We start from the raw sequence: 144,179 nt of genomic DNA, 5'->3' as shown, positions 1-144,179 counted from the left end.
ACGCTCCATCTCTCCATTGACTGATTTCATTCATGCTTCAGACGCGTCACGCTGAAGGGCGTTCCCACTGCGATTTCACGCAGCGGTAGTCCCTGAAGGGGAACAGGCTTTCCGTATACGGGCTTTGATATAACTGCGATCCGCGCATTACTAGACAGTGCACGTCACTCTTTTTTGCTAGTAAGTCAATTCACAAGTTCTAGCTATTTACGCTAATCTTCTGTAGTAATCTCCCTATAATGACATTCAGTGAATAATATCTGATAGAATATTTTACTAGATACTTTACCTTAAAGGAATTTGATAGAGCACAAAAACAGCTTCTTTATTCTGATCTTGATCGCGCAATGGAATGGATCCAACTGGAACATGTCACGTGATTTACTTGCATCTTGCCCAAAAATTGTGATAGGCTATTTGGTAGTTCTATTTAGCCTGGTGATTAAAATAATTGTATATGAAAATAAAATGGCATAGGCCTATTTAAATAAGTATTTAAGTATTTGAAATACAAAATACAGTCTCTCAAAGTATTTAAATACAAATTACATTTTTTTTTTTTAATTTTTAGGGAAAATACAAATTACCAAATACTCAAAAAATAATTAAATACGTATTTCAAATACATGTAATTAAAATACTGCCCATCTCTGACTATAAGTAACTTTGCAACTACAAATCAACTAACTCTCATTAGACTATTAGTAGACTGTCTGCTTAATATCTGATAACACTTTATTGTGATGGTCTCCCAACAGACATTCTATTGACTATAAGTAACTTGGCAACTACAAGTCAACTTATTCTCCTAACACGAACCCTAACACCTAACCATAACCTAACAGTCTACTGACAGTCTACTAATACTCTAATGAGAGTTAGTTGACAAGTTACTTATAGTTAGTAGAATCTCTAAAGTGGACTATGGGACAGTAAATAGTAAACAGTAAATAATTTACCGTAACAACATTGAATTAACGAGATAGTTTTATCTCGATCCAAACCTCTCGACCACTGTTTTCAATGGCATGGAAAAAAAACGTTCTATATTCCACAGAAGAAAGAAAGTTAAACGACATTTACATTGAGTAAATGAAAACAGAATTTTAACTTATGGATGAACTATATCCTGTCAATGTCACAAAAGCCATGGGAAAAAGCTGACCTAGCTTGAAAATTTCTGGCTTTACCAACAATAAACCAGACGTATAATCTTAGCTTAAGGGGTTGAGTGAACAGTCTCAATATCCCTCTATATCCTTCCATATCTCGTATCCGTCCACGCTCCTCTATCAAAGCTACTCTATCGAGTTAATTAATTAAAAAACAGGGCCAACAAATTATGTTAATCCAGGAACACGTCCTACTTGGCTAAACCACATTGTGTGTGCAACCGTATTTTTCAACCATATATTTCAACAACGTGAAAAATATCACGTTGTTGTATAATATAAACAAAACACAGACAACTATATTAGAAAGGGAGCTGAAGAAGATAAGTGATGTGGCTGAGGAAATCGATAACATTAAAGTCACGTTGGACTTCCTCAAAACACAGCTCACAGAGGTAAAGGAGCAAGGGACACGTATTTTGGATTTGGTGAAGGAGGTCCAGTCTCTTTGCATCCAGAACGCGGAGAAGGACACGAAAATAGTGCAGCTGGAGAACCGGGTTGCAGACCTCGAACAATATTCGAGGATGAATGACATCATAATAACCGGGATCACGGTGAAACCCCGATCGTATGCTCGAGCGATAGACGCAAACATCAGGGATTCAGCAGCTAAGATCGACACCAGCTCGACAGAGCAACAGGTAGCAAGCTTTCTACAATCAGAAGGAATTGATCTAGACTACGATAATGTTGAGGCTTGCCATGTGCTGCCGAGGAGGAAAGCAGGCGATAAATCTATTATCATCATGAGATTTGCAAACAGAAAACACAAGATTGCGATTATGAAGGAAGGAAAAAAGCTCAAAGGAACAAATGTTTATATCAATGAACACCTCACAAAGTGCAATGCAGACATCGCAAAGAAAGCTAGGTACTTGAGAAAAATGAAGAAAACACAACATACATGGACTGCCATCTGTAAAGTGTTTATTAAACTAAATGTAAGCCCAGAAGATTCGAAGGTTCTGATGGTGAGGGGTTTGGAAGAGCTGACTGAGTATCAGTAAACAAGGTTGTCAGACTACTGGAATACGAAGTAAGCTGGCGGATACATATACTCAATTAAGTCACTCATCTGAAGCAGAAGATACAACCGGTCTGGAGTTACAAATATTTGAAAATACTGATAACATACGTTTCGATACGGAACAAGATATTGATCCGGACAATAACTTTATTACTGGTACAAACAACATCTGTAGTTACTATACAGAGGAAACGCACAATCAAATTAAAGATGGCAGACTCTCCATTATACATACAAACAGTTGAAGTCTCTATGCAAACTTTGAGAATATTAAGAACTATTTGCATGGTTTGGCACAACCATTCAATATAATTGCTTTATCTGAAACATGGTTGCATAAGGAAAAAAAGGAAAATTTTGAATTGGATGGATATGATTTTGTACACGCGGACCGAAAACATGGAGTAGGAGGAGGTGTGGCATTATTTGTGGACAATAATTTGAGATTTAGTGTTGTGGAGGATATGAGTTTCAATGTTGAAAATTTATTTGAATGTATAACAATTGAGCTTGACAGAGAACATAGGAGAAATGTGATTCTCTTACGAGAGGTTCTCTCGTATTGCGTATGTTAGATTACGCTACGGGAAAGATTCATCTTTTCGAGATATTGAAGCCAAAAAAGTATCCTTAATTTTTGTATCCATTGTCAACGCAGTGCAGCAGCTAGCAGACCTAGAGCAGGCTGTCTAGCGTGCTCATAGGCTGCTCTGCAGGAACTGCAGCAGCCTACCACTGAGCCCGACGTGACGTCACGTCCAATGAAGGGCGCTCACGCCTTCACAATGTCGAAGCCCGCTAGAATGGGCGTGGCTTAGCGTATATAAGCAGGGCTCGTAGGCTTTATTCTCTGATTTTCATCTCTTCAGCGAAGCTCTTCGCATCGCCGGATCTAGAGAGAAGCCGCCGCCGTCGAGGAAGCGACCTTCGCCACCTTCAGCCATCCCTGCGAGCTACACTATCCGGCGACGTATCCTTTCTTGCAAAACTTACTGTCTAAAAGAGCAGCGAGCGTCTTTTTCAAGATTTTTCAAAATTTCAAGATTTTCAAGATTCCTGCAGCTCGTGCAGAGCCCCGCTCAGCGACGGAGACCATCATGTGATCTGCGCTCTCTGTCTGAGCCAGGAACATGCAGCTCTGCCCTCTCGGGGGTTTGTGAGCTCAGCGACGCACTTCCGATGTCGACCCTGCGGGCTTGGCTCGAAGTGTTCAACCCTCAAGCTGTCTCCTCACCCTTTGCAGGACCGCGCAAAGATGCGCCGTTCTCAAAGGCCGCCAGAGCCGGTGGCCACAGCGACGCGCTCGCCGGACTCCCTCCCTCGAGCCTCGCTCTCTCCTTTCCCGCCTCCCCTCACAGACGCGCAGCTGCCGCTCACGAGCCGCACTGCCGCCGCCTCAGGGGACGAGGCGCTTGATATGGATGAGGACGCGCCGCTGACAGCTGTTCTAACCGCAGCTAGCTTTCTTTACGTTACAAGAAAGCAATCCCATCCCACATGCGTCACCGGCGAAATTAGGAAAAAGTGTGTTAGTCCCGCCGAGGCCGGACTATCCCCCATTTCTCAAACATTTCTCAGCTCCTCTTAATTCGAGCAGCTGGTAATGTCAATATTGCAGCATGAGCCTGTTATATAACACTCACGCCTGCTAACAAACGCCGACACACAGGAACTGTGATGACGCTTTCTTTATCTGCTCGCGCTAACTGAAACTTATGTGGTTTCCCCCTGTGGCTCAGTGGCTAAGCCCACAGCTTTCGCGCCAGAGACCCGTGTTCAATCCTGGCTCTCGCAGTGGTTAAAAATTTTATGCAGTTCTGAGATCGCGGCCAGCTTTCTTACGTACAGAAAGCGAACGCGCCCTCCCGCGCGCCCCGTGTGCATGCGTCACCGGCGAAATGAAGAAAGAATGTGTTTTAGTCCCGTCGAGGCCGGACTATCCCCCATTTCTCAAACATTTCTCAGCTCCGCTTAATTTGAGTGGCTGGTAACGTCAATATTGCAGCATGAGCCTGTTATATAACACGCACGCCTGCAAACAAACGCGACACACAGAAACTGTGATGACGCTCTCTTTATCTGCTCGCGCTAACTGAAGCTGATGTCATTCCCCCCTGTGGCTCCGTGGCGAAATCCACAGATTTCGCGACAGAGACCCGTGTTCGATCCCGGCTCCCGCGGCTCTCCTCAGCGAGCTGCCGTATTCAGATCCGGCTCACGCAGATGGTGTTTTTAGTGTAGAAAAGGTGCCCACACCTCAGTATTCACCCCTACACACAAGCACAACACTTCCCGTGTCACTCACAGAGCCCACTCCCATAAAGCGGTAAATAGCCACTCGAGTGTTAAACGTAGAAAATGTGTCCACGAGTCCGTGCCCACGCCTACTTTCTGGCCACTCTTTCACACGGCCATTAAAACTCATATCAGTCAGAATATAAACGTAAGTCCTGTGCCCGCCCATGAGCGTTCACGCTTACTAACACACATCTCTCCCCAAGCGCTGCCCGCGCATTCCAGAGTTGTCACAAAACGCCGCCCATCACGGCGTCACATATAACTGTAAGTCTCGTGCCTGCTCACGCTTACTTATGAACACTCTGCTCAAAGCGCAGCGCGAATCAGAGAGTTATCATAAAACGATCCCCATCCAAGCGATCGGGACGTCAAATATGTATTTAAGTCTCGTGCCCCCTCACAAGCGCTCACGCTTACTAATAAACACTTTGCCCAAAGTGCCTTGCGCGCGTCTCTGGGCTATCATAAAACGCTCCCCATCCAAGGCGATCGGGACGTCAAAGTTATATGTAAGTCTTGTGCCTGCACAAAAGCGCTCACGCTTACTAATAAACACTCTGCCCAAGGCTCCGCTCGCGTTTCACAAAGTGATAAAGGGCGCTTCCCATTCACGGAAATCGGGACGCCTCTTATGTATCAGCCTGTCACGGCTGTCAGCGACCTGCCGCTTGCAAGCACCGAGGGCGCGCACGCCGCGCCCACACATCCGGTTCAGTTTCTCGATCCCGCAGAGCGCGGCGATCAGAACCTGGAGACCATTCGCCCCCTAGCTACATATATAAAAGCATGGGAAGCCATTCCAGGGGTTTCAGAATGGGTGCTGAGCACAATAAGGCACAGCTATTCGCTACAGTTATTGCGCAGACATAGCAAAGCTGCTGTGCAAAGGGGCCATAGAATTGGTACCGCCTTCTCTGAGCGAGTCAGGCTTCTATAGCCTTTATTTTCTCGTATGCAAGAAGGACGGAGCCCTCAGACCCATCTTAGATCTGAGATGTTTGAACGAGGTGCTTATGAAAAGACCGTTCAAAGTGTTTACAACCAGAAAAATCCCTGCGCACGTTCGCCCGAGGGACTGGTTTATTTCTCTCGATCTGAAAGATGCCTATTTCCAGATTCAGATAATACCCCGTCACAGGCCATTCTTGAGATTCGCCTTTGACGGTCAGGTTTATCAATACTCCATCCTGCCGTTCGGCCTGTCCCTGGCTCCCCGTACATTTACGAAGTGCATGGACACAGCTCTCGCCCCCTTGAGAAATCAGGGTTTGCGAATTATGAACTATCTGGACGACTGGCTGATTTGGCACAGTCAGAGACAGAACTGCTATCTCACAGTACTGTGCTCCTCAGTCACATGGAGAGCTTGGGCCTCACGGTAAACTAGACCAAGAGCTCATTACTGCCCAGTCAGTCAATTTCCTTTCTAGGAATAGAACTGGACTCTGTGGCCATGACGGCTCGTTTATCGACACAGCGCGTGCGCCGTGTTCGACACCTAGCCGCGTCTTTCCAGAAGGGCAGCATCATTCCTCTGAAGACATTCCAGAGGATGCTGGGCTGTATGGCCTCAGCTGCAGCAGTGCTTCAGCTGGGCTTACTGCGCATGCGCCCGCTTCAACGCTGGCTCAATGCTCGTGCGTCTCGCCGAGCTTGGGCTGCTGGCTGCGAACGAATCAGAGTGACTCAGACCTGTATTACGGCTCTGCAGCCCTGGTTAACAGCCGGCTGGTATCAGCGGGGTGTGATGATGGGAGCGGTCTCGTACCGAAAGCTCATCTCGACAGATGCGTCCAACTCAGGTTGGGGTGCGCTCTTCGAGGGCAGACCGGTCATCGGCCTGTGGTCAGACCAGGAGAAGCTCCTTCACATAAACTGTCTGGAAATGTTAGCGGTCGAGAACACGCTGAAGCGCTTCCTCCATCTCATACAGGACCACCATGTTCTAGTCTGATCAGACAACATGTCAGTGGTTTCCTACGTGAACCGTCAGGGCGGCGTCAGATCCAGGAACCTCTGCGATTTGACAGAGCGCTTCCTCACGTGGTCACAGCATCACCTGCGTTCGCTGAGAGCTGCACATGTGCCAGGCCACCTGAATGACGGCCCAGACAAACTATCCAAGGACAACGTTCCCCCAGGGTAATGGTGCCTGCACCCCCAAACGGTCCAGAAATTATGGTGCCTGTTCGGCAAAGCGGAAGTCGACTTTGCGTCAAAAGACAACGCTCACTGCCCAATGTTCTTTTCGAAAAACGAGGACGCGCTGGCCCAAGTCTCGCCCAGTCGCCCTCTGTATGCCTTCCCTCCGATCTCTCTGCTACCACAGGTAATCAAGAGGATCAGGGAAACGCGCCACTCGGTGCACCTCATAGCCCCGCATTGGGAGAATCAGATTTGGTTCCCGGAGCTGACGCGGCTGTCACTGACAGCCCCGTGGCCGATTCCGGTGAGAACGGATCTCCTCTCGCAAGCTCGGCTCGATCTGGCATCCCCATCCAGAGCGCTGGTCTCTGCACGCATGGGTAATCAACGGGTACCTGTTGCCCTGCCAGAAGGAGTGATGAACACGATCACGCAGTCTAGAACTCCCTCTACTAGAAAGCTTTACTCGTCTAAATGGTCAGTGTTCTCCAAATGGTGCACTGACCAAAACCTGGACCCACGGACGTGTGGGGTCTCGCGGCTGCTCAGTTTCCTACAAGAGCTGTTGGATAAGGGGAGGTCCCCATCCACGCTCAAAGTCTATGTGGCGGCGGTTGCAGCGTTCGCTGAGTCGACGCGGGGCCAGTCGCTAGGGCTAAATGAGCTTGTCATCCGCTTCCTTAGAGGAGCCAGAATGATGAACCCTCCACGCCCCACGTCGGTTCCTATGTGGGATCTTTCATTGGTCCTCGAGGCCCTGAACGCTTTCCCCTTTGAATCGCTAGACTCTGTGGAGTTAAAGTACCTATCACTCAAAACCGTTTTCCTGACAGCACTGTCATCAGTGAAACGTGTGGGGGACTTACACGCGCTGTCTGTCAGCGCCGCGTGTCTCGAGTTCGGGCCAAATGACTCAAAAGTCATCCTCAAACCTAGACACGGTTATGTTCCTAAAGTGATTGGCACTCCATTCAGAGCGCAGGTCATTTCTCTTTCGGCTCTGCCTTCATCCGATAATGAGAGCGACGTTAATCTCCTTTGCCCATTCAGGGCGCTGAGGATTTACACTGCGCGCTCCACCCCTTTCAGGCGCTCGGAGCAGCTTTTCGTTTCGTTTGGTGGGCGCACCAATGGTCTCGCCGCCTCGAAACAAAGCCTATCCAGATGGATTGTGGATGCTATAGCAGTCGACAGGTCTGCAATGCCCCCTGGGCATCAGGGCTCATTCCACCAGAGGCATAGCCTCTTTGTGGGCATGGTCCAGCGGAATTTCTATTCACGACATATGTGTGGCGGCCGGCTGGGCCTCCCCGTCCACCTTTGTCAGGTTTTATAACCTAGAAGTTCCCGCTCTGCAGGCAAAACTTCTGTCAATTTAAGTGAGATGTACGTTCTGTCCAAAGATTTCCGTGCGCAGGCTACTCTCACGTATGCTAGCTCTCCTGGTTGAGCTGCACTATTGGGTATGTGCTATATGCTTATACAGACCGGCGACGCCGCTCTGTATTCCCTATGAGTGCTTATATACAAGTGCTGGCCCGCGTTGCTGGCCACCTTATTTCCCACTTATTTGGGTTCCCCGGAAAGCCCTGGGACTCATTGTGGTTGCTTGGCGCGCACGGCATTGACAAAGGGTTCTCGTAGTGTATGCTAACTTACGCAATATGAGAGAACCTCTCATAAGAGAATGTATCGGTTACCTAACATAACCTCGGTTCTCTCTAGAAGAGGGAACGAGTATTGCGTAACCTGCCGTTCTTGCCCCACGAGAGTTTTCTGCTTCAGTCGATGAAAACCAGAGAATACGAGCCCTGCTTATATACGCTAAGCCACGCCCATTCTGGCGGCCTTTGACTTTGTGAAGGCGCGAGCGCCCTTCATTGGACTTGATGTCACGTCGGGCTCAGTGGTAGGCTGCTGCAGTTCCCGCAGGGCAGCCTATGAGCACGCTAGACAGCCTGCTCTAGGTCTGCTAGCTGCTGCACTGCGTTGACAATGGATACAAAAATTAAGGAAAATTTTTTGGCTTCAATATCTCGAAAAGATGAATCTTTCCCGTAGCGTAAGCTAACTTACGCGATACTCGTTCCCTCTTCTAGAAAGAACCGAGGTTACGTTAGGTAACCGATACGTTTTGAGTTGTATTTATAGAAAACCAGGCTCATGTGTAAAACAATGTAGTGAATATATGGAGGAAATGTATACCAAAAAAGCTAGTAAAACAATTATTGTTTGTGGAGACTTCAACATAGATATATGCTTAATCCAAATAACCATAAAATGACAGAAAATTTCATCAACACAATCTATAGCTTAAATTTGTACCCTAAAATTACTAGACCTACGAGGATAACGACTCATAGCGACACACTAATTGATAATATTCTATCAAATGAAATCTTTAATGATGCAATAAGTGGAATATTAATAAGTGACATCAGTGATCATTTGCCCGTATTTACAGTGTCTGATAGCGATTGTAGGCCTAATCAGGAACCATTAAACAATTTCAAAAGATTAAGATCAGAAGAAACCTTGAATGTTTTCAAGAATGATTTATTTGTACAAAATTGGGTCGATGTTTATGATACGAGCAATGTACATTAGGCCTATGAGAATATTTAAAAAACTTTATGATAAAAATTGCCCACTGAAGAAAATAACCACAAATTCAAAGAAAAAAGGATATCCCTGGATTACAAAGGGATTGAAAAATGCAATCAAAAAGAAGAATTTGTTTTACAAGGAGTTTCTTAAACAAAGAACGAAAGAGGCGGAAAACAAGTACAAAAAATATAAAAATAAATTGACTAATATCTTGAGAAAAAGTTAGAAAGATTATTATAACAAATTAATAGAAAATAAGACATTTGATGTGAGGAAAATGTGGAAAATATTGAATAAAGTAATAAAAAAATCTTCAAGCCAGTTAAGTTCCTAAATCCTAAATATTGTAATATGGGTGACAAAGACAATTATAATATGACAGAGGTGGCAAATACTTTCAATACATTTTTGTTAATATTGGGAGAGAGCTAGCAGAACGTATATGATAAGTATGGTTATTGCTCTATTGATAGAAATGTAAATTCAATGTTCCTTTCTCCGGTAGAGGAAAGTAAGATAATTCAAATTGTTTTAAAATATAAGAATAAAACTTCAAATGATTGTAACAACATTGATATGATGGTGGTGAGGAATGTTATTGAGGCCATTTCAAAACCTCTTACCTATATTTACAATTCATCATTTCAATCTGGCATATTTCCTAATCAAATGAAAATAGCAAAGGTCATTCCATTTTTTAAATCAGGAGACAAACATCAATTTACAAACTATAGAGCGCTTTCTCTGCTGCCACAATTCTCAAAAATTCTAGAAAAACTTCATCATTCGTCTTGACAACTTTTTGGGAAAAAAAAAACTATATATTTAATGAAAGCCCGTATGGATTTAGAGCAAAGAGGACAACATCACTTGCATTGTTAGATTTTATAGAAGAAATATCAAGTTCTGTAGATAACAAAATGCATACTATTGGAATATTTATTGATTTACAGAAGGCGTTTGATTCCATTAATCATGAAATTTTGTTAGGCAAATTAGAGCGATATGGAATAAGAGGTCAGGTATTAGAATGGATAAAAAGTTATTTGGAAATTTCTTGTGGAGTACCACAGGGGGCGATGTTAGGCACGAAATTGTTTCTTATTTACATTAATGATTTATGTCAAGTGTCAGAAGTATTGAAATTGGTGTTGTTTGCTGATGACACTAATATTTGTTGCTCAGGCAATGATCTTCAGTTGCTAATACAGGAGACAAATCAGGAATTAGAGAAGATTAAATTATGGTTTGATACAAATAAATTATCATTAAATTTAAAGAAAACAAAATTAATGATGTTTGGTAATGGTCGAAATAATTAGCTAATTGAAATTAAGATGGATGGAGTGAACATTGAAAAGGTTTTTGACATAATTGACAATAAAGTGAACTGGAAACCTCACATTAGTCATGTCAGGAGTAAGGTTTCTAGGAGTATAGCAATAATTGGGAGAGCAAGGCAAGTTCTAAATCAGAAGTCGTTACGTATGCTCTATTGCTCATTAGTTTTGCCATATCTTACTTATTGTGTAGAAATGTGGGGAAATAATTACATCACAACAGTTCGGCCAATTGTCATCCTACAGAAGAGAGCTTTAAGGATCATTCATGGGGTAGGTTATAGGGAGCATAACAATACATATTTTATGGAGTCCAAATTATAAAAGTTTAATGATTTGGTGGATTTACAGACTGTGCAAATTCTATATAGGGCAAAGTGTAATGATTTACCTTAAAATGTACAAAAGTTATTTACTCGGAAAGAAGGAGGATATGTTGAGAGGAAAATAAAATTTCAGACTACCATTGGTACATAGTAGGAGGAAAAGTTTTTGTGTTTCAATACAAGGGGTGAAATTGTGGCACAACTTAAATGAGAAGCTTAAGGAATGTCCAAATATAAAACAATTCAGGAAAAGATTTAAAGAAATTATTTTTGAACGTTATAAAAACAAAGAAAAATTATTTGGTTAGCTAGATTTTTTTGTTGCTAGAATATTGTGTAAATGTATGATGACATATGAGTTTGTGTAAAAAATAAATTAAAAAAAATTGGATAATACCAAAGGAAGTAAACTAATTTATCAAGAGTTTGAAAGAAGGGGTGGGAATCAATAAGTGTTAAACTTCATCCGACTCCTTTTCAAGCAGAGGTGAATTTTTATTTGTTTGATTAGCAGTGCACTTTTGATTATTGTATTATGTGGTACATATTGTACACTTTTTCATTGTATGCTTGAAAAAAAAAAAAAAAAAAAAAAAAATATATATATATATATCTTTAGAACAGCAAATACAGCATAAGCTTGTGTTAGAAACAGATACAGTAAGACTATAGTAACATGGTTTAAGATGGAGAAAAAAGAAAATCTCAAATGAGATCCCCAAAAAATGTCTTTCTTGGTTTAGAATGTGTGCACAGCTGGGATTGAATGACATTTGTATACCAGCTGATACATGGAAACTCAATTGACAAGGTCATTCAATTTCCTAAAACGTAAACAGAGACAAACACAACAGCTAAATAAAATTGGCAGCACAAATCAAAGACACCCTGTGCTCTGTATACCAGGCTCTTGGCCAATTTCTTTCAACTGCAATTTCGAAATTCAGAACACTACGGCGTGTCCACTCTGTGATAAACACACATTTGTTTGGCCTGCAGCGAAATAGCTGGAGGGTTTTCTGGGTGTTTGATTTGGCATAGCGCAGGCGTACACAGGAGATTTCACCAAGTGGTGAGAGTAATGAGAGAACAACAATAAATATCTGCTCTACAAGCGAAAATCCGCTGACATGACACGAATGGTCAGAGGAGAGGTGAAGTGTCACTAGAATCAAATTAGTGGGCAAAATTGGCAATATAAATCAGAGGTCCCACTGTAAAAGCTGGGCTGCTAGCATGACCTCTGCTTGATTAGTGGTGTGTCCTGGCCATTTCCCACTCTCTGCATGCTTTTTCACATACTATCCCTTGAGAATCCACTTGGGGTCAACCTAGTAAACGAATAAAAAAGGGAGCTAATTTATAAAAATGAGCCACTGGCTTTTTACATCACGGTGATTCTATTAATCTCTTGCCTCTTTTAGGTTATAGTTTCTGAGCATGCTCACTTGTGTGCAGGAAAGAAGAGGTGGCCGAGGACACACCATTTCCGAAAAACAACGGCAAAAGCATACAGAACCCAGATGCTGAAGGAAAAAGAGGCTGTGACTCACCAGACAACGCATTACCAGGATCAAGCCCGTCTTGACCTCTGTACTGCTGTTGTTGCGGTAACAACAGCTTGATAGAAACAGATGCTTCATGGATAGTTGGGGAGGGATTATGGCAGAGTTTTTAGTAGATTAAAGGTGAGGTCTGAACTGCTTCAAAGAGTATTGCAAAGGGGGAAAAAAATCCAAAAATTTATAATGGTTTTTACTGGCATAACTGCCTTATTTTCATCAAGAATTACTTGAATGTGTCTTCTCTCCATAGGAACTACAGAAGCCAAGTGTGCCAGGTGTGTTTTGGCCTATGAATATTAATTACTTTCACCATAAATGAAAGCATTAGCATAAAGTTCTGCCAGGAAGACTTAATTACTATGTCACTTATTACCTTCACATCTCTCCAATCATGTCCCTATACTCGCTGTATAAAAGATTGGTACTTACACACGTTTGAGTTTGCAGATGCTGACTCAGCAACTATGCTCTCGTTCATTCGCCAACCAACATGCTTCAGGACATACATATTGTTTACGATCATCAAGTTACAACGATGAATGTGTCCCGCCATCTCTCCTGCTGCACGTCGAAGTTCCCGCATTCAGTGCCGCATCTCCCATGGGCGCAGCGGTCTTGGGAGAGTTTGATCAACCATGGCTTCTCAAGAGAAGCCCTGCTCCTATTAGTCCCAAAACACCGGGTAACCCATCAGTTCCCATTTCCATGACATCTAAAGCCTCAACATTGTCAGCTCAGCCAAATAATCTGGCAGAAAGAGAACTGCAAAATCATCCTCAACTTGTCCAGCAAAAAGAACCTCGCTGTCTGCACGGTTGCCATTTGTTCCGCTGATCACCGATCCACGACATGAATCAACGACTCTCCAATTCACGAGAGGCAATCTTCTCACTCTGGTTTTCAAGTTCAAGCTCCACTTCCAAGGCTTTTAGGTCGGGTTTTCAAGTTTGCTAGGCGCTTCCACCAGCCACTGTTAATTTGTCCACTCTACCATGATTAAACTTCATTCAGGTAAGTATTTAACTTGGCTTTTAAGCTGCTTCCTACAACAGCGGCAGAGTTCAACGGGTAACTACGGTGACGTGGCGTGTTCCTAATAACGTCTCCGGTTACTTTCGTAACCTCGGTTCCCTGAAAGGCAAGGAACGAGACATTACGGATGTCGTATATGGGAACTCCTCTCATCCTTCACTTCTGCTGAAATCTTATAGGCTAACGCCAGCTGAGCTGGCGAATTGACGCAAAATACGCAAATACTGAAACCTCGTAGCAGTAATAAGCAAGTGCAGCGTCAATTCCTCTTCAGAATCGAACAAAAACGCTAAAACAATAGCGAACACGGCGGCGAGCGTAATGTCTCGTTCCTTGCCTTTCAGGGAACAGAGGTTACAAAAGTAACCGGAGACGTTCCCTATCAAGGCTACGGAACTTCGACATTACAGATGTCGTATATGGGAACTGTGTAGAATCCCGCCGTGGCAGCCAAATCAACCACTGACAACAGACCCAATACGAAGACCGCCCCCCCAGTATGCAAGCATCTGATAGGCCGAGATTGACCAATAGCGAACCTCTAACCTCTGATAGGCCCAAAGGGACCAATCACAAGCTCACAATACACTGCCAGCATGTATCCCGCTCATGTATCTCAGCATATCCCGAGAAGTATAACCGGGGGAAATTTGCACTGTCGAAAAACAGGGCAATAACCACAGTAAGAGAAGGCCAACGCATAGCTGTGACAACAGTACAAACACACAATATAGCACACAGAACAACTCATAAGCAAAGCGCAGAGCAGCTCTATACAATGCTGTGTGTGTAATCAACTCACCGAAAGCACTCGAGACGCTACAGAGGGCAAATCCAACTTGTAAAACCTGGGAAACGTGTTCTGAGAAGACCAGTCAGCCGCAAGACATAAATTCTGAATAGACATACCCTTAGTCCAAGCCCACGAGGAGGCAATCGCTCTAGTCGAATGGGCCTTGACGTTAAGGGGGCATTCTTGCCCCAGACAATCATAAGCCAAAACATTAGCGTCCACAATCCAGTGAGCAAGCCTCTGTTTAGAGACCCCCCGTCCCTTGTTGCACCCACCAAAGCACACAAACAGCTGGTCCGATTGTCGAAAAACGGCCGAGCGAGAAATGTATTCTTTGAGCGCTCTGACTGGGCAAACAGCACTCTGAGCAACCAAATCCTGAGAGGTTGGTGGCTCAGTGGACAAGGCAGGGAGTGAAACAATCTGCGCTCTGAACGGGGTTTTGAGCGACTTAGGAACGTAACCCGGCCTCGGTCTGAGAATTACATTACAGTTTCCCTGTCCAAAGCGAATACAATCTTCACTTACAGAGAAAGCCTGTAGATCCCCAACCCGCTTCGCTGAAGCGAGAGCGAGAAGCAGTGCTGTTTTAATTGATAGCTCTTTAATGGCAATCGAAGCTAAGGGCTCGAAAGGCGGTCGCGACAAAGCCTCTAAGACCAACGTTAAATCCCACGGCGGCACCGAAGGCGGCCGTGCAGGGCATAATCTCCTAGCTCCCTTGAGGAACCGTGTCCCCGACGCATGTCTACCGATAGACTGTCCGTCAATAGGGGGGTTAAACGCGGCAACAGCGGCCACATATACCTTCAGAGTGGATGGTAGGCTCCCTTCATCCATCCTGTACTGAAGGAAGCGTAGAATATCCGACACAGAGCTGTTCGCTGGGTCTATACCGACATCCTGACACCATTTTGAGAATACACCCCACTTCAGAGCATACAGGCGCCTGGTGGATGGGGCTCATGCCTCCGCGATGGTATTCAAAACTCGCGAGTGCAGCGCGTCTCCCCCGCTCAGCGACCCTGCAGCAGCCACACATGGAGGCTCCACAGCCCGGGGTTGGGATGCCAGATCGTTCCGCTCGCCTGAGACAGAAGGTCCGTCCTGAGCGGAATCTCCCATGGCTGTCCTGCCAGTAACTCTACCAAATCCGAACCAGGGCTGATTCGGCCAGTTCGGGGCTACCAGAGTCACCGCCGCCTTCTCCTCCCTGATTTTGCACAACACCATGGGCAATATTTTTACCGGGGGAAAAGTCTAGAGACGGACTCTCGGCCATCGCGCAGTCAGCACGACCACCTCCCGGGGGGAACGAGACAGTGAGAAGAACATCTGACAATGCGCGTTCTCGCTCGTCGCAAAGAGGTCGACCTCCGCTCTGCCGAAACGATTCCATATCAGCTGAACCGTCCCGGGGTGAAGCCTCCACTCCGCTTGGGGAATCCCGCTTCTCGAGAGCATATCCGCCCCGCGATTCAGAATGCCGGGGATGTGAGCCGCTCTCAGCGAGAGGAAAAACCGGTCCGCCCATAGCAGAAGGGATTCCGCCTGCCTGAATAGGGCTCTGGAATGTACACCGCCTTGGCGATTTATGTACGAGACTACGGAAGTGTTGTCGGTCCGAATCAACACATGCTGTTGCTCCAGCCGAGACCGGAAGGCTTTTAGAGCTAGAGAGACCGCTTCTAGTTCCAGACGATTTATGTGCCACTCCATCTGCTTCCCTGACCACCGACCCGAGGCGGGCTTTCCCAAGCAGACGGCTCCCCATCCGGTGGACGAAGCGTCCGTCAGGACCTCCACGCGCCGCGTCACTATGCCCATAGGGACACCTGAGCTGAAGAGATCTAGGTTCCTCCACGGGGCCAGGGCGCGGGCGCATCCGCAGGTGACCATAATGCGCTTGTGGCCAGAATACCACTCGCTCGGGAGGACGCGCGTTTTCTGCCAGTGTTGCAGCGGTCTCATATGCAGCAGCCCCAGATGACACACCGAAGAAGCCGCTGCCATCCGTCCCAGTAGCCTCTGAAACTCTTTCAGTGGCACAAGCCTGCCAGGTCTGAAGAGACCGAGAGAAGAACTCAGAGCCTCCGCTCGCTCGGGGGAGAGGCGCGCTCTCATTCTCACCGAATCCAAGCACACTCCCAGGAATGTTGTAGTCTGGCTCGGTGTGAGGACACTTTTCTGGACATTCACCCTCAAACCGAGCATCTCCAAGTGTCGAAGGAGGGCTTCCACATGGCTGACCAGCATTTCTCTCGACTGCGCGAGAACCAGCCAGTTGTCCAGATAGTTCAAGACGCGAATCCCGCTCGATCTGAGGGGTGAAAGTGCCGTGTCCACGCATTTCGAAAATGTTTGGGGAGCTAGGGCTAGTCCAAACGGGAGCACCGTATATTGGTACACCGAATTCTCGAACGCAAACCTCAGGAATCGCCTGTGATGTTTGACTATCTGGATATGAAAGTAAACGTCCTTTAAATCCACTGAAGCGAACCAATCCCCGGGGCGAATTTGCGCCAGGATTTGCTTCAGAGTAGTCATCCTGAAAGCGCGCTTGTGAAGCGTTCTGTTGACAGGTCTCAGATCCAGAATGGGGCGGAGGCCCCCTCCCTTCTTCGGCACAAGAAGTAGCGGCTGTAGAATCCGCTCTCCCGCTCCCTCGGGGGAACCGGTTCTATAGCCTTCTTTTCGAGCAAGTTGCACACTTCTTGCCTCAGCACATGAGCGTTTTGGGGCAAAGTTAATGACTGAATTACGCCGCGGAAGCGGGGTGGTCTGCGTTTGAACTGAAGTGTGTACCCGTGCCGAATTATAATCAACACCCACGGCGAAATGCCCGGAATAGCTTCCCACGCTGCCTGAAAGCGACTGAGCGTAGGCTGATCTAAACCTGCGGTCATCGCCGCTATGCTGGGGCTGGGAATATTTATTGACCGTGACTCTGCGCTGCTCGAAGGCAGGGCGGGTAACACAGTGTGTGGTGCAAGAGGAGAAAAAAGCTCTGTTTGTGAAGTAGTGATCTGCTTTATTTTTAAACAAGAAACAACATTGACAACATTCACAAAACAACTGCACGCGTCGCTCGCGGAACGTTGAGGGACCAAGTGCATTAGAGCGCGCCGCTTGGACGCGGGGCCGACCTGGCGCTCTCTTCTCCTCTTGCCCGAGCGGTCAGGACGACTGCTTCGGCCTCGCAGGGGACGTGGTGGGCTTTCTGCGCGGGCTCCTCTGCGTCCTCTTGCTACGCGCTTCCTGCCACTGCCCGCTACGGCCTCTACAGGCCTCGCAGGACCCTTCGTCCCTGAGGGCTGACTCAGCATCGGCCAGCCCCATACACGCGATGCAGAACAGGTGCGTGTCGGGGGGCAAGATGGTGCCCGAACACAGGTTGCAGATAGTTGCCATCGGATGCAGGAGACAATGCAAGTATCTCGGCGCAACTTCAACGACGGCGGAATAATAAGTTGTTAGTGGAGTATCAGCTTTCTAGCACACGATTTGAGCGTGAAGAAAGAGATTCTGAAGAGGAATTGACGCTGCTCTTGCTTATTACTGCTACGAGGTGTCAGTATTTGCATATTTTGCGTCAATTGGCCAGCTCTGCTGGCGTTAGCCTATAAGATTAAAGCAGAAGTGAAGGATGAGAGGAGTTCCCGTATACGACATCCGTAATGTCGAAGTTCCGTAGCCTTGATAGGGAACTGCTGATATGCAGACTGCAACGTAACATACTGCAAGGCTCTAAACAGCAGGGCCGGATAGCTAGCCTTAATGTTTGTTACAAGTGTAAGCAAAGATTCGACTTACCGATATTCCACAGTGCAGTGATAATCTAATAATACCAGCGCCGCCGATTCCACACTCACATGGGCAGTTGCAAAATACTAACAACTCAATATTGCACTCACAACAAGACCGATTCCCATACCCACAGGCAGTGATACGGACACAGTCAAGTATTGCAGTAATAAGAGTGTCAGCATTTTGCCTCCTGTTGTTTGTCTCCGGGCCTCTAGAGGTCACTTGTGTTTCCCTCTGCCTTAGTTCTTCCTCGTGTGTCCTTGTTAGCGTTATCCAGGTCACCTGTGCCTTGTTTCCCCTAGAGTATTTTAGCTGTGTTTTTTCCCCTTGTTCCTCACTCGGTTTTTGAGTCTTGGCTGTGTGTCTCCTGCTGTGTCCCACTGAGTTCTTCCAAGCTATCCAAGCTATCCCAAGTAAGCTGTTCTTAGTTATTTGATTTTGTTTTTCTCCCCTCGTGGAGTTATTTTATTTATCTCCTGTGATTGTTTGCATTATCTCAACTGTAGTAATACCTCTATCTGAGAAGAACTTTTGTTGGATTTTTTTTGACTTTCAAAGTATCCTTTTTTTTAAATAAATCTACTTTGCCTGGATTTTTGGCTTGAGTGTTTCGTTTGGGTCCAACATAACCTCCTTTGTGGCAAAGTGGTAGAACACTCAACTCTCCACATCTGAGACCCGAGTTCGAGCCCAGCTTGTGACAGAAAAACCGAGTCAGTCATGGACCCAGAGACACTCAGTTCCAAGGACCTGTTGGCGGTGATCGCTCAACATGAGGCATCTTTCCAGCGCCATGAAGCTGTTCTCAGCCGACAAGAAGAGCTGATGACCAGTCATTCTCAACTCCTGGCCGATATGATGAGTTCCATCCGCCAGCTCTTTGAACGCCTTCCTGGTCCTTCGGCTTCCTCCAGATCACCCCCGAGCGGCGACAGGCCTTCTCCAGTGGCGGAGCCCCGACTTCCACCTCCCAAGCCCTTTGCTGGAGCTCCAAGTTCCTGCCAGGGTTTCCTCACCCAATGCTCCCTCACCTTCGAGCTCCAACCCTCAAGTTTTCCCACAGACCGTTCCAAGATTGCTTACATTATTACCCTTCTTTCAGACAAGGCGCTCTCCTGGGCCTCCGCAGTGTGGCAATCCCAGGAAGACTGTTGTGACTCCTACGCGGAATTTGTGGACGAGTTCAAGCGGGTGTTTGATCATCCTGTCAGTGGTCGAGAAGCTTCCAAGCACCTACTTTCTCTCCGTCAGGGTTCCCGCAGCACGGCGGATTTTGCCATTACATTTCGGACCATAGCAGCAAGGAGCGGATGGAATGATGAAGCGCTGAGGGTCTGTTTTCAGGGAGGGTTGTCTGAGCCCCTTCAAGATGAGTTAGCCACCCGAGAACCAGCTGGGGATCTCGAGTCCCTAATAGCATTAGCCATCCGCCTGGACAATCGTCTGAGAGAGCGGAGAGTGGCTCGCCGCCAGGTGTCTCAGTCCCAAGTTCCTCTGAGCAACTCTGTTTCTCCAGTTTGTGTTCCTTCATTCAGAGCTTCCCAGGCCCCTGAACAGCTCCATGATTCCCCGGAGGACATGCAGTTAGGCCGTTCCAGGCTTTCTCCCAAAGAAAGGGAAAGTCGCATGAGGGAGCGTCGGTGCCTCTACTGCGGGGTTGCCGGCCACTTCCGCTCCACCTGCCCCGAGCTTTCGGGAAACGCCTGTCCCCGCCCAGCTACAGGAGGGCTGTGATGGGGAAGATTAGAGCTCCTCCTTCTAACGCTGTCCTAGCTATTCCAGCCACTCTGTCCTGGGAGGGCCACCAGCATCAGGTCCAGGCTATGATCGATTCCGGTGCCGCAGGTGACTTCCTGGATCTAACCTTAGCTAAGGAACTTAAGATCCCTACCCAACTACTTCCTCAACCTCAGGCAGTTACAGCTTTGGACGGCAGACCTCTGGAACCAGGCAAAGTAACAGAGGCGACTCTGTCCCTGCGACTTACCGTCTTTCAACACCAGCAGGAGGAGACCTTCTATCTCATTGACTCCCCTGAGTATCCTATTATCCTGGGTCACCCTTGGCTGAGCAGACATAATCCCCAGATCGACTGGCCTACTGGCACCATTCTAAGCTGGGGTTCCACTTGTCAACTCACCTGCATGCTTCAGAGTCCCTCGGCCCCTAGTTCCGAGAGTTTCAAGAGTCTGTCGACCTCTCCCGAGTCCCCAGTGTTTACCATCGGTTCATGGCAGTGTTCAGCAAGTCCCGGGCTACTTCTTTACCGCCTCACCGCACTTATGACTGTGCCATTGATCTACTCCCTGGTTCCTGCCCTCCTAAGGGTCGGATCTTTTCCTTGTCCTCCCCCGAGCACTCGGCTATGGATACCTACATTAAGGAGTCCTTGTCAGCCGGCATCATCCGTGCCTCTACTTCCCCGGCTGGGGCGGGCTTCTTTTTTGTAGAGAAGAAAGACGGGGGTCTTAGGCCTTGTATTGATTACCGGGGCCTTAACAAGATCACGGTTCGGAATCGATACCCCCTTCCTCTCATGGCCACTGCTTTTGAGCTGCTTCAAGGGGCTTCCATTTTTACTAAATTGGATCTCCGCAATGCTTACCATCTCGTGGGGATCCGGCAAGGAGACGAATGGAAGACGGCCTTCAACACCCCCACGGGTCACTACGAGTATCTGGTGATGCCGTTCGGGCTCACCAACACCCCCGCAGTATTCCAAGCCCTGATAAATGATGTTCTCCGGGACATGCTTAATCTGTTTGTTTTCGTATACCTGGACGATATCCTCATCTTCTCAAGGTCACTGAAGGAGCACGAGGGGCATGTTAGCCGGGTTCTCCAGAAACTACTGGACAATCATCTCTACGTAAAACCTGAGAAGTGTGAATTTCATGTTTCCCAGACTCAGTTTCTTGGGTTTATCGTCACTCCTGGCCACCTGGAGATGGACCCCAAGAAGGTCAAGGCGGTCCACAACTGGCCCACACCTGCCACAGTCAAGGAGGTTCAACGTTTCATTGGATTTGCCAACTTCTATAGGAAGTTCATTAAGAATTTCAGTTCTGTGGTAGCCCCCTTGACAGCACTTACTAAGGGAGGAGGAACCAAGATTCACTGGGGTCCAAAGGCAGAGGGGGCCTTCGAGGATCTCAAGCGCCGCTTCACTTCAGCTCCTATTCTCGTGATCCCAGACCCAGAAAGACCTTTTGTGGTGGAGGTGGACGCCTCAGAGGTGGGGGTGGGGGCCATCCTGTCACAGAGGGGTGAGGATGGAAAATTACACCCTTGTGCCTTCATGTCTCGCCGCCTGTCTGAGGCCGAGCGTAACTACCATGTGGGGGATCGAGAGTTGCTTGCGGTAAAACTGGCCTTGGTGGAGTGGCGCCACTGGCTTGAGGGGGCTCAGCATCCTTTCCAAGTTCTCACGGACCACAAGAACCTGGAATATCTCCAGCAGGCTAAGCGGTTGAACCCTCGGCAAGCAAGATGGTCCCTGTTTTTTAATCGGTTCCAGTTTCTCTTATCTTATAGACCCGGCAACAAGAATGTCAAGCCGGATGCCCTCTCTCGAGTCTACTCTCCTGAGATACAAGAGAAGCCCTTGGCATCGATTATTCCGAGGTCTAGGATAGTTGCACCTCTGCAGTGGGAACTAGAAAAGGGGGTACGAGAGGCCCTTGTCCATGAGCCCGATCCAGGCGGTGGTCCCGCCGGACGCTTGTACGTTCCCCTGTCGGTTCGGGCCCGGGTCTTGCAGTGGGGTCATGAGTCGCCCTTGACCTGCCATCCAGGTAGTGCTCGCACACTGGAATTCCTCCAGCGGAGGTTTTGGTGGCCGTCCATCAAGAAGGATGTTCAAGTCTATGTGGAGGCCTGCCCTGTGTGCAACCAGGGACTGCTCCGTCCTTTACCTGTTCCCCACAGGCCATGGTCACACCTTTCTCTGCACTTTGTTACAGGACTTCCTCCATCCCAGGGCAACACTGTTATTCTGGTGGTTGTAGACCTGTTCTCTAAGGCTGTCCGGTTTATTCCCCTGCCCAAGCTGCCTTCGGCCAAGGAGACCGCTGAGCTCCTAATGAACCATGTCTTCCGGATATTTGGAATTCCCCTGGATATTGTCTCTGACCGAGGTCCCCAATTCTCGTCCCGGTTTTGGGGGACCTTCTGCAGGCTTATTGGGGCCACTGCCAGCCTATCGTCTGGGTTCCATCCAGAATCTAATGGGCAGACGGAACGGATTAATCAGGATCTGGAGACCACCTTGCGGTGTATGGTGGCCAGTAATCCCATGTCTTGGGCCACCTATATCATTTGGGCTGAATATGCCCACAACACCCTCCAGTCCTCGGCCACCGGATTGTCCCCTTTCGAGTGCCAGTTTGGATACACTCCTCCATTATTTCCCGAGGAAGAGGTGCAAGTTGGTGTTCCCTCTGCCCAGCGATTTGTCCTACGCTGTAGGCGGACCTGGAAGAAGGCCAGGCGTACCCTCCTTCGGACCTGCAAGAGATATCAAAGCCAGGCAAATCGCCACCGCCAGATGGCCCCTAATTTCCGAGCTGGTCAAATAGTCTGGTTAGCCACTAAGAACCTGCCCCTCCGGGTCGAATCTAAGAAGCTTTCCCAGAAATACATCGGCCCTTTTCGCATAGCAAGGAAAGTTAACCCTGTTTCTTATCGTTTGTTTCTCCCTCGTTCACTTAGAATTAACCCCACTTTTCATGTTTCATTACTAAAGCCTGTCTTGTCTTCTCCCTTTGCCCCCCCCCCCCCCCCCGCAGACCCCCTCCACCTCCCAGGATCATTGACGGCCAGCCAGCATACACAGTGAGCCGGATACTGGACTCCCGGAGGGTCCAGAACTCACTGCAGTATCTGGTGGACTGGGAGGGCTACGGGCCGGAGGAGCGCTCCTGGGTTCCAGCCAAAGACATCCTGGACCCTAGTCTGATCCGAGGGTTTCGCACCCTGAGGCCAGGGTGTTCTGGAAGGAACGTCAGGAGCCGTTCCTAGAGGAGGGGGTCCTGTCAGCATTTTGCCTCCTGTTGTTTGTCTCCGGGCCTCTAGAGGTCACTTGTGTTTCCCTCTGCCTTAGTTCTTCCTCGTGTGTCCTTGTTAGCGTTATCCAGGTCACCTGTGCCTTGTTTCCCCTAGAGTATTTTAGCTGTGTTTTTTCCCCTTGTTCCTCACTCGGTTTTTGAGTCTTGGCTGTGTGTCTCCTGCTGTGTCCCACTGAGTTCTTCCAAGCTATCCAAGCTATCCCAAGTAAGCTGTTCCTAGTTATTTGATTTTGTTTTTCTCCCCTCGTGGAGTTATTTTATTTATCTCCTGTGATTGTTTGCATTATCTCAACTGTAGTAATACCTCTATCTGAGAAGAACTTTTGTTGGATTTTTTTTGACTTTCAAAGTATCATTTTTTTTAAATAAATCTACTTTGCCTGGATTTTTGGCTTGAGTGTTTCGTTTGGGTCCAACATAACCTCCTCTGTGGCAAAGACACTCAACTTGTGACACTCAACTCTCCACATCTGAGACCCGAGTTCGAGCCCAGCTTGTGACAAAGAGTGATTAAAATCATCATTTAAACAACCAAAGCGGTCCAAAAACAATGAAAACAATTCATACAAGTCACACAAGACAGCCATCTTGGATTTCGTATCGGAATTCTTGCTCGGTGTCCTCACGGTGTCCAACTTCCGAGCTGGGTAATCTGAGAAAAGGGTGCGCGTTGGTGCGTGTTGCTAAGCAACGTCTGTCTTCCTAGTCGGAACTCCGACACGGATAAATAATAGAACGCACCATAACAGTCATATGATTAATTTGATAATAACATACCAATCACCGGAACTAATCACAGTGAATAAGAGTGACATTGTTTTTACTCAACCGTGTGATTGAACGTTCATGTATCTTTCTATTGTGGCCAATGATCTCCCAGGCATGAATAAAACTTTTTCTACAAAGAGCAACTTGGGAGCCATGTCAGACATATGCTGTATATCTGAGAAATGGATTGCTTAAAACAACAGATCATCAAGCATCATTGAGGTATAGATAGTAGCTTCTTAACGGGACGCCGTCACATTACTTCAAGTAAGCATCATATCAAGAAGTCAGTTTTAGTTGGTTACATTATTATTAAGAATTTCCATGACATATGTTTAGATGAAGGGTGTATGTCCGATCTGAGATTTGGATACCCGGATCAGTAGAGGCCAGATGAAATTACCAAGCTCACGCAAGGTTCTTTTCATCTGTGCTACACCAAAATTTTTTCCTATAGCCGTCGCTGCGTCTTTTGGGGTTTGACGTGGTCGCTAAACATATGTTGCTTGTGCTAACGAAGCAAGGTTACCATCATAAAGGCAGATCTTCTTGTCTGACAATCATGCCATTTCTGGGAAAAAATAAATAAATCTGTTAAAAGCTCCCTCCACCTTAAAAGCTCATACTTATGCTTGGTTCAGTTTATAACCTTTTGCTTTTCTTCCAAATTTCTCTAATTCCCATCTTGATAATGGCCGGTGATTCCTTCCCCGTCTACAATTACAGAAATCGTAATTAAATATGCTTGCATTCGTAGATTGCTTGCAGGTATTCAAGTAATAAGCGAACGAAAGTTTGAAGTGAAAGCCTTGGGAATTAGGATTGCTAACTTTACGTAAAATCAAAGGCATAGATAAATACTCTAGCACCTCCAGATAAACACCTGCCTATTACCTTGCTCTTTCGCGAGTATTAATCATCTCTATCCACTATAATCCCTTTTCCTTATATACATTTTCTGCTAAAAGCCGTGTTTTATCTGTTTTTACGGCTTCATGTGTCTGGGGATTTCAACTCAGAAATTTAATATTTCGATCCTGCTGTGGTTTTTCCTTTCTATTATGCTTCTCACCCAATTTCTTTAATCTTCTTTAGCACTCTAAGCATGACGCCCAGGGGTCCGGCGTCTCCCTAACACTCCAAAAATCAATAAAAAATTTTGTCCCTTCACATCTACGTTTTAAATTCTTAAAATCCGCCTAGAAATTCTAGAAATCATGCACCGCTATTCACATTAACTAACAGAGCAAACTAACAGTACAAAATGTGGAGCAGTGGGCCAGTACCGACTGCAACGTCCCCCGGGTTGTGTTAATTAAGGGATACAGTAACTGGATCGAAGGTTTTATCCATGACATTGAAGGTATGAATGGAAGCTAATTTACTGATCGAACTGTGTGTGTGTGTGAGTGTGTGTGAGAGAGAGAGAGGCGCGGGCGCGATCGGTGTGTGTGTGTGTGTGTGTGTGTGTGTGTGTGTGTGTGTGTGTGAGAGAGAGAGAGAGAGAGAGAGAGAGAGCGCGGGCACGATCGAACAGTGGAAACATAGAAATATACTACGTCATTTTGATCATAGAGGACATCATTCAAACTGCAAAGTGTTTACTTATATTTGTGTACACTCGCAATAAAACACAACATTGTGATTTTGTCACACTCTAAGATTGGTGGTCCACACTGGAGTTTCCATTGCTGGTGCTGCTGCGTCAGAGTAAAACTTCCGGCTTTGTGTACCCCTCAACGGCGTTCGAGTTTTCAAAATGGCTGCCAGGTGAATAAGGCGAATACCGGCCATTTCTTCAGAATCGGGGCAGCTACTACAGGAGCTGAACGAGGAATCTCTACACCAGCTATTAAGATCATGGAAAGAATGGTCTTCCTCTGCATCTGAATCATAAGACCCGGTTAAAAACCATTCTTGGAGCTCAGCAAGCTCTCCAGTAACAAATCAGCTAAATACCTATGCAACTACTGGTGGTGGTGTTATGCTATTTCATTCTCATTACCGGCCAATGAGTCATCATCAATGTGCGGCTAGTGGACTGTCGTCTATGTGTGGCAGTGGCCTGTCCCAGTGAGGCCTTGTTTCTATGTGGCTGTAATAATAAAATCTGCAAGAGTACGATATATGTTCAGCGTGGTCTACTGTGACCATGTAGCCTAACGTGGCCTTGTCCCGTGGTCTTGTGGCCAGGTATGGTATTGGCTCTGCGTGGCCTGGTGGCTGTGTCTCGTTGGCCTTGTATTTGTTTGGCATTAGCAGCCTCGTCTCTGTGTGGGTGTCAAGACCTCGTGGCATAACTTTGCCTTGTCCTGTGTGTGGTCCTGTGGCCCTTACGGCCTCGGTTCTGTGTGTCTTTGTGTGTTCCGTTGTCTTTGTGTGTCCTTGTCTCAGTGTGGGCTCACTATATCGCGGCCCTCGTTCTATGTTCAGAGGGATCTACCTTGGCCATGTAGCCTAATGTGGCTTGCTTGTGGCCAATTAAGGCATTGGTTCTATGTGGCCTAGGGCCTCGACTATGTGTGTCTGTCTTATCTCTGTGTGGCTTTAGCAGCCCTGTGGCCCAGCGGGCCTTGTCTTCGTGTGGGTCTTTAGGCCTAGTGGTATATCAGTGCCTTGTCCTTAAAAAAAATGCTTATGGTTGGCCAGTGGCCCTTCGGGGGATAGGTTCTGTGTGGTATACCAAGGCCTTGTAGCATTCATTGCTTATTAAAAATAATAATAATAATAATAATAATAATAATAATAATGATAATAATAATAATAATAATAATAATAAAAAAGGATGGCTGGCCTTTGTTTTACGTCTTTTGTTTAGTCTGATCGGGGCCTTTTCTATGTGGTCTATCATGGCTGTGTGGCTCATCGGGGCCTTGTCTCTGTGGTCTATCATGGCTGTGTGGCTCATCGCGGCCTTGTCTCTGTGGTCTATCATGGCCGTGTGGCTCATCGGGGCCTTGTCTATGTGGTCTATCATGGCCGTCTGGCTCATCGGGGCCTTGTCTATGTGGTCTATCATGGCCGTGTGGTTCATCGGGCCTTGTCTCTGTGGTTTATCATGGCCGTGTGGCTCACCGGGGCCTTGTCTATGTGTTCTATCATGGCCGTGTGGCTCATCGGGGCCTTGTCTATGTGGTCTATCATGGCCGTGTGGCTCATCGGGGTCTTGTCTCTGTGGTCTATCATGGCCGTGTGGCTCATCGGGGCCTTTTCTATATGGTCTATCATGGCCGTGTGGCTCATCGGGGCCTTGTCTCTATGGTCTATCATGGCCGAGTGGCTCATCAGGGCCTTGTCTCTGTGGTTTATCATGGCCGTGTGGCTCAAAGCGGCCAGTGTTGCAGACCAATGAGGCCTGCTCCGTGTGGTCTAACGAGGCCTGTCTACGTATGGTGTAACCCAGGTTACTAGAGTGCACACCAAACCTAGGAGAGAAGGAAGAAAAAAGACAGAAGTTAGATTTATATAAGTAATTTATTACTTTTATTTTAATGAAAAAGAGGTTAAATATGAATAATAAAACATGTAAATGACAAACTAAAAAAAGGAAATTAATTCGATTAATTCGAATTAGCCCCGCCCTCAGCTGTCGTGTCATGACTAGCGCGAGGGAGAGTGAGAAAGAAAGTTGTCGCAGAAAGCCGCGAGTGAAATGGCTGCGTGAGTGAAATGCATGTAGATTCTTGTGAAAAGACAATATTAGATAAGAAATCCTGTGGATTCAGCAGAGGATCGCGTGCGTCCTAGTTCCTAGCTTGTCTAGGATTGTTTCTGATTGATTAACACCCGTTCTTGGTGAGTGAATTATTGATCAGCCATAATATACATTGTTCTGTGTTTTATGGGTATAAAAAATACTGTGTTGTAAGTTTTTGAGAAATATGGTTAAGAAATGTGGTATAAAGTGATTTATTGATAATTAATCTGCTGTTAAAAGTGGTTATGTATGCTTTTCATAGCATTTTCGCAATATGTGTGATGTAGCCCACGTGGAGATTTTGCTAGCCATGTGGTCTGGGCTATAAGCTAACCTAGTGCACGTCATTTTCAAATGTCGTTTCTCCACTTTATTTCACATTTGTGGGATTTATTTAAGGGTAAAGAAGCCATAAGCAGTGATATGTGTATATATATTCCTTTTAAAGGATTTGTTAATGAGAAATTAGTCAAGTTGACATGTTAATGTGTGAAAGGGAATTAACTGTGATTAATTGTATTTTTCTGCCTTGTCTTTGCAAGATTGGGTTTTTTTGTTTTGTTTTCTTTTCCCCTTCTCTTTATGTTGAGTTCCTGTTGTGATGACTTGTGGAATTGAACGAGAAGTTTGAGCTGAAATCTGTCTCTGCCGTCAACGAGGTCAGCTCGGTGTTGGTGGATACTGGCGAGCCAGCCCTCATTTTCTGAACCTGGACATTTCCATACACATTCATCGAGGTGGTAGGACCCCACGTGTATATGCCTTCGTGTTTTTTTTTTCTCTCTCAAGGACATCGTTGCATCAGTGAAGTGAGAAGGAGTTTCCCATCTCATTTGTTCACTTTGAATTGCCTTGCAGTTCATAAAGGATATTGAACGAGTGAACTGAACATTGAGTTGAAATTTACTCATTTTGAGTCAATCCTGATATTATTCAGCGTGTCATTGAGTATTCTGCTTTGAAGTCTATTGTTTTGTTTTTTGTTATTTTCTATTTGTTTTTGAAATTTTCTTTGAAAGAGTCAAAAGAGTTAAGTTAACTATTCACTTGGTTTTGAGTGAAACTGATTTCAAGGAATTATTTTGAAGGGTTTCCTGTGTAATTCACCTTGAAACTATTGTTTTATTTTTGTTGTTTCTTTGTTGTTTTGTCCTATTTCCCTTTATTCCGAACTAATCATTTCAAAGTAAAAAAGAAAGAAAAAAAATTACCATTTTACACTACACCTGTTTCATGTGGTTATTTCCCTCTGTCTTGCTGCAACACAGGCTTTCGAACTTAGTAGTCTTCTGAATCTGGTCCGAGATATAGAAATTAATTCTGTGCTAAGACCGCTAAGCGCGCGCGTTACAATAGCCCAATGTGGCACTGTTCTGCCTGGTCCAATGAGGCCTTTCTATGTATGGCCCAATGTGGCACTGTTCTGTATGGCCTAATGAGGCTGTCCATGTATGGTCCAATGCGGCCTCGTCTCTGCGTGTCCTTAGGAGTGGAGCTGATAATCACATAAAAAGTACATCGAATTCTATATAAGTTGTTGGATAAAAGCACAGCTAAATGCAAAAAAAAAAAAAAAAATCCATGGCTCCACGTTGTACCTTACAGATCAACGTTTTACAAAAACTAAAGTGGCTTCCTCGTCTAATTAAGCTATGGGCCTACGAGGCATCCACATCCAACGTCAATCATGCTATTTTATGGTAACTCCCTTTCCTATTTTTCATGAACCACAGGATTCACGACTGGTGGGTATACTTTCCAGTACCATTTTTTGGGGGTGGGCTGGCCCCGTCCCGGTGGATCCATCGTAGGACGGGGCCTACGTCAACAAACTTTTATAAATAATTGCTTGCTGGGCTGTCAATAAATTAATGCTTTGTTGCATCATTATATCTCTCGAGTCCTTCTGGTAGAAATGAAAGCTTTAGCATAAAGTTCTGCCTGGAAGACTTAATTACTACGTCACTTATTACCTTCACATCTATCCAATCACGTCTTTATACTTGCTGTATAAAAGATTGATACTTACACACGTTTGAGTTGGCAGATGCTGACGCGACAACTACCTCCATCCTCCCCACCACCACCAAGATGGTCCTGTCCATACCTTCCAGGAGGGTCTGCTGCGCCCCTGCCTTTGTCTTCAGACAGCAAATGCACATCCGCTACCCTTGGATTATGAACTACGGACGGGGCCTACGCAAAAGAACTTTATAAATAATTGCTTGCTGGGCTATCAATAAATTAATGCTTTGTTACATCATTATATCTCCCGAGTCTTTCTGGTAGAACTGATTTAGTCGAGCAGCAAAGACTTTTTGCTTGATATTGAAGTTATTGTTGTTCATGACCAGCTACAATTTTGTTTTATTTACATCGCAGTCAAGCTCAGTGTAATGAACTGAAAGTCCAGGGAGACCAATTTGGCAATTTATAAAAGTTGTAATCATTGCTACGCCCCTGGTTGCAATGCTCATGTAGACGATTATGCAAATCATCAAATGAAATGGCTGTAACTAATATATGAATGTCCTGAAATAAGTCAAGCTTCCTGGTCATCAATCCTGATCCATCCTTATAAAAACAAACAGTGCCAAAGGAAGATCATCAAGGCATAACCTGAGATTATTTTAATAGTTATATATTATTTGTTGTTTGTGCAGGGTCAAGCAGGGTGATTGGCCAAGGGCATCACTAAAATTTGGCCTCTCGCATTAACATGCGATCACCGTGATCCGATCAAGCAGACCGAATCATAAGCCAATCAGGACATTGGCATTTACACCTGTCCACATCAAGTGGCTTCTGTATCTGGATAACAGATCGGATCTCGCATTCCCGTGAAAAAAACAAAAAAAACTTGGTAGGGGAGGTACAAAGTTGACGGTGGGTTTACTTTTAAAAGCAGTTTTCAGTCAGGGTACATTTTACAAATCTCGCAAAATGAGGAGGATGAAGAGGCTGCAAGTTCTAATAGTGTGGATGGATGCAGTAATGGAAACGGTATAGAGAAACGTATCCAAGAACGTTGCCAACGTTGCCCAGAGGAGGGGGAATAATGACAGAGCGTGGGGTTTTGTGTGACGTCCACCTGTGTGAATGCAGATACGATGGCTGGATTACATTTACATTACACTAAGATGCGATCACAATGCGTCCTCGACTACCTCCAGACCTGGGGCCTCATGTACAAAGACTTGCGGTGAATTCATACTAAAACATTGCATACGGACAAAGCTGTAAATGTGCATACGCACAAAAAAAAAACAGATGTATGAATCTCTGCGTACGAAGGATCCCACGCATATTCTCTTTGTACATCCCAATTAACGTAAAAATGAGCACACATGCACAAGCACAACGCCCCACCCAGTCTCCTCCCTTAATTAAATACATTTAAATATGGTAATGAGTCCAATTTGGCAAAAGAAAGGAGTAAGAAAATGGCTAAAGCAAGCGGCAAGAAGCGAAACTTTACAGAAAGTGAATCGGAGGTGCTACTTTCGGAGGTAGAAACGAGAAAACAATATATTTGGAACTTTGTCCTCCGGAATTTATAACAAAAGGAAAAAATATGAGTGGGAGAGTTTGGCTGATGCCGTCAATGGGGTGGGATCTGAAAGTCGCACTGTAAATGCCCTTAAAAACAAATGGTCTGATATAAAGGTGGACTTTAAATGGAGAACGTCTCGGGTTATGACTATAACCCTTGTTCCCTGAGAAGGGAACGAGACACTGCATCGAGAACTCGACACTTTGGGGACGCTCCCTTAGCGTGCGCCTCTGAAGTAAGAATGAAACTATTCCAATCCTGATTGGTGTTGCGTCCTGACGTAACATGTGACGGCATAACCGGAAGTATAAAGGTGACGCTGAAACACACACACACCAGCCTCGCGATGAAGCAAGATGCTCTAAGGCCTCGAGGGGCGTGGAAGAGCGACGCAGTGTATCGTTTCCTTCTCAGGGAACAAGGGTTATAGTCATAACCCGAGACGTTCCCTTTCGAGGGAACTCAACACTGCGTCGAGGACTCGACACTTTGGGGAACGAATGCCAACTAGGCCACGAACCAAAAAAAGGCCTGTCCCGGAGTGAAACTGATTCAGGCACTCAACTAGGACGAGAGCACGTGCGCGCCAGGTGTACTAGGGAGGTGTAAACTGTAAAACCTAATAAAAGTGTGCGGGGTAGCCCAGCCGGCTGCCTCACAGATCTCCTGGAGGGGCACTCCCGAAAGGAGGGCCCTAGAGGAGGCCATGCCTCTAGTCGAATGAGCCCTAACGGCTAAAGGTGAAGGCAAGTCGCGCACCTTGTAAGCCGAGGTAATAGCCTGAACAATCCAATTACTAATGGTTTGCTTGGATGCCGGGAGCCCCTTTTTAGGTGACCCAAAACACACCAATAATTGGTCCGACCTCCTCCAAGAAGAGGACCTCTCGAGGTACACGCTCAAAGCTCTGACGGGGCAGAGCAAATGAAGCTTCTCTTCTTCTGCCGACACATGAGGTGGAGGATGGAATGCCTGAAGGACCGTGGACCGAGCCGTACTCGTAGAAACCTTAGGCACGTAGCCCGAACTCGGGTGCAGAAAGGCCTTAACTCTGCCAGGGGCAAACTCCAAGCAAGCTGGAACCACTGCCAGGGCTTGGAGATCTCCCACCCTCTTAAGAGAGGTAATAGCTAAGAGAAATGCCAATTTCAGCGTAAGATCCCTAGGCGAAGCCGACTGAAGGGGTTCGAAGGGGGCCAGGGATAACCCTTCGAGAACCACCGCCAGGTCCCAGGCGGGAACCCTGTACCTGGTCGTCGGTTTCATCCTCCAAGTACCACCGAGAAAACGTATGACCAACTGGTGCCTCCCCAGAGGCCCATCACTTAATGGTGCGTGGAAAGCCGCAATAGCAGCCACGTACACTTTAAGCGTGGAAGGGGAGAGACCCGCAGAGAAACGATCTTGCAAAAACTCCAGAACTGAAGCCACCGGGCAGTTTACTGGATCTATCTCCTGTTCTCTACACCAAGTGATGAACACATTCCACTTGAGGCCATATAATCTCCTAGTAGACAGAGCCCTAGAGCTAAGTATGGTTTCAACCACCCCAGCTGATAGACCAGCATTTAGGTACTGAGCCCCCTCAGAGGCCAGACCCACAGTTTCCATAGCTCCGGGTGAGGGTGGAAGACTGCGCCCTCCGCCTGAGACAACAGATCCCTCCTCAGAGGAATCTGCCATGGCGGAGCTATCAGGAGTGATATCATGTCTGAAAACCACACTTGGGTCGGCCACATTGGGGCAACCAGAAGTAGACTGATGCCCTCTTGACGGACCCTCTCCAGGACTTCCGGAAGCAGAGCGATCGGGGGAAAAGCGTACAGGCAAAGCCTCGGCCAGGCCTGTACCATGGCATCCAACCCCAGCGGGGCTGGATGTGAGAGGGACAACCAAAGTGGGCAGTGGGACGTCTCTCGAGACACAAAAAGATCCACTTCCATTGGTCCAAACCTCTCCCATATCAACTTCACCACATCTGGATGAAGTCTCCATTCCCCGGGCCTCAGCCCCTGCCTCGACAGGATGTCTGCTCCCAGATTCTGAACCCCCGGAATATACATTGCTCTGATAGACAGTATTTTCCCCTGGGACCAAAGGATAATCTGATGCGCCAGTCTGCACAGAGGCCGCGATCTGAGTCCCCCTTGTCGGTTCAGATAAGCCACCACTGATGTATTGTCTGATCGTACTAAGACGTGGTAACCTCTGATGTCTGGAAGGAAGCTCCTCAAAGCCCTGAACACAGCCATCATCTCAAGACAGTTTATGTGCCAAGAATGATGATGGTCCTGCCACAGACCCCTGGCAAAGCGTCCGTCCATGACCGCGCCCCAGCCAGTGAGGGAGGCGTCTGTCGAAACGGATTTCCGGGGACATGACGCTCCCAACACTGGCCCTTGGGACAGGAACCAAGGTTTCTTCCATATTTGTAGAGAATGAAGGCATCTGCGCGTTACTCTGATCATACGAAACGGATTCCCCTTGGGAGAAAACCCCTTGGTTTTTAGCCACCACTGAAGGGGCCTCATATAAAGAAGGCCCAAAGGTAAAATGTTGGATGCCGCTGCCATGAGGCCCAGCAATCTTTGAAATTGCTTCACAGTGATGGCCCGACCTAGCTTTACTCCTGAAACCATATTTAGGATGGACTGGACACGTGCGGGAGACATGTGTGCCCGCATCGTAATCGAATTCCATACCACACCCAGAAACGTTGTTTCCTGGGCTGGTTCCAACACGCTCTTTTTCGTGTTGAGTCTCAACCCCAAATTCTGAATGTGGCCAAGGACGACATCTCGATGCCGAACCGCCATTTCCAGAGACTGAGCCAATATAAGCCAGTTGTCGATATAATTTAGTATACGAATGCCCTGGAGTCTGAGAGGAGCCAGAGCTGCATCCATACACTTTGTGAACGTGCGGGGAGAGAGTGCTAGGCCGAACGGAAGAACCCGATATTGATATGCTTCGCCCCCGAAAGCAAACCTTGGGTACCTCCTGTGACATGGAAGGATGGAGACATGAAAATAGGCGTCTTTTAGGTCTATTGTGACAAACCAGTCCTCGGACCTGATTTGGTTCACAATGATGGGTATAGTTAGCATCTTGAACCTGAACCTCCTCAGAGACTGATTCAAGTACCTCAAGTCCAAAATCGACCTGAGCCCGCCATCCTTCTTTGGAACTATAAAGTATCGGCTGTAAAACCCTGACTCTCTGTCTGGTTGGGGAACACATTCTATGGCCCCTTTGACCAGCAGAGCCAGTACTTCTTGTTCCATAACCCGAGCCTGTTCTGGGACCACTGTAGTTGGTAACACCCCTGCAAACCTGGGAGGTTGGTGACCGAACTGCAGTCTGTACCCTTTTCTATTATATTCAGGACCCATATAGAAATATTTGGAAGAAGGCGCCACCGCTCCACAAAATTTACTAAGGGAACCAGCCTCTCGAGGCTGGCCTCGGGTGTTTCTCGAGCACTGTTCTCGACCTTATGAAGCAGCGAACTGGCAGGAAGCGGACGAGAATGATTGTTTGACCATAGGTGGTGCTCCATTGCAAGCTTTTGGGGCCAGCACCACGGTGTGCGTTCGCTGGAATTTGCGACCCGTCACAGAAACCAGGGACACAAGTCGGCAGCACAACTTTCGAGCAAAATGAGAAAGAAGAGTTTTTTTTTCAAATTTGGTGAATTTCAATTTTTTGCAGAATCTGTTAATTGAAATCACGAAGAAGCCTCTCCATGTTTGAGATAGCAGTATTGGTATATTTAAAAGCTTACATTTTGAGGTTGAAATCGGCTTGTTTTCGGAGATTCTAGCATGCAGTAGGGGCGTGGCGTGTCATTGTCTGTGTTTATATCCATACTGAATAACCCGGCGCTTTTGCCCCCGCCCTCCAAGTGAACCGCATGGTTACTTATTATGCTGTGCTCTGGCCGGCTCTATCTGATATCAAAATTCAATGAAGACGGATGCCGCAAAGATTGTTGCAGACGAAATTAACTGTGGCAGTTACACCGAAAATGTTTTCGCCGCACTTCGTGGGCTCGGGAAACTGAACCGGAGGTATGGGTGCGGCGCGCACGCTCTCAGTGCTTGAATACGGCGGCTCGGCTCGCTGACAGCAGTGGCTGGCTGTTTCATATGTGACGTCCCGATTGCTTTGAATGGGGAACGTTTTTTGAACAGGGAGCAGAGTTAATGGACTGGCAACAATCTCCATAGAACATGAACTGGCACAGAGAATCGAAATAGAGGATGCAGTTAAGACCTTTGCTGCGATGAAGGCCCGCCGTGCGCGTTTCTGAAATGTAAGTTAAGCTTCATTTGCTCTTTAGTCGTTATTTAAGATGCTGAACCTGCTGATGATATAATGTGCTCGCGGACATTTCATTTGTGTGTGTATACGCACATAAGAAAGTGGTGTAAAGACATTTCCAACAGTAATTTGAGGAGGTGAAATGTGATTATTTGGAAAATTCCTGTCATGACTGCTTAAAGAAAAATGCCAGCAGGCATTTGCCTCCTGCATAAACTTTAATATTGTTGACATTTTGGGCACACGAGCGTTGCGCACTATTTGCGTTATATGTAGGCCTATGGCTTATTGGTCTTTGTGTGTTGTTGCTGGTTTTGCGTTATATGTATATGGCATATTGGTCTTTGTGTGTTGTTGCTGGTTTTGCGTTATATGTATATGGCATATTGGTCTTTGTGTGTTGTTGCTGGTTTTGCGTTACATGTAGGCTATATGGCATATTGTTCTTTGTGTGTTGTTGCTGGTACGTTGCAAATAGAGGGGCAGCCGAATTGTTTTTCGCCTAGTGCGGCGAAGTGCACTCATTCGAAATGCAAAAAAAGCTGTAAAGCACAGGGGGGAGCTTTACAGGGGGTATGGCTTATCTAAATGAGATGTAAATGAGCCCTATTGTCACACCCAGCAGCAGAGACAGGTGAGAACTGCACAATCTTTAGAGGTCGTTTTCTCATCTTTGAGCTTTTTTAAGTGCCTAGCTTCAAATGGCCACAACTTCTCCAAATATTATCAGATTTCCACATGTTACACATCGTTGGAAAGCTTGGAGATTACACTTTCATAATCTATGAATAACTCAAAATGCCCGAGAACCGACTTGTGTCCCTAGTTTCCGTGACCGGTCACATTTGATGCGACCCGAAGCGTCAGTGACGGCGGGACAGCATATTTTTCCGAAGGGCTCCGCTGGGAAAACAACCTTGGTTGCCTCACTGCGGGGGGGACAGCCCTTAGAGGTCCTATCACTGTGGCTAGGACCTCTTTCCTGAAGCTCTCTTAGCCTGAATGACGGCCCTCAAGTCACCCTTCTGGCCAGCAGATTTAGAAGGAGAGCGTTTCCTCTGTTGCCAAGCTCCCGTAGGAGGGGCTCGAGACGAAACACTCTCCTTTTGCTGCAGGCGATGGGAGGAACTGGCTGACGGCTGAGACTGGCCATACCCCGCCTCTCTCGCACCCACAATGTTAGAATAATCACAGGATGTGCTGTGTGAGATGCGAGATGAGTGGGGCTTTTCCCAGGATCTAACTATCTCTTTATGGAGATCTGGGAAAAAAGGCAAGCCCCGGCGCTGAGGTTGTAAACGGTGCTGCAGGAATCTCTCGTCTAATTTACTGTGAAGAGATTCTTCCTGCTCATTTTGTGGCCAGCTTATGTTGAGTCTGGCCACAGCACGCGTTACAACCTCGACCAGTTCCTCATAAGCGGGAACATGAGCCGGCGAGTGTGACTCATGTTCCGCGCTCCCGATGCTGAGCACATCCACTTCCTCGGAAGCAGATAGCTCAAGCACCGGGTACTCGTCACGGGCAGAAGAAGCCGCAGCGCGGGCTTCTGCACCATGAACGAGCGTTATAGAATCCGCAGATGACGAACGAGAAAGTGCCTCAGCAGTCTCGTTCTCATCTGCTAGATCCTTCTGCGATCCCAACGATCTAAGCCTCCGCGCCGCCTCAACAGACGCGGGACCTGAACCGCAAGGATCGCGAGCCTGGCCATCTTGGGAAAAAATAGCCAAGCGGGAGCGCAGCACTCTTAATGGGAGTGCTTCACAGTGTTCACAGGGCTCACAAGCAGCTCCCTCGAGAGCTGCCTGTGTGTGCTGCACTCCCAAACAATTTACACATTACTGATACGTGTCCCTGCCCGTAATAAATCTAGGACAGGGGTGCACACATCTAGTAAATCGTTCACTCGCCAAATCAAGGACAGACAACAATAAATAGGACAAACAGTTTCAACATAGAGCGCTTGCTGAAGAGCGATAGCTGGTGTGTGTGTGTTTCAGCGTCACCTTTATATTTCCGGTTATGCCGTCACATGTTACGTCAGGACGCAACACCAATCAGGATTGGAATAGTTTCATTCTTACTTCAGAGGCGCACGCTAAGGGAGCGTCCCCAAAGTGTCGAGTTCTCGACGCAGTGTTGAGTTCCCTCGAAAGGGAACTGCTGCGCACCGACAAAGTGCGGGCAGAACAGGCAGTGGTAAAGGGGTCGATGAACTTACACCCTTTGAGCAGAGAGTTGCCTCAATTATGGGTGACACTTTACTCTCTGGAGTAGTATCTGCTGCTGTGGGAGACTCGGATTTACTACAGGACTGCCACGAAGGTAACCAATATTATCTACACATTTATTGAATGGAAATGTTTCCGATTCACATATGCAAATTCTTCTTCAGATGGCGCCTTTATAGCAATGTGTGTGCAGTCGATCGCTCCGATTACATTAGGAAAACCGGCTATCGCTGCAAAATTGCGTTTTAATGTTTGGCTGGTCAACTGCATCATATGGGAACCTTATATACATGGTAGACATGCGGATGATCCCGACCCATACCGCTGGCATTGCGCAGCTCAAAGACGACTGGCTTATTCCTGAGTGGTCTGCCAGTTCCCTTTGGAAAGAACCAGTTGCCAGGAAACCAAGTGTTGTCAGCACCTGCAAGGGAACGGGTATTGTGTTGCTCCTCGCTGTCTCTCTCTCTCTAGATTCGGACCCAACTCAGCACAGAGCTCCAAGAGGATAGCCCTTGGAATTCTGAAACGGCTGGTAAGCCAGTCATCATCCTGGGCCAGAAAATCATTGTGGTCCCTAAAAACTCGTTCTCTTCGGATTCTGCCATAGCAATGTCCTCTAATAAGGCCAAAGCCGCCATTGCCATAGACTAAGGGTTGTATCAATTTGCATGTGCTTTTATATGTTCTTACTTAATTGCATAATTGATAGAATATTCCCATAAGGCTTGTGTGACAATATATGTAAATTATTTTATAAATTGCAAATCAATAGCAATGCTTCCCACAGGTGGTAGTGCGATAGACTTGTAGAACAATTCGTAGTGTAATGTTTGCAACTTCACTTCATTGCCTGTAAGAGTCGCCAATGGACAAAAACTATGAGAAATGTACGTACGCCAGACATGAAATTGGCGTGGAGGAACACACATTCTCACGTTAATTTCACTGTTAGTACATCCCACCGTGAGCGTGAAAGCTGGCGTAAGCAAAGATTTTGTGCGTACGCAATATTGATACATGAGGCCCCTGGACACGCTGATCGGATAACATTCCGAACAGAAGCGCGTTTACACTTGTCTCTTCGATGGGTTTTTGGACAACATCCGGATACAGGTCGCATCTTAATGCCAAGTGTTAATGCAAACGCAGCCAGAGATAAGCAACTTTTATTTCTTAAAAAAAAAAAAAGTAAAAGACAGTGCTGTTGTTGTTGTTGTTTTTCCAAAAAACTGTTCATTGGGAGACTGAGGAATGGACATTTTGAAGCCTGGGAAGTAATGCTTCAATGTGCAGTACTTTAGATGTGAATCCTTTTAGGATCTCCACAGATCAATGTGAAAAAGTATGCAGGTTTTGACCTTCTACTTCAACCTCCTTCCTATTTACTTTTGAAAAAGTGTATGTACCTATTCAGATACAATGGGAATGAAAAGTACCTGACAACATTATAGGCTCAGTGAGATCCTTTCTACCAGAAAGACTCAGGAGGCAAAATGAAGTAAAAAGGCATTCATTTATTAGCAGCCCAACAAGCAAGTTTATACATTTCTTTGGTGTAGGCCCCGTCCGTAGCTTGCAATCCGAGGGTAAGTGAATCTGCATTTCCTGCCTGAAGACGAAGGCAGGGGTGCAGCCGACCCCCCGGGGGGTATAGGAAGGGACCATCCTGGTGGTGGTGGGGAGGATGGAGGTGAATGTTGGCGTCAGCATCTGCGAACTCAGACATGTGTAAGTACCGATCTTTTATACTACAAGTAGAACACGATTTGTTAAATGTGAAGGTAATAAGTGACATAACAATTGAGTCTTCCTGGCAGAACTTATGCTAAAGCTTTCATTTATGGATCCATTTTAAATGACTATATTGTAGGTCCAGTTTGGGAAAAATCACAGTCATTCTGCCTTTAAATTTTGCCGCAGGCAGAAGTATGCAAAATTCAAGAGTAGCAGGCTATGTTGTCCCAATATAGCTTTTTCTATATCCTATATAACTTAAGCCTTAACTATTATTTGTTTCAATCAGGTGTTTTGCTCAATTTTTTAATTTACACACACACACACACACACACACACACACACACACACACACACACACACACACACACACACACACACACACACACACACACACACACACACACACACACACACACACACACACACACACACACAATGTGGGCATCAAAGCTGTTCTGTGAAGAGTGGCCTTCCAAGGTGATAAACATGTCCACAGGGCAACAGCTCTGACTTGGTTATAATTGTTGATTTATTATGGACTTATTAATTTGTGGCCGGAATAAATATTAGAGCTCTACTAAAGGTTGTGATTGGCTCACAGGGATGCATAAAAAATAAACCGTATTAAACTTTTAAATGGTGCTAGAGGGCAGTATGGTGTTAGGTTGTGCATATCAATCAGCCATCACTGTAATACTAAAATCAAGTATCTCTCTCTCTCTGTTTCACTTAGGCTCTCTCTTTCTTTGCTCTCCTTTTCATTTAAGCCTTAAACACAAGAATACGTGTTCTTTCTTTCAAGATTTTCCTTTTATGTTTTTGTGAACCTTTGAAGAACCTGTTTCAGTAAACAAACAAACAGAGACGCACATAAAGGCTTAAAATTGCAAGGAGACGTGTTCACAGACAGTATTCCAGTGGGGTTTTGCTACAGATTAAGTTAAATGAGTTATACAGATACGTGAGTGCTGATCAAGAAGTGCTTTTAAATGTGAAAAAAACTCTAATCCCTAAAGATAAAGTGCAAATTAAGACTTCTGTTTCTTAAACTGTGCTGATAATCTCTCATGCGTCTCCTCCAGCGTTCTCGTCATTGTCACAAACTGTGCTCAGATTTGTTAGATCTGTTGGTTTTCGTAGGTCTGCTTAAAGCCTACAGATTGTTAGAGTTAGGGGTGAGGGTGGCAGTGTACCTTTCTTACAATATAATTGCGAAATAATGACTTTTTCAAAGTTTAAAGTTGCAAATACTCCCCCACCATCTGCTGTTTGGAAAAAGAGTTTGTCACGCCTTTGGTTGAACTAATATTGTTATGTTCACTCGAAAAAATTATTTAAAATTCCATTTGGTTGTAAGTAGTGCTGCATAAATTACATGCTTCACCTTCAAGCTGCATAAAAAGATGCATAAATGAGATCTCCACTATATTTTACAGTAAACTATACCAGAGAAATGTATGAGCAATTCAGTTTTCCTCTCTGTGAATGTGGAATCACAGCGGCAGAGAACGCAGGAATATGACACCATGGTTCAAACTAATTAGTAAGGGCACTAAAGAGGCACAAAAATCTCTCAAGCCACATCATAACTTTAACCACGTCTTTGCTGATTCAGTCACTGAATAAGTGCAGGGTTAATGGTGTCTCCAGACACTCTAGGGTTGCAAGAGAAAAGTTGCTGTCAGCACATGCGTTGTCCTGACACAAGGCAGAGTGAAGCCCTCCATCAAAGTCATAACACACGTGACTCCCCTTGACATTCCATGTACCTTAGAACACTGTGTTCATGAGGTGATTTCCTGCTGTCCATCAACACCAGCAGAGGCAGCAGCAGGCCAAGCACTTCTTAACCAGACGAACGTCTGCACGGACAGTAAATCCAGCTCAAGAGAGGGATGTCATGTATTTATGTAGTGAGTGAAGGGTTTGCTGATCATTCAGATGTTTCTGATACTTTTTCCATCCATAAATTAAAGTCTCCTACACTCTCACAGACTGTCAGGTTTGATTTTGAGAGTGTGCCTGAGTTTGAAGCATTGTGTGAATATGTGGCGACTGATGAAATAACATTTACATTTAATCATGTAATTAAGTGATAACTTCCCCTATCTTTGACTAACACATATCTTTACTGAGTCTGTGTTCACTGAAAGCATCAAGTCTTAACATCATCTCAGAAGGTTCACTCATACTTTGATCAATATATAGGTCTACACTGCATAGTAGAGTTGAGTGAACATTCTGAGATGACATGCTGCTTTGATGCTTCAAATGTTGCAACCTATAACAGTATGTGAAATAAGACGTGTCCAAATTCAAAGTAAAATTCATAAAAATAAAATAAAAATGCTACGCTTTCTGTGAGTGTTCGCCGCTGGGACACTCACTCTCTCTCTCTAAAAGAGCACGAGCGTTTTTCTGATAATGCCTCGCCTTTCCTGCGGCTCGTGCAGAGCCCCGCTCAGTGCAGGAGACCGCCATGTGATTTGCGCTCTCTGCCTGGGCCCAGACCACGCAGCCCTCGCCCTGGATTCGGGCGGCTGCGAGCATTGTGAAGCGCTTCCGTTATCGACCCTGCGGGCTCGATGGAAGCCTTCACCCCGGACGCTGTCACTCCACCTTCTGGACTGCGCAAGAAGAAGAGCCGTGCACAGAGGATGCCTGAGGCCATGATGAGTGAAGCCCGCTCACGCTTACTGACAAACACTTCGCCCCAGGCTCCGCTCGCACTAAATATCGTCACAAAATGTTCCCCATTCCCAGTAATCGGGTCATCTCAAGTGATACAGACAGTCCCAGCTGTCAGCGAGCCGCCGTTCCAGAGATCCAAGGGGGCGCGCGCCCCTGCACACACCTCCGGTTCTGTTTCCCGAGACCGCGAAGCGCGGCGATCAGAACCCGGAGTCCATTCTGCCCCTAGCTATACATGTAGAATCATGGAGGGCTATTCCAGGTGTGTCAGAATGGGTGCTGAGCACAATGAGACAGGGCTATTCACTTCAGTTCGCTCGTCGTCCCCCTCGCTTTCGAGCACGGACAGAGACGAAAGTGAAAGCGGATGTAGCGCATCTACTCCGCGCAGAAATAGCAAAACTGCTGTGCAAAGGGGACATAGAACCAGTTCCTTCTTCTCTGAGCTAGTCAGGCTTTTACAGACGTTATTTTCTCGTACCCAAGAAGGACGGAGCTCTAAGACCTATCTGAGATCTGAGACATTTGAACAAAGCTCTCATGAGACGGACGTTCAAAATGCTCACGACCAGACAAATCCTCATGCATATTCACCCGAGGGACTGGTTTATCTCTCTCGATCTGAAAGATGCATACTTTCAGATCCCGATAGTTCCCCGTCACAGGCCATTCTTGAGATTCGCCTTCGACGGTCGGGCATATCAATACACCGTCCTCCCGTTCGGGCTGTCTTTGGCTTTTGCCCCCTTGACAGTGAAAGGGCTGCGAATTCTGAACTATTTGGACGATTGGCTGATTTGAGCACAGTCAGAGATAGAACTGTTATCTCACAGAACAGTGCTTCTCAGCCATCTGGAAAGCCGGGGCCTCACGGTCAACTGGACCAAGAGCTCATTGATGCCCAGTCAGTCAGTTTCCTTTCTAGGAATAGAACTGGACTCTGTGGCTATGACGGCCCACCTATCGACACAGCATGCGCGCCGTGTTCGACACCTGGCCGCGTCTTTTCAGGAGGGCAGCATCACATCTCTGAAGATATTCCAGAGGATGCTAGGCTGTATGGCATCAGCTGCGGCTGTGCTTCAGCTGGGCCTGCTGTGCATGCGCCGGCTACAACGCTGGCTGAACGCCCAAGTGCCTTACCGGGCTTGGGTTTCAGGCTACAGACGAATCAGAGTGACTCAGAGCTGCATTTTGGCTCTGTAGCCCTGGTTAGCGGCCGACTGGTACCAGCGGGGAGTGACAATGGAGGCTGTCTCACACTGAAAGGTCATCTCGACGGACGCCTCCAACTTAGGTTGTCCTAGTCCGCTCGGACAACATGTCGGTGGTGTCCTACATAAACCGTTAGGGCGGTGTCAGATCCAGAAGCCTCTGCCATCTGACAGAACGCCTTCTTGTATTGTCTCAGTACCTCCTGCGCTCGCTGAGAGCGGCGCATGTGCCAGGCCACTTGAACGACAGTCCAGACAAACTATCCAGGAACTACGTTTCCCCAGGGGAATGGTCCCTGCACCCCCATACAGTCCAGTTACTGTGGCGCCTTTTCGGCAAAGCGAAAGTCGACCTGTTTGTGTCAAAAGACAACGCTCACTGCCCACTGTTCTTTTCAAAGAATGAAGATGCGCTGGCCCAAATCTGGCATCCCCATCCAGAATGCTGGTGTCTGCACGTATGGTTAATCAACGGATACCCGTTGTCTTGCCAGAAAAAGTGATGAACACAATTACGCAATCCAGAGCTTCCTCCACGAGGCGGCTTCACGCGTCTAAATGGTGGGTGTTCTCTAAATGGTGTGCTGATAGAGATCTAGACCCATGAATGTATGGGGTCCCGTGGTTTCTCGGCTTCTTTCAAGAGCTGTTGGATAAGGGCAGGTCCCCATCCATGCTTAAAGTTTATGTGGCGGCCGTTGCAGCGTTCGCTGAGTCGACGCGCGGTCAGTCAGTAGTAAGAAGCGAGCTCGTCATCCACTTCCTTAGGGACGCCAGACGGATGAATCCCCCGCGACCCCCGTCGGTTCCCATATGGGATCTTTCATTGGTCCTGGAGGCCCTGAATGCTTTCCCCTTTGAACCGATAGACTCTGCGGACCTAAAGTACCTCTAGCTCAAAACCGTTTTCCTGACAGCTCTGTCGTCAGTCAAATGTGTGGGGGATTTACACGCGCTATCTGTTAGCGCTGCGTGTCTTGAGTTCGGGCCAAATTACTCTGAAGTCATCCTTAAGCCAAGACATGGTTATGTGCCTAAAGTGTTGGGCACCCCTTTCAGAGCGCAGGTCATTTCGCTTTCGGCTCTGCCAGCATCCGATAGTGAGGGTGATGTTAATCTCCTCTGCCCCGTCAGGGCGCTGAGGGCTTACATTACGCGCTCCGCCTCTTTCAGGCACTCGGAACAGCTCTTTGTCTCGTTTGGTGGGCGCACCAAGGGTCTCGCCGCCTCGAAACAGAGCCTGTCCAGATGGATAGTGGATGCTATTGCCCCCTCTTATAAGTCTAAAGGTCTGCAATGGCATCAGGGCGCATTCCACCAGAGGCGTGGCCTCGTATCCCTGGGACTTATGAAGTGGAGGCTGGGCACGCACGGCGTTTACAATGGGTTCCCGTAGTGTAAGCAACTTACGCAATACAAGAGAACCTCTCGTAAGAGAACGTACTCGGTTACATACGTAACCTTGGTTCTCTCTAGAAGAGGGAACGAGTATTGTGTAACCCGACCGTGCAGGCGCCACGAGCGATTTTTGCATCAGCTGATGAAACCAGTGATGCAGCTTCCGAGCCAATCTTTTATACGCTAAGCCATCCCCATTCTCACGGGCTATGACGCGTAGAGGGCGCGAAGCCACGTGCGAGGCTCAGTGGTAGGCTGCAGCAGTTGCCGCACTGCATTGACAATAAATGCAAAATTAAGGATCATTATTGGCTTCAATATCTCGAGAAAAGATTACTTTATCCGTAGCGTAAGCAAATTACACAATACTCGTTCCCTGTTCTAGAAAGAACCGAGGTTACGTATGTAACCGAGTACGTTTTTTTTTTTTTGAACGGATGCTTCATTTTAACAATGAACTTGAAACCATTTGTTTGTTTTGTTTATTCAAATTACAATAATCAAAAGCATGCCAAATCGGTTAAATTGATTATGTATTAAACTAATTATGTATTCAATTAAAAAATTATTTTTATCATTAATAATTTATAAAAACTTTAAAAAATAATAGAGTTCTATGAAATGCATTTTAGAGCATATTTTATAGGGTTTTCTTACCAGTATACCACTACAACACTAGACGCATGGCTTAACTGTGTAACATACAGAAAGACTAGCAGAATACTCACCAATCTGACAATCTGTCTAGAACGCACATTCAGGAATGGAACAAGTGTCTATAACTGTGGTATTCCAGCCAGATGAACAGACTCAACTTTGTATTGTGTTGTTTATGTTTATGACAGTTTATGACTCAATTGTCATTTTCTCCTTCTATTCCTCTTACCTTTCCCATGTATTCCTTCCTGATGTCCTCCAGATGTGACTTTCATGGAAGCCACATGAGACCTGCACAACATCTATTAATCTATAATGGTCTTGGAGTCCAAGAAGAATATACCTAAAATATGAGCTGCTTTTGACATGAGTTTGTGGTGATCTTTACTCTGGCCCTCAGAGATGAGAACAGCTAATTTGCTCAAGAGCAAAATGGTTGACCTACAAATGATATTCTCTGAATCAAATGATAAGCTACTCCAAAATACTAGAGCTGTTGATGGTGTTTGCTGTGTACACCAGAGCGTATTATCGACTTGCATTGCCCATCTATCTGAAAGGGCAAAAATTCTCTAAAACTAATTTCAAGCCCTTTGAATTTTTACCAACCGAGGCAATGTGCCATCATATGAACCTGGCTATATTAAAGTTGGAGATATGACTTCCTGAGGATTCCAGATCAGATTCTTATTGTTGACTCCAGGAGACTTGAATATCAGCCAAAATGGTGCATCCCCCTTCCCCCCCATTGAATTGGTCAAATCCTAATGTGTTATTTGAAAAGCCCAGTGCCATTGATTGCATTAAGGTGGCGTTGACATACTTCTGAATGAGTGTTTTGGCATTTGCTCTGACCTCTCACCACTTCATGGTTTCCCATTAATTGAGATGGTGCTGTGACAAATTTGCACAGATTTATCTCATGACGGAGACTGGCATTAATTTTGCTCATGTACTAACTCAACTTTTGATCACACGACTGCCACATGAATACAAATGCTGTATGCAGTGGAGAGTTTTTTGCTTGTTTATAATGAGAGAAATTATATGCACCCAAAAACAAAATTATGGTCCAACATTACAATGAAGTTTAGTTCATTAACATTATTTAGAGTTGACATTAAATGGAAATTAACTATCATCTATTTTCTACATGCATTTTTGGTGGAGCAACAGACTTGGAAGGATCTACCACCATTCAGTCAACAACTGATTGTTAGAATATTATAATGAATGCATTTTGAACAAACATGAATTAACAATGAACAATATATTTCTGGATTAACATTGACCTAGATTATTAAAGGCAGTAGACTATTGTTCACTGATATTTCATGATTCATAATGCATTAACTTTTGTTAATAAACTAAACCTTATTGCAAAGTGTAAATGTCATGGTGGGTTGCAGCAAGGCAGACAGATTAGGAGATATATTTCCAATACGAAGGTTTATTTGTAATGAAACAGGATGGCAGAACAGGTAGCAACACACTAAAAAATACGGAGATCGGACAAACACTGACTGAACAGATGGAACTTAAATACAAACACAGATGACACTGATTAATAGAACACAGGTGATAGATGACGATGATGACTAAACAAGTGATACAACTGAACTGATAATGACAGTAACCATGGATACGAAGGAGTGGTGGGAAAAGAACAAAGGAGAACAGGAACCATTCAAAATACAAACTGAAAGTCCAAACAAACACTGACACATGACAATACCTCCCCCTCCTGGAAGGCGCAATCTCACGCCGTAGACAGACCAACTGCGGAAGGAGGGGGGTTCAGGAGGAGGATGAAGAGCAGGTGAAGGGCAGACAGAAGGTAGGAGGGACCAGGGCGGAGCAGACGGTGCAGGCGTCCAAGGCGGAGCATGCGGCCAGGGCGGAGACGACCATGCAGGCGGCCTTGGTGGAGACAACCATGCAGGCGGGCACGCCAACGAATGACCAAGGTGGAGCCAAAGGGATGAGGGAGCCCGGTGAAGCTGGTGGACTGATGGGCCATGGTGGAGGTAAGGGAGGTAGGAGCCAAGTTTGAGCTGATGGACCGACGGGCCAAGGTGGAGGTCGGAGATCAACCGACCATGCTGGAGCTGAACACTGGCAGACCCGCGAGCTCACCTCACTGAAGGTGGCATGTTGGTGAGCTGTGGAGCTAGTAGGAGGTCGCGACTGTGTGGTTGAGGAAGGTATCATGGGAGGAGGTGGGAGAGGGAGGCTGGGTGGGAGTTCAGGAACAGGCTCAGGAACCATCTCAGGCTCAGGTTCTGGAAGAGACTCGGGCTCGGGAACAGATTCAGGCTCGGGAACAGATACAGGCTCGGGAACAGATACAGGCTCGGGAACAGATACAGGCTCGGGAACAGATACATGCTTGGGGACAGACTCAGGTCTGGGACAGGAACAGGCTCTGACTTGGCAGCGGTCATCCTGGCAGAGGGCTCAGGCGGTGTGGCGTTGGCGGCCATCGTGACTGAGGACTCAGGCGGCGGTCATCTTTGCTGAGGGCTCTAGAGGTGAGGCAGCGGCCATCTTTGCCGAGGGCTCGCACTCAGGCGCAGCGGCCATCTTGTACGAATACACCGGCATGGCTGACCTGGTGTGAACAGTCACTGGTTCGGCAGGCTTGACGTGAACAGTCTCTGGCTCAACAGGCATGACGTGAACAGTCTCTGGTTCGGCAGGACTGACGTGAACAGTCTCTGGTTCGGCAGGACTAACGTGAAGCTCAGGCTCGGCAGGACTAACGTAAAGTTCTAGAAGGGTGGTCTCGATGGGACGAGACTCTGGAAGGGTGGTCTCGGCAGGATGAGATTTTGGAAGGGTAGTCTCGGCGGGATGAGACTCTGGGATGGTAGTCTCGGCGGGAAGAGACTCTGGAAGGGTGATCTCGACGGCTGCTGGTGATGGTGGTTGTTCTCTGAAACGGGATGCGACGCTCACCAAACACCTGGCGATGGCTTTCCTCCAGCTTAGTCTATCGGTGTTTGGGAGGTTAATGGCCTGGTGGAAATTGGTGCAGAAAAGCAGCTTGAGGGTTTCATTGTCGAGGGGGCTAATGACAGCTCGACGAACAAAGTTCTCCATAAAGGAGAAAAATTCCGTGCTCCCCTGTCGTCCTGTCGGCTGGTCCGATCTTCTGTCACGGTGGGTTGCAGGAAGGCAGACGAGGATATATTTCCAATACAAAGGTTTATTTGTAATGAAACACAGGACGGCAGAACAGGTAGCAACACACACTAAATAAGACGGAGATCAGACAAACACTGACTGAACAGATGGAACTTAAATACAAACACAGATGACATATTAATAGAACACAGGTGATACAGATGATGATGATGACTAAACAGGTGACACAACTGAACTGATAATAACAGTAACCATGGATACGAAGAGGTGGTTGTAAAAGAACAAAGGAGAACAGGAACCAATCAAAATACAAACTGAAAGTCCAATCAAACACTGACAGTTAATAATTGTTTTTGCTAACCCTTCCCATGAGAGATGTTTTTTATAGAAAATATTTGGAAAAAAAGGGAGAAATTTTGTTTGCTTCATAACACAGAAGATCCAGTAAAAATGTGGGAGTATTCTGTATGGAGTTCATTCTAAATTTATGCCATCTCGACATCCTTCAGTAGGGTCGTAAACAAGCTCTTAATGTGGATTCCTCTCTTTAAGGGTAACATATCTTTGTGAAAAACCGAACAAGGCTGGCTTTCTTTCATAAAAATGCCAAAAAACTCCCAGGTATTTATTAAGTACCTGCTGAGAATAGTCTTTTAAGCCATTTTTAGAGGGATGAGCTTTGGGTTAAAAAACGCCATCTTTAAAGTAAAGGACTTTAGCACTACACCCACTTTCTGCCAGTCATGACTCAGTCGGTGCTTATTATGTGAAATCAACTCTGCAAAATGTTTCCCTTGGAACACCGAAGTGAAGAACATATTCATCGCTAAACATGAAGTTGACAGAAGGGAAGGGTAAATAGCCTTAGTCAAAAAACATTTACCTTAAACCTGTTTGCTTCAAATGCCTGCTGATTTTGTTTTGTGAGGGCAGCTTTTTATGGAACATTATGTTCTGTGCTTCATTATTATTTATCTTTATTTGGAGACACAGAAACACAAACGTGTAATACGAATCCCCATGTGTGTCAATCTCCGATCTGCTAGATGAATGAATGAGTTCAGGTAGTAGCTCATTAGTCATTCACAATAACACACACACATACATTTCCAGAATACCTCCTCACAATGCCTTCCCCCCAATCTTTCTCGCTCTCTCTCTCTCTCCCTCTCCTTTCCTCTCTCCCTCATCTCCCCTCCCACTCTATGCCAGTGTGTGCGTAGCTCTCTCTCTCTCTCTCTCTCTCTCTCTCTCTCTCTCTCTCTCTCTCTCTCTCTCTCTCTCTCTCTCTCTCTCTCTACCCCTTATAGGCATGCACTCTGTCAGTGGAGGAGAGGGTTTCAAAATCCAGCTGTAGCTCAAAGTGATCGCCTCCTTGGGCATATCCATCTAAGAGGTTTCTGCCCTTTTTTCCCTAGTACTACTTTCTTTGGTTGTTCTGAACCTGTTGGATTTTTTTTTTTATCTGTCACTCAGGTTTGTGATATAGTGAGTGTTCTGCTGAAGAATAACATAAGTTTTTCTTACATGGCTGAAGCACCTGCCAATCTCATTTGTGCTTTTTTCTTGATGTGATATGTGTGTCCTAACACACAAGACAGAGCTTAATTTCTTTTTGGTCCACTGGAATTGTTTTATTTTGCCATTCAAGGATTTCTTGCTGACAACGTGATAGGAATCCCTGAGTAAACTCGTCAGAGAAATCATGAGTTGGACTCAATGTAAATGCTAAACGTCTGTCTGCTTGGAGCTACGCCATTTGTGGAATTCAATCAAGGTAAAGCATTATTTGTTTTTCATTACATTTGACTCTGGAGGTCATTTGTCTGAAATGCCCCAGTTGTTATGTTAGATAAGCATATTTTATTAATTTGAGGGTGCAATGACTTTTTCATATATTAAAATTTGATGCTTAGGTATTAATCATTTGATATAAATAGTTAATTAATATCAGACTTTAAAGCAATTTTATCAAGAAGTGGGAAAGTTAATCCACCTCTCAACTTAATTTTTCATTGACAGGAGTGATGTGTGGGGTTTTTATTAATAATTTAAGGCACACTAAATAATATACAACCTTATTTACATCAAAGGTTAAAATATTATTTTATATATTTTTTAAATAATTATTTTATTAACTTACAAAACAAGCCTTTAAAATTAATTTAAATTACATTAAACATGTCTTAGCTTGTACTATAGGTTAAAATATTGTTTTATACTCATTTTAAATATTACTTTATTTATAACTTACGAAGCAAGTCTGTAATTGAAATTAAAGTCATATTAAAATGTTTGACCTAATGTACAGCATGGGTTAAAATATATAAATTATTATTAGGAATTGAAGATACACAACCAAGTGGGAAAGTTAATCCACCTCTCAACTTAATTTTTCATTGACAGGAGTGATGTGTTGTGTTTTTATTAAGAAAGGCACACTAAATAATATACAACCTTATTTACACCAAAGGTTAAAATATTATTTTATATATTTTTTAAATAATTATTTTATTAACTTACAAAACAAGCCTTTAAAATTAATTTAAAGCACATTAAACATGTCTTAGCTTGTACTATAGGTTTAAATATTGTTTTATACTCATTTTAAATAATTATTTTATTTATAACTTACGAAGCAAGTCTGTAATTGAAATTAAAGTCATATTAAAATGTTTGACCTAATGTACAGCATGGGTTAAAATATATGAATTATTATTAGGAATCGAAGGTACACAACCAATTAAAATATGATTTTAATGTTGGTTTTAGTTATTTTATTTCTGTTGCAACTTTTTAACCACTTTTGATCATTAATTCCTCATTAGAGATGACCACTGTGTCAATGGAGCCCATAGTGGCGATGGTGGAAAAGATTTCCAACGTCACAGAGCGTCCAGTAGAAGCTTCTACTGAAGACCTAGCTGCCAACTTCACCATTGGCACCATCCTGTCCCTAATGTGTCTGGTGGGTGTGTCTGGAAATATCTATACACTCGTGGTCATGTGCCACTCCATGCGCTCTGCTGCCTCTATGTACATCTACATCATCAACCTGGCACTCGCTGATCTGCTTTACTTACTAACGATTCCATTTGTAGTATGCACACATTTCCTGAAGGGATGGTACTTTGGAGACGCCGGGTGTCGGATTCTCATCAGCATGGACTTCCTTACCATGCATGCCAGCATTTTCACCTTGACTGTTATGAGCACAGAACGTTACTTTGCCGTACTCAAGCCTCTGGATACAGTCAAACGCTCTAAGAGCTACCGAAAAGCAATCGCTCTTCTGGTGTGGACTGCTTCGCTAATTCTCACCTTACCCATGATCATTAGCGTCCAGCTGATGACGGAGAGCTCCAAACCAATGTGTCAACCCACCCTCAGCCCTCTCTCGTATAAAATCTACATCTCCTTTCTCTTTGGCACGAGCATTGTTGCTCCAGGGGTGATAATCGGGTACCTATACATACGCCTGGCACGAACCTACTGGATCTCCCAGACTGAGACTTTCAAGCAGACCAAGAAGCTCCCGAATCAGAAGGTCCTGTATCTGATCTTCACCATTGTGCTCCTGTTCTGGGCCTGTTTCCTACCTTTCTGGATTTGGCAGCTTCTAGGTCAGTTCCAGCCCACGCTGGATCTCTCCACCAAAGCCAAGCGCAACATTAACTATCTGACCACCTGTCTGACCTACAGCAACAGTTGCATCAATCCGTTCCTCTACACCCTGCTCACCAAGAACTACAAGGAGTACCTTCGCAAGAGACAGAGGACTTGGACGGCTGGCAGCTACCTCAACCGACGTAACCGCTTCCAGAGGTCGCCCCGTCGCTCCTTGTCCTCCAGCAGTCAGCAGTGTACGGAGAGCTTTGTTCTCGCACATACTTCTCGCACCAATAACAGCAGTCTCTGAGGTAGGTCCTTGACCTTGTCTTGTTGGCCTTCTATCGGAACTACATGCTGTTTTCCAAAGTTGATCTAAGTTGATGTGAAAGATAAAGATCCTGTCTGAATAAAACCAAATTTTCTCTAGTTTAGCTTCATCTTTGCTCAGTCCAGCAGGTCCGTTTTGAATCAAGCCAGGGCCAGACTGTTTTAGTTTTGTGGTCGTAGGTCTGATTTTCTGGTCAGCACATGTCCCTGCAAAGGGCTACAAATGAGATATGAGAACTTTAAATTCTTGACAAATCTTTTTTGGTTGACTATAAAATGACACATAACTATAAAATGCAGGTGAAGGAATGGAGAGACATTCAAAAATGCTTTGAGTAGGATAAATTTTATCATTTGATGAGTCAACATTCTGTTTAGTTGTATGAAAATCTTTAATTTATTCCATGTCTATAAAAATATATTATGTTTGCAATTTACAACAAATTTAAGTAGATCAAACATTTTGAAAAAAAAAATCATTTTGAAACAGAACTATGATGTCATTTATGTCTCAAGACAGTAATTGGTTCATAGATAATTGGTCATAGTGCAACTGCAGGTCTGAGTATAATAGGCTACATGATAATTGGGTTCCACTGATTGGATCTCAGCACTAAATTACTCTCCAATCAGCAGACATGCTACCTTCAAGATGATCTACATGATACTGAATGCCTGCATCTTATGAATGACTGTAGACTGAAAGAATAAAGCTCTAACAATGGCTATGAGGTTGAGCTAGGAAGAAAAATAAATTACTTGCAGTGTCTTTCTGCAATAATTATTTCTGGAATCACTCAGGGAAAAAATAAATAAAACTCTTGCCAGATTAGAGCTTTATCTAATCCTAAAATGTATTTTAATTTCCCACTAAATGACAAAATTAAAAACAGAGCAGAGGAAGGAGAGAGGGAAGAACATACCAAAGCTCCTCTCTATTATAAGGCTATTCGTTAAGCTCTCTCAGATCCAATTTGTGTTTCAGTGTGTCTTATTCAGCTTTGCATTTTGCTTCAGTGGAATACATTGTTGTCATTAGGTTTTCTTTAAAGTCTTCTAATGATACAACATGTAACACTTTTAATATTCTTCATTAGGTTATCAGATTTTTTTTGTATCATAAAAACAAAGTCTGTAATCATTCATTTTGAAAGAGTTCAGTCTCCAAATTAATGGTACTAATTATTATAATGTAGGCTACTGAAAAAAAAAAGAATAAAAAAAAAAAAAAAAGATCACAGCATGTTTATGGTATGAGACAGACTTCTGAGCACCAGACAAACAGTTATAAGAACTACATAGATGACAATGCAGTGCTGAAGTGCCAACTAGCCTCTCCCTATGGAGGATCCCTATACCACTCTATAGAGTAAGCGTTGTGGAATTTCTTGGTTCGCGTACCTACCCAAAGTGATAAGATAAAATAAAAATTCTGCATCAAAATTTATAGACAAGTGGTTTGTTTAGGCATGGTTTGTATGGAATTACAAACCTGCGCACATATATTCAAACGCACATAACTATAGAATCAATTCTTAATGCGCATGTGAACGCCATCACTGTCTATCACAGTTCCCCGAAGGGACTACCGCTGCGTGAAATCGCAGTGGGAACGCCCTCAGCGTGACGCGTCTGAAGCATGAATGAAATCAGTCAATGGAGAGAATGAGCGTACGGCGAGTGACGTCATCGACCAGGAAGCTATAAATATCCCCTGAGTACACAACACGCCAGCTTTAGTTACTTCAGCAGCTCTGTGTGTGTCTGAATCTGTCGATTGTGTTTGTCTGTTTTGTCAGGAGTTTTCACTATATATATTTTATATAAAAAAACCAATATGAGCGAGCAGTATAAGAAGTGTGTTCCCCCCTGTACTCGGTACATCACGGGTGGGGATTCACACGAGCTTAGTGTGGCTTGTTTGGGAGTGCAGCAATGCCCAGTCGGCTCTCGAGGGAGTCGATTGTCAGCATTGCGAGCGTTTTCCCTTGAGAACTCTGCGCTCGCGGCGATCGCTCTTCGAGGAGAGTGATTTGCTGCGAGCTCCCCGAGGCTCGGGTCCCGCTTCTGTTGAGGCAGAGCGGCGGCGCTTGTCTTGGGGCTCGCAGATGGATCTCGCTGGCGACGTTGAGACGGGCTCCGCCCTATCTCAGCTATCTCCGACGAGATCTAGTGCCTCTCACCCGGCTCTGGAAGCATGCGCTGCGGCGGTTACTTCTGCCCGGGTGGAGGCACATGATGATGTTGAATTGAGATTTTCCAGTTCTGAGGAGCTGGATGTCGAAAGTTTTGCATCAGAGAAAACTAGTTTATAACATTATACTGCAAATGAAGAAGGTTTGATGGATGTATTATCTCGGGCTGTTGAAAAGCTAAAAAAAATAAAAATAAAATAAATAACAGTATCGAGTGGCCAGCTGATAGACAGGTTTCTAGAATTAAAAGCAATCTAGATGATAGATTTCTGTCTGCACGACCTCAACCTTCTAGCCGGTGCTTACCGTTCTTCCCAGATCTTCATGCTGAGGTTTCAAAGACCTGGGTTAGACCGGTTTCAAGCAGAATTTACACAAATCAGTCCAATGCTTATGGTAACATTGTTGGTGCTAAATCTGCTGGTTATGTGACGATACTGTAGGCGGAGGAGACGCTCGCGAGCTATCTCTCTCCTGCTTCATCGTCTTCACTTAAAGCACCGGCTCTTCCACCAAAAAAAAAAAAATAAAATAAATATATATACCTCTGTGCTGGTGGGGAAGGCTTACTCGGTGGCTCGGCAGGCGGCTGCATGTTTGCATACGATGACTTTTATGCAGGCTTTTCAGGCCGACCTGCTCAAAGGAAATCTGAGGGGGGTCCCCGCCGAGAGAGACTTGCGTTCACCTCCCTTAAGGGTGCCCTGTCTCTCCCGGTGCCCTCAGGGGCCCGTCCTACTAACCCTGCCGAAACAGGGCGTAGAAGGGTCTGGCGAGTGCTTTCCCGAGGGACGCTCGCCGCCTCTAAGGAGGGTTCTAGTGTGTTCAGACCAGTCGTTCCCTGCCGGTGCGCCGTTACAGGGCACTGTGTCTGTCACGCAGAATGTTCAACCAGAGCAAAGTCTTTCGTCGAGTTCGTCTTCCAAAAGAGCACAGCAGAAGCGGAGTGTCACGTCTCGTGCCCCCCTGCAGAGAAACTGGAGGGACGAGGCGGGGCGCTCTCCGGCGCGGCCTTCTCGGGGCAGGACTGATCTGAGGACAGTCATTGTCGCCAGAAAAGCCGCGTCGAAAAAGTCCTGACGGGCTGAACGTCAGGACTCTGAGGGTGGTCCCCATCGGGAAAAACTTGAGTTCACCGCACAAAAACACGGTGCCCTGTCTTTCTCGATGCCCTCAGGGGTCTGTTCTACTAACCCTGCCTATACAGGGCGTAGAGAGACTCGGCGAGCGATTTCCCGAGGGACGCTCGCCCCCTCCAAGGAGGGTTGTGGAGTGCTCAGACCAGCTGTTTCCTGCCAGTATGTTACAGGGCGCTGTGTCTGTCACTCGGGATGTTCATCCGGAGGCCAGCCTCGAGAGGCTGGTTCCCTTAGTAGAGTTCCTGGCGGAATGGGTCCCCCACCCAGCAGGGAGTTAGGATACTACTTCATCGAAAAAAAAAAATCCTGACGTGCTGAACGTCAGGACTCTGAGGGTGGTCCCCATCGGGAAAAACTTGAGTTCACCGCACAAAAACACGGTGCCCTGTCTTTCTCGATGCCCTCAGGGGTCTGTTCTACTAACCCTGCCTATACAGGGCGTAGAGAGACTCGGCGAGCGATTTCCCGAGGGACGCTCGCCCCCTCCGAGGAGGGTTGTGGAGTGCCCAGACCAGCTGTTCCCTGCCAGTACGTTACAGGGCGCTGTGTCTGTCACTGGGGATGTTCAAATCAGATCCGAGGACTGGTTTGTCATGATAGATCTAAAGGACGTTTACTTCCATGTATCTATCCTCCCTCAACACAGGAAGTTCCTGAGGTTCGCTTTCGGGGGCGAAGCGTACCAATATCGGGTTCTTCCGTTCGGCCTAGCACTGTTACCCCGAACATTCACGAAGTGTACGGATGCTGCTATAGCCCCGCTGAGGTTACAGGGCATCCGCTTTCTGTACTATATAGACGATTGCTTGATTCTAGCTCAATCGGAACAACAGGCGGTTCGGCACCGAGATGTCGTTCTTGCTCATATCAAGTGACTGGGGCTGAGGCTCAACGCCAAAAGGAGTGTTCTTTCTCCATTACAGAGAACCACTTTTCTAGGTGTAGTGTGGGATTCAACGACGATGCAGGCACGATTGTCATCTGCTCGTATTGCTTTGATTCTCGCTGCAGTAGATCAGGTCAAGCTAGGCCAGTCATCCACTGTAAAACAGTTCCAGAGACTGTTAGGTCTCATGGCAGCTGCGTCCAACGTGATACCTCTTGGCCTCTTGCACTTGAGACTGTTACAGTGGTGGCTCAGGACCAAGGGATTCTCCCCGAGGGGAAATCCGCTTCGCATGATCGTGAGTTTGCGACGGTGTCATCACGCCTTGATCATGTGGAAAGATCCTTGGTTTCTGTACCAAGGCCCTGTGTTAGGAGCTCCCTGTCGTCGCGTTATGCTAATGACAGATGCCTCTCTCACGGGTTGGGGGGCGATCATGGATGGTCGCCCGGCTCAGGGTCTGTAGGAGGATCATCATCGTCTGTGGCACTTAAACTGCCTAGAGATGTTGGCGGTGTTTCAGGCTCTGAAACACTTCCTCCCAGACCTAAGGGGCCACCATGTTCTTGTCCAGACAGACAACACATCGGTGGTTTCTTATATCAACCATCAGGGGGGTTTGCGTTCTCGCCCGCTTTACAAACTGGCACGTCAGATCCTTCTATGGTCCCAGGGGAAAATTCTTTCTCTGAGAGCTTTTATCTCCCGGGGTATTTAAATCAGGGGGCAGACATCCTGTCAAGACAGGGGCCGAGGCCCGGGGAATGGAGTCTTCACCCCGAGGTGGTGGAACTCCTATGGAAACATTTCGGTCTTGCCGAGGTAGATCTATTTGCTTCTCGAGAAACATCACACTGCCCGCTGTGGTTCTCTCTCAGCCATCCAGCCCCGCTGGGGTTGGATGCGATGGTACATCCGTGGCCGAGGTCACGCTTGTACGCCTTTCCCCCGATCGCTCTGCTCCCAGGAGTTCTGGACAGGGTTCGCCGGGACGGGCTCAGTCTCCTGCTAATAGCCCCGTTCTGGTCGGCCCGGGTATGGTTTGCGGACCTAGTGTCTCTCCTCAACGGCTCTCCCCTAGAGATACCGATCAGGAGAGATCTGCTCTCTCAGGCGAGTGGGTCGACCCTTCACCCCCGTCTAGAGCTATGGAGGCTGTGGGCTTGGCCTCTGAGGGGGCCCAGCTCGTAGATTCTGGTCTCTCGGCTGAGGTCGTTGAGACCATCCTCCGATCCAGAGCTCCCTCCACGAGGAAGTTATATGCCGCGAGGTGGAAACTTTTCACCTCTTGGTGTGGAGAGCGCCAGCAGGACCCAGTTAACTGCCCGGTTGGTACAGTCCTGGATTTCCTGCAGGACCGTCTCTCCACAGGGTTATCCCACTCCACACTGAAGGTGTATGTGGCGGCCTTAGCTGCTTACCACACCCCTTCAAGTGGAGGTTCCCTCGGGAAACACCCACTTATGTCTCGCTTTCTTCGTGTCACCTTGAGGCTGAGGCCTGCAGTTCGCACGAGGGTACCAGCTTGGGATCTGGCCATCATCTTAGAAGGTCTCTCCCTTGCTCCTTTCGAGCCCATCGAGGAAGTTTCGGAAAAGTTTCTTACTCTAAAGACTATCCTTCTTCTCGCTATCTCATCTCTAAAAAGAATTGGAGATATTCAAGCACTTTCGGTGGCTCCCTCGTGCCTGGAATTTGCTCCTGGTTGGTTAAGGCCTTTCTCTTTCCGAGACCAGGTTATGTTCCTAAGGTTCCAACTGTTTCAGTTAGACCTATAGTTCTGCAGGTTTTCTGTCCTCCGCCTTTTCTGACGTCAGGCCAGGGAAAATTAATTTGCTGTGCCCAGTTTGGGTTTTGATGCTTACTTCCACAGAGCTGCCCTGTGGAGGAGATCGGAACAACTGTTCGTCTGTTTGGGTCACCTAAGAAAGGGTGTCCTGCATCTAGAAAAAGGATGAGCAAGTGGGTGGTCGAGGCCATCCCACTTGCTTATGGTTCGGCCCATCAGCCTTCACCTTTGGCTGTGAGGGCTCATTCCACCCGGAGTATGGCTGCTTCTACAGCTCTTCTTTCAGGAGCTTCTCTTCAGGACGTTTGTGATGCGGCAGGCTGGTCCTCACCGCACACTTTCGTTAGATTTCATTCCCTCGATCTTAGCTCCACTCCCGGGGCTCAGTTTCTCTCGTCGGTTTGTGTCTCCTAATGACACACGATGGGGATTTGGTCGTATGGGGATGTGGGTATTGCGTTCCCACTGCGATTTCACGCAGCGGTAGTCCCTGAAGGGGAACGTCCCGGGTTACGTATGTAACCCTAGTTCCCCGAAGGGACGGACGCTGCGTGTCCTGCCATACTCTCGGCATCCCCTTGGGTCGCTGCTTCAGTAACTTTTAAGCTGGCGTGTTGTGTACTCAGGGGATATTTATAGCTTCCTGGTCGATGACGTCACTCGCCGTACGCTCATTCTCTCCATTGACTGATTTCATTCATGCTTCAGACGCGTTACGCTGAGGGCGTTCCCACTGCGATTTCACGCAGCGTCCGTCCCTTCGGGGAACTACCCGGGACGGTTCACGTTTAAAGTCTGTTTAGAGAGAACGGTGTCGTCTTAGCGGCCCCTAATTTAATAACAAATGATCATTTAGACGGAAGTGAATCAATCAAAACTAGCTTTAGCTGGAAAAAACATTTTTCAAGAGCCACTATAAAACCAAACCAATCTCTGTTACCTTAAATTATATGTTTATCTCTGTAAAGCTGCATTGAAACAATCTACATTGTTAAAAGCGCTATATAAATGAGGATGACTTGACTTGACTTGACATAGTCTTTATTAAAAATAATCATAAATAGACTAAATAATCTCAGATAAAATCATTATTTACTGAGAGCATGAGAACTCCACTTCACATATACTGCAGCCTGATCTTTTCATAATAATAATTTCATTATTTTTTACAAGCACTTGAAAAGCAAAAAAATAAATAAATAAAATCTAAAAACATAAACTCAAAAAGTCCTGGAATGATAGTTTGAAGAAAAAGGGCATAGTTATTTTTCTCAGTTCAAGAGAGAAATATAGAAAGATACAAACAAACAAACCAGTTAACTGAAAAAGAGGGGGACACAACTTGAGAGCTGAACAAATCAAACAAGTTGATTGAATCACTGCCATGATTACAATTTCATCACTTCCCAGGTCTTTACAGTTTGTTGAGTTTTTTGTTTGTTTGTTTGTTTTCTAAAAATTGTATTTTGCTTGCATTGTCTAACTTCAGTGCGATACTGAGAAAGGAAATCAGTCAGCAGAGCAATGGAAATATTTTTCTGAGGGCTTGTCTCTTGGGTGGATTTTGATCATCTGTTTTTGGTGGGCCACATGACCCACATTTAGGAAGTGATGGACATTGCCAGAAGGAAGACCTGTGTGTCCCTGTGGCTCTAAAAATAACCTGTCCTCTACAACAGCCTCTCCTGCAATGTCTCCATTTGGTGCAGACACTAAATCAACATTACACGTAATGATTACTCTTCCCTTGGGTTTAAATATTGATTCACCAACACTGAGGGTGTGATTGCTATAATTAGGAGGGTGACAAATATTACTTCTATGCCTGTTTTCACAGACAAGACTTAAGCCTATTCCCAGACTGTTTGAGCTGTCTTAACAGAGAGCAATTATATTAAAAATATGTCAGTGCCATTGTTTTCATTCAATATGCACTCCAGTAATGTTTTTTTCTAATATAAGCCCTGTCTGTGAAACCAGGCCCCAATCTTAAAATCACAGGAAATATAATTCTGAATTCACTATGAGCTATTTCATATATTTGTATTTATTTATGTTCACCATATAATTTTATATGAACACATTTAGTCTTTTGTCAACAATTTTAATTTAATTATAAATTAATACATAACGTTTCCATGGCATTCCGCCAAACAACCAAAACGTGAAGGTCAACATTTACATAGAATTGCTACCTTCTGCTTATCTATTTTTTGCATAGTAAATTTAGCTACATGAATAGCCTGTGACAGTAGAATGCAAATACCTGAATTTACATCCATATAATATTTGATTTAAGGCCTAGATAATAACTTAACAAAAGTCACATTTACCATTCAAATCAAAAGGAAGCGCAAAGTCAAAGTGTCCCCAGCAAAGCCTTAACTTGCTAACTAAACTCACCTTGACAAAGTTATTATGCAGTAGGTAAATAAAAGTTCAATAAAAAGGACCCCCTTAGTTGTTTCAATCTGGACACCATTCTTTTTCTGACACCGAGTGAGAGATCTTATTTGTCTAGACGGTGGGCTGATTCATCTGGTACTGACCCAATAAGGATCCAAATCAATACATCTCATATATTCCAGGAACTCTTCCAGACCATCTTGAGCCTAGCATGAGATACTCCTGGCAGAACAATTGCATGATGATGAACTGTTATGATCTTTGATATCCAAAAGTAAGAAGAATGGCACATATTTCCATCATACTCTATAAAGATAACCCTGGCTCTGTTCAGTAATCAATGTTGTTCCCTGCCCTACAAAAGCAGCAATCATAATTGATTTATAATTCACATTGATATCACAAATCTGCACACTTTGCTACCCCAGTCGTGAGAGAAAAACAGGGTAATTCGTTGCATTCTTGCTGAGAGCGCTATTGGTAGCTGAAAGCATTATTATATTAGCCAAAGAATTTTGTAAATAACAGCTCAAGGGATGGGGGAAGGAAGTGCAGAACTTGACGGATTCTGCAGAAATATGCTGAGCTTTCCTTGCAGGGCTAGTGATAACAGCTGTGAGTAGAGAGCTGGGCGAGTGAAATACAAATGTAGTGGCTGCAGAGAGATTTGAATGTTTAAGGTTCTTTGGTAAAGAGTGGATGAGTAAGGGACCTGTAAACAGGTTAAAGAAAATGAGAATCAGCAGGTAGTGCATCAAAATATGCCCTGTCTATTGAATATGTCTTATAAAGTTTTAATACTGCAAAGTCGGATTATGCCCCAGCTAAATACATTATGCATTATACATATGCCGCAGAGCTGCCTACATTATCTAATTAAAAACGACTGCAAATGCAAACATTGCCCAATTCTGGGTACGTCAGGATATCTGAAAGGTATGCATTCGTTTGCTATACACAACAGGGTTGCATCGTGTTGTATTCCAAGTCAATATGGTTTGGGTGCAGGTTGTAATGGAAATGAATCAAGAAACAGGTTCACTGAAGACCTGTTAACGGCAGCAGCAACCCGGGACAGCTGGCTGAGTTTATGAGGCCCGTTGCCCTTGTGTTCATGCTTGTAAATACCTATCCAATGACCCCGGTCCGGGCATCTTGTCTCGCACATACTGTATGTATGAACGCTCGTGAACAATCCATTGTTCTGCATTAATTATGATCTGTGCCTCTAGGTGGGATACTGAGATATCGATCACTATTTACAGGCCCACGGATTCCTTCTGTTCCACCATTGATCCGAGCACTGTAAATGTTTCAGGGTTTCCCCTTGAAGAGGACAGTGGTGAATGTGGTTTTCTCTGATATTAGAGGGTCACAGAGTTCCATCACCCAGCAGGCTACCGCAGTATCCATCTTACGAGGTGAGGTGAATGCGCTTCTACAAGGTCAGGCCATTACAGACAGTTGACACCGCCATCACTCACTCAGCACCTTGCTAGTTTTAATGCACACATCTGTGGTAATGACTTTTTGTGAAGTAATCAGTGTGGCTCAGATCCCTTTCCTCTTTATCCTGTCAAAATGTACAGGAAACTCGGCATGCTGTGCCAAAATGACCAGCTCCTTCCCATAAGCCTTACCTATTTCCTTTTGCAAACACTGGGCAAGCATTTTTGCAACTTAAGAATTAAGAACATTATAGACTTCTTATCTTTGCATCTACAACTTTGTCCCCTTTTTAGGGAACACTATGAAACTATGAGTTTGAAAAAAATAAACTATGATTTTCTTTTTTCAAGAAACTATTGAGTTTCTTTTTTCAAAAGAAACTTTATTTTTTCAAGAAACTAAGAGTTTGTTTTATGCTCTTGATTATTCTGATATCCACTGGAGGTTTGCCATGTTACGGTGAGAAGTTTACATAAAAAAGCTTTGTCAAGGCTTTGGCAAGATAAAAAACAAATGCTTGAATGATTGATGTTTTAATAGTACTTCCTTGTGCCTGTTTTTTGCTGATGTATTAAGATGATGAATGATAAATGTGACTCTTGGGTGAGAGATGTGTGTTTTTTTTTAATTATTTTTAATTTTTTTATTTATCAAACAAAAAGATGTTGTACAAAAAGGAAAATGATTAAGGTTACAAAGGCAGGTATTATTTGCAAAAACTTGAACCGTTTTCTCGAAACTATTTTGCTGTCACAATTTTTAAATAATAGTAGTATACATTCAACAATAATTATATTATATTAATTGTATTATATTATATTATATTATATATAATTATATATAATTATATTATATTATATATAATTATATTATATTATATTATATTAATTATATTTAATGCAAGAGAACTGCACCATGCACAGTGCTGATTTGTATACTTATGTTGGTAAATTGTGTGCTAAAACAACATAGTTATGCAAGTTAAAGCAAAAAACATTATTCATAATTCAAAAACAGCAAGCATAATTCATTCTGAATAAATTCCCAGCATAATTTTCTTGCCTTTGCTACCAATAAGGATGTGTGCTGGGGTTTTTACTGCATGGGCTGATAATGGCAGATATCATATAAAAAGCATTTTGTCACACTGAGGTTTTGCACCATCGGCCACTTGGATAACTAAGGAATGTTCTTCAGAGCATGACTAAGCCTTTGAGAAAAGGGCGTTACAATGGCAAGAGACAGATGAGAGAACAGGGATTACAAAGATCAACAAATGAGGCATTAGAGGTCAGAGAGATCCATTAATATACTTAAGCATTAGCATTACTGACATTGAGCACAGAAACAGAATGTGAATGCAGGAAAGATATTAACCATCACAGACTTTAAACTAATATTCATTAACAGGTATACATTCTCATGTTAATGCATTATGCATTTTATTATAGTTCCCTCATAAATCAGTTGTTGTTCTACAGTCCTGTTAATGATATACAAACATACCCCTAATGTTTATTGTATCTATCCGAATTACTTAAAGCCAACCTTTTGGTTGCAAAAGCCTACAATTGATGAGAAAAGTCAGGGATAGTAATTACAAGCAGATGTTTAAAAACAAATAATGAGCAGATGTGAGTCACTAAATTTGAGCTGCAAAAAGTCAGCACTGTTTTCATGAATCGTGCCGTTTCCATGTATTCACAACATCTTTTTGATGCTGTACAGGGATTGTTCGTTATAAAAAGAATCAATAATGTCACCACCAGATCTTTTACCCCTAAAAATAAGTGAAAACAGCATACAGTATGATCTGCTGAGAAAATACCAAATGCGAGGAGATAACAGATACAAACTGTCTTAAAATATATTCCCTGGAGTTGAAGGTTGATTTAGTTCCGAAAAATGGTGACCAGACAAACAGTATAAAATGAAGACATCTTTATAAGCTTTTTAAAGAGGAGTAGCAGCATTCATATTCAATATTTGTCCAGTTTTAACTTAATTCTGTACAGTTTTTGTGAACAAAACAATTCTGTTCCCATTGTAACTAATGAAAACGTCTCGGTTACGTATGTAACCCTAGTTCCCTGATAGGGAACGAGATGCTGCGTCAAGCTGTGGGAACGCCCCTGCGTTGTGCGTCTTGAAGCACGTATGGAATCAGTCCAATGGAGAGACGGAACGTCATAGGCGGGTGACGTCATCGACCAGGAAACTATAAAGCACCCCCAAAACACAAGCGCGACAGCTTCTGATAGGCCTGAAGGAAGCGCTAACGGGCATGCTGGGAGTATGGCAGAACGACGCAGCGTCTCGTTCCCTATCAGGGAACTAGGGTTACATACGTAACCGAGACGTTCCCTTTCAAGGGAACTCGAGCTGCGTCAAGCTGTGGGAACGCCAATACCCACGTCGCCATAGGAGCAAATGACCGTCATGTGGGAACTAGCGCACAGAGGACGAGAGCACCTGCGCCCCAGGAGTGGAACTTAAGTCCAATTCATAGAACTTAACAAATGTATGCGGTGAGGACCACCCAGCCGCATCACAAACATCACTTAGCGAAACTCCTGACAACAATGCCTTAGAAGCAGCCATACTCCTAGTAGAGTGGGCTCGTACAGCCAAAGGTGAAGGCTGACCAGCCGACTCATAAGCAAGTGAGATGGCCTCAACCACCCACTTGCTCATTCTCTGTTTAGACGCGGGACACCCTTTCCTGGGTGGCCCAAAGCACACAAATAACTGTTCTGATTTCCTCCACAGGGCAGCTCTGTGGACGTAAGCGTCTAACGCCCTAACCGGGCAGAGAAGGTTAAGTTTCTCCTGATCTGATGACACAAAAGGAGGAGGATAGAAAGCCTGCAGCACTGTAGGTCTAACAGCATTAGTAGGGACCTTAGGGACATAATCTGGTCTAGGGTATAGAAAAGCCTTAACCATACCAGGCGAAAACTCCAGGCACGAGGGTGCAACCGACAGAGCCTGCAAATCTCCGATTCTCTTAAGTGAGGAGATTGCAAGCAGAAAAAGAGTTTTATAAGTGAGAAATTTCTCAGAAACTTCCTCAATAGGTTCAAAGGGGGGCAAAGAAAGGCCCTCTAGTACAATGGCCAAATCCCAAGTCGGCACCCTCATACGAACTGCAGGCCTCAGCCTCAAAGTGTCACGAAGGAAGCGAGTTATAAGTGGGTGTCTCCCAAGAGAAACTCCACTGAAAGGGACATGGTAAGCAGCTAGTGCCGCCACATACACCTTTAGTGTGGAGGGGGATAACCCTGCAGAGAAACTATCCTGCAGAAACTCCAGCACTGCACCCACTGGGCCGTTAACTGGGTCCTGCCGGTGTTCTGCACACCAAGAAGTGAAAAGTTTCCACTTCAGGGCATATAACTTCCTCGTGGACGGAGCTCTGGAGTGAAGGATGGTCTCAACAACCTCAGTTGAGAGACCAGATTCTATGAGCTGGGCCCCCTCAGAGGCCAAGCCCACAGTTTCCACAACTCTAGGCGGGGGTGAAATATCGTACCGCCCTCCTGCGAGAGTAGATCCCTCCTGATCGGAATCTCCAAGGGAGAGCCGTCCAGAAGAGATATTAGGTCCGCGAACCATACTCGGGCCGGCCAGAACGGGGCTACTAGAAGTAGGCTGACCCCGTCCCGGCGAACCCTCTCCAGAACTCCTGGTAGCAGAGCAACCGGGGGAAAAGCATACAGACGTGACCTCGGCCACGGCTGTACCAGTGCGTCCAACCCCAGAGGGGCTGGCTGACTGATGGAGAACCACAGATGACAGTGCGTTGTCTCCTTGGAAGCGAATAGGTACACCTCGGCGCGACCGAAACTCAACCAAAGGAGCTCCACCACCTCGGGGTGGAGCCTCCATTCCCCCGGCCTCGGCCCCTGCCTAGACAGGGAGTCTGCTACCACATTCAAATAACCAGGAAGATACATAGCTCTCAGAGACCGTAACTTCCCCTGGGACCACAGGAGGATCTGACGGGCCAACTTGTAAACACAGGCCCTTTGGATAGGAACCAGGTTTCTTTCCACATGACCAGAGCACAAAGGCAGCGCCGCGTGACTTTGATCGTGCGGAGGGGATTTCCCCTCGGGGAGAATCCCTTGGTCCGGAGCCACCACTGCAGTGGTCTCATGTACAACAGGCCGCAAGGTATAACGTTGGACGCTGCTGCCATCAGACCCAACAGTCTCTGAAACTGTTTTACAGTGAGTAGCTGGCCTAGCTTTACTTGTTTCATAGCTGAAAGAATCGAAGCGATGCGGGTCGGAGAAAGTCGCGCCCGCATAGAGACCGAATCCCAAACGACGCCCAGAAAAGTGGTCTTCTGAGAAGGAGATAATACACTTTTCTTTGCGTTCAGCCTCAACCCCAACTTTCTTATATGAGCGAGAACGACATCTCGATACTGAACCGCCATCTGCTCTGTCTGAGCTAAAATCAAGCAATCGTCGATGTAATTGAGGATACGAATGCCCTGAAACCTCAGGGGCACTAAAGCTGCATCCATGCATTTCGTGAAAGTGCGGGGAGATAAAGCTAGGCCAAATGGAAGAACCTTGTACTGGTACGCCTCGCCCCCGAAGGCGAACCTCAGGAACTTCCTGTGTTGTGGAAGGATGGAAATATGGAAGTACGCGTCCTTCAGATCTATCGTGACAAACCAGTCCTCGGATCTGATTTGTGACACGATCTGCTTGATAGTGAGCATCTTGAATTTTAGCTTCCCTACCGAGCGATTCAACAGGCGCAGATCTAAAATTGGACGCAACCCCCCATCCTTCTTTGGAACGATGAAATATCGGCTGTAAAAACCTGACTCCAAACTGGGAGGAGGAACCCGTTCTATAGCCTCCTTTGGAAGGAGCGCTTTCACCTCTTGTTCCATTACCAGAGCCTGCTCGGGGCCCACCACTGTGGGCAGAACCCCTCTGAATTTTGGTGAACGACACCTGAATTGGATAGCATAACCCTTTTTTACTGTGTGCAGAACCCACTGAGATATTTTTGGAAGGCTTTTCCACTCTGCCAGAAATACTACTAAGGGTACCAGTCTCTCGAGACTGGCCTCTGGTGTAGCTTGAGCAGCAAACACAGCGCCCTGTAACGGCGCACCGGCAGGGAATGACTGGCTTAACTGCTCTGAGACCCTCCTCAGAGGGGGCGAGCGTCCCTCGGGAAAGCGCTCGCTGAGACCGTCTGTGCCCCGGCATGAAGGCGGGGTTGGCAGAACGGGCCCCTGAGGGCACCGAAGAAGAGCGGGCACCGTGTAATGCGGTGAACACCTCTCTCCCACGGCAGGGACCACCCTCAGCATCCTGATGCCAGTGGCGTCAGGACTTCTTCTTTGCCGAAGCCTTCTTGGCCATAATAACTGTCCTCAGATCAGTTTTGCCAGAAGACTTCGGCTGAGAGTGCCGCGTCTGGTCCCACTGTTTGGAAGGGGGAGCCCGAGACGCGACACTCTGCTTCTGTTGCGCCCTATGTGAGGAGCTGACTGACGGCCTGGACTGCTCCCGCCCAGCAGTACCGGGGACATGAATTTTAAGAGGCATAAATTTCTGAAACGTTGCCGACTGTTTCTTCTCTTCCTGAAATCTATCTATGACAGTATTGACAGAATCACCAAAAAGACCATGAGGAGAGAGCGGAGCGTCCAAAAGAAAAGCTTTGTCTTTTTCTTTCATGCCAGAGAGATTTAACCATAGATGCCTCTCTGCGGCCACCAGGGCTGCCATAGTACGGCCCATTAGCTTGGCCGACTCCTTGGTGGCGCGCAGAGATAAATCTGCAGCCTGACGCAGTTCGCGAACTACGTCAGTACTGACCTCTTGAGTGTCACTCACATCCTTTAATAAGTCAGCCTGGTATGGCTGCAAGATGGACATCGTGTGCAGGCACGCCGAGGCTTGACAGGCCGCCGAATACGCCTTACCCACTTAAGCTGATGTACTTCTAAGAGGCTTAGAGGGTAAAAGTGGTGCTTTTAAAGAAGATGCAGCTTCAGCAGAAAGATTACTAGCAAGCGCCTCTTCTGCTTTGGGCATCGCCCCATAACCATGAGATTTTGCCCCCACAATGTTTGAATAAGTGGACGTTTGAGGGCTAAAAACACGATAAGAGACCGGCTTTTTCCACGATCTCGAAACCTCTGTGTGGAGATCAGGGAAGAAGGGCAAGCACCGGCGTGGAGGTTGAGAACGGGAAGGCAAAAATCTTTCATCTAATTTAGATTTTTCTCTAGACTCCTGCCTAACAGCTGGCCACTCGATGCTTAACTTAGAAACAGCACGAGTGAGCACCTCCACAAGCTCCTCACTTTCGGGAGAGCGAGATGGCGAATCATCGACATCTCCCGCATCCAGACTAACAACATCCAGATCCTCAGAACTGGGTAGTTGCAGTACTGGGGCCTCAGTTCGGGGGGAAGAAACCGCAGAACGTGCTTCCGAACCCGAGACTGAGGCACTGGATCTCACAGGTAAAGGGCTGAGATAGGGCAAAGCCCGTCTCAAGCCCCACTGTTAGATCCACCTGCGATCCCCACGAATGACGTCGCCGCTCAGCCTCGGCATAAGCGGGACCCGATCCGCGGGGATCGCGAACCGAACCAGCGGGAGCGGAGCGTTCTAAGAGGCAAACGCTCGCAATGCTCACAATCAGCCCCCTCGAGAGCTGACTGGGCATGCTGCACTCCCAAACAAACAACACATAAGCTGTGTGTATCCCCGCCCGTTAAATAGCGCGAGCAGGGAGGAACACACTTCTTAAATTGTTGTTCGCTCGCCATTGTCTCTCAATATAACATATATATATATAGTTTTTTGAAATAGTGAAACTCCTGCTTAGTGACAGACAAAAACACTTGAGACAGATCCACATATAGCGCTTACTGAAGGCATAGAAGCTGTCGCGCTTGTGTTTTGGGGTTGCTTTATAGTTTCCTGGTCGATGACGTCACCCGCCTATGACGTTCCGTCTCTCCATTGGACTGATTCCATACGTGCTTCATGACGCACAACGCAGGGGCGTTCCCACAGCTTGACGCAGCTCGAGTTCCCTTGAAAGGGAACACTCTTTTTAGCCCACCTCACTCCACATACCTGTGTCTAACAACAACTTTTTTTAGTTTGCCGAGTCTTTAAAACATTTAAGAATGATTTAGACTAAACAAGTGTGATTGGAATTGTGGATAGTTCTGTGTGATTACATATTGCAAGGGTGTTTGTACAAGGAAAACTAAATACACAGTGGATGCAATGGAGCAATTGCTTTTATTTGCATTTTTCTAATTAAAAACAAAACAAAATAATCTGCAGATTACAGAGCGGTTTGAGAAGATATATCTGTCAATCCACTCATACTGTTCTAGAATGTTTTTTTTAGCCTGTGCATTGCTTGTTTGATATGCAAAGCTTGTGTTTGGCTTCCTCTGGAACTGTTTTAGTTGGCAGAGATGAAATATATGAATAACTAATTGGCCAATTTTTGTCAGAAATTAAAGTTATGACATAAATTATTTATTTATGGAACTGTTACATAAAACAATGCCACTAATACTATACTGTTCTTTTTTATATAATTAATTAAATTATTATTATTATTATTATTTTTGTTTTATTTTTTTTTGCTTTCCAACTTTACTCTTTATGTCCTTTCAGAGCTGTGTGTGCCTTTTCCTGGCATAACATTTGCTTACTGCAATAGCTGAGGAGTATTTTTTGTTAGCCAAGATGTGTGAGTTTCCCAATGCCATGTGAAATCCGGAATAAGGGACTGGATCATAGGGTCATTTGGTCCAGAAAGCACCAGTAATGAAGTAGAACAGCAGGTCTGTCTATCTGTATTCTGCATTCCACAGGTGTAAGGAAATTAAAACAAAGATTCAGAGTAGTAGGATGTATTTACTTACAGAATCAAAATATTCTATGTTGTGCAAAAATGTGGTACACTGTGTGCCGACCCTGTGTTTGTCTATCTTATCTTTTCTGCAAGTGCATGGCCATGTCTGTACAGTTCATTATGAAAAACATAACAATACTGCTGATGACCCCAGATCTTTCTGTGTTGCAGTGTCATTTTACTCCCTTAAAGCGAAACTAAACCTCATGCTGTTTCAACTTTCTTTCCTCTGTGGAACATAAAATAATATATTTTGAGTAATGTCAGGGTTTTTTTTTCAATACAGTATAAGTCTGTGTTAACAAAAAATTGTTTATCTTCTTTTGTGTTCTGCAGAAGAAACGAAGGAACGAATCCAAAACACCCAAGAAAATGACGAATTAAAACTTCTATAAATGCATGTTTTACCTCATTTTTTTCTTTTCTACTTTTAAAGTCACCTTAGTGTACTTGAGAACTCTAGCAAACTTTGAAATGTTTCTATTTTGACACTTCTGTTTCCCAGAAATGGAATGTGAAATTAGATTGTTTTTGACCTTAAAGGTGCTGTAGGCGATTTTCAGTTTTCCTTATTCTGCCAGGCTTAGCCACCCCCATAACTTCAACCACAAGCTCTTTCTCCCAAACCTCTATAGACGTGACTGCAAACCTAAATGAGCAACTGACAAAACTTTCAGATTTACATACCTTTTTTGCTTGTAGCTTCATTGCTTTGCATCATGTTAGGACACTGTGTAGACATCTATTTATGTGCTATCTGTGAGGATGTAGGGAGATCTTATGTATTGTGTTCCAAAAAGCCACTTACAGCACAAATAAAGACACATAAAACCGTCTCAAGAGGCAAAAGTCACTTCCTGTTATTTCTTAACAGTTACTATTTCCCCTTGGCAACTTCTTAGGGCTTTCTGGAAGTTGAAAATGTGGCTGATGGCTCCAGTAACACACATTAACACATCCATACACACACTCACACCTCATAATTTTACCATAATCCTATCTCTGCAGCCCATGCTGTGAGTTTCTCTTTTCCCAAAGATCAGAGCGGTGAAGCCGCAGCTTTCGGGCTTGTTTTGAATGAAGAGGAAGTCCTTGACGGTGTTGCAGCTGAACTTATGGGGATCAGCAGGGTGAGCCAATAATTAGAGTTATGTGGAGTGTCCGGGAGGAGCGGAAAGAGGAAAACTGTGAGCTGGGGCGATGCTGCAGTGCAAGCTCGGGGCAGGGAACAAAGGATAGGGCAGAGTGTCTCTTAGGAGAGTTATAGCTCCACACTGATTCCAGGTGCTGCGCGCTGAGTGGTTTTGTTTTTGTAAGTGGTCGGAGAGGGAGGGCATTGCCACAACGGGTATTCTCTCAGGTGCTAGAACCATTAAGGCAGCAGGAACTCAGATATGATATATGGTCTTGTTGCACAGTCCAAGAAAGACAAATACAGTCTGTGCAAACAGCCTTTGTGTGGGCTTCTGGCCTTTGAGATTCAGTGGGGAAAAAAGAAGCTGGATTGGACAATGATGATTGTGCTGTGATCGTGCTCTCTGTAGTTAACTTATAAACACATCGTCCTCTGTAAAATGACTGTTGTTGCAGAAAAAAGCACTTTTTTAATTGTTCTTGACTCCTTGTTTATGTTCGGAAAGAACATCAGTTTAGTTTATCTCAGCTGGAAGTAAAAGGTTTTGCAGGCTCAGTGGTTTATGTAATTGTAGCCTATATTATGATTTCCCATCTTTTTGGACCCCAATGTCGAAATTGCAGAAATCTGAGACCTTCGTGGATGGGGGAAGTCTGAACACACAGTTCACACTTTAACTCACTTCCTGTTAGATGTCACTTTACAGGACCATGAGATATCAGGCTGGTTTAGAATTGTCACAACTCTAATAATTAGTACTGCCTCATACTGATACTGATCAGTAGTTCCCTTTTTATCAGTAACTACAACGTTGTGTCGACTGACAAATGGAGTCTCACTTGGGAGCCCCAATCATCTCTGAGTTTTAGAGAAATTGTCAATGGAATTGGCAAGTGGAATTTGCCTGCCAAGCCACTCCCCCATGTACAGTATGTGGGTATATAAGATGGTGGCACGCATCCACTCATTCAGATTTATTCTATGGAAAAGAACACTCGGCGTGTTTGCGTGCAGCGATCACTCTTTCCAGTCACCTGTAAAGAAGAGCGTTCTCAGAAATAGCATGCAACTGAGGAAAGGGCGGTGAAAGGGTGCATTCAGCTGTGTTTCGCCATTCAAAAAAGAACATTTGCACAATTAAGTGCAGCGATCCCCCTGAGTAGATTTTCCTAAAAGATCTAGCACAGATGGTGAGCGCCTTTTTAAAGATGTCTTTCAGTCCATGTGTTTCTGGATGTGATCATCTGATGGCCATGATTGCTATCTTATATGTCTGGGCCTCGAACATGCTGAGATGGTGTTTGTGGATTGTTCATGCTCTCACTGCGAAAGCATGACCTTGTCAGCATGAGTCCCCTCTGCTGTTACCCAGCCCGTTGCCACTGCACAAAGCAGAGCCGTGAATCTGGTTAACACACTGGGAGACCCTGAGGGTTACAATGGGAGCGTCCCGTTAATGCAGGAACTGCACACAGCGACTGACCTTGCGGTACATTACTGTCACACCCGGTCCTGGTTCTTTGTCCTGATACTCCTCTCGACAGCCCCTCTGTGGCGGGTTCCCTTGAGGAAGGACCTTCTTTCTCAGGGACGGAAATCTGGAACCTCCAAGTATGGCTTCTGGATGGGACGTGGAGGACCAGCAGTGTCAGACACCATCACTCAAGCCAGAGCTGAGTGGTGTCTGTTTGCTGAGTAGTGCTACCCCCGGAAATGCACGATCAGCTCTGTGCTTTCCTTCCTGCAAGAGAGGTTGAAGCGGAGGCTGTCCCCCTCCTCCTTGAAGGTGTATGTTGCCACCATTGCGGCACATTATGTTGCAGTTGACACTAGGTCTCTGGGTCATGATCTGGTCATGCACACCTGGTCAAGCACCCCACTGTTCCTGAGAGGCGCCAGGAGGCTAAATCTTCCCAGGCCGTGCCTCATCCCCTCATGGGATCTCTCTATGGTCCTCTCTGGACTGCAGTGAGCTCCCTATGAGCTGCTGGAATCAGTAGAGCTTAAGATCCTGTCTCTAAAGACAGACCACACTCACTTCCATCAAGCTGCCTTTTCAGTCAGCGAATCATGCCTTGAGAGACCCTGGATTGAGTTTCATCCGATCATCTTTCGGCAGTAAGATGCGATGGACGCGTCCAACACCAGGCCCAGTAGTCGAGATGAGTGTGCGGTTGGTCAGCCCTTGTACTGGGCAAGATGCCCCGTATGCTGTGATTCCTCTTTAGTAATCCCATATGTGTATTATTCCACGGAACGGTTTCCCTATCGATAAACCCGGTCACTAATCAGAAGCAGTTCTACATGCTACACCCTATGTAAATATAATAATAAGCATTTTGTGATGGATGTTGCAGTTTTTAAGTTTCATATAAAACCATTTTAACAGCATTTTGCCAATTATTTTCGAATTATCATGCATGTAGTTTTTATGACCTTATAAAGATTGTTTTGTCACACTGCAGGACTATTTGAAATGGAATAATGAACACAAAAAGGGATTTTAAGTGGTGAAAAACTAGTCAAAACCCCTAAAATGCACACTCCTTTCATAAACGTATTTAAATATGTATCTAAAATATTCATAGGGATTAAAAGGATGTTCATGGACATGTTGTGTGTCAACTATCTATACTATAAATTTCAAACAAAACTCTTGATGATGTTTAAAAAAATGTCCATGTCATTTGTCAACAACCCATTAAAACTGTATTTTTGAACATCTGCACAAGCATAAATTAATAAATAAATGAATTAATGAATGTTATTATTCTGTATTTTCGATATACTCTACCTTACACTGGTATACATAATGTAGAAGAAGGGAAATAATTCATTACACCCATATGGCTCTGTGGTAATCTCCTAATTAATAAAGACACTGATTTGACAGCCGCTGATTTGTGGGTTTTCACACTGAAATATTTAGTGAGAGAGCTTCTTTATGGCCTGAGAATTTCGTTAGTGTGTCCTTGCAGGAGAAAGTGACCTAGAGAGAGGTGTCAAGCAGCTTTATAAAGGAATGTGGTTCTCGTGGCCTCTGGCTCAGATCATATTGCAGGCTTATGTCATGTTCCCCTGAGATATGCTCTTCAATTCACAGCTGACTGTCTCCTCAGTGGTCAAAGTCCTGAGGCATCCCAATAATCACTCACCCCTTAACAAAATACATCCCAAAGCCACATAATACTTGCTATAACAATTACATCTGTACTAAATTTGGTTTCCTGAGTATTCCAGTGAACATTATTAGTGTAATATTCCAAACATTTGTCTCGGTTAGGAGCTCCGCTTAATTTGCTCACGCCTCATTTATTCAATTACATTCTTGCAGGGGTTAAATTGGGAATTTGGAGGTGAGTGAACCTTCTAATGAAAAAATATGACATGATAAAATGTTTCTAAAAAAGCTAAATGTACTCTGAAACTCACTTGTAATAGTACTATACAATGTGTGTATATATACAGTATATATTAAAAAATCTTACTGACCCCAAACTTTTGAACTGTAGTATATATGCTAGCAATAAAATAAATAAATAAAAAGATTAAAATAAATTATTAGCATACAAAAATCATATATATATATATATACATAATTCTTTTTTTATCAGCAATTTTTTTAGTATTTTAATAATGTGAATATTAGTTCCATAATGATTGTTTTGCAAATAGATTTGTATACCCAGCAATGATTTATAAGCAACAGGGGACGTCTAGATAACATCTGGATTTAGCAGAATTGCTAAGCCATTTAGAAATTATCTTTCCCAATGATTTGGGTAAATGCCTAAAGAAAGGGATGGTGCAGACTGCTTCAGACTAGCCGTTACACACTAAACTGCATGTAGGCTGTCCAAGAAGCAGGAATGTGTAATATTAGGAGCAATAGGTTAGATTGCTCAAGAAACTTGGCAGACATCCTACAAAGATGATGATTGAAGGTGAACTCTAAACTAAAAACATACAAAGGCAAGCACAAACACTATAAGATCTACACTGGCTGAAAAAAAACACAATGTGTGAGTATCAGTGGGGGCCTGGCTGATGCAAGGCTTATTAAAATCTGTTCACAAGGTTGAACTGGTGCCTGAATTCTGCTAATTAGATCTTCTCTGATTCCTATATGGCAAAAGGCAGCCAGCCAGTGCACCTCTATTGAATGAAACAAACTGAGTGGTATTAAATAACATCACTAAGCTTTTAGCCTTAAAGTTCCTATTCGTAATATGATAAAACTGCATTTCAATGAGAAACTTTAAGATGATAAAATCATGCCATGACTGGCAGTGTCCCATATAACACACTTGACATGTTCTTGCAGTATGTTTATCACAGAAAATGTTGGGTGTCCCAATTTCCATCTTACATATCGAAAGAGTGCTCATGACTGCTGCCCTTGCAACTGCTATACACCCTTTATGCACACTTTAGCCGAGCATGCAATGATGCTGACAATGCATTTAGATTACTATCTGACAGTTTATGTGCCATTGTCACTAGAAAAAGTGTAGACTTTAAAGGCTGAAAGGGTTTAGGGTGGCATTTAGCACAAAGTTTTAAAAATGACTTAAAAAATGTAATTCTGTCATCTTTTATTCACCAACACATTGTTCCCAAACTGTATGACTTTCCGTCTTCTGCGGAACATAAAAAAAGATATTATGAAGACATAATGTAAGTCAGTGGGGTCCAATACGGTTTTTATTTCTTCAGTATCGGGAATTTATGTTTTATTTTTTTCAACATGCACTCTTAATTACTATTTTGTAATCAGACATTATTTTCAGAAAATTAATTTACATCGGATTATCCACTGGATGATTCAAAATGAATTAAAAAAGAATGTTTGTAAAGAGCTTCCATGTAATGTGAGTTTGCTCAATTTAAAGAATAAACAAGTTCCCTGCTTTATGTTTGGTTTTGTCATAATGACACCTGAATGGAAACACACTTGTTTTTACTGACCTTTAACGTGTTCAGTTGTGAACAATTTAGTGGCTTGTATAAAAGAGACATCATTCACATTTTGAAATAATATATCTGCTGTTCCAGCTTGATCCTGTAAAAAAGTTGAATGAAAAGCATGACCAGTTATAGCCAGATCACCAAGGGTTACACATGATTTATCTTATCCAACTTTACTCGGACTGGCCAAAAAAAAGAAGGCCTTTTTCATTGCAGGTTCTGCAATGTTAATCACAGATGTGCTCTTACTGTGAATGCTGCGATACTGCCTTTTATTTCCTACATCCTTAGTAATTATTCAGAGCACCTGTGGTGTGAATAAATCGTTTGGGTTGTGAGTATAAACCTGAGTTGGAAATATTTGAATGGTACACATAATAGTTTATTTTACCTCTTGAACTAATTAAGATTTTGTTTGATGTAGGTTAGGTTGCAAACATATAATTTGTGCACAGCTGTTTGCCAGAAACCGCTTATGATGGAGTTATCATCCAATCCGTTATCTCCTCTGAGCATTAAAACCCCTGACCTCTGAAGAAATCACATGCAGTCTTTAAGATCATGTGTTCCAATTAGCATCCATCTATTCCCTGCACTTGAGACATTATGCCATGGAAAAATCACAAATGAAAAAAATGTTTTCAGAGCAATGGCTGTTTATGGTAAGCATTAGTTTAAAAGGACACAGGGAACATGACCATGTGATGACATTATTGTTTCATCTAATAGTAAACAGTAGTTACATGTTATTCTTCACCAAAGCATGTGTGCAACTGTGTAACAACCTGAGATTAATTAGAAGGACATCTGTAAAGCTGCTTGGAGATCTTAATTATTTCCACTTGTGTTTCAATAGTATATCCTGGAGAAAAGACAAACAGTATTTAATTATTCGATTCGGTCTCATCATGTGTTCTGTTTTCCCAAGGGTATTTTTCTGAAATACAGTCATATATTTATTTTCCACTTGTGTTACTGAACTCTGTCTTTGTTTTGCACGGTTAAGTATGTGGCGGCATCTTGCTTATTGAAGGATGGCACGTACGTAATTGTGTGCAAGCAAGTGTGCTGCATTGTTTCCAGTTTTACTGCAACTTGTTTGGCAGAATCAGAACCAGAACAAATACAATTATAGGACCCTGAGAGCTCAGCCGAATCCTTCAAGCTTGAATTTTGATGAGAGTCAGGTAATTTATACAGAATGCCAGCAAATGCAATCATGCTTTATAACTATGTCTATTTTAAGGCAACAAATACTAAATGAAAGTACATAAGACTGTGGAATAAACTACAATGGGAATGTGAAAGAAACAACTAATGAAAAGTAGATAACTATTATGTAAGTATTGAGTACTATGAAGTTTTAGTGAAGTATGACCCAGAAAGGTTCTCGCTAGGGTATTTCGTAGCCTAATAATGTAAGATCTATTAATGCAGCAGTTAAGTAGAAACAATTATTATTCCAGATCCAGAATGGTGTAAAAATTTTGGATGCAAGTTTTATGTTCTATTTTCTGCTCTCAATACTTACAGCAAAGGAATTCACATAGGAAGGAAGACAGAAAGAACACCCCAAATTTCCACCAGTGTGTATTTGTGCCGTTTATGGCAATCAACAAATTGAACCTATACTGTTCACATTTTTGGGGTCGGTAAGATTTTTTAAATGTTTTGAAAGAAGTCTTTTAAGCTCACAAAGCCTGTATTTATTTGATCAGAAATATAGTAAAACCAGTAATACAGTGAAATATTATTACAGCTTAAAGTGTCACATGATCCTTTTTTACTATTATCAATATTGATAACAGTTGTGTTGCTTAATATTTTTCTTGAAAACTTGACACATTTTTTTTCAGGATCCTTTCATTAACCCCTTACCAGTCGCCCCCCTTTTGGCAATCGAGTGCAAAATCACATACCCATAATAAAATGGTTGTTGCTAAGGAGTCCTTCTGACTACACACAAAACCAAGGTATCATTTAAAAGCTAACACTTGACAGTTTACTGTGAAATACTCAGAAGTGCTCTAGCAATTACTAATAGAGAGATAAAGCAGCTCAAAAACAATGCACAATTTTTTTTAATGTAAAATTCGGGATCACCAGTGATCCCTGCGGCTCAAGGGGTACAGACAGTTCAAGAGAACAGCATTTATTTAAAAAAAAAAATTTTTAATTAAAAACTATTGAATTTTAAAACTTTGGTAACACTTTATTTTGATAGTCCACTTTAGACATTCTACTGACTATAAGTAACTTTGCAGCTACATGTCAACTAACTCTCAGTAGAGTATTAGTAGACTGTCTGCTTAATATCTGCTAACCCTTTATTTTGTTGGTCCCCCAACAGACATTCTACTGACTATAAGTAACTTAGCAACTACAAGTCAGCTTGTTCTCCTAACCCGAACCCTAACACCTAACCCTAACCTAACAGTCTACTGACAGTCTACCACACTCTACTAATACTCTAATGACAGTTAGTTGACATGTAGTTGAAAAGTTACTTATAGTTAGTAGAATATCTAAAATGACAATCGAAATAAAGTGTAACCAAAACGTCTCGGTTACGTATGTAACCCTAGTTCCCTTATAGGGAACGAGACGCTGCGTCAAACGCTGTGGGAACGCCCCTGCGTTGTGCGTCATGAAGCACGTATGGAATCAGCCCAATGAAGAGATGGAACGTCATAGGCGGGTGACGTCATCGACCAGGAAACTATAAAGCACCCCATAAACACAAGCGCAACAGCTTCTGATAGGCCTGAAGGAAGCGCTAGCGGGAATGCCGGGAGTATGGTGGAATGACGCAGCGTCTTGTTCCCTATCAGGGAACTAGGGTTACATACGTAACCGAGACGTTCCCTTTCAAGGGAACTCGAGCTGCGTCAAACGCTGTGGGAACGCTAATACCCACGTCGCCATAGGACCAAGTGACCGCCATGTGAGAACTAGCGCACAGAGGTCGAGAGCACCTGTGCCCCAGGGGTAGAACTTAAGTCTAGGTGGTAGAACTTAATGAAAGTATGCGGTGAAGACCATCCAGCCGCATCACAAACGTCACTGAGGGAAACTCCTGACAGTAAGGCTTTAGAAGCCGCCATACTCCTGGTAGAGTGGGCTCGTACGGCCAAAGGTGAAGCCTGACCAGCCGACTCATAGGCAAGTGAGATAGCCTCGACCACCCACTTGCTCATTCTCTGTTTAGACACGGGACACCCCCTCTTGGGTGGCCCTAAGCACACAAATAGTTGTTCTGACTTCCTCCACAGGGCAGTTCTATGGACGTAGGCGTCTAACGCCCAAACAGGGCAGAGTAAATTAAGTTTCTCCTGGTCAGACGACAGAAATGGAGGAGGACAAAAGGCCTGTAGAACTGTAGGTCTAACAACATTAGTAGGGTCCTTGGGAACGTAACCTGGTTTAGGATGCAGAAAAGCCTTAACCATGCCAGGAGAAAATTCCAGGCACGAGGGTGAAACCGACAGAGCCTGCAAATCTCCGATTCTCTTTTGTGAGGAGATAGCAAGAAGAAAGATAGACTTAAACGTGAGAAACTTCTCAGGAACTTCTTCGATAGGTTCAAGAGGAACTAGGGAAAGACCTTCTAATACGATGGCCAGATCCCAGGCCGGCACCCTCGTACGAACTGCTGGCCTCAGCCTCAGTGTGCCACGAAGGAAACGAGTTATAAGCGGGTGTCTCCCAAGAGAAACTCCACTGAAAGGGACGTGGTAAGCAGCCAGTGCCGCCACATACACCTTTAGTGTGGAGGGGGATAGCCCTGTGGAGAAGCGATCCTGCAGGAATTCCAGCACTGCACCCACTGGGTAGTTAACTGGGTCCTGCAGGTGCTCTCCACACCAAGAAGTGAAGAGTTTCCACTTCAAGGCATAAAGCTTCCTCGTGGATGGAGCTCTGGAGTGAAGAATGGTCTCAACAACCTTGGTTGAGAGACCAGAGTTCATGAGCTGGGCCCCCTCAGAGGCCAAGCCCACAATACTGGGCGGGGGTGAAATATCATGCTGCCCGCCTGACAGAGTAGATCCCTCCTTACCGGGAGCTCCAAGGGAGAGCCTTCCAGGAGAGAAATCAGGTCCACAAACCATACTCGGGCCGGCCAGAACGGAGCTACTAATAGTAGGCTGACCCCGTCCCGGCGAACCCTCTCCAGAACTCCAGGTAGCAGAGCAATCGGGGGAAAGGCGAACAGACGTGACCTCGGCCACGGCTGCACCATACGTCCAACCCCAGAGGGGCTGGATGGCTGATGGAAAACCACAGATGACAATGCGTGGTCTCCTTGGAAGCGAATAGGTCCACCTTGGCGCGACCGAAACTCAACCAATGAGCTCCACCACCTCGGGATGGAGTCTACAATCCCCCGGCCTCGGCCCCTGTCTCGACAGGGAGTCTGCTACCACATTCAAATACCCAGGAAGATACATTGCTCTCAGAAATAGTAACCTCCCTTGGGACCACAGGAGGATCTGACGGGCCAACTTGTAAAGCCGGCGAAACCGCAGGCCCCCCTGATGATTTATATAAGAGACCACCAACGTGTTGTCTGACTGAACTAACACATAATGACCTCTCAGGTCTGCTAGGAAGTGTTTCAGAGCCTGGAACACCGCCAACATCTCTAGACAATTTATAAGCCGTGATAGATGATGGTCCTTCGACAGCCCTTGGGCTGGACGACCACTCGTGACCGCCCCCCACCCTGTGAGGGAAGCATCCATCGTTAGCGTTACGCGACGACAAAGAGCCCCCAGCACAGGCCCTTTGAATAGGAACCAAGTTTGTTTCCAAATGACCAGAGCACGAAGGCAGAGCCGCGTGACTTTGACCGTGCGGAGCGGATTTCCCCTCGGGGAGAATCCCTTGGTCAGAGCCACCACTGTCGCAATCTCATGTACAACTGGCCGCAAGGTATAACGTCGGACGCTGCTGCCATCAGAACCGACAGTCTCTAAAACTGTTTTACAGTAAGTAGCTGGCCTAGCTTTACTTGTTTCACTGCTGAGAGAATCGAAACGATGCGGGTCGGAGCGAGTCGCACCTGCATCGAAACCGAAACCCAAACGACACCCAGAAAAGTGGTCTTCTGAGGAGATAATACACTTTTCTTTGCGTTCAGCCTCAACCCCAACTTCCTGATATGAACGAGAACGACATCTCAATGTCGAACCGCCATCTGCTCTGTCTGAGCTAAAATCAACCAATCGTTGATGTAATTGAGGACACGAACACCCTGAAGCCTCAGCGGCACTAGTGCTGCGTCCATGCATTTCGTGAAAGTGCGGGGAGATAAAGCTAGGCCAAACGGAAGAACCCTGTGCTGGTACACCTCGCCCCCGAAGGCGAACCTCAGGATCTTCCTGTGTTGTGGAAGGATGGAAATGTGGAAGTACGCGTCCCTTAGATCTATCGTGACAGACCAGTCCTCGGATCTGATTTGTGACACGATCTGCTTGATAGTGAGCCTCTTGAATTTTGGCTTCCCTACCAAGCGATTCAATAGGCGCAGGTCTAAAATTGGACGCAACCCCCCATCCTATTTTGGAACGATGAAATATCGGCTGTAATAGCCTGACTCCACACTGGGAGGAGGAACCCGTTCTATAGCCTCCTTTTGAAGGAGTGCTTTCACCTCTTGTTCCATAACCAGAGCCTGCTCGGGGCCCACCACTGTAGGCAGAACCCCTCTGAATCTTGGTGGACGACACCTGAATTGGATAGCATAAACCCTTTCTATTGTCTGCAGGACCCAATGAGATATTTTTGGAAGGCTTTTCCACTCTGCCAGAAATTCTACTAAGGGTACCAGTCTCTCGAGACTGGCCTCTGGTGTAACTTGAGCAGCAAACGCAGCGCCCTGTAACTGCACACCGGCAGGGAACAACTGGTCTAACCGCTCTGAAACCCTCCTCAGAGGGGGGCCGTGGCGCCGTGGCGCCAGGACTTCTTCTTAGCCGAAGCCTTCTTAGCTAATATAACTGTCCTCAGATCAGTTCTATTACTGGGAGATTTCGGCTGAGAGTGCCGCGGCTGAGCCCACTGTCCAGCAGGGGGAGCACGAGACGCGACACTCTGCTTCAGCGCCCTATATGATGAGCTTGCAGACGGCCGGGGCTGCTCCCGCCCAGCAGCCCCAGGGACATGAATTTTTAAAGGGAGAAATTTTTTAAAAGCTGTTGTTCGCTTTTCCTTCTCCTGGAATTTATCGATGACAGAATTTACAGCATTGCCAAATAAACCCAGGGGGGAGAGATGAGTGTCTAAAAGGAAAGCTTTTTCTTTTTCTTTTATATTTGTCTGATTTAACTACAGATGTCTTTCTGCGGCCACCAGAGCTGCCATAGATCGACCCACTAGCTTGGCCGACTCTCTGGTTGCGCGCAGGGATAAATCAGCAGCCTGACGCAGTTCGCGAACCACGTCAGCACTGACCTCCTCACTCTCACTCACGTCCCTCAGCAGGTCAGGCTTGTATGCCTGCATAATAGACATAGTATGCAGACATGACGCAGCCTGACCCGCCGCCGAATACGCTTTACCCATAAAAACCAAAATATTTCTAAGAGGCTTGGTGGGTAATGCCGGTGCCTTAACAGATGATGCAGCCTCGAGGGAGAGAAAACTCGCAAGCGTCTCTTCCACGCGAGGCATAGCCGAATAACCATATGATTTTGCCCCCACAATATTAGAATATGTTGAAGTCTGGGGACTAAACACTCTATATGACACCGTTTTTTTCCACGATTTCGACACCTCAGTGTGGAGATCGGGAAAAAACGGCAAGCACCGCCGTGGAGGTTGCACTCGTGACGGCAAAAATCTCTAATCTAATTTTGATTTAGAAACAGACTCCTGTCTAGTCACTGGCCATACAATGCTGAGTTCCCCTTCAGGGACTACCGCTGCGTGAAATCGCAGTGGGAACGCCCTCAGCGTGACGCGTCTGAAGCATGAATGAAATCAGTCAATGGAGAGAATGAGCGTACGGCGAGTGACGTCATCGACCAGGAAGCTATAAATATCCCCTGAGTACACAACACGCCAGCTTTTAGTTACTTCAGCAGCTCTGTGTGTGTCTGAATCTGTCGATTGTGTTTGTCTGTTTTGTCAGGAGTTTTCACTATATATATTTTATATAAAAAAACCAATATGAGCGAGCAGTATAAGAAGTGTGCCCCCCCCCCTGTACTCGGCACATCACGGGTGGGGATTCACACGAGCTAAGTGTGGCTTGTTTGGGAGTGCAGCAATGCCCAGTCGGCTCTCGAGGGAGTCGATTGTCAGCATTGCGAGCGTTTTCCCTTGAGAACTCTGCGCTCGCGGCGATCGCTCTTCGAGGAGAGTGATTTGCTGCGAGCTCCCCGAGGCTCGGGTCCCGCTTCTGTTGAGGCAGAGCGGCGGCGCTTGTCTTGGGGCTCGCAGATGGATCTCGCTGGCGACGTTGAGACGGGCTCCGCCCTATCTCAGCTATCTCCGACGAGATCTAGTGCCTCTCACCCGGCTCTGGAAGCACGCGCTGCAGCGGTTACTTCTGCCCGGGTGGAGGCACATGATGATGTTGAATTGAGATTTTCCAGTTCTGAGGAGCTGGATGTCGAAAGTTTATTATCAGAGAAAACTAGTTTATCACATTATACTGCAAATGAAGAAGGTTTGATTGATGTATTATCTCGGGCTGTTGAAAAGCTAAAAAAAAAAAAAATTAACAGTATCGAGTGGCCAGCTGATAGACAGGTTTCTAGAATTAAAAGCAATCTAGATGATAGATTTCTGTCTGCACGACCTCAACCTTCTAGCCGGTGCTTACCGTTCTTCCCAGATCTTCATGCTGAGGTTTCAAAGACCTGGGTTAGACCGGTTTCAAGCAGAATTTACACAAATCAGTCCAATGCTTATGGTAACATTGTTGGTGCTAAATCTGCTGGTTATATGACGATACTGTAGGCGGAGGAGACGCTTGCGAGCTATCTCTCTCCTGCTTCATCGTCTTCACTTAAAGCACCGGCTCTTCCACCAAAAAATAAATAAATAAATAAATATATATACCTCTGTGCTGGTGGGGAAGGCTTACTCGGTGGCTCGGCAGGCGGCTGCATGTTTGCATACGATGACTTTTATGCAGGCTTTTCAGGCCGACCTGCTCAAAGGAAATCTGAGGGGGGTCCCCGCCGAGAGAGACTTGCGTTCACCTCCCTTAAGGGTGCCCTGTCTCTCCCGGCGCCCTCAGGGGCCCGTCCTACTAACCCTGCCGAAACAGGGCGTAGAAGGTTCTGGCGAGTGCTTTCCCGAGGGACGCTCGCCGCCTCTAAGGAGGGTTCTAGTGTGTTCAGACCAGTCGTTCCCTGCCGGTGCGCCGTTACAGGGCACTGTGTCTGTCACGCAGAATGTTCAACCAGAGCAAAGTCTTTCGTCGAGTTCGTCTTCAAAAAGAGCACAGCAGAAGCGGAGTGTCACGTCTCGTGCCCCCCTGCAGAGAAACTGGAGGGACGAGGCGGGGTGCTCTCCGGCGCGGCCTTCTCGGGGCAGGACTGATCTGAGGACACTCATTGTCGCCAGAAAGGCCGCGTCGAAAAAGTCCTGACGGGCTGAACGTCAGGACTCTGAGGGTGGTCCCCATCGGGAAAAACTTGAGTTCACCGCACAAAAACACGGTGCCCTGTCTTTCTCGATGCCCTCAGGGGTCTGTTCTACTAACCCTGCCTATACAGGGCGTAGAGAGACTCGGCGAGCGATTTCCCGAGGGACGCTCGCCCCCTCCAAGGAGGGTTGTGGAGTGCTCAGACCAGCTGTTTCCTGCCAGTATGTTACAGGGCGCTGTGTCTGTCACTCGGGATGTTCATCCGGAGGCCAGCCTCGAGAGGCTGGTTCCCTTAGTAGAGTTCCTGGCGGAATGGGTCCCCCACCCAGCAGGGAGTTAGGATACTACTTCATCAAAAAAAAAAAAAAAATCCTGACGTGCTGAACGTCAGGGTTCTGAGGGTGGTCCCTATCGTGAAAGACCTGAGTTCACTGCACAAGAACACGGTGCCCTGTCTTTTCCGATGCCCTCAGTGGTCTGCTCTACTAACCCTGCCTTCACAGGGCGTAGAGAGACTCGGCGAGCGATTTCCCGAGGGACGCTCGCCCCCTCCGAGGAGGGTTGTGGAGTGCCCAGACCAGCTGTTCCCTGCCAGTACGTTACAGGGCGCTGTGTCTGTCACTGGGGATGTTCAAATCAGATCCGAGGACTGGTTTGTCATGATAGATCTAAAAGACGTTTACTTCCATGTATCTATCTTCCCTCAACACAGGAAGTTCCTGAGGTTCGCTTTCGGGGGCGAAGCGTACCAATATCGGGTTCTTCCGTTCGGCCTAGCACTGTCACCCCGAACATTCACGAAGTGTACGGATGCTGCTATAGCCCCGCTGAGGTTACAGGGCATCCGCTTTCTGTACTATATAGACGATTGCTTGATTCTAGCTCAATCGGAACAACAGGCGGTTCGGCACCGAGATGTCGTTCTTGCTCATATCAAGTGACTGGGGCTGAGGCTCAACGCCAAAAAGAGTGTTCTTTCTCCATTACAGAGAACCACTTTTCTAGGTGTAGTGTGGGATTCAACGACGATGCAGGCACGATTGTCACCTGCTCGTATTGCTTTGATTCTCGCTGCAGTAGATCAGGTCAAGCTAGGCCAGTCATCCACTGTAAAACAGTTCCAGAGACTGCTAGGTCTCATGGCAGCTGCGTCCAACGTGATACCTCTTGGCCTCTTGCACATGAGACTGTTACAGTGGTGGCTCAGGACCAAGTGATTCTCCCCGAGGGGAAATCCGCTTCGCATGATCGTGAGTTTGCGACGGTGTCATCACGCCCTGATCATGTGGAAAGATCCTTGGTTTCTGTCCCAAGGCCCTGTGTTAGGAGCTCCTTGTCGTCGCGTTATGCTAATGACAGATGCCTCTCTCACGGGTGGGCTCAGGGTCTGTGGGAGGACCATCATCGTCTGTGGCACTTAAACTGCCTAGAGATGTTGGCGGTGTTTCAGGCTCTGAAACACTTCCTCCCAGACCTAAGGGGCCACCATGTTCTTGTCCAGACAGACAACACATCGGTGGTTTCTTATATCAACCATCAGGGGGGTTTGCGTTCTCGCCCGCTTTACAAACTGGCACGTCAGATCCTTCTATGGTCCCAGGGGAAAATTCTTTCTCTGAGAGCTTTTATCTCCCGGGGTATTTAAATCAGGGGGCAGACATCCTGTTAAGACAGGGGCCGAGGCCCGGGGAATGGAGTCTTCACCCCGAGGTGGTGGAACTCCTATGGAAACATTTCGGTCTTGCCGAGGTAGACCTATTTGCTCCTCGAGAAACATCACACTGCCCGCTGTGGTTCTCTCTCAGCCATCCAGCCCCGCTGGGGTTGGATGCGATGGTACATCCGTGGCCGAGGTCACGCTTGTACGCTTTTCCCCCCGATCGCTCTGCTCCCAGGAGTTCTGGAGAGGGTTCGCCGGGACGGGCTCAGTCTCCTGCTAATAGCCCCGTTCTGGTCGGCCCGGGTATGGTTTGCGGACCTAGTGTCTCTCCTCAACGGCTCTCCCCTAGAGATACCGAACAGGAGAGATCTGCTCTCTCAGGCGAGTGGGTCGATCCTTCACCCCCGTCTAGAGCTATGGAGGCTGTGGGCTTGGCCTCTGAGGGGGCCCAGCTCATAGATTCTGGTCTCTCGGATGAGGTCTTTGAGACCATCCTCCGATCCAGAGCTCCCTCCACGAGGAAGTTATATGCCGCGAGGTGGAAACTTTTCACCTCTTGGTGTGGAGAGCGCCAGCAGGACCCAGTTAACTGCCCGGTTGGTACAGTCCTGGATTTCCTGCAGGACCGTCTCTCCACAGGGTTATCCCAATCCACACTGAAGGTCAATGTGGCGGCCTTAGCTGCTTACCACACCCCTTCAAGTGGAGGTTCCCTCGGGAAACACCCGCTTATGTCTCGCTTCCTTCGTGTCACCTTGAGGCTGAGGAGTATGGCTGCTTCTACAGCTCTTCTTTCAGGAGCTTCTCTTCAGGACGTTTGTGATGCGGCAGGCTGGTCCTCACCGCACACTTTCGTTAGATTTTATTCCCTCGATCTTAGCTCCACTCCCGGGGCTCAGGTTCTCTCGTCGGTTTGTGTCTCCTAATGACACACGACGGGGATTTGGTCGTATGGGGATGTGGGTATTGCGTTCCCACTGCGATTTCACGCAGCGGTAGTCCCTGAAGGGGAACGTCCCGGGTTACGTATGTAACCCTAGTTCCCCGAAGGGATGGACGCTGCGTGTCCTGCCATACTCTCGGCATCCCCTTGGGTCGCTGCTTCAGTAACTTTTAAGCTGGCGTGTTGTGTACTCAGGGGATATTTATAGCTTCCTGGTCGATGACGTCACTCGCCGTACGCTCATTCTCTCCATTGACTGATTTCATTCATGCTTAAGACGCGTCACGCTGAGGGCGTTCCCACTGCGATTTCACGCAGCGTCCGTCCCTTCGGGGAACTAGGGTTACATACGTAACCCGGGACGTTTTTCTACAGCTCTTGTTAATACCTCCACTAGCTCATCACTTTCGGGAGTGTAAGGTGGCGAATCCTCCACATCTCCCTTATTTATAACTGGTGCCTCAGCCCGAGCGGAAGAAACCGCAGCGCGTGCTTCCGAACATGGGAGTGAGGCACTGGATCTCACAGGTGAAGGGAGAGATAAGGCAGAGCCCGTCTCTAACCCCGCTGAGAGATCCATCTGCGATCCCCGCGATACGCGTCGTCGCTCTGCCTCGGCAAGAGCGGGACCCGAACCGCGGGGAGCGCGCACCGAACCGCTCTCCTCGAAGAGCGCCCGGCGGGAGCGGAGCGTCCTTAATGGCAGACGCTTGCAATGCTCACAATCAGCTCCCTCGAGAGCTGACTGGGCATGCTGCACTCCCAAACAAACAACACAAAGAACGTGTGTATCCCCACTCGTAAAATAACGCGAGCAGGGAGGGACACACTTCCTAAACTGCTGTTCGTTCGCCATATCTCTCTTAATATATATATATATATATATATATATATATATAAATTGTTTGTGTGGTGCAGAGTATGTAAAGACAGACAATATTCACACAGGGACAGATTCATATATAGCGCGTCTGAAGGCACAGAAAGCTGATGCGCTTGTGTTTATGGGGTGCTTTATAGTTTCCTGGTCGATGACGTCACCCGCCTATGACGTTCCATCTCTCCATTGGGCTGATTCCATACGTGCTTCATGACGCACAACGCAGGGGCGTTCCCACAGCGTTTGACGCAGCTCGAGTTCCTTTGAAAGGGAACTTTGGATTACTTTCTCAAAAATCTCTAATATTTCTTATTATTTTTACTTCATTTAGAAGACTTTTGGACCCTACAATATATTATGAGATAACTGAAAGATTTATGTTTTTAGCAGATACTTCCTCACAAAAACAATTTACACAAAGCACATAAATAGCCATTACCATCACAGGTAACTGCTTTTGGCTCAATTGCTTCCTCAGCTAAGCCTAAAATGGGGTTAGTGAGTCTAGATGCATTCTGCACAGAGGTTCTGTTTAAATAAGGTTGGAAATTTAGCCGTTCTGACCGTTATAAATGAAGAGTAGCACAAAGTGATTCAAAAGTATTACAATGGTTAATGTAAAATATTTATTTGATTTTTGTTGTTGTGATTGAAAACTGAAGTTCACTTCTCAAATCCTTTCAGTGTATAAGATGTTGCAGAGTTATGATAAACAGAAAAGGCACATTTCTGATGAAGCCCCTCTAATCCTGGATCAAGATGCATTGCTTCTCTAGGGCAGTTAAAGGTTGTCCCTGTCAGCTGGTATTTTAGCTCAGACATGGACTCAAAGTAAATTATCATTGACGAATACGTTGTGTGCTCTGTTACCCACGGCCTGCCTTTCAACCGCAGCAACCTACAGCAGACTAATTGGCACGGCTGCCTCACTGGAGCAATCTGAGGTGAAGACCCTTGCTCAAGGGTCCTGTTGGGATTGAGAACTCGATGCGTCTCCAGTGTCATTTCAACCTCACAATCACAATGATACTTTACCGTCCAACTACCTCTGACTCTCTGGATAGTGTGTGATCAGTTTTTCCTCAGACACTATTTCTTTAATATGTTTAAGTCTGTTAAAGATAATGTCCAACATATTAAAAACACTGCAGATAAATGTCAGAGCTGATGCTAATTTACGATCTCGCGATTGTGACAAAATCGAAATTCTGACTTTATGTCTTACATTTCTGACTTTTTTTTTCCTCAGAATTGTGAGATATAGTCACAATTGTGAGAGATAACGCCAGAATTAAGACATAAACTTGCAATTCTTAGAAACATTCTGAGTTCTCAGAATTTTTTCCTCAGAACTGGACTCTATAACTCGCAACTGCGAGTTTATATCTGTCATGAAACACCAGACTTGGAGGGATCCAAATGCAGCATAAGTTTAATCATAGAATAGTCAGACAGGCAAGGGTAGCAAACACGGGCAGGACAACCAGACTAAGAAATGTTCGGAGAACAGACTCAGAAATGCTGGGAGATTACACAAAAGTGAATCACACATTCAAACAAGACCAAACAAACAGTGATAGTGACAGTGAGGTATAAATGTTGCTGCGTTTGGAACTGGATGCAGGTGTGAGAGTGATCAATGGAAACAGGTGTGAAAGTGATCAATGGTGACAGGAGTGCGCGTAATCAGTTCAGGGTGTGTGCGTACAGGAAGGGCAGAACAGAAGTGGAGCACCCTCTCGTGGCACTCGAGGGCAATCCAGCCGAACATGGGCAATCCAGCCGAACCCCCCCCCCCCCCCCCCCCGCCCTTTTAAGGAGCAGAGCGAAGACGATCCTGGGGGAGGGAAGGAGGGCCAGGCCCGTGCAGGGGAACGTTACCAGGAGGTAGCCACGACGGGCCTGGACCGCAGAGTGTGGGCGGACCAGACTGGGCCGGTGACCAGGGCGGAGCAGGATGAGGCGAAGGCCAGGGCAGAGCAAGATGAGGCGAAGGCCAGGGCGGAGCAGGATGAGATGAAGGCCAGGGCGGAGCAGGATGAGGCGAAGGCCAGGGTGGAGCAGGATGAGGCGAAGGCCAGGGCGGAGCAGGATGAACCAAAGGCCAGGCTGGAGCCCCCTCAGGCTTCCCTGGGTGTGAAGACCTCACGTGCAGACTGGACAGAACCAGTGGAGCAGGCTCTGGGCTGGCAGTCTTGGGAGAGAGGAACCCAGGAACGGCAACCTTTATGGACTTCCGCATTGAGATCAGTGGAGGATCAGCCATGCTGGAAACCAGTCCTGGGCGGCAATAGACCGTTCCGATGGCAGCTTTGATGGTAGGTGTGACGTGAAGATTCAACACGACATGACTAGACCCTGGTTCGGTGAATGCTGCGGCATCGTGGAGCTCCTTCTCCATCTTACCCACAGTGAGAGCAGAACCACTCAGTAGAAGGGCCGTGTCAATATACTGCCTTAAAGTGCTGTCAGGCTTGGGGTTGGGCATCAATGAGCGAAGCGGTTCAGACAACCCTCCGCGGAACTGGTTCGTTAGGAAAACATTGTTCATACACGTGTAATGAGAAAGTTCAAAGAACTCCACCACATACCACTCAAGAGATCGATCCTCCTGACAAAGTCGCATTATCACAACTCCCGTATCCGTGCTCGGAATCGCTGTGTGAGCTCGTTGTGATGTCGGGATCGGTTCTGGGCAAACAACTTAGGAGAAGGGTTGAGTCTGCGATGGTCCCGGTGGGGAAACATGAAGGCTGCGAACCATCTTGGCCAACCTCTCCAACGACACGGTGAGTTGGTCCAGTTGATCCCGGTGTACAGCACTCCGATCCGAATTATTTCACTGAGAGGCATACGAGGCTGACATGCTGCTGGATCTGGTGATGGCTTAGTCTTCTGTCATGAAACACCAGACTCAGAGGGATCCAAATGCAGCACACGCTTTATTTAACAGATTACAAACTATACAGACTGGATACAGGACTCCGGAACAGGAACAACCAACACTTGTTGAATTTGTTGTTGTTTTAATTGGCGTCAGGAGCCACCCTTAAGGGGGGGGTTATGTCACTATGTGGGTTTGTGTCCTGTCTTGTTCTATGATTCCCTGTCTTGTCTATTAGTTATCCCAGGTGTTTCTGATTTCCCACGCCCCCTTGTTATCTTGTCTAGCTTGTTTGTCCCTGATTATTTAAGCCCTGTGTTTCAGTCTTGTCTTTGTGAGTTCTTGTTTAATGTTTGACTGTTAATGCTAGTGTTGGTTGTCCCTGTTCCTGAGTCCTGTATCCAGTCTGTATAGTTTGTAATCTGTTAAATAAAGTGTGTGCTGCATTTGGATCCAGCCTCATCTCTGCTTCAACCGCACCACATTACAATATCTCACAAGTGCGAGTTTATATCTCGCAATTCTGAGAGAGAAAAAGGCAGAATTGTGAGATACAAAGTTGCAATTATCTTTTAAATTGTTTTATTCCGTGGCGGAAACAAGCCTCCATAATTCAAAAATGTCCGCATGTCTGTATGTGTGTGAACTGTGCAGCACTACAGATGGAGCTAATTGAGGGAATGAGTCACAAAGGGGAAGTAACAAGGATCAGACATTACTGCCCGGGGTTCACTCGTTTGATGCATGATGTACCATATGAACCATCCATCTGAAATAGAGAGGAGAACTTTTCCTCACCTTCCACACATCATCAGTACAAGACATGATAGGGGAGTTTGAAAAACACAAACACTTCTCCCCAAAAAATATATATTTTCAAGATTCATGAAATGCATTTCTTTTTTCTTTTTAAGAACAAAGAGGTAGTGTTTCCATGCCTTGCAACCAGGGCCGGCCCGAGGCATAAGCGAACTAAGCGGCTGCTAAGCAGCTGCTTGGGGCCTCCACCAGGGGGCTCCCCAAACGAGGTTAATTTTATTTATTTTTTTAGATGACTTAAACAAGTGACATAAATGAATGAATGAATATGAATGAATGAATGAATAATTCTAGACAAGAAAATTCTGATTTCATGATCAATTTATCTGCCAACAAATGCTGCTGTGTCTTCCAGCGTTTAAGTCATGTGCATAATCTAGACACCTCGCGAGTGCATAGACAATTCGTGCGCAACTGCCCATAGTCACGGTATGGGTTTAAGTTGGAGAAAATAGCCGCAGGGGAACTTAACCTTCTAGGTGTAAGGGTAGCAGTTTGAACTCTTCTCCACTTTATTATACCACAAATCAGATCACTAACTCCAAAAACCTGTGAAACTCCAGTACCAAGTGCGCACGACCCATTCCTATCTACGGCAAGCCCCGAGGGGAAAAATAGATTGCATACTGTGGCGAACAGGACGGCCGAGGGACGTGAGAGAACGGCGCGAGGCCGGTGGTGCGATTGCTAATGAGCAGCACCTGTGAAGCACACCGGTCTCGCAGGTCTCACGGAGCGGAAGCATAAAGGAGGGGCGACGACGTTGATGATCGAGAGAGGAACAGGCCTGTATTTTAGTTGAGTTTTGGTTTTTGTGGAAATCAAAGAACACACATGTAAGAAAAGGGAACAACATAATAATAATAATAATAATAATAATAATAATAATATACATGATAAATTACAATCCATCTGGTTTTAAATGAACTGTCACTTCCAAAAGTAATTTCTGAAAGTTGTGTGTAGGGTTGGGCGGTATTACGGTAATATCATATACCGCGGGCTCTTAAAATAGCAACGGTATCAGTTTCAATACAGTCATTACCGGCACTTATATATAATATATAAATATCATTTATTCAATGCCTAAAAATGCTTATGTAGTTGTCATCAAGTGACAGTGTGGAGGAGAAAGAGAGAGAGAGAGAGAAAGAAGGGAGAGGCGGTAAATACTGACGAGGCAATTTTTAAATGTTGCAATAAAAAAGGTGACCGCCAGAGATGGAAACACCTCTAACCTAATGTCGCATCTCCGAAACAACCACCCACTCAGTGCTGCGAGGATGCATTTTGCCCCGAGTTCATTAAATAAGCGCATTAGTTTATATTTGTTAAAGTATTATAATGTTATTTTTTTTACGTTGATAATGAAAACTGAACAGCACGAGTAAGATGGGATGCATCGGGAGTCACACATTGACCACTTAATTAAGTTTCATTTTGTAAAAGGCCTTTCTTTAAAGTGAATTTCGTTTTGTATAAATTGTATCTTAATTTTAATCATTTTTTATCAACCAATTACCTGGATTTAATAAATAAGAATCAAATATAGCAGACAACATAATCATGACATGATCGCGCGCTGGCGTGCCGCGGTCACTTGTATTGAAATCTCATCATAAATTAACCGAAACTCAGTGTAGGTCTCACAGACATGACAGATAGGCCTATATATAAATAAAGCTTGAAATTTCATTAAACGAAACAATTCAAAACGAAAACAAATAGGACACTCGCTGATTATTTAATCCATGATGTGCATTTCTCTCTATGCACGTTCATACGGAAATGGCGATCATCAAATTCATTAAACGAAACTATTCAAAACGAAAAGAAATAGGCTAGCCTACTCTCTGATTATGTAATCCATGATGTGCATTTCTCTCTATCGTTCACTATGGAGATGGCGATTCGTCAATTTCTCTAAACGAAACAATTCAAAAGGAAAAGAAATATAGGCAGCATACTCTCTGATTAATCCATGATGTGCATTTCTCTCTATAGGCGCGTTCAATACGGAGATACCAATCGTCAATAGAGGGAATGCATTAACGTCACTTTCCCGCCGGAACACGCCCCCTCAGCCGGACTGAGTGGCAGAAGAGCAGCTGCGTGACTGGATTTAATAGGGGAAACTGCGAAAACGCAAGTAAAACAAACGATTATCAGTTTAAACTAAAGATTGGACTCAATATAGTGTTCCTTACTACTTACTAAACATCCAGTGATCCATGGATATTAACATGCAGCCAGGAATCGTGTTTCCTGACATTTATATGTGCCTGATTTTGACACCGGGGAAATACATACAGCAAATTTGCCTGTGAACGCTTTATATAAATAATATAGGCAGGTCTAAATCCAGGTGATCACTTATATCAATGTTATATATATCATCATATCGTCTAGACTTAAAACTTGTATAGTTTTTTGTCAGTGTTTACTTAAAAATGTCAAATTCAGAATATACAGTGGTAAATATTTGATTGATGAGTTGTCACTGCAATATATAACAATACAATATATAGAGAATGATTTTACCACTAAATTCAGCATATTGACACAAAAATAATAACTGCAAATCCACCTTTCGCTGCCTGGAGTCCAGTTGTTTCTATGAATTGCAGCGATCTATTTGCTTGTCTGTTCTGTAGCTTTAGGTAGTCTGTAAAAATATTCCTCGTATTTCTTGTGAAATCTAGTTGTACAGTCAGTCTCAAAGCTCTTTCCCGTTTTAGACGCGTTTTGTGTGTTTTTCCGCAGCATTCACGCTGAAAACCAATGCTGCCGCTCAGTCTTTTTGCCACTTGTGGGCGTAACCGCAGTCACTCCGGCCAACGGTGACGTCACGTGCATTCCCTCTATTTCTTTAAACGAAACAATTCAAAAGGAAAAGAAATATAGGCAGCATACTCTCTGATAAATCCATGATTTCTCTCTATAGGCGCGTTCACTACGGAGATATCAATCGTCAATTTCTTTAAACGAAACAATTCAAAACGAAAAGAAAAAGGCTAGCCTATACCTTCTGATTATGTAATCCATGATTTGCATTTCTCTCTATATATGCGCGTTCAGTAGGTGATGGCGATCGTCAACTTAATCTTTGCAGTACTGACAGAAAAGTTGTATTAATAAAAATCAATGGACGCGTGTCACCGGATTTACAAATGCACTTCTTGCTTGTTGTTTGTTAATTTAATTTAAATTAATTAATAAAATGAATACTTTAATTGTCATAATTAAAATAATTAAATATTATTTTTGTTTTGTTTTGTTTTTTGCCCGATCTGGTATTCAGTTTCTGAACGGTGTAGGCACAAGCCAACAGTTTGGTGACGCTGTCTGAGCCTTATGTCATAATTTTTAATTAGTCACGGTAATACCGTATAACAGCATTATATAACGGTCAAACAGCATTCATAACTGAAACGCCCTGTATAATTTCCAACTTCTTTCTCTTAAGTTATCCTCTAACAAATTGTTATGCTTTCAAACTTCAGAAAGAAAAAAATAAACAACATAGTAAAAAGTTAGTAAGGGGCCTCAAGCTAACACCAGAAACTCAAGATGTCCTCACGGTGTCCTGCTTCAAGACGGAGGCTGCAGCTGCGCAGTACTTCTCCAGCTTGACTAGAGTGACAGGTGGAAAGGAGAGGAGAAGGAGGGAAAGCGGGAGGGAGGGATAGAGGATGGCAATTAGGTGTTGGGAGGAAGGTAGTAGAGCGAGGGGAAGAGGATCAGAGGAGTGGGGGGGGGTCTGGGGCTACACACTTGTCTGGTATTGCTAGTCCACTGGCCGCTTTTCGCCATGTTTCTTTGTAAACTCTTCTGCATTCTTAAAGAACTTTTTACGGTCTTTTGAGTATTTTTCTGCTAGGTCGGCCCTCAGAGGGTGTCCTGGCTGTGGGTCGTTCACAGGGGCAATGAGCGACTGAATTACTTGGTCAGTTTTGGTGGCTGCTTTCCAGTTCTCTGCACTAATAACAGGCAGGCAGACCTGTCCCTTCTCGTCAATGTTGGGGTGGTAGATCTTCGTTTTAAACGTGATCTTCGGTGGTTTGAATGGGTACTCTGCAGGGAAGATGATCTCGATCCTGAACGCCCTTTTGTCGTATGGAGGATTGTCTGGAACAATGAGGCCTTGCCATGTCAATATGTTTGATTCATCAACTTGAATGTTACGGAAGTTTTTCATTCCAGATTTGCGGATTTCTTCAAGCTCGTCTATAGAGCAGCCAAGAAGCGAGCCTCTCTCCACGGTACGACCGATGATGCTGAAGAGGTACCATGAGAGATGCGAGACCGGTGTGCTTCACAGGTGCTGCTCATTAGCAATCGCACCACCTGCCTCGCGCCGTTCTCTCACGTCCCTCGGCCGTTCTGTTTGCCACACATACACACATACAACTAGTGCCAGTACATCATTACCGGTATTATAGTAACAGACTTTGTTGGATTCTGTCATGTACAATCCAACAAAGTCTGTTACAATAATAATTATAAAAAAGATTTTGAGGACAGTTACACTGTATTGAGACAGTTGAAAAATAATAATATTTTAACAGTTTTCAACAATAATTGTCATTGTTGAACCCTTGCTCTTATTATGTTTCGATTTCGCAGTTTTGTCATTATTTTAGCAAATCATTTATTTTTTATGTTTTGAGACAGTTTGTTTTAAGAAGTTTCAAAGAGTTAGTAAAAGAGTAAAGTAAAAAAAAAGTTAAGTAGGCATCTATTTTTTATTAAGTATTTATTTTGTATTAATACATAATCTCACTGTATTCATTTATAATGTACCATTATTGCGTGACATTTGTGTCAATAATCGTCAAGCACAGGTGACTTCACGTAGTGGGAGGGGGCCCGCAAATCAAATTCTGCTTAGGGCCCCCAAAAGGCTCGGACCGGCTCTGCTTGCCACAATATTAACTAAGGAAATGGAAACTGGGGTAAAAATCTTCCTCTGATCTCAGTGACAGGGACTTCACTGCAGGGTTTACTTACACAGAAAACACAGTGGCACTGGTGTGCACACACTTCTGCCCATTCACCCGCTGCTTTAGCTGCTGTTCACTGAACTAGTCATCATCAGGACTTCAGCAGAGACACCTGATCCAGAACTTTGCATTATCCATTCATGGGATGCATCCAACCTGACCTTGGAGGATTTGTCCATGAAGCAGTCAATGCCATTAAAAGCATCTAATTTATATAATAAATAATTGATAAAACATACTGGACCATATTTTGTTTTATAATGAAGGTGAAATAAGTGGTGAGTGGATGTTACCTTTCAAATGAATCAAGAGAAATAGTTGATTTAGATGATACCACTCCTCCCATTCATGAAACATTATGCAGATATAATTTTAAACCAAGTGTAAAATGTAAATTTCTTACCTCAAAGGGAAAATTTCAAATAACATAATTTAACTTCTACTGTCACTAAAATGCACAAGGTATTGCAATATGTCATTGGCAGACACTTGTTTTGTGTGTTTTTTTCCAGTATCAACCAATGTTTTATTTAATTATTTATTTAATACTCAGCAAGAACACATTAAATAGACCAAAAGAGACAGTAAAGTCATATATACTGCTGTGTATGTATTCTGTTAAAGATTTCTAATTTAATTGAATGCTGCTTTTATCATAAAAGTATCATGGTTTCCACAAAACATATATGAAGCAGCTCAACTGTTTTCAATATTAATAATAATAAAAAAAATGTTTCTTGAGGACCAAATCAGCACATTAGATTTGTGAAGGATCATGTGACACTGGAGTAATGGCTGCTGAAAATGCAGCTTTGCCATCACAGGAAAAAATTAAATTTTGTAACATATTGAAATAGAAAACGTCTCGGTTACGTATATAACCCTTGTTCCCTGAGTAGGGAATGGAGATGTTCCATCGTGACGACGAATGGGGTTTCGCTTAGAAAGCCTATCAACTTTGAGTATTACAAAACGAGCCAATGGCAAAGAAATGCCATCGGTCTGCGGAATTTGCATGGCACAACTCCGCCTCACCTCGTGGGTACAAAAAGGAGGACGCCAGCAACATGCAGATATGTTTCTTCGCTGAGGAGCCAAGACTGAGCTCAGGCGATCCCCGCGGCACAGCGGAAAGTGTCAGGAAGACGTAACGTCTCCGTTCCCTACTCAGGAAACGAGGGTTACATACGTAACCGAGACGTTCCCTTTTGTTGTCACTACGAGTTCCGTCGTGACGACGAATGGGGTTCCAGTCTAATCACACCACCTTCAAAGCTGTGTTCTAGTGCCCTGCGTAAGTCTGAGATCCCTGTCGTGAAACTGGCACAGACTAAGGACTCCTACTTATCACAGGAATACCAAGGTACACTGCGAAGCATATCTCATATCTCAGAGAAAATATGCAAATAATGCCAACCCAGACGGGGGGAATTTACAGAATAACATATGACCCGGTGGGATACATATGGGGAACACTGGGGTGTCCAGCCCGCAGGGTGGAATATTTCAACCCCTGGGGTGGCAAGGTGGCTTGCCAAGGGAAAGACACAAGCTCAGAGAGGCTTACAGTGGAAATACACATGTGGGGGTCGCCCAGAGGGGGGACCATGCACACGGAGGCCAGCTAGCCAACGCGCAGGCAATAGACACTGGCATCGACGTCAGCAGTGCTGGAGGAACTCAGGGCTTGCGGGGAAGCTCACCTGAGGAAATATCGCACGTATCCAGTCCGTGGAGTAGAATGGCGAGCAAGCGAAGTCACCTGAGCAGGTCCTAGTACTGGCTGGCCGAAGAGAGTACATGAGAGGACACTGGCTCCACTCGGAGATTGTAGAATCTGGCGAATGTGTTGGGTGTCGCCCAGCCTGCAGCTCTGCAGATTTCTGTTAGCGAGGCGCCATGCGCTAGAGCCCAAGAGGAAGCCACACTTCGGGTGGAGTGGGCTGTCACACCAAGGGGGCATGGTCGACCTTGATGCTGGTATGCCAAAGCAATGGCGTCCCCTAACCAGTGAGACAACCTTTGCTTGGAGAGAGCCTTTCCCTTCAGTTTCCCACCATAACAGACAAAGAGCTGGTCTAAGGTCCTGAAACACTGCGTTTTGTCTACATAGGCACAGAGAGCGCATACTGGACAGATCAGTGCCAAGGCTGGGTCTGCCTCCTCCAGGGGCAGCGCTTGCAGGTTCACCACCTGGTCCCGAAAGGGAGTGGTGGGAACCTTGGGCACATATCAAGGCCGGGGTCTCAGGATCACGTGAGAGTAGGCCGGCCCGAATTCCAGGCACGCTTCGTCAACAGAGAATGCATACAGGTCCCCTACCCTCTTGATGGAGGCCAATGCAACCAGGAACGCTGTCTTCATTGACAGGAACTTAAGCTCCACTGATTGCAGAGGCTCAAAGGGAGCACTCTGCAGGGCAGTTAAAACCACTGAGAAGTCCCAAGAGAGAACGAGAGGAGGGCGATGAGGATTTAGTCTCCACGCTCCTCTCAGGAACCTGACGATCAGGTCGTGCTTTCCCACGGACTTACCTTCAACTGCGTCATGATGTGCGGCGATAGCGGCAAGATATACTTTCAGGGTGGAGGGAGACAGCCTTCGCTCCAACCCATCTTAGAGGCGGCAGTGGCTCAGTGGTTCATGTTGGTTGTCTACAAACCGAAAAGTTGGTGGTTCTAAATGCTATATTGGATCTGTTTGGGGCATCTGGTGTCCTCTGATGAAGTGATGTTTTGGGCCCAGTGTGAAATCTGTTTTACAAGATATTTAAAAGGGAGAAAATATTTTTTTGTATTTTTTTTTACAGTATATTGTTAGGACCCCATTTTTCAAAACATCTTAGTTCCATGCAAGAAAGAAAGTCATATGGGTATGGCATGAGGAGTAGTAAATTATGATATACTTTTAGTTTTTGAGTGAACTAACCCATAAAGTCCATAAAGTAACCCAGAACAAGAGTCTGTCTGCTGCCGAAAATTCCAGCGGTGCTACGGAATCGGAGGATGACACGGACGTGTGTGTTGTTACTCACCCGAGTTTCGCACCCCATATGGATAGCGGCAGCCAAGGCCTACAGGGTCAAATGGTCGTCTTTCTGTAAAGTAAGTTTATTTTCATTTTGTTAACACGCTAACGTGGCAGGTTCATTGCACAAATATCTTGCAGTTAAGCTAGCTACTGTAGTGGGAGTGGTCTGCGGAGCTGAGCATTGCAATGCACTATGGGGATTGTTGTCTACAATCCACAAGCACTAAAAAGTAATTTTCTGACCTTCTCCAAGAAGGTCCCAAAATAGAAATTTATGATACTATTCTACTACATATATGACCCACTTTCAATACATATTCATTTCTCCACCGGTGGAATGACCCTTTAAATTGCAATGATATATCACATTGTTGTGTTTTTTTTTATTATTATTATTGATGCCGTCAATAAATGTAGCCTTGGTGAGCATAAACATTTTTTAAAAAAAAGTTTTATCAACCTCTTTTGAACAGTTTTAGATTTTAGATTAAGTTTTGCCTTTATCTAACGCAAACTTTATGGGTTAGTTCACTCAAAAACTAAAAGTATATCATAATTTACTCCTCCTCATGCCATACCCATATGACTTTCTTTCTTGTGTGGAACTAAGATGTTTTGAAAAATGGGGTCCTAACAACATACTGTAAAAAATTTTTACAAAAAATTAGTTTCTCCCTTTTAAATATCTTGTAAAACAGATTTCACACTGGGCCCAAAACATCACTTCATCAGAGGACACCAGATGCCCCAAACAGATCCAATATAGCATTTATAACAAACATCTTGCATGCACAAAGCTGTCAGGGAAAAGGCACCCTTTGTGATGTCATTCTTTCATGGTGACTGGAAAATAAAATGTGACTGAATCACACAGTCACCCAGAAACCTAGGGGTCTAAACACACATCCTCACACAGTATCCAATTATGTTCAGCGCTTAACCAAAGACACAGGACTGTGTAGAGGAGAAGTGCCCTGCAGTACACCAATAAGCACAGGGGATGAAACTCACTGGAATTAACTGAAATGAGAATGGGATGGAGGTGATCCTGGAACCCAGGCTTCATGACAAAGTGGAGTGATACAAATACTTCACCCACCTGCCATCTCTATATAGGGAAGATGTGTAACACATATCATAATACTCATAATAACGGCAATTTAGAAATCCTGCTTCATGGGCTTTTGCATTATACACTGTTCCTCCCTGCTAACCTGCAAATGAAGCACTCTGATGAGGAAGCTTAGGCAATACTGTACTGTTCAGATGGCATGCTTCAGGGGTGTACTGGCCAGGATTACTGCATCCAGAACACGATAGATGGAGCACAACTGATAAGGACAATGAGAGAGAGAGAGAGAACCATGGCACCTGTTGGCATTCGATTGCTGCTTATGTGCTCTCTGGCTGGTTGCCCTGCCCTCGGTTTCTAGTCTGCCTCTTGCTGTCTACATCTCACTAATTTACAAAGCATTGCAGGTCATTCCACAGACCGCACCATAATGCACTGTATTATTGTGTTCAACTGCCAGCCAAACACTATATTCCAACAGCTTGATTTAATTAGAAACAACACAATAGATTTACAAGTCCAATGCATTAGACCATCAATCAGACCACAGAACAATACCTGCTTTTTGTGTATTTTCCCCCATATTTTTCACAGATTCCTATTTTAATTCCCTTAAATTCTCAGCAGATAAATGAGAGGTAAATCAATTCGGCGTATCCTGAAGGCAATTAGAGAGAAAGCAGAAAACCTTGGTGACTAACACCACCAAAAATGTCCTAAAAAGACTATACCCAAAACATGGATATTCTCTCCATTTCATTGTTTTTTATAATCAGCCAGTGCTTGTCATTGTTGTTGGTGAATTAATCAGGGTGGCAGTTAAACAGTTTTATATTGGGCTGGTATTGAAATAGAAATAAGACATTTTGTGACCTATAAACGTGTACAAATAAGTACAAAGCACAGAAAAGAACAGGGAGGACAGATAGCAAATACATGTGCAGACAGATCATTCTGGTTCATTTGAAAATATATTACTTTGAAGTCAAACAATGGTAATTAAAGGTTGTCTTAACATTCTTGCTGTTTTAAATCCTTTTGCATGGAAAATAAAACAGCTTTTATTAGGCTACTGATATGGCTGGAGGCTACATCTCATTTGAATTTACATTTAAACATATTTAAAAGTACTATTCATTTCTTTATAAACACAACTGTTTGATGGTGAAAGAATTACAAATGCAGTGCATTCAAATCCCTAAAGAGTGTGAGATCTAAAATCTTTAATCTACAGCATTAAAAGGATATCTTATTTCTATTGCGCTTTGAAGCAGGGTACTATGCCAGATGGGACTGTCCATATACTGTAGGAAATTTAGGCCTATGTTAAGTTGCATAGGATAAAACATGCCTAATTAAGCAATAAAACAAAGGGTACAAAGCTTTATATTTAGTAGTAGTATACAAACAGTTTTGAACTCAAACAAAAGCTTGGAGTGAGCTCAACAGATTTCATGTCAATTGGAATGGCTCCTAAACAGTAATCACTGCATTAATCAAAGCTCAAGAAGCAAAGTAGTGTGGCAGCTGTGCTCCTGGAAATGGAGATTGTCAAAAGCTTTTTTCCACATTTAATTTTTGTATTGTATTTTCACTAGTGACTGGATTGACTTAAAGTAGCGTTAAAGGGCCGTACAAAATTATAACCATCCTAAAGGGGTTCAATTTTGTCCGACCAGAATATACTCATAATTCAGGGCATCACTCATAGAATGCTCCTGTAGGTGCTAACAGACCAGATGATGCTTGGTGCCTGACTAAATCTAATTTATTGGATTTTCCCCTCTTTCTTTCACCCAGTGATGACATTTCTTCTCTATTTCCTAGTAATCACAGTAAGGAGATTGTGGGCTGTTCTGCCTGGCTGCTCAGCCCCTGATCTTCTGGCCCTGATGCAAAGTCATTCTGTTTATAATGAGCACAAGCTTCATTTATTTTGGGCTCATTTCTAATGACCGCTGTCATATAATGCACTGTTCTTGCCTTTTCTGGAGAAAATTTGCTTATTGTACATCAGGAGAGAAGTCTATTTTTGAAAATCTAAACAAGTACTAATGGAGAATGTGTCTGCTGAATGAATATGCACAAAATGGTTAGTGGCAGAAATGCAATTTATTGTAGGTGTTAAGAGGAAAACATTTAGGAGGGACATTTTTGGACATGACAAGATTTTGGTTGGTAGGATCTCAGAGATTTTTGGGAAGCCCGTTGCACAGCTAATGGAATTCACACAGTTGGAGATTGATTGCAGTGTAAACAATCTGTCTGCTAATCTGTGATCGGTAGGGCTGCGCTGCTGGTCTGTCCGTCAGATGTCACCTTGCTGAAATCCCACAGTGATAATTCCTCGGATGAGGACCTTCGTGATTCTTTTATTGCCCAAAGTCATTGCCTAAATGGCCATTGACAGCTGCACATATAGCAACGTACCCCTCTGATTTAGGGTTAGAATTAATTACTTCACTTACTTGTATGTTATGATTTATGTTTGTCTCTGCTGTGTTGCCATCTTAATAGGTGTTTTTATTTAAGAAATTGCACATTAGCAAGAGTGTTATACTGCTATTATACTACAACAATGAAATAAACAAGAAGTTAAAAATGAGAAAATTACTTTTTAGACAGAGTATTTCCACTTCGTCTAGTTTTGCTCTGTGATGGAAAATACTTTCTGGCACAATATAGCTGCCGTTGCATCATCCAGGTGGATGCTGCACTTTGGTGGTGGTTGAGAAGATTCCCCCCTTCCATGTAAAGCGCTTTGAGTACCCAAAAAAGCGCTATAAAATGTAATGAATTATTATAAGTTGTAGTAGTATTATTAAAGCATGATCAATTGTTGTGTTTCCTTTCTGAATAAATTGGTGTGTTTTCAAAGTTCAAAGGGTTTATTATGATATGTACAGTTCCATGTACAATGAAATTCTTACTTTGCTTTTCCACCCTGAAATCCCGTTAAAAAAAGAAAAATACCATGTAAATTACAAATATTAATACAAACAGTGCAATATTAATATATTGTTTGTGCAAATCTGGGTGCATGGGTGGCTGTTTTAACAAACTGGTTAACTTAATGATTCAATGACTCACTCATTAAGCAAGTCACTTTAATTTCTGACTGAATACATTTTTGAACTAATTGATTAACAGAAGTTATCAATTTTACACCCAAAAAAGCCATTAACGTGTTTCATTCCTGAACCAGTGTTGTTAAACTAAGAAATCGGTTGAATGAGATTAGAGGACGTAGTCATAAAGACAGCCACCTACTGGCATAGACCAGTTCTCTTACGAGAGGTTCTCTCGTATTGCGTAAGTTTAGCTTACGCTACGGGAAAGATTCATCTTCTCGAGATACTGAAGCCAAAAAATTATCCTTAATTTTGTATACCTTGTCAACGCAGTGCAGCAGCTAGCAGACCTAGAGCAGGCCATCTCGCGTGCTCATTGGCTGCCCTGGGGGCAACTGCTGCAGCCTACCAGTGAGCACGGCATGACGTCACGCCCAATGAAGGGCGCCCGCGCCTTTATAGCGTCAGAGCCCGCCAGATAGGCGTGGCTTAGCGTATAAAATAGGGGCTGTAGGCTGAATTCTCTGATTTTTCGACTCTTCAGCGAGCTCTTCGCACCGCTGGATTTGAGAGAAGCCACCGCCGCCGTCGAACAGCGAACAGCCAGCCTAGGACAGCGCTGAGGAAGCCGGCCATCTTCGCCACCCTCAGCCATCCGTGCGAGCTACGCTATCCGGCGACGTATCCTTTTTTGCTTATTATTCTAAAAGAGCAGCGAGCGTCTTTTTAAAGATGCCTCGCACTTCCTGTGGCACGTGTAAAGCCCCGCTCAGCGCCGGAGACCGCCACCTGATCTGCGCTCTCTGCCTGGGCCTGGAACACGCAGAGCTCGCCCTCGCGTCCGGGGGCTGCGAGCTCTGTGAGGAGCTTCCGCTGTCGACCCTGCGGGCTCGACTCGAAGCTTTCCACACCACAGCAGTCACTCCGCCCCCTGTGGGACCGCGCAGAAAGAAGCGCCGTTCCCTGAGACAGCCGGAACCTGTGGCCACAGCGACGCGCTCGCCGGAGAACCTCCCTGGAGCCTCGCTCTCGCCTTCCCCACCTCTCCTCACCGACGCGCAGCTGCCGCTTGCGAGCCTCACTGCCGTCGCTTGGATGAGTCCGAGGGACACGTCACAAGAGACTGCTGCTCTATCCTGGCATCAGACAGCGAGGAATGGTCGCTTCACTCCGCCTCCTCGTCAATCCAGGAATCCACCCGTACCCGCGCTGGAGCTGACGCGGAACTTATGCGCCTGCTGACGCAAGCTGTTGACCGTCTCGGGCTCGAGTGGTCGCTGCCGAAGGAACCCGCGCCGAACAGGCTCGACGGCTGCTTCCTTCAAAGTCGCCGCCGCGCAGTTTCAGAAACTAGGCCCGCTCCATTCCTGCCGGAACTTCATGCGGAGCTGACGAAGTCATGGAATACACCGTTTTCTGCTAGACTTCAGTCACAGGCCTCCGCGTCGCTCTCCCGAGTGGACGGCGCCACCGAGAAAGGGTACACAGCGATTCCCCCTGTGGAAGAGGCGGTCGCAGCGCACCTTTGCCCGCCCTCCGCGAGATGGCGGTCACGGTCAGCCCTCCAGTCTAAAGCCTGCAGAGCCACTTCCGCCTTGGTCGGCCGCGCTTATGCCACCTCCGGCCAGGCCGCGTCTGCTCTACACTCGATGGCTGTGCTTCAGATCCTGCAAGCCGACCTCCTCCATGAATGGGATGAGAAGGGCCGGGACCCAGCTGCGGTTACGGATTTGAGAAGCGCGACGGATCTCTCTCTCCGCGCCACCAAAGCCGCAGCCCAAGCCATCGGACGAGCCATGGCCGCGTTGACCGTGACGGAGAGGCACCTCTGGTTAACGCTTGCGGATATGAGGGAGACTGAGCGAGCCACCTTTCTGAACGCGCCGCTTTTCCCCACTGGTCTCTTCGGCCCAGCGGTGAACGGGATTGTTGACCGCTTCTCTGTGGTACAAAAGACCACGCAGGCCATGAACCTCTTCCTGCCGCGACGCTCGAGTTCCACCACAGGCCGCTCTCGCGAGAGACAAAGCCAGCCTCCTGTGCGAATCAGCACCCAGCGTCCAGCACAGCCTCAGCCTCAGCCTTCGCAGCGACGTCAGGGCGGCCGCCCTAGATCGCGCTCAGACAGCCGTCACAAACCGCCGCCCCCCAGAGGGCCTCGGCAAAGAATCAGGCTGAAGTCCGAGCACGCAAAGCCCTCAGCGAGAGCGTAAAGACGCGCGTGTCCCGCTGCGGCCCGACCGCCGTCAAAGTTAATTTCCCTGTCAGTCCCTTCGAACAGGCTACTGCAGTGGTTCAACTAGCAGCCAACGAGCCGGTTTATTCACCCTCTCGCCTGCACACAAACGCCGTTTTCACGGCGACCCAGAGAAATCTCAAAAAGAGTATAATGTCTGGTCCGGCTCACGCCGTCAGTGTTTTAAGTGTAGTGAATGTGCCCACGCCCCAGTGTTCACCCCTACACATAAGCACCCCAAATCCCGTGTCACTCACAGAGCACACTCTCATAAAGCGCAGAAAAGCCGCTCGAGTGTTGAATGTAAGAAATGTGTCCACAGGTCTGTGCCCACTATCTGCCCGCTCTGTTACACGATCAAAGAGGCAGGTTATGAACGTAAGTCTCGTGCCCGCCAGAGAGCGCTCACGCTTGCTAACACAAACCTCCCCCCGGGCCCCGCCTGCGCGTTTAAGTGTTATCACAAAACACAGGGCGTTAATAAAGCGCTCCCCATCTATTATGATCGAGGCGTCAGATACAGTTGTAAGTCTCGTGCCCGCGTGCGCGCGCTCACGCTTACAGAGAGCTCTTCCGCCCAGAACGCTGCTTGCGCGTCAAAGTGTGGTAAAAGTATGTTCCCCATCCCTTATGATCGGGACATCTCACATAAGTCAGCCGGTTTCGGCTGTCAGCGAGCGGCCATTGCCCAGAACCGAGAGCGCGCGCGCCACGCTCTCGGCTCCGGTTCAGTTTCACAAGCCCGCAAATGGCGGCGGTCTGAACCCGGAGGCCATTCGCCCCCTAGCGGCTCACATAGCTGCGTGGGAAACTATCCCAGGGATTTCAGAATGGGTGTTGAGCACAATAAAGCAGGGCTATACACTTCAATTCATTCGCCGTCCCCCGCGCTTTCAAGCCCGGACCGCGACGACAGTGAATGCGGAAGTAGCACACCTACTTCACGCAGAAATAGCAAAGCTGCTGAGCAAAGGGGCTATAGAAAAGGTACCGCCTTCTCTGAGCGAGTCAGGCTTTTACAGCCGATATTTTCTCGTACCCAAGAAGGACGGAGCCTTCAGACCTATCCTAGATCTGAGATATTTGAACAAAGTGCTTGCAAAAAGACCGTTCAAAATGGTTACGACCAGGAAAATCCTCGCGCACGTTCGCCCGAGGGACTGGTTTATTTCTCTAGATCTGAAGGATGCCTATTTTCAGATTCAGATAGTACCCCGTCACAGGCAATTTTTGAGATTCGCCTTCGACGGTCAGGCATATCAATACACCGTCCTGCCGTTCGGCCTGTCCCTGGCACCCCGTACATTTACAAAGTGCATGGACGCGGCGCTCGCCCCCTGAGAAGTCAGGGGCTGCGCATAATGAACTATCTGGACGATTGGCTGATATTGGCACAGTCAGACACAGAACTACTATCTCACAGAACAGTGCTTCTCAGTCATCTGGAAAGCTTGGGTCTCACGGTCAACTGAACATGAACAGAACTGGACTCGGTGATCATGACGGCTCGTTTATCGACACAGCGCGCGCGCCGTGTTCGCCACCTAGCCGCATCTTTCCAGAAGGGCAGCTTTCTCCCTTTGAAAATATTTCAAAGGATGTTGGGCTGTATGGCATCAGCTGCAGCGGTGCTCCAGCTGGGCCTACTGCGCATGCGCCCGCTCCAACGCTGGTTGAACGCTCGCGCGCCTCGCCGAGCCTGGGTGTCTGGCGGCCAGAAAATCAGAGTGACTCAGACCTGCATAACAGCTCTGCAGCCCTGGTTAGTGGCCGACTGGTACCAGCAGGGAGTAATGATGGGAACCATCTTTTATCGGAAGGTGATCTCGACAGACGCATCCAACTCGGGTTGGGGCGCGCTGTTCGAGGGCAGACCGGCCTTTGGCCAGTGGTCAGACTAGGAGAAGGGTTTTCACATAAACTGTCTGGAAATGATAGCGGTCGCGAACGCGCTGAAGTGCTTCCTCCCGTTCATACAGGACCAGCATGTTCTTGTCCGCTCGGACAACACATCTGTGGTATCCTATGTAAACCATCAGGGCGTGTCAGATCCAGAAATCTCTGCAATCTGACGGAACGCCTCCTTATTTGGTCACAGATGAACCTGCGCTCGCTGAGGGCGGCGCATGTGCCTGGCCATTTGAACGACGGCCCAGACAAACTGTCCAGGGACAATGTTCCCCCAGGGGGATGGTCCCTGCACCCCCAAATGGTCCAGAAACTGTGGCGCCTATTCGGCAGAGCGGAAGTCGACCTGTTTGCGTCAAAAGACAACGCTCAATGCCCGACGTTCTTCTCGAAGGACGAGGACGCGCTGGCCCAGGTTTGGCCCAGCCTCCCGCTATATGCTTTCCCTCCGGTCTCTCTGTTGCCACAGGTGATCAAGAGGATCAGGGAAACGCGCCACTCGGTGCTCCTCATAGCCCCGCGTTGGGAGAATCAGACTTGGTTCCCGGAACTGGCACGGCTGTCACATACAGCTCCGTGGCCGATTCCGGTGAGGGCAGATCTCCTCTCTCAGGCTCGCGGCACGATCTGGCATCCCCATCCAGAGCGCTGGTCTCTGCATGCATGGTTGATCAACGGGTACTCGTTGCCCTGCCAGAAGGAGTGATGAACACGATCACGCAGTCTAGAGCCCCTTCCACGAGAAGGCTCTACGCGTCTAAATGGTCGGTGTTCTCTGGATGGTGCACCGACAGAGGTCTGGACCCGCGGACTTCCGGGGTGGCGCAGCTGCTCACCTTCCTACAAGAGCTGTTGGATAAGGGAAGGTCCACATCCACGCTCAAAGTATACGTGGCGGCCGTGGCAGCGTTCGCGGAATCGACGCACGGCCAGTCACTGGGAAGACATGAGTTGGTCATCCGCTTCCTTAGAGGAGCTAGAAGGATGAATCCGCCGCGCCCGCCGTCGGTTCCCATGTGGGATCTTTCATTGGTCCTCGAGGCCCTGAAAGCTTTTCCATTTGAACCACTAGACTCCGTGGGGTTGAAATATCTATCACTAAAAACCGTTTTTCTGACTGCACTGTCGTCAGTAAAACGTGTAGGGGATCTGCACGCGCTGTCTGTCAGCGCGTCGTGTCCTGAGTTCGGACCAAATGACTCTAAAGTCATCCTCAGACCTAGACATGGTTATGTCCCTAAAGTGATGGGCACTCCATTCAGAGCGCAAGTTATTTCGCTGTCAGCTCTCCCAGCATCTGACAGCGAAAGTGATGTGAATCTCCTCTGCCCTGTCAGAGCGCTGAGATTTTACATTACGCGCTCCGCCTCCTTCAGGCGTTTGGAACAGCTTTTCGTTTTGTTTGGTGGGCGTGCCAAGGGGCTCGCCTCCTCGAAATAGAGCCTGTCCAGATGGATAGTGGACGCTATAGCGGCAGCTTACGCGTCAAAAGGTCTGCAATGCCCTCTGGGCATCAGGGCTCATTCCACGAGAGGCGTGGCCTCGTCGTGGGCATGGTCCAGTGGAATTTCTATCCATGACATATGTGTAGCGGCGGGCTGGAGCTCCCCGTCTAACTTTGTCAGGTTTTATAACCTAGAAGTTCCTGCCTTGCAGGCTAAACTGTTGTCAGTCTGAAAAAGAGGTGTATTCTGCCCAGATCTCCTGCTCAGATCACTTTCATTACTCAGCTCTCCTGGTTGAGCTGCACTAAGTAGGGTATGTGCCATATGACTATACAGACCGGCGCGCTGCTCTGTATTCCCTATGTGTGTTTATGTACAAGTGATGGCCCGCGTGGCTGGCCACCTTATTTTTTTTCCACTTATGGGGTTCCCCTCAAGCTCGGGGTCTCATGTGGATGCTTGGCGCGCACGGCGTTGACAAAGTGTTCCCGTAGCGTAAGCTAAACTTACGCAATACGAGAGAACCTCTCGTAAGAGAACGATACTCGGTTACTAACGTAACCTCGGTTACCTCTAGAGAGGGAACGAGTATTGCGTAACCGGCCGTGCTCGCGCCACGAGCGACTTCGCTTCAGTCGTCGAAAAACCAGTGAATTCAGCCTACAGCCCCTATTTTATACGCTAAGCCACGCCTATCTGGCGGGCTGTGACGCTATAAAGGCGCGGGCGCCCTTCATTGGGCGTGACGTCACGCCGGGCTCACTGGTAGGCTGCAGCAGTTGCCCGCAGGGCAGCCAATGAGCATGCGAGATGGCCTGCTCTAGGTCTGCTAGCTGCTGCACTGCGTTGACAAGGTATACAAAATTAAGGATAATTTTTTGGCTTCAGTATCTCGAGAAGATGAATCTTTCCGGTAGCGTAAGCTAAACTTACGCAATACTCGTTCCCTCTCTAGAGAGAACCGAGGTTACGTTAGTAACCGAGTATCTTTAAGGCAGCACCATTTTTAATTTTTGACACAAATGAAAATTAGGCTATAAGGTATAGAATTACAGTGCATTCAATGGATTGTACTGCTGTTTAACAACATACTGATTGTTCAGCTGACAAAACATCTTTCAGGGGAAAATAAAAAAAAACTTCCAGTACACAAAAACTCCATAAAACAGTTTTGAAAGTTGCAAGTTACTAGAAAATTGCATGATCTATGAACTTTTTTACAGTGCCTGCCATTGTAAATACTGTAAATCTATCCCTCACAGTCTTGTTTTCATCTACGTTAAATTCAATATGGCGGGTAACCTGACGTCTAAGGTCTATATTGATGTGACCTGCATGGAGAAAGAGTCAATGCCTGTCAGGAACCTGCAAACCCAGTAGCACTTTATTCTGCCAATAAAATTTGAGGACCGGAACTAACTGTTACAATTAGGTACATGTGGATGCAATCTTCTATTTACATAATTCAAATGATGCTATACTGTAAAATTAATTGAAATATAAACTTGCTATGCAGTGTTAAACTAAATATTCAAGTGTAGATTCATGGGGAGAATGTAATGAAGTTTAATGTTAAATAATATACTACTGAAATGACCTTCAAGACTAAACACAGTCAAGTATTTGAGTGAGCAGTGCAACCGGTTCTCAGTTCACTAGGTCAACAAATCTTTGAAGCAGCTGAATAGATCGCTCTATTATTACTGTGTTATTTAAAGCACAGACCTATATCTCACCTTCTGATAGCTTCAAGGGTTATGGAAGATTTTGACTCATGTCATGACAAGACACAGCTAACACCAGCTGCTGTGTGTCAGCACCTTCCTGGGCAAGGGGACAAGCCCGCAATCGTGACACGAAGGTGTTTGATTCCACACTATTCTTAGGTTTATATGCAAACAAAGCTGTGGGACTGGACTCAATATGGTAGGTTATGACTAGCGAGGGGGCAATATGGTCACCAAAGAACTGGAGTACTCTCATAATTATGCTTTTTCAGTAATTTTTCAGAACTATTTGGATTTTTTTATTGAAACATAGCTTTCTTTCATTATAAGGTTAGCAACAGAGAAAACCTCACACAAATACGAACATCATCTAAATGCCTCTGGATAATTGGATAAAAAAAGGGATTTATCGCTCTTTGTAATTCAGATGTCAAGTAATTCTTGTTGTTTGCAATGCCATTGTTCTCAAACAGTTTGCATATTGGGAAAAACCAGACCTCTATAATACTGAAGCAAGTTTAAAGTGAAGCAAATGATACCTTTTTTGATGTATTAGAGGCCAGAATCTATAAACCACCATTTTTATGGATCACACCCTGTAGGCTGTGCATTCTAGTAATTGAGCACTACCGTAATAGGTCATAGGAAAATGTAAGCTAGATAAAGCAGGAGTCTTGGCCCCCATGCACTGCTTAATCAATTCCACACAGAGCAAAGAGTTTGCACAGTCACATACTGTTCTTGTTCTTTCTCCCTTCTGTTCAAAACCTGACCATATGGGAGAGCAGTCTGGGTTAGCACGAACCGACAGACTACGAGCATGTTTATCTGCCAAATCAGCTCCACATAGTTTAACTGGTTGTTCTGCTGCCGTTACAGGGAAAGATGACTTTCTGGGGCAAGACTAGAACAAAGCAAGCCAAGACGGCTGGTATCTCACTCCTCCAAACAGAAGAGGGAGAGTAAAGGAAGAGCAGAGTGGGCAAGAGAAGAAAAGCAAGTCACAGCACAAGGAGTATCCCAACATTAAGAGGCCAATGTGGGGTTGGAGTTGCCACCACCTCACCTGTTGATTTGTTTCAATCCTGGATGACTTTTAAGAGGGAAAAAAAACAATTCCCAGTTCATCAGTTTTCTCAAACTTTGGGCTATTATCACTGTGAACTGGGTTATTTTTATATATTTATTTTTTTGATCATCTGTCAAACGTTGTCATCAAGGATCAAATTTCAAAGCAGGTCAATAACCAAGAGAAAAACGTGAGAACTTTCATCTCCACCTCTCCCTAGTGACTCACTTTGATGAGAATAATTTCCTTCAAACAACTGCAACAGTAGTAATCATTATCTTTCCTAACATGACTTACATAAAAAAAGAGGCAAATGCAAAAATCAGTTTCTGTCATATTTATGAAAATATTCTTGCTGTATTTGATCATTTTGTCTGTGTTTGACATGAACCTGTTATCTTATATTTGCTTTTGATGGTTTGATTATCTTCATTGTAGGGTACTGTTTTGCAGCCGTGGCAATGCAGTCATGGAACCCTTCCCTTCTGCACACCCTTTTATTTTTTCAGAGTACTTTATTCTATTCATCTGGCCAGTCAAATGGATTCTCTCTGATCACTGAGGATTCTGTCTCCTACATCCTGTTCTCTTGAGGCCGACAAGACTGGAGGGTTTGCATTGACCTCAGACTGATGTGAGAGGTGTTCCTCCAAACTACAATGCAAAGGATGCCTGGCTTTGACTTCTAATGAGTTGGACATTTATACTGCCCATTCTGACAAGTCAGAACCCATCCATTTTGAAGGCCTATACACAAAGTGTATATGATACACACAATGCGCACAATATGAGCATTGCAGAGTGAAACTCACCAACTTGGCAACTTTATTTTCCTGACTCCAAAAGAATAGATTATTTCTTAATAATCTTAATTATATTCACACAGTGAATATAATTAAATATATATATATATATATATTTCTTAATTATATCTTAATGCACAATGGCGCTTATTATTGTTGGACTCTCTATTTGTATTACACAAAAGATAAACAGGAAAGTACTGCCCAAAGTTTGTATGTTGCTTTGGTACGTTGAATCTGTGGAATGCCTGTTTTGTTTTTGTACAGAGAGTTTAAATATACTTGGTAACACGTTACAATAAGGTTTAATTCCTTAATGATATTTATTAAACTGCATTAAGTATAAATTAACTATCATAAAATAATAACAAACATTTTAAAGCAATTAATAATCTAGGTTAATGCTAATTTAATTTTAAAAGTACTATTGTTCACTTTTAATTCATGTGTATTCACAACATGGACATGAACTTTTGATTTGAGTTGGAATTATCGTAAAGCTTCAGCTAAGAAAAAAGCTACAGTGTACAAAACAATCAGTCTAGCAACAAAACAAACATTGCATAATTATTACTGTAATATTAGAACTGAGGTCCTCGAAGGTATTGTTGTCACAATACTGGAATTTCTAACTTTGATACAATAACTATATTGATATTCGATTTTATGATTCCATTTTACCATTTCCGATACTACCGGGAAAACCGCCATAAAACCGCATTGCTGAATTCAAAACAGCATACTAGCATACTACTCTTACTATGTCTGCCACAGCAATCGTAGTACAAGTAGTTTACTACTATGTGGTTCCGAATTCAGTGCCAGTTTCCATTGGTTGAACTTTCAAATGACGTTGGAAAACACAGCGTCATGATCGTGACATGATCGAATCCTGGAAGTCCTATAGCTTTAGCCAAGCAGCATGTCATGTCAGTCCGTGATCTACGCATTGTCTTATGTTGTGTTTGGACTCATTTGAGACCACCTGCTCTAAATAAAGATATGTGATCTACTTATGGTTTACTAAAGTTTTGTTAAGTGACAAACAAAAACGTGGCACAAACGCATCTTGTGTCCACTGCGGCTTGGTATAGTTTGGTCTCTAATAGAAACAAATAAGCTTGTTGTATTCTGCTAGTGGTGAACTTTTCAACAATATATGACACAAATCTATCAGGTATACACAATGATTTTACAGATCACATTTTCATGATTTTTTTTCACACTATGAAAATAGAGCACTTTTAATATGTCAGCAAATTTAAAAGCACTTAAGTTACAGCATATTCCATATTCACTGTAAAGCCAAGTATCTACTTTATAATTTAAACAACAATTGATTTTGGGAATTTATGTAAATTGGCATCCCTGATCGAAATATCGATATTTTCACAAAACTACTTGGGTCATTTTCACTACAACCGATTACTGAGACATGTTACAGGATGAGCAGAGTGATATACAGTGTGTCATTATGTTGAAAATAAAATGTTAAAATGTGGTATTATACATAAAAATTTACATTCACCTATTAACAATGTCATTGTTATTTCATGATACCTATGCACTAATGTTCACAAATTATTGTAAAGTGTTACCATATACTTAATGTCCGTGTTGTATTTTATGTAAAATTTCTAGGGGCAGATTACTTGTAAATATTATAGCTATGTTATTTAAATTTTGCATACATCTTTGTTAACAAAAAAGCTAATGGCAATCACAGACCAGGTGAAGTACACAAATATGTATTATGTGAAAAATGTATGTGAAATATATATATAAAATTCGCACCTATTGCAAAATGAAAACAAAACAAAAAACATGTGTGTAAATCAGAGGGAGAAACCTTTAATGGAGTATGAGAATTCATAGTTCCATGGCTGAATTTTGTTCCTCAGGGGAGAAGGAGTTGGTTCCAAATGACTAAAACAGCAAAAATGTTCGACTGTGTATAGCAAGTTAATTTATTTCTAATATAAACTTTCAAATGGACATGTTTTTGGGAGAGCATTTAGTGTGCAAATACAAACAACCAGAGGCCGTTCAAATGCAAAGCTGGAATGCTGTTCTACAGTATATTTTCTCTATGTGTCTTTGTTTTGCTATTGTGATGTGGTGATAATGTTTTTTTTTTGGGGGGTTCACATTTGTCACTGCTTAGTCTATGTGCAATTGCAGAGCTTCTCTTTACAAGATAAAATGATGCTTGCTGAGCAATGTACCTTACATGCACTCAATAAATATGTTCAGTAAACAGCAGCAGTACTCGAAACTTCACCTAATTTTTTGGTAACTATTGCTCATTTTATATTAGCATAATTAAAAAGAGCTGTTTAATTAAGGCAGTAATATTATTATATAGGCCTTGGCACAAAATTAAGTATAATTCGGTAATCCTGGATCAGTAGTTTGCTGTCATTCTTGTTTTTATTAGATCAGAGAGTACAAAAGATATTGTGCCTTGAAATGGCAGAACTGAATTAAAAGCTTTTCTTTTTTAAATGTTATTGTTGCAATGAACTGCCATTCAGATTTCACAAGAGACTTAATGAGTCAGATGTTTCAACAGATGTTGTCATGAGAAGCTTGGCGAGCCTGCCAATGGACAGCACAATGGAAATATTGCTGTTTTATCCACTGATGTGAATTACAGTAATATTAGCAATACTTTAATTAACTATTGTGTCAATCTGAAGAACCATAAGTGCCAACTTTGTATTAAAGTTTCATTTTTGCACAGCTAATTTAAATTGAAAACATGTATGGCTAAGAATCATGTTAACAAAGAACCTAATTAGTGGGTTATTAAATTTTTTTATGTATTCAGATTGCCAGACTTTTTAAAATTCATTCTAGACAAACTTTAGTTGATCCATTTAAAGTCTTTATAACAAACAATTACATAGATCAATATAGAGTAAATTCTAATTAAATACTTAACTAAATTCTACTGAAGATTGAATGTAACATTTTAGCTAACAATGAATCTTTATAATGGGTCTGAAATGTGCATCATATTAAGTAGTCCAAAAGCTAATGTAATTATATCATACTGTGTGAATTTTTGAAGAAATGCCCATTAGATGTTTCCAGGTAAGGTATTTATTATAAACTATTTTGATTTTAAATTTAATAATGAGCCAACACTGACAGTGATATGAATTTAGTCATTTCATTTTCTTAGAAGCAAAGGCTTTGTGGTTAGTAGTCTAATCTCTGAGGAACCTGTGTGGAAGCTTTACATTTCAAATTTCAAGCTATCTTTTTCCAATTAAGATACCTGTGAAATGCACATAAATGGTTTGGAGCATCAGTTATGGCCAGCCACCCAAATAATTGCAGTAGGTGCAGAGTGACTAAATAAGAGAAATAAGAAAAGAAGCCTGCATACAAATAAGTTTGAATTTAATTTTTTCTGTAAATGCACTGAATTTGCATCTACATATATCTATATAACCAGAGTATGTATTCAGTAATTGACACTATTATTTTGCTTGAGATCCCTTTTTCTTTCTGTTACATGAAGATGAGGTATTCTATTTTCTTGGCATGTTTATGTCACGATGTACAATATATATGTCATAAATATGCATATACATACCATGTATTCCTGTTTGATTATTGTTGAATACAGTTACATTTGGTTTTAAATGTAATTTAGTTATTGCTTTTAAGTGTTGCTTAAAAGTACTTTTTATTATGTATTATGACATAAAGGGTTATACTTGTATAACGAACTTGTCAACTACAGTTCAACTAGAGTATTAGTGGACTGTAGTACACTGTTAGTAGACTGTTGGGTTAGGGTTCGGGTAAGTAGAATAAGTTGACATGTAGTTGCAAAGTTAGTTGTCAAAGTCTGTTGGGGAACATCAAAATAAAGTGTAAGCAGATATTAGCAGACAGTCTACTATACTCTAATGAGAGTTAGTTAACATGTTACTTTTAGTTAGTTGAATGTCTAAAGTGGACCATCAAAAAAAAACAATGCTCTGACTTTTCTGAACTCATCTTAGTTATAATTTGTTAAATCTAAAATGGTCTACTGGCATAGCCTTAATAGATTATCATGAGCATTGATTGGGGACAGTTGCTTCTCTCTTGAATAAATGTTGCATGAATAAAAAATACCTTTTTTTTATTATTGTGTGATGATGATCAGGTTATGAGGTCTGTAGAACAATATTTGACCATTTTCAATACAAAACTGCAACGTTCACAACATGTGTTTCCATTTTGTTTGCAATTTCACTAGAATAAATAGAGAGCTGCAGAAAAGCAAATGGAGCACCTAAGCTGTGTGCAAATGAAAAACTGCCACTTTAGCTTTCTGCCACTGATGACAACCCCAACAATAATTCAGTAAAACATTAAAAATTAAATATTTAGCCATGTGCTTGTGCAGTTCCCAATGTGAATGGTGCATATTGAACATGAGATCTACCTCTGCCTCTATATCTGTGTTCTGAGCTTGCTAACAACACAATGTGAAACAAAGTGATTTACCAGGTGCACATTCCTAATCTGTCCGTTGTCAGATCACTTAGCGGGGAACAGACATTTTAGCCCCCTCCAAGGACGCATGGTAAATGAGCTCATTATTATAAGTTATTATATAGTTTCAATAGGAATAAAAATGAGGGAAATTAATCTGTCTGGCTAACACACTTTAACAAAGCATGCCTTCTTAACTGAAATTTATTATTCTTGTGTTCAGTTTTGCAGTGGAAGATCTCAGAAATCTGAATGAAACTAAAGTAGGTGGTCCATGAAAGTAAAAGTGTCCCTTAAAAACCTAAAATATGAGACACAACACAAAATTAAGCACATTTCAAAACATGTGCAATAAATACCAAGCCATGTCTATATTTACAGTTTATTTTTTTAAAAGGCAAGGGGCCCAGAGCAAAATACAGTCAGAAGTCCGAGAATTCCTAGCTCAGACCATGTAGTGGAATGTTTTGCTTGAAAATAAACGTTATATAACACAATGACATGAAAACATTTTAATTGTGGTCTAAGCGTCCAAATAAATTTTTGACTCACTGTTTAAACAAAATTTTTTTCTGAACAAATTTTTTTTCAGAGCTGAAAGTCGGGCCGATTTTCAGCTCTGTCGATCGTCTTGCAGTGTTCGTGCAGTGTAAAGGGGGAAACTGTCAAGGGGGATCTTAACAGACTCAGACACAGAGGTAAGGTGAACAGAGTTTCTAAGAACCTAGGGAATACAACCTCCAAAGTTAGTGACAAAAGTGCTCAAAAGTTAAGGTGAAATAAGCGATCTCCAGAGCTGTCCGTAAGGCTTACTGGACACACAGTCGGAGAAGACCACCTCAAAAGCAGCGTACACCTTGGACCGGGAACGAGACGAGAGATTGAACAGCCAGGAGACGATCAGCTGTAACTCCTCGTCTAAGCGTCCTGGGCACAGTGGTAAACAAGGTAAGACAAGAAACACAACCGTACAGCACCACACGAGACAACACCTAAAACAATCTACTGACAAGCAGGGGCAGACACAGCAGAGAATATAAAGGAAAATGGAACAAGCAACAGGTGTGGGAAATCAATTTGTAATCTGTGCGCAGCTGCACAGAATCAGCACTGATAGCCCAGATCACAAGCTGCAGAAAATGACAGGACAAACACAGACAACAGGGGCTGCGTTTACACTTGGCATTAACATGCGACCTTGTATTCGGATGTTGTCCACCACATACACATTGAAAAGACAAGTGTAAACGCACTTCTGATCGGAATGTTACCCGATCAGCGTGTCCAGGTTCGGAGGTAGTCGAGGACGCATTGTGATCAGATCTCAGTGTAATGTAAACGCAATCCAGGCATTGTGTCTGCATACAGGTGGACGTCATATAAATCCCCGCCCAGTCTCCACGCGTGGCTGTCAGAAAATAATGGCCAGGCGAAGTTGGACAAGAAATTAAACTTATTTGAACCTTATAATAAACGTCAATCTTTAAAACAGTTTATTTAGACTTACATGATACTACGTGTGTTATTTTTTATTTTAATTGTGCAATATTATCTGAACGAGGCGATCGCCTGTATAATCACAGTCAGTCATGAGATCTTAATGAAGAGCTGCACGCTGCTTTGCCAAAGGAATAATCGGAATCGGATTTTTTAAATATTTTAAATGTTGAATGTTTTTATTGTTTCAGTATGTTTATCAATCTCCCATTTCTGTCAATATAGTCATTGCGCGCTATAACCTTAAAGGGATAGTTCACCCAAAAATGAACGGCAACTGGATGGTCAAATGAATTTCTGGCATGTCAGAAATTTAGTTTGGTCACTCCTCGTGACTATATCGCACAGTTAAAGCAGAGCTACGAACCAATTGCCCTAAACTCAGTGTTTTTCCCCTCACTGTGCATGCACAAAAACAGACGTTTAACCATTCCATCCTTAATAAAGCAAGAAAGAAAACGAAAAGAGGGAGATCTTTGAGTTCTGTACTGTAGGCCTAGCTATCAAACAAGCTACAAATTACTGTTGCTTACCTCCAGTTCGTGTTGTAAAATGGATAAACCACGTCTTCCAAGCCACCACCTTCAATGTTACACCGTGCCTCTTTTATTAATTTGTTAAACAATGTTCATGTTAAACAAACTGTTTTTGAAATAAAGCTGTTTTTAATTTTCATTGATGACTTATTATTGCAGTGTTCAGACATATTATAGACTGTTAATAATTTTAATTATAGGCCTATAATTAATTGTAATCAACCAAAATGTTTTTAGACAATTTTCAATGAGGAGGAGTAAACTTCTATGTAATCTTGTATTATCCTGGAAGCATGTTGGTTATGCGGTAATCTGCTATGAAATTATTGTGTGGCAAATTAATTATAATAGCCTATCATTTTAATAATAAAAGTAGGCCTTTCCTAATAATAATAATACAATAATACTATTCATAATTTAATACATAAATTGGAAATGCTAAATCCTCTTGATATTGATAGCTGATGCTTGTTATGACAATATCTCTGGATACACAATATCATGGTCTATTGGTGCAACCCGGCACGGGGGTTTATTGCGCATTTTTCACACGTATAGTGTGAGCAGTCAAGTCACAGCTCGATGTTTGGACCATGTAGTGTGAGCACATAAAACGCGAGCTTTGGCTTTACATCTCGCATGAGATCTACTTGTACAGTGTGAGTAGGTAACCATGTTGTAATTGCACAGAAATTGCAGTGTATGCCCGTCTTAACCTAACAGTCAGCTAGTGAGAGTTAATTGACAAGTGATTGCAAAGTTTAGTAGAATGTCTAAAGTGGACATTCAAAATAAAGTGTTACCAACATTTTTCACAGATTTCTTTAGCTCATTGCCTTGGTTACTTTACATTAATCTTACATTACATTAACAAGAATTAGCTACTCTGTTTCGGGAGAGACCTAAATCACATTAAACATGTCTTAAACCATTAGAAGAGTTACTACTCATGGCAATTTCAGATGAGCAAAACAACATTATGTTTATATCAAACTTTTAAACTTAGCTGTAGCCTTTATAATTATAAAAAGCTGTAGCTCAAAATAATAAGAAAAAAATTGCAAGAAGAGAAAAATCATTCTTCAAATAAGTTTTTAGAGGGCATCAGCATAGAAACAAACAAAGAAACAAACAAAACAAAAAACATGTAGTCTTACCATGGGGAAAAGGCCCAGAACTCAAAACATCACTGTGACTGTATAAAATAGCTCTATGGATGTAAATTCTCTATGGAATATAAACTGCTTAATGATGCTTTCAAGTTTGCCACATCATATTTTAATCCTCTTGACAGTAAGATAGTTCACATGCACATAATTCAGAAAGCTCATCATATGTCCCTTTGTAATGTATTATAATAAATGATGATTTTATTGTAATAATATTTATTTATTTTACTTTTTTACATTTTATATCTCACTGTCAAATGTCTCTCATCTTTTTTAGATGTCTGGTACACTGGGCAGTTTGTGTCTGTATATTTTGGAAAATGCATGTGTGGGGGTGGATTACACAGTGCCAGCTTCCATCACCATCATGGATAACTAATGAAATTGTAAGAGACTGATTGAATGATTTATGTGCTTGTGTGCTGACAGAATCCCTGAAATGAAGAGTGACCAGATGACCTCAGCTAGTTAATGAATACTGAGCACCTCAACCACAGTCTTCCCAAGCGTCCCACCTTTCCATTGAATTTGGTATGCAGCTGTAACACAGTTCAGATGTTATGAGAAGAAGGAGGCAGGAACCGGTGAACATTTAAACAAATTAATAACAAAATAAAAATGAAAGTAAAAGTACAGCATATAACAAAACAAACACAACACAAGTCCAGGCCTGGCCTCTCTCGTTCTCCACTGTTGTCGCTCCTCCTTTTATGCTTCCGCTCCTCCATGAGAGATACGAGACTGGTGCGTCGCGCAGGTGGCGCTCATCAGTGATCACGCCACCGGCCTCGCGGCCATTCTCTCACGGCCCTTGGCCTCGTCCTGCTCGCCACAGCAGCTTCATTTAAAAAAAATCCTGCTGATGAGACCCCACTGGGTCACATTTGTTGTAAATTTGATGAACATCAGCAATGACACCGCAATTAATTAAAGGGGTGATAGAATGATTTTAAAGGGTATTTCACACTGTTCCTTAAGGTCTCCAAATAGGGTATGTAACATCGGTTGGGCTGAAAATGCCCCGGTGGCTCTTTTATACCCCCTAATGAAACCCTGAGAAATAGCCCCAGAATGAAACAAGCGGTTTTCTCCCTTTTATGGTATGCTCATGAATATTTAGATGAGCTTATGGCGCTTTTCCACTACACAGTAGGCTACCAGCTCGACTCGACTCGACTCGCCTTTGTTTGGTTTTCCACTGTGTAAAAGTTGTACCTGTACCTGCTTGCGGGTACTTTTTTCGTATCACCTCCGGCGAGGTTCTAAGAGGGCTGAGGCGAGCTGAGGCGAAACTAAAATGTGACGTGAAACATTGCAGACCGCTGATTGGCAGAGAGAATCGTCACTATTCACCGAGTCAGAAGGGTGAACCGCCAAGAACCGCCAAAAAGGGCGGCAAAGCCAGAAGCAAGCGGCCCTAGGACGGGCGACCCAGAGATGGAAGGGACTGCTCTCCAGGAGACGATGACTGCATCGTTCCCTCCCCCGGAAGAGGGCCTTCTGGAAAATCCTCTGTTTCGTTTTGTTTGTGTTCCACCGCTGGCCTCTCAACCAGCGGTACCAAATTTTCAATAAAAGAGCAGTTTCCTTTATCTCTGGGTCCGAAGAGGGCACGGAGAGCAGTGGGGGAAGAGAACCCTCACCACTCTCATCCGCCTCTTCTATCGCCAGTGAGCAGCAGAGTGCGGTCCGAGAATGCCAACGAGCCGCCTCCACCACCTCTTGCCCCGTGGAACCAGGTACGTGCTGCACAGCACACTCAGACACTGCTACAGGCCGCCTTCCAGAGAGAGCCTCCCGAGCCGCGTCCCTGTGTTCCACCTCACTGCCCCACTCCGGGTACGCCTACCGTCCCTTTGGTCCCGCTTGTACGGTCTCTGAGAAACTGGTTTGTGCTCCCCAGTGCATCTCACTGGCTCATTCGAACCATCAGGCTCGGCTATGCGATTCAGTTCGCCCGGCGTCCCCCCAAGTTTCGGGCCATCCACTCCACTACAGTGAGAGCAGACGATGCCCATGTCTTGCGTGCGGGTATTGCAGTCCTACTGGCGAAGAACATGATAGAGCTGGTCCCTCCAGCCGATATGAGGTCAGGGTACTACAGTCCCTACTTCATTGTACCTAAGAAAGGTGGTGGATTACGACCAATCTTGGACCTGCGAGTTTTGAATCGGAGCCTCCACAAGCTACCGTTCAAAATGCTCATGCAGAAACGCATTTTCGAATGCATCAGTCCCCGAGATTGGTTTGCAATGATCGACCTGAAGGACGCGTACTTTCATGTCTTGATTCTTCCTCAACACTCCTGCGCTTTGCGTTCGAGGGTTGAGCATAACAGTACAAGGTCCTACCCTTTGGGCTGTCCCTGTCCCCCCGTGTCTTCACGAAAGTCATGGAGGGGGCCCCTTGTTCCCATGAGAGAACAGGGCGTTCGCATCCTCAACTAGCTCGACGACTGGCTCATACTAGCACACTCTCGAGATCAGCTATGCGAACACAGGGACCTCGTGCTCAGGTACCTCAGCCAGTTGGGTCTTCAGGTCAATTGGGAAAAGAGCAAACTCTCCCCCGTGCAGAGGATCTCTTTTCTCGGTATGGAGTTGGATTCGGTCGCACAGACAGCGCACCTCAGAGAGAAGCGTGCTCAGTTGGTGCTGAACTGCTTGAACACGTTCAAAGGCAGGACAGCGGTCCCACTGAAGTTCTTTCAGAGGCTCCGGGGCATATAGTCCGTGAGGCGGGCAGAAAATTGGTATCAAAAAGGGCACCAATTCTAATGTTTATTTTTCAATACAGACATGCCCCCTGACCACAAAAATGCTTGATAGCAGTGTCATGTAGGTAGCTTAAGATATGAAAATTACCAATTTTACATTTAAACGTGCTGAAAAATTGTAATTATGCAAAATAAATCTCAACATTGATAAACTGTGTAATATTGACATATCTATTGCTTTAGATTTCCTCTTTTATGATGAAATATCACTGTGAAATGAAAGTAAAATAAAATCATATATAGGCTTTTTAGGACAGAAAATATACAAAAAACTAAGGAAACACTAATTTTGAAATTGTATTAACACAAAATAATATTTTGTGCAAATATGGTTAAATATTTCTCCCTACATTTTTAAGAAAATATTTTCATGAACATCCACCTAGTTGGATGTTAGCCCCAAGAAGACCTTTTAAAGAAAACTAAACCACAAGTCCATTGAATCAAATCCTAGAGTGTACAAATGAGCAGCTTTAAGAATCCCTTAGTCACATACAGGTTAGACAGATAAAGTCATTCAGTGTCTGTGTCATCATTATCTTCATCCCCACCAATGTCAATGTCACTTTCCATTAAATCATTCTGCTCTCTGTTGTCACAATCCAGTTTGCATAGGTCTGTACACTTAAGACCATTAGCAAGACAGGTACACTTTTGAAGATTGTATGAGCGTGTACATTTGCACGATATGAAGGCAAGCACTGCTTATGGAGCTGCTGGGCCAATCATCCAGTCCACCTCCAGGTCGCCATTCTTTATCCATCCCTGTCTCATCGGGCTAGGGATAGTAGGGCAAGCCTCCAGACAACGGTGCCATATTCCAGCTTGATAATTAACTCTGGTGACTAACCATACTAAATTCTTGATTCTGGCCTTGTTCCAGCATTCTTGATAATATACTTATTCATAGACCATGGTAGGAGCTGAGGCCTTAGAGCCGGCATTTTACACAGGTAGGTTCTCAGGCATGACATCGTTGATAATTCTTTGCCTTTTGTCACTTCTTTGGACTTTAGTGGAAGTAATGGACCCTCTGTCAAAGGCTGGACTGCAATTCCATTGATCCTATGTGATGTTCCCTGTCCAGTCAATGTCTCTTCGTTTCTGTTTATGTTGCCCCATCCTAATGTCGTAGGCACACTGGGCTTTATGTTGCTAGGAAGAACAGCCAAACCTGCAGCATCTGCCATGGTTAATTTCTGCAGGCAAAAGGCTGTATCCATCTCCTCTAACAAAGTGTAAGATACAGAGTCAATTCAACATTTCCTGTAAGTGCCTTAATAGCATAAGGAATCAAAATATGCTTGGGCATTCTTATTCTTCCTTGAGTCACTGCATAAGTTATATCTTGTCCAAAAGACATGACAAGTTGTTGCACCTTTTCAGAAGCCTTTCAAATGAGTCACCACTAAGCAATACAGCCAAAAACTCTTTGATTTCACCAGCCAACTTTACTGATTTCTGATCAAGTTCTGAAGGATTAGGTGGCCATGATACTGAAGGCCGCTATTTCTTGAGGTCTGTGCGTAGAAGCAAAGCTGTTTCCTCTATGCGGTCTGTATAGGTTGTTTCTTGACTTATGCCGTGTGTTACGACCCCTCTCAGATTTATCTAGGAGTTAGAGGAGCAACATTAAAGAAACATGGCAAAACTGTGGAAATAACAGTATGTGGCAAGAAACTTGGAGCGAACACCAACTATCAAAGAAAAAAAAACATTTATTATATAAATAGGAAAAGAAAAAAAACCTATTAACAATGAAATGAATGCACAACAATATGGAGGCTGGAAGCCACCCACAAAATGTACAATTTACAATAAGGAAAACAAAAACAAATAATGAATAAGTAAGATTAAACTAAGCAAATTACCCACAAAGAAAAAGGGGACTCAAGTGACGCCAAAAGAAAGAAAGAAACAAACAAAAGGAAACAATCCTAACTCATTTCAAAACGTCCTGGTTGCGTATGCAACCCACCGTTCCCTGAAGGAGGGAACGGAGGACGTAGTCGACGCGACTGAAATGGGATCACGCTAGGGAGCCTATCATCTTCGATTACTATTGAACGAGCCAATGGAATTTGGCGTGCGTGATTTGCATCACACACTCCGCCCCCGCGGCGCGGGTATAAATACGGAAGTGGATGCACGCACTAGTTGCTTTTCGCTGAGGAGCCGAGAGTAACCCGGGGTCAGCGGTGGTCCAGCGGTAGTGGCAAGGGGACTACGTCCTCCGTTCCCTCCTTCAGGGAACGGTGGGTTGCATACGCAACCAGGACGTTCCCTTTCAGTCGATAACGTCGGACGTAGTCGACGCGACTGAAATGGGATCAACCATTGAACACGCCACTAACGCTGCCACCTTCCAGTGCCTAAACCAAAGCCTCCTGATGCCCCCGCAAACTTAAGGCGGGGAAGGACAGGGCTTAGGCCAGGGAAGTCACTGCTGTTCCTACAGGACCACTGGGAAAGCGTTCCCCGTACGTTGGAAGGAAGGGACGCTGCGGAAGCCACATCCAACCCAGAGGGAGGTAATGTGGAGAATACACATATGAACTGGGCGGCAACCGGGCAGTCTAACATATGGAATGTCACTGGGGTGGCTCCAGCCTAAGACGGGGGGAGACACACCGGACAGTGACGGCAGAGAGACTCTGCCGAGGGAAGACACGGGCTCACCGCAGGGAGCCGTATCGTGGAAGAATACACATATGGGGTCACCGAAGGGACCGCAACATATGGACCCAGCCTAACACAGGTTCCACACTGCTTACGAGTGGTAGGCCTAACACCAGACGTTCCGCACGTCCGACGTCGGAGGGGTGTGGAGGAACTCAACAGGGTTCAATTTTAAGGGAACTCAACTGGAGTAAAAAGGCGCACGTATCCAGTCCATAGGAGGGGAATGGCGCAGCAAGCCGACACTTGAACCGGGCTCACGGTGAAACTGGCTTCATGAGAAGGGAGCCCACGGGAAGCAGCGGTTCAACCAGGTGTCGTCCAGCCCCCAACTCTAGAATCTGTTTAGCAAAGTATATCGTCAACGCCCAGGCGGAGCCCTTTACACTCATCATAGAGGAGCTCAACACCTAAGTGGACATGTTGCATCTCGGATCTTTGCCGAAATGAAGGCAAGCACTAAGTGCAACTTTGCATGGAAACAGCCTTCCCTCTCTGCTGAATTCCAACAGATATTTGAAGAGCTGGTCTGAGGTCTATGACTTGCATTCTGTACACGTCCAAGCAAACGGACAGAGAAGCCAGGGCTGGATCTGCCTCCTCCAGGGCAGCGCTTGCAGGCTCACCACCTGCTCCTATTACGGGAGAGGTAGGAACCTTGGGCACAATCCGAGCCGGGGTCTCAGCCTGTGAGAGTTAGCCGGCCCAGACTCCAGGCACAATACGTTGACCGAAAGCGAGCAAGTCCCTACCCTCTAGTAGAGACCACGCGAGCAGGAGAACTGATATAACAGAATTTTTAACTCACTACCTGCAGTGGCTCAGGGGCGGTCTCTGCAGTGCAGTCGCACCAGGGACAAGGCCGAAGAGGATAAAGAGGGACACAAGGATTTACAAGACCTTGCTCCTCAGGAACCTGACGACCAGAACGTGCTTCTGCATACTTCTGCAACACGATGAGCGTCGTTTAAACACCGAGGCAACATCATTTTGAGGGTGATTCAGGAAAACAGCCTACTGCAACCCATTTTGCAGGAAAGAGAGCACTGAAGTGATCGAAAGCTTTCAGGATCTCCTCAGGAGAGAAGACGCACTCAACGACTAGGTTCCACTTCTAAAGGCGTAAGCACGCTACCCAATTCTAGGGGGTGCTCGCAGAAGTGATGGTAACTATCACATGTCTTGTGATAGCCACCTGAACCTCCGCGTTCAGATGTAAGACCGCCCGGAATCTCCGGGGGAAGAACGCGTGTGCCATCGTGCCCCGTCCCCGAAAGAGTTTCCAGGGGAAGTCAGGAAGGCTGTTGAAGGGAACCAGGTCTAGTTGGGCCAATAAGGGGCAACTATGAAGACCTGTTCCTCTCCTGACATGGCACGTAGGTGCAAGTGACGGGCGCAAAGGACAGGAGCATTGCTCAACACAACATATGAAGATCACTGGGCTTCAGGAGCATTTTCTGCTCAGCACTTGGGTGTGACAAGTTCACTGAGCTTCAGGAGCATTCCTGCTCAACACCTGAGTGTGATAAACTCACCGAGCTTCAGGAGCATTTCTGCTCAACACCTGAGCACGAAGAACCTCACTGAGCGACAGGAGCATTTCTGCTCAGCACTTGAGTGTGACAAGTTCACTGAACTTCAGGAGCATTCCCTCACTGAGCTTCAGGAGCATTTCTGCTCAACACTTGAGTGCGAAGAATTTCACTGAACGACAGGAGCATTTCTGCTCAGCACTTGAGTGTGACAAGTTCACTGAGCTTCAGGAGCATTACTGCTCAACACCTGAGTGTGATAAACTCACTGAGCTTCAGGAGCATTACTGCTCAACACTTGAGTGCGAGGAACTTCACTGAGCACCAGGAGCATCTCTGCTCAGCACTGCGTGTGATGAATTCACTGCGCTACCTGTGATGGACTCACTGAGCTACAGGAGCATTGCTGCTCAACACCTGAGTGCGATGAACTTCACTGAGTTTCAGGAGCAACTCTGCTCAACATGAAGTGTGATGATCTCACTGACCTGAGCAGCGCAAGGCGACCCTGAGTCGCCGTCACTTCTTAGAAGGCTCACTGGGGTTAAACGTATTCTGCGGGCCCCTGGGACAGCTGGGACCCCGTGTTTGTCCAAGGGTAGTCCGCTCAGTTTACTCAAACACTGGCGGAAAAATAAAACCGGGGGGGCAATTGAGCGGCCCCGGAATGGTCAAGACCCAGCGGACCCAGGGGATGGAGTCTCCACTTGCCCTGGCTATAACTGTCATGAGGCTCGATGGCGGCACGATTGAGTAAGCGGGAGGGGTGGAACAAGGCGCCCTCAGAAGCGTCTGACTCCAAGGAGGAGGTGACGGGAGAGTTTGTGACACCCGCAATGTCTAACAACTCGAGGCACGAATGCCCGTGTAGTCGGGGGTCGCCCAGGCCCCCGTTAAAACACGCCCTTTGTACATGGCCCCTCTGCTGAGGAGGGTTTGTCAGCAGACCGGGATGAACTATAGTCACACAGGGTGAGCTGCTCTGCCACGGTCACCTCGGGACTCGATCGTAAAGCTAGCGCTGAAGCGGTCACATACGGAGGAAGCCAACCTAGGCTGTCGCTATCGTATACCCCAGGAGCCTCTGAATCTTTTCAGTGGGACCCTTTCTCACTTCAACCCCAGCTGAACACATTCTCACTGGAGAGACGTGTTGGATCGAGTACCTCTCCAAAACTGAAACAGAGATACTCAGCCCGTGGGCGAGATTACTCTCTTCCAGCTGACCTGAAGACCCAACGGGCTCTGGAGCACTCGAGGGGAAGGACACCACGTGTCCTTCAGGCCAAAGCTGCAGACCAATCTTGGGCCAAGATGGTCACAACCCACCACCTAGTAGCACGAAGAACGAGTTTACAACTGGCCTTCGTACCGGCTGGAGGAGCGGCTATATCAAATCCTTCGCCAGCAGGATAAGATAAGCACGCCCAAGTCAGGAGCACTGCTCAACACCTGGTGTGAAGAATATCACTGAATTTTCAGGAGCACGTCTGCTCAACACCTAATGTGATGTTACTATCACTGACCTGAGCGGGGTCGCCGAGCCTGAGGTGGGGCAGCAAAGTAGAGACAGTGGTGTTAGTGTGCAGTGCAACACTTACCTGTCTCCACCAGCGGCAGGGGACGTGAGAAGGCGGATGACCGGGTCCTCGAACGCCCCAAGCTGCCTGTTGGCGACCAAGGGAAGCTGGGGGATGTAAGGCTATTATACAGGGTCACATCCGCCATACTGGCCCACTTGGGACTCAGGAATATAGAAAAATTGCTCTTTTTCTGAATATGTGGGTACCGCTGACCCCGTTTTTATAGGGGCCAGCGGCGGAACAGACACACACATAACAAAAAACTCCAGCCGGCCCTCCAACCAGCCAGAGGGAGTGGATCGGCGACCACTCCACAAGCAACTCCTCCATCCCTGAGAGCCCGTCCAGGTTCAGCGTTTTCTTTTGCGCTGGAACTTACCACCTGGCTTGGCAGCGCCTGGAGCGGGCTGGGCGCCCCTTCCGCGGCCGGCTCCGCGCCGGAACCTGGGTGAAGGCTGCTGTGGTGGTTCGGCGGGAGCTGAGGCGGCTGCAGGCGGACGCCCTCGGCGACGAGCAGGCGGAGGATCTGACCTCGGGGGGCGGGTGAAGGCAGCAGCGTCCCTCCGAGGCAGGATGTGCCGGATGGCCTCCGTCTGCTTCTGAGCTGTAGAGAACTGTTGGGCAAAGTTCTCCACAGCGTCGCCGAATAACCCAACCTGGGAAATGGGAGAGTCCAGGAACCGAACCTTGTCCGCATCTCTCATATCGGCCAGGTTGAGCCAGAGATGGCGCTCCTGGACCACTAGTGTGGACATCGCCGAACCCACCGCGCGAGCTGCAACCTTCGCCGCCCGGAGGGCGAGGTCAGTTGCAGTGCGGAGCTCACCCATGAGCTCAGGGTCCGAACTACCCTCGTGCATGTTCATGAGTGCCTGGGCCTGGTGGACCTGGAGCAACGCCATGGCATGCAAGGAGGAAGCGGCTTGCCCACAAGCTTTGTAAGCCTTGCCCGTAAGAGCGGACGAGAACTTACAGGCTTTAGAGGGGTGACGAGGATCACCTCTCCAGGAAGCGGCCGCCGTTGGGCATAACTGCATCGCAACGGCCCGCTCCACCGGAGGGATAGCCTCGTAACCCTTCACCGCTCCCCCATCAAGGGTAGTGAGAGGGGAGGAGCTACTCAGGCGGTTTCTGGCAGAGAAAGGTGCCATCCATGCCCTCGTAAGCTCCTCATGCACTTCAGGAAAGAAAGGAACCGGGGCGGCGGACTGAGAACCAGTACGGCCCGCCCCGATATACCAATCATCCAACCGAGACGGCTCGGGACACGGTGGAGGGTTCCACACGAGCCCTACCGCCTCGGCGGCCTTTTTCAGCATAGCTGACATCTCTGGATCTGGCTCGGGCAACACTGGTCTCCCGGAGGGAGGCAGCGCAGCCGAGTCATCATCTCCAGAGTTCAGCTCCCCCTCCGATGCTGCGATTGACAACGTATCCCCTGGAGGGGCCCCAAATGACACGGCTGGCCCGTCCATTACAGAGGGACCAGCGGGATCAATGGGGAGCTCCACCGGTTGCGGTGTGAAAGAGGAGTGAGGGACCCACGGGGCGTGGCCGGGCGGATTACCCCTCACTGTGATCCTCAGATCACCCAGCTTGGACGGCACCCCAGTCCTCCTCTGGGAAGGTAACCCAGAGGAAGAACAGGGGCGGGGCCCAGAGGTGGGGACTGCGCCAACGCTTTTAACGAAGGCGAGTCTAGATCTCAACACCGAGATGGACATGTTCCCGCAGTGAGAACATGTCTCATCCACGAAAGCTGCCTCAGCATGCTGTAAGCCCAAACATGCGACACAACTTTCGTGACCGTCAGAAGGGGATAGTGCCAGACCGCACCCAGAAACGCACGGATGGAATGGCATCTTGAAAAAGACGCACTCACACCCGTGTTGCTCTTTTAGGAAATGGGACCGTCACCAGTGCCGGAGCACACAGGGAATGACCGCGGCAAACACTGAATAGTCTTTCAACTAACAGTGAAGCACTCACTTCTCGCCCTCTAACCAACCGTCAACACACAAACAAACAGTAGAAATTTGATGCTGTTAAAACAGCAGTTGAGAGCTGAGAAGCTCGCGATCACCGCTGCACCACGCTGTAGAACACCAACACTGGAGAGGTCTTCCCGCAAGAACACCGACACACTCGCTCGTTGAACACAACAGCACTCTTCAGAGACATCAAAGACGAACGGCTCCGAAGCGAAAGGCAACTAGTGCGTGCATCCACTTCCGTATTTATACCCGCGCCGCGGGGGCGGAGTGTGTGATGCAAATCACGCACGCCAAATTCCATTGGCTCGTTCAATAGTAATCGAAGATGATAGGCTCCCTAGCGTGATCCCATTTCAGTCGTGTCGACTACGTCCGACGTTATCGACTGAAAGGGAACCTCTTACCTGGCTAATAAAAAAAAAGAAAGAAAATAATTATTTCTTCAGCGCCAGGCGCCGTATTCTTCCCTATTCTAACTAACACAAACAAAACATACAATGGGTGGCGTTCACCTCTTACCTGGGGTTTCTATACAAAGATTAATCTAGATGTTGCACAATGGAAGTTGTACGACATCTTCCCTATCCCCATTCCCTGGAGCAAAAGGTAAACAAAGAGCGCGAGCTCTAGTCAGGTCGGAAAACAAACGCCATCCAAAAATTACTCGAACAAAGTAATAAACCAAAACTAAAACACAAACTAGCATAACCAAATAATCAAATCAAACAAGTCCCAAACGAAAACAAAACACAATGACAGCAAAACCGGAACCAAAAACGGGACTTCCTTCCACTCTTCTCCAGCGGCATTTTAACTGGCAGCGAGAACGTTACGGACAGCGGATAGGTTGACGTCACATCCCTCAATGATGACTGTCAGTCTCCTGAGCCAATCAGCGAACGAGGAAGGACAGCCTAAGAAATCGATAGCAAGAGAGAGAGAGAGAGAGAGAGAGAGCAGGAAAACAAACACAAACTCCCACAAAATACCTACGCACGTAACACACCCACACTTAAGAACAAACTCGTTTGTGAACAAAACACAACAAACACTAAACTCTCGAAAGGGCGTCAGCCAACACATTTTATGACCCCTTCTTATGTCCGATATCCAGATTGTAATGCTGGGCAATAAGAGCCCAACGCATCAACCGTTGGTTGTGATTACACATCCGAGTCAAGAACACAAGCGGATTATGATCTGTATACACCACAATCGGAAGACTACTAGAACCGAGATACACCTCAAAGTGTTGTAGCGAAAGTAACAAAGCAAGAGCTTCTTTTTCGATTGTTGAATAATTAAGCTGATGTCTATTAAACTTACGAGAATAATAACTGATAGGATGGTCGATGCCATTGGCATCCTCTTGAATAAGAACCCCCCCAGCACCCACGGCGCTTGCATCAACCTCCAATTTAAAATGCTGGGCACAGTAAGGTGCCATTAAGACAGGGGAATTGCACATCAGTGTTTTGACTGAATCGAAAGCATGTTGACTCTCAACTGACCACTCATAAGCATTAGATGGACTAAGCAGTGAAGTAAGGGGACTCACAACGGTCGAAAAATTCTTGCAGAACCCACGATAGTAGCCTGCCATTCCCAGGAACCTCCCCATCTCTCTACGAGTAGTAGGGATTGGAAATTCAACTATGGCAGTTACTTTTGCTTCCACTGGTCGCACTTGGCCTTGACCAACCTACTTACCTAGGTAGGTAACAGTTGCTTTGCCAAATTCACATTTTGCTAAGTTAAGTGTCAAATTCGCTTTAGCGAGTCGTGCGAATACTGTTCTCAACAGGCTAATGTGTTCTGATCAACTTAGTGAATACAATACGAGATCGTCAAGATACGCATTGCAATCTGGCACACCATGTAGGATGATGTTAACAAGACGTTGAAAAGTTGCTGGGGCATTTCAAAGCCCAAAAGCCATCGACGTGTACTGGAGGGAATTGTCTGCAGTTACGAATGCTGAGATTTCTGAAGCTTTTGAGGTAAGTGGCACCTGCCAATAACCTTTTAGCATATCAAGTTTGGTGACGAAACGTGCAGAACCAATATTATCGATACAATCTTCCATTCTAGGTAATGGATAACTATCTGGCACAGTCACCGCATTCACCTTACGATAATCTGTGCAAAATCTAACTGTGCCGTCAGATTTGGGGACCAGTAGACATGGAGAACTCCACGGACTGTAACTGGGCTTGGCCAGACCATTATCCAGCAGATACTCCACCTCTTTACTCATTACAGACCTTTTCATGGCGTTTACACGGTAAGCATGCTGCTTAATAGGACGAGCTCCGTTCACATTAATATCATGTTTCAGAACATTTGTCTGGGTAGGAACATCACCAAACAGGCATTTAAAGCCAGAAAGTACTTTCACAATGTCTATTCTCTGATTGACAGTCAAATGACTAACATGCGAAGGAGGATCTCTTAAGATCTCAGAATTTTCCAACCTTACACCCTGCTGAAAAGCATGACGAAGCACCTCACCATCCGAGTCTACATCCGAGATGTCAGGAGATGACGTGCGATCAACGGCCATCGCAACAGTAGAAACAGCGGGTCCTGCCGTCTGTCCTGCGACGTTCGCCGTTGACGACTCTCTAGTATGGTAAGCCTTCAACATGTTTAGGTGACACACACGGGTCTTCCGTTTCCGATCAGGTGTACGCAACATATAGTCAGTCTCACTCATTCTCTTTTCCACAACATAGGGATCAAAGAAACGAGCAGATAACGATGATCCGGGAACAGGTAACAACACGAGCACTTTGTCTCCAGTTTGAAAATATCGCGCCACTGAGCGTTTATCGTAAGTACTCTTCATACCTTTCTAAGCACCTGCAAGACATTCTTGGGCCAGCGACCAAGCAGAATGAAGACGATCTCGAAACTGGCTTACATAATCTAATATGCTGAGGTTGGTATTCGAGTTCGGTGCCAAAACCCGCTCTTTAAGAACCCTCAATGGCCCTCTAACTTGGTGTCCGAACACAAGTTTGGCTGGGCTAAAACCAAGAGATTCTTGAATGGTCTCCCGAACAGCAAACAAAACCAGGGGAACTCCCTCATCCCAATCGTTGGCAGTATCCTGACAATATTTCTTAAGCATTGACTTAAGAGTTTGATGGAAACGTTCAAGTGCGCCCTGGCTCTGCGGATGATATGCACTTGAGACTCTATGAGAAATGGCTAATGACTCAAGCACTTGCTTAAAAAGTTTAGATAGAAAATTCGTACCTTGATCAGTTTGCACTACCTTCGGTAGACCGAATGTGGAAAAGAATTTCACCAACACCTTGCTGAATACAGATGCAGTGATTTTCCTCAAAGGAATCGCCTCTGGAAACCTGGTATTCACACACATAATAGTTAGCAGAAACGGATTGCCATTCTTATTCTTAGGCAATGGACCGACACAGTCAACCATCACATGTTCAAACGGTTCCCCGATCGCTGGTATAGGAATCAAAGGAGCAAGCGGTATGCTCTGATTTGGTTTCCCAACAATCTGACAAGTGTGACAGGTACGACAGTATTGAACAACATCTCTCTTCAATCCTGGCCAAAAGAAATGACTCAAAATTCTGTTATATGTCTTGGTAACTCCTAAATGACCAGCAAGCTGGTGATCATGAGCTAGAAACAAGACGTGTTGACGGTAAGAAAACGGAACCACAATTTGATAAACAACATTCCAATCTAAGTTCTCCTCCACATGAGAACACCACTTCCTCATCAATAGACCGTTATCAATGAAGTAAGCAAATTTTCTGTCCTTACCGACATCCACAGATACAGCAGCCTTAAAAGTGTTAACTAGCGTTTTATCCTCCTTTTGTGCAGTAATAATCTTCTCACGAGACACAGGTAACTTCAGTAACTCTGCATCAGACTCAACTACACCTTTGTTTCCTGTCTCTGAACTATTTTCCCTTTCCTGATTCACATCCGATAATGTGTCCCCAGTCAAAAGTGGAAACATGAACGAGCTAGACAAATCCACTAAATCACCCACTCTGCGCGACTGAGCGCGTGTGACAGCGCAGGCTGGAAAAACGTCAGAGTAAGTTTCAGCTAATCCTTCTAACTCACAGGACACCTTTGGTTCTTCAATGACTTCGATCACGGACATTACCTTCCCACCTGCCAAGTCATTTCCTAGGATAAAGTCAACACTGTGGCAAGGGGGGCGTGGTCTAGCGGGGCCTGTGACAGGAGAGAGGATTGGGAGACAGGTGCGGCGTAAGTGGGTCAAGTGCAAATAACGTACACCTGTGTCTTGTTTCAGTGATTGGTGTGGAGAGACAATAAAAGCCAAGTGGAAACAGTATGTGGGAGAGAGACCGGCGGAGATCTGTGTGTGTGGTCGCGTGACAAGCTGCAGACGGTGGGAGAGAGACCGGCAGAGAGCTCGGGGAACACATTGAGTGATTGCCAAACACTAGTGGACTGAGTTTTGAGTATACAGCGCTGTGTGCGCGACTTTTGTTTTGTTTATTTTACGTTGTTCCAATAAAGACCCACAGCCTCCGCAAGCCGACCCTGTCCTCTTCCTTCCCAGAACCCTTGAGACTGCTACACTGGTGCCGAAACCCGGGAAGGGAGATGGAAGCCGCCGCCAGCCAACCGACTTCGTCGACATCACCATCCCCACTTGCGGAGGTTATAACGTCCCTCGCGGCCCTCCACCACGAACATCATCAGGCCCTCGTGGGTATGAGGAGCGACCTGGAACGTCGGTTCGAGCTCCTCGTCCAGGGCCAGCAAGAGGACCGCGAGAGGTTCCGGAGCTGGATGGATCGGGAGGTTCAGACCGCATCCACGCCGCCACCGGCCGAGTGCCCCCACCTGGCCATGACTAAGATGGGGTCCCAGGATGATCCAGAGGTCTTCCTGGACCTTTTTGAAAAAGCAGCAGAGGCAGGTGGGTGGCCAAAGGAGCATTGGCCGGTGCGCCTCATCCCGCTGCTGTCTGGAGAGGCGCAGGCGGCTGCCCAACAGCTGCCGGTCCAGAACCTCCTGATTTTCGACGATCTCAAAAGGGCCATCCTCCAGCGGGTCGGCCGGAGCCCAGAGCAACATCGCCAGAGGTTTCGGTCGCTGGATCTTGGCGACAATGGCCGGCCCTTCGTGATGGCCCAACAGCTCCGGGACTCCTGCCGCAAGTGGCTGCTGGCCGAGGGAAGCGACGTTGAGAAGATCATCGATCGTGTGGTACTGGAGCAGTTCATCGCTCGGCTCCCGAAGAAGACGGCCGAGTGGGTCCAGTGCCACCGATCAACGTCGCTGGACTCGGCCATCCATCTGGCGGAGGATCAGCTGGTGGCGTGCTCCAGGGTCGGCGATACCCTCCCTAATGTGTCTCTCTCCTCTTCTTTTTCAGTTTCGTCCCCCTCTTCCCCCCCACAGCGGCCTGTCCCACTCCCTAGGAGTCGTCCGCCAGGTCCGTTCAGAGGGCCACCCCGGGGCAGAATTGGGGTGGCGGTGGACCAGTCAGGGGACGCCCGCGGGCCGCCCCGGGGCGTCACCTCCGCCGGAGCGGAATCGTCTCCGGGGAGGCCTGGGCCGGCCTGCTGGCGTTGTGGGGACCCGGATCATTTCATTGATAGATGTCCCATGATGGAAATAGGGACAATGATCCGGGTCCCAGATGTCCAGCAGGCTGCCCACGATCAGGCTGGCCGGTACCAAATACCTGTGAGTATTTAGGGGGGTACCTATCAGGCTCTGGTGGATTCAGGCTGTAACCAAACCTCGATCCACCAAAGCCTGATTCAACCCGAGGCATTGGATATGGGCCGCATGGTTCGGGTAAGGTGTGTGCACGGGGATGTGGTGAATTATCCCTTAATGTCAGCTGTGATTCAATTCAGGGGACAAAAGCATAGGGTGGAGGTCGCAGTTAACCCGCACCTCAGGCATCCACTGATTTTGGGAACGAATTGGCCAGCTTTTAGTGAGTTAATCAGGGGCTTATGTGTGGATGCGTCTTGTGGAACGGAAACGCAGGGTAGTGAGCCGTCGGTGCGGTTGGGAGAGACGGAACCGGGACCCTCGGGACTAGTTTCAGGGGAACCGAGCGTAATCGAGAGACAGTTTCTCTCGGAACGCGATGATTTTCCCCTGAAGCAGTCTCAAGATGAGTCTCTTAAACACGCATTTGAACAGGTCCGTACCATCGACGGTCAGCCTCTCCAAACCGACCGTCCACTCACCTATCCTTATTTTGCGATTATGAAAGATAGGTTGTATCGAGTGATACAAGACACTCAGTCAAAGCAGATTACAACCCAATTATTGGTACCAAAAAGCCGTCGGGAAATGCTTTTCCAGGCGGCTCATTCTAATCCCATGGCAGGACATTTGGGACAGATATTGACACTGAATCGTCTCATGGCCCGTTTCTTTTGGCCGGGCATTCACGAGAACGTACGCAGGTGGTGCGCGTCTTGTCGTGAATGTCAGCTGGTGAATCCGCCGGCCTCCCCAAAAGCGCCATTGCGCCCACTTCCCTTAATGCAGGTCCCCTTCGAAAGAATTGCGATGGACCTCATCGGGCCATTAGAACGTTCCGCACGAGGACATCGGTTTGCATTAGTGATAGTGGACTATGCAACCCGATATCCCGAGGCAGTGGCTCTCCGCACCATCTCAGCTAAGAGTGTTGCGGATGCACTGTTTCGTTTAATCTCCCGAGTGGGGATACCGAAAGAGATCCTCACTGACCAGGGCACGGCGTTCATGTCACGTACTTTACGCGAACTCTACGAGTTGTTGGGCGTTAAGTCGATTCGTACCAGCGTCTATCACCCACAAACAGACGGACTGGTCGAACGATTTAATCGCACGTTAAAGATCATGATTCGTAAATTCGTTCACGAAGACGCCAAAAATTGGGATAGGTGGTTGGAACCCCGGTTGTTTGCTGTGCGCGAGGTCCCGCAAGCCTCCACAGGGTTTTCCCCCTTCGAGCTCCTTTACGGACGACAGCCCCGCGGGGTGCTGGACGTCCTAAAGGAGACTTGGGAGGAAGGACATTCGGAGAGTCGTAACGAAATCCAGTATGTCCTGGACCTGAAAACAAAACTCCACACTTTGGGGCGGCTCTCAATGGAGAATTTGTTACAGGCTCAGGGCAGAAAGACCCAGTTGTACAACAGGGGAACCCGACTTAGAGAATTTTCACCGGGAGATAAAGTCCTTGTATTACTTCCTACGTAAAGTTCTAAATTACTTGCAAAGTGGCAAGGACCCTTTGAGGTCACACAGCGAGTGGGCAATCTCAATTATGAGGTACTTCGAACGGATAGGTGCGGGGCACGTCAAATTTATCACCTCAACCTCCTTAAAAAATGGAATGAGGCGGAGTCAGTGATGCTGGCGACGGTGATTAGTGCAGAAGAGGATCTCGGACCAGAGGCGAATGTTAAACAGCAATCCCTCGCCCTGGCCCCGGGGGGAGATCATCTTTCACCGTCCCAGCTTGCTGACGTAGTTAGGTTGCAGACAGACTTTGCCGACGTGTTCTCGCCCCTACCCGGTCGAACTAATCTTATTCAGCACCACGTTGAGACCGAGCCGGGCGTGGTCGTTCGCAGCCGGCCGTATAGGTTACCTGAACACAAAAAGAAAGTGGTTCAGTCTGAATTAGAGGCGATGCTTGAAATGGGGGTAATAGAAGAATCCCACAGTAACTGGGCGAGCCCGATAGTTTTAGTGCCTAAAACCGACGGCTCTGTTCGATTCTGTGTGGATTACCGCAAGGTTAACGCTGTGTCGAAGTTCGACGCCTATCCAATGCCGCGGATTGACGAACTGCTTGATCGGCTGGGCACTGCTCGCTTTTATTCGACACTGGACTTAACGAAAGGATACTGGCAGATCCCCTTATCACCTTTATCTAAAGAAAAAACAGCCTTTACCACGCCGTTCGGGTTACACCAATTTGTTACACTTCCGTTCGGGTTGTTCGGGGCTCCAGCCACGTTTCAGCGTCTCATGGACCGAGTTCTCCGGCCCCATGCTGCGTATGCCGCTGCCTACTTGGATGACATCGTCATATACAGTAATGACTGGCAGCGGCATATGGAACATGTGCGAGCTGTCCTGAGAGCGCTGAGACTGGCTGGACTCACGGCCAACCCGAAGAAATGTGCAGTTGGGCGAGTAGAGGTCAGGTATCTGGGCTTCCACTTGGGTCACGGGCAGGTGCGGCCGCAAATTGACAAGACCGCAGCGGTTGCAACTTGCCTGAGGCCCAAGACCAAAAAGGAGGTGAGACAGTTCCTGGGGCCTGGCGGGATATTATAGAAGGTTTGTGCCTAAGTATTCGGACCTCGCCAGCCCGCTGACTGATCTCACTAAAAAGGAAGCACCAGACCCGGTCCAGTGGACGGAGCAGTGTCAGCAGGCCTTCACCCAGGTAAAAGCAGCTCTGTGTGGCGGCCCACTATTACATTCTCCCAATTTCTCTCTCCCTTTCTTGTTGCAGACAGACGCGTCGGACAGGGGGCTGCGAGCAGTCCTGTCCCAGGAGATAGAGGGTGAGGAGCGGCCGGTGCTGTACATTAGTCGTAAGCTCTCAAAGAGAGAGACCATTGAGAAAGAATGTCTTGCAGTCTACAGCACCATTGAGAAAGAATGTCTTGCCATCAGATGGGCCGTCCTCACCCTCCGCTATTATCTCCTGGGGCGGGAATTCACTCTCTGTTTGGACCACGCGCCCCTCCAATGGCTCCACCGCATGAAGGATACCAACGCGCGGATCACCCGCTGGTATCTGGCCTTACAGCCTTTTAAGTTCCAGGTGGTCCACAGGCCGGGTGCACAGATGGCTGTGGCTGACTTCCTCTCCAGGAGGAGGGGGGGGGGGGAGGCTGCAGGCCGGATGGCTCCCCGGCCTGAGTCGGGCGGTGGGGGTATGTGGCAAGGGGGGCGTGGTCTAGCGGGGCCTGTGACAGGAGAGAGGATTGGGAGACAGGTGCGGCGTAAGTGGGTCAAGTGCAAATAACGTACACCTGTGTCTTGTTTCAGTGATTGGTGTGGAGAGACAATAAAAGCCAAGTGGAAACAGTATGTGGGAGAGAGACCGGCGGAGATCTGTGTGTGTGGTCGCGTGACAAGCTGCAGACGGTGGGAGAGAGACCGGCAGAGAGCTCGGGGAACACATTGAGTGATTGCCAAACACTAGTGGACTGAGTTTTGAGTATACAGCGCTGTGTGCGCGACTTTTGTTTTGTTTATTTTACGTTGTTCCAATAAAGACCCACAGTCTCCGCAAGCCGACCCTGTCCTCTTCCTTCCCAGAACCCTTGAGACTGCTACAAACACCCTTCACAGGAAGTGAAGGACAAACAGCAACTCTAACAAAACCAGTGCACAATTCACTCTGTAAGTGTAATTGATGTAGTGGAAATTTCATACAACCCATCTCAATTCCCTGCACGATTACACTAGAACCACAGAAAGTATCACAAAAGAGTTCTATTTTATCTACTAAAATAAACGATTGCATCGCACCAGTGTCTCTGAGTATTTTTATCTCTTTCTGATCTTCTGCCTTTCCGGACCGAGATATATACCCCTTTGACACAAAGGGCCGATAACTCTCATCAATTTTCTCCTCTGTATTCACCATAGCTCCCGATTTAAAAGCTTGCACAAACCCCACGCCTTTTGGTTGATGCTGCGGCTTGCGCTTCAATGCCAAACAATCCGCAATCACATGCCCTTTCTTGTGACAGTAAAAACATTCACGCTCCTCTCTATTAAGGGGAGGGCTAAATCTTGAACGTGACGATAGAAAGTGCGAGCTATCAACCTGCAACTTTTCAGGATGTGTAGAGGCAAATACATTCTTGTGTGTTAAAACAAACTCATCTGCGAGTACAGCGGCGTGTGACAGAGTAGTTACCTTCTGTTCATTAAGATATACTACAATGCGATCAGATAAGCATCCTTTAAACTCCTCTAGTAACAGCAATTCTCTTAAAGCATCAAAATCACTCACTTTACTGGCGGTACACCATTTATCAAACAACACTCCTTTCTCCCTAGCAAATTCCGTGAATGTTTGCGTAGGACTCATTTTGTGTTTTCTAAAACGTTGCCTATAAGCTTCCGGAACCAACTCATAAGCTCGCAAGATAGCGGTCTTCACAGACTCATATTTCAGACTCTCTTCCAATGACAACGCAGAACAAATTTCTTGCGCTTTACCAAATAGTCTACATTGCAAGAGCACAGACCAAACCTCCTTAGGCCAATGAAAAGAAGTTGCAATGCGTTCGAACGCACTGAAATAAGAGTCAACTTCTGTCTCTCTAAATTGAGGAACGAGTGCAATGTGTTTACTGACGTCAAAGGTATCTGGGCTGGAACCAACACGCGGCGAAGGAGAAAAAACTGAGGCGGTGTTCAACTGTACAGCTGAGTTAGCAGTAACTCTTGATGCCTCCAGCTCAAGTTCCCTCAGTTTCACCTGTGTCTCTGCTTCGATTTACAACCTGCGTATCTCCAGCTGCAAGTTCAAGTTAGATTGGCGCGCCTGGGCTTTCTCTTGCGCTTCATAGTGCAAACGGGCAAGCCGGACTTTCAGTCACGGACTTTCTCGTGACTCAACAGAATTGGGTGAAAACGGCTCAAACGGTGGTAAGCCGGCCTTGGCTTTGGCCTCCGCCTCCGCGTCAGCAACAGCTCCACCACTCTGCTTGTCCTTCTCCCCAGAACGGAATTGCGCCAGAGCCACCTCATCCACGTTAACATTTCTGCCTGTGTCAACATCCCCTACGTTTGACATGGGCAACACCTGCAACTCATTCAACTGCCAGATCAGAGTTTGTTTTACTTCTTCCTTACGAGACTGTTTACTCACCATAATCTGGAAATGGTCTGCAATCTGCAACAAATCCTGCTTCCTGCACAGATTAAGCTGCTCTACAGATGGATTAACAACAAAATCTTGCAAGTTAAACAGTTCCATAATGAGTAAGATCCGATAAGCACAACACTACCACACTGCACGAGTGATTCCCATACTGTCACAACACCACGAACCACACAATGTCACTCTCTTGCCACCACTAACATGTCCACAGAATTACCATCTTCATTTATCTTTCCAGGCTCCTCTTCCTATAACAACAATAATATTTCATTATTATTTAGATCCCGGACGAGCCCCCATTTAATGTTACAACCCCTCTCAGATTTATCTAGGAGTTAGAGGAGCAACATTAAAGAAACATGGCAAAACTGTGGAAATAACAGTATGTGGCAAGAAACTTGGACCGAACACCAACTGTCAATGAAAAAAAAACATTTATTATATAAATAGGAAAACAAATAATGAATAAGTAAGATTAAACTAAGCAAATTAACCACAAATAAAAAGGGGACTCAAGTGACGCCAAAAGAAAGAAACAAAAGGAAACAATCCCAACTCATTTCAAAACCTCTTACCTGGCTAATAAAAAAAAAAGAAAGAAAATAATTATTTCTTCAGCGCCAAGCGCCATATTCTTCCCTATTCTAACTAACACAAACAAAACATACAATGGGTGGCGTTCACCTCTTACCTGGGGTTTCTAAACACAGATTAATCTAGATGTTGCACAATGGAAGTCGTACGACATCTTCCCTATCCCCATTCCCTGGAGCAAAAGGTAAACAAAGAGCGCGAGCTCTACACAGGTCGGAAAACAAACGCCATCGAAAAATTACTCTAACAAAGTAATAAACCAAAACTAAAACACAAACTAGCATAAGCAAATAATCAAATCAAACGAGTCCCAAACGAAAACAAAACACAATGACAGCAAAACCGGAACCAAAAACGGGACTTCCTTCCACTCTTCTCCAGCGGCATTTTAACTGGCAGCGAGAACGTTACGGACAGCGGATAGGTTGACGTCACATCCCTCAATGATGACTGACAGTCTCCTGAGCCAATCAGCGAACGAGGAAGGACGGCCTAAGAAATCGATAGCAAGAGAGAGAGAGAGAGAGAGAGAGAGAGAGCAGGAAAATAAACACAAACTCCCTCAAAATACCTGTCGTCTCGATCGTTAAATGTGAGGTGATAATCTGGAGTTGGCGACCTGATTTATGCCAGTCTTTCTCTAGTCTTTCATATCAAACATGTTTGATATTATCGCAAGTCTTAGTCTGAGACTAAAAACTGTGAACCCAAGTCTTTAGATGTGAGCTGATAATCTTATAAAGTCTTTTCTAAATCTTTGCAAAGTGTTTAGGTGTACAGAAAGCATAAGCTTGTCACGTATTTCTCTGTTCTCCACAACAAGATGCTC

At 45.6% G+C, this 144,179-nt stretch overlaps 1 protein-coding gene and 1 pseudogene across 1 annotated transcript; one reads left to right on the top strand and one right to left on the bottom strand.

Moving 5' to 3' along the window:
* The first annotated feature begins 49,906 nt into the window (after positions 1 to 49,906).
* Positions 49,907 to 113,633, top strand: uts2r (urotensin 2 receptor). Its single transcript, XM_077201260.1, has 3 exons — positions 49,907 to 50,380; positions 51,432 to 52,523; positions 112,592 to 113,633. The coding sequence occupies exons 1-2, from the start codon at positions 50,329 to 50,331 to the stop codon at positions 52,520 to 52,522; spliced, it is 1,143 nt and encodes a 380-aa protein (XP_077057375.1). The 5' UTR covers positions 49,907 to 50,328; the 3' UTR covers position 52,523; positions 112,592 to 113,633.
* On the bottom strand, positions 95,623 to 96,442 carry LOC143710272 (ubiquitin-conjugating enzyme E2 L3 pseudogene; annotated as a pseudogene).
* Positions 113,634 to 144,179: the final 30,546 nt, after the last annotated feature.

Source organism: Siphateles boraxobius, unplaced genomic scaffold (genome assembly GCF_051911475.1).
Source record: "Siphateles boraxobius isolate OS27281-9 unplaced genomic scaffold, OSU_SipBor_1 46, whole genome shotgun sequence".
NCBI lineage: Eukaryota > Metazoa > Chordata > Actinopteri > Cypriniformes > Leuciscidae > Siphateles > Siphateles boraxobius.
This window is presented reverse-complemented; position numbering and strand designations above follow the sequence as displayed.

What these genes read in the sequence shown, in the direction of transcription:
- uts2r (XM_077201260.1), top strand. Translation starts at nt 50,329, where the DNA reads ATGCTAAACGTCTGTCTGCTTGGAGCTACGCCATTTGTGGAATTCAAT. An exon ending in ATTTGTGGAATTCAATCAAG is followed by an intron (nt 50,381 to 51,431) that starts GTAAAGCATTAT and finishes ATTCCTCATTAG; the next exon opens with AGATGACCACTGTGTCAATG.